At 36.5% G+C, this 144,179-nt stretch overlaps 5 protein-coding genes across 6 annotated transcripts in view; 1 reads left to right on the forward strand and 4 right to left on the reverse strand.

The window, feature by feature from the left end:
- Window positions 1–2,383: 2,383 nt before the first annotated feature.
- LOC128214944 (DNA ligase 4-like) lies at window positions 2,384–41,078 on the reverse strand. The gene is made up of 20 exons (XM_052921665.1): window positions 40,783–41,078; window positions 40,563–40,640; window positions 40,070–40,171; window positions 39,487–39,702; window positions 38,855–38,947; window positions 37,937–38,041; window positions 36,262–36,368; window positions 34,077–34,222; window positions 33,157–33,358; window positions 31,667–31,803; window positions 28,563–28,708; window positions 26,625–26,792; window positions 25,911–26,048; window positions 24,914–25,060; window positions 24,273–24,390; window positions 23,483–23,615; window positions 6,889–7,024; window positions 6,237–6,331; window positions 5,022–5,174; window positions 2,384–4,593 (listed from the first exon to the last, which is right to left on the reverse strand). Exons 1-20 carry the CDS (start codon window positions 40,969–40,971, stop codon window positions 4,446–4,448), a joined length of 2,757 nt encoding a protein of 918 aa, XP_052777625.1. The 5' UTR covers window positions 40,972–41,078; the 3' UTR covers window positions 2,384–4,445.
- Window positions 41,079–42,058: 980 nt separating this feature from the next.
- Window positions 42,059–62,930, forward strand: LOC128213079 (UDP-glucose 4-epimerase-like). 2 transcript variants are annotated; one of them, XM_052918596.1, is made up of 11 exons: window positions 42,066–42,156; window positions 43,612–43,663; window positions 43,956–44,219; window positions 44,961–45,058; window positions 46,248–46,361; window positions 51,692–51,868; window positions 54,928–55,108; window positions 57,172–57,257; window positions 59,114–59,191; window positions 59,973–60,087; window positions 62,123–62,930. In XM_052918596.1, the coding sequence occupies exons 3-11, from the start codon at window positions 44,096–44,098 to the stop codon at window positions 62,323–62,325; spliced, it is 1,176 nt and encodes a 391-aa protein (XP_052774556.1). In that variant the 5' UTR covers window positions 42,066–42,156; window positions 43,612–43,663; window positions 43,956–44,095; the 3' UTR covers window positions 62,326–62,930. The 2 variants fall into 2 exon arrangements, with proteins under 2 accessions (XP_052774555.1, XP_052774556.1); XM_052918595.1 differs by lacking the exon at window positions 43,612–43,663 and having other exon boundaries at window positions 42,059–42,156; window positions 46,239–46,361.
- Window positions 62,931–88,965: 26,035 nt separating this feature from the next.
- Window positions 88,966–90,174, reverse strand: LOC128215356 (neuropeptide Y receptor type 1-like). Its single transcript, XM_052922046.1, has one exon. It carries the CDS (start codon window positions 90,172–90,174, stop codon window positions 88,966–88,968), a length of 1,209 nt encoding a protein of 402 aa, XP_052778006.1.
- Window positions 90,175–95,034: 4,860 nt separating this feature from the next.
- Window positions 95,035–131,382, reverse strand: LOC128215530 (putative ferric-chelate reductase 1). Its single transcript, XM_052922213.1, has 16 exons — window positions 131,173–131,382; window positions 118,328–118,545; window positions 117,650–117,771; window positions 116,952–117,052; window positions 115,810–116,008; window positions 108,961–109,149; window positions 107,010–107,108; window positions 105,804–105,966; window positions 104,912–105,037; window positions 104,054–104,169; window positions 103,198–103,284; window positions 102,601–102,672; window positions 101,803–101,902; window positions 100,821–100,967; window positions 97,660–97,754; window positions 95,035–97,147 (listed from the first exon to the last, which is right to left on the reverse strand). Exons 2-16 carry the CDS (start codon window positions 118,536–118,538, stop codon window positions 97,055–97,057), a joined length of 1,920 nt encoding a protein of 639 aa, XP_052778173.1. The 5' UTR covers window positions 118,539–118,545; window positions 131,173–131,382; the 3' UTR covers window positions 95,035–97,054.
- A 10,722-nt stretch (window positions 131,383–142,104) lies between these two features.
- LOC128214047 (actin-binding protein IPP-like) overlaps window positions 142,105–144,179 on the reverse strand; it is a 15,055-nt gene continuing 12,980 nt past the window's right edge. Inside the window, exon 11 of the mRNA XM_052920279.1 lies at window positions 142,105–144,179. This exon is cut by the window's right edge and continues 2,166 nt beyond it. The gene's annotated coding sequence lies outside the window, so the exon portion shown is untranslated.

Raw genomic sequence — 144,179 nt, forward strand, 5'->3', positions numbered from 1 at the left:
AAGATTTGTTAGCCTTTAAATGAAAATTTGTAGTTCTTTTTGAATGATCTGGGCATTTTTTTCTATATAATATCTTTTGATGGCAATGGCAAAAGAAACTTTAGTCGTTTTGCGAGACTAGACAAGTAGTGAGTCATTACTCTTGACACCAGTGTTGGGCAAGTCTGAAATCTCCTTGCAAGGTCATCATATGTGTGATTTAACCTTATTTTCATTAAAACCATTAACAGTACATTGCTTTGACAAAGCATTCCGGTGTGTAAAAGGAATAGGCAGAAAAAGGTTACAGGAAACTAGCCGTAAAACATCCAGGTGCTGTCATTCAGGGTCTGAGTTAGCCACTGCATGGCCCCCGCCCCCTAATCAGGGCCATTTCCCAGACAACCGACACCAATCCCCAGCTCACTTTTACGGCACATCAGTACCAATGTTGTAGCTTATTTCAGTTACTGGTAGTAAAATTCATACGTAAGCTTGATTTTAGTAAATGAAAACCAATGTAAAATCTTGAAGGGTGTTTTAAATCAACAGATTATGAATCTAAATATTTGGGTCTGCAGATGCCAGACTTTGAACACTTTGTAGCAGTTTTCCATTCAAATATATAAAAAAAAATATTCCGAAATGAGACGTATTTTATCTTAAAATTTGTATAAAAATAATTGGTAAAATTGAATTGATGCCTGATAGGCATGGACCATGTAAACTTTGTAATGCCTAAAACTTTAAGAATGAATACCACTTTTCCATTTTTTTTGATAATATTTTGTATAAGTATGTATTTTATAAGACATCTTTTGCTCTAGTAAACTAGAAAACATTCATCTTGAAACATCTTGGGTTTTAAAGTTAGTAAACAAATGCTTTCTTGGAGAATGTTGCAATTTATACATTCAAAACATTCGTATTGTTGATGAAAAGTAAAATAAGTTTGTTTAGATACCTCGCATTGAATTGTTTTGGTTTTCAGCATGTGAATTTTTGTATTTATCATTAGCGTTACAGTCTTTGATTTTAGTGATATTGAATTGTTTTATAATTGAATTATGTTTTCATGTGTGATTGTGCATGCATAAACATTGTATCCAAATTCAACAAAGGTCTTTATTGAACACAATTAAATTTCAACTGTTCACCTAAATATGATATTATATGACTGATTGTTTTGGGGTCGTTAATCTGTGCATACATCTCACACATTATAATTTATATTGCTATGTGTTTTGCATTTTGAAAATATTTTGCATTTTGTATTGCATTTTGTATATGATTGGTTTCATTTGCATAAATTGAATAAATTTATTGTTTGAACCTTTTCTATGTGTTGCTATTTTTCAAAGTTAAAGGAATTGTCATTACCTGGATGTAGTTTTCAATGGCATTGGAAATGTTTTTGACATGCACATTTTTTATCCTTAGCCATAATTTTTAATTTCCTAGCCAATAACTCAGTTTAAAATAATTTTAGAATTATCCCCCTTGTTTGGCTTTTAAAAACATACACAGGTCTGCAACCTTTATGGTGGATTGAAGCCTAAGTCAAAGTTGACCTGTATTTTATAGTGTTAAACATGTGTACCAAAAAACATTTCAATCAATTGTACCATTTATGTTCAGACAGCAAATTTTGGCGAATTCTAGTTTGCAAAGGGCCATAACTCAAAAATTGGTAGTTGTAAACAATGTTGTTCAACAGAAGTACCAAACTTAATTTTAAATCTGCAGGGTCTGTTGACTTGTGAAGTTTTAGTTTAAACATTGGTTGTTTTCCAAATTCGAAGATAAAAGAGGGACATAACTCCATAAAAATGATTGATTGGAACAAAAGTTGACCTTTGATTTATGTTTAACAGGATTGTGTTTACCTATTATAAAAAGCCATATCAAAACCATCATTAAAAGGTCTGTGAAGCTGTCAACCCTTTCACATGTTATTGTCCGGACACAGTATATTAGGCAAATCCGAAAATTAAAAAGGGGCAATAACTCAATCATGAGTTACTGGGAGTTGACCTGGGTCCGTATTACAGAAGCATCTTAAGATTTTTTAAACATATTTAAACTTAAGTGTAAAATTTGAAATTGTTATATTTCTTCAAAAATCTAATTCTTGAAAATAGAATATTTTTTTTTTTAAATTTGAGTGTCCATACTTTAATTGCAGAATTAAAACTAAGCATAACACTTTCTGTGAAGAAAATTGTTGTATTTAAGAAAAAGGTACAATTTTAACTTAAGATGCTTCTGTAATATGGCCCCAGTACTTCACAGTGTAGAATATGCAATGATCTATAGGTTTGTGGTTTATTACTTTAACATAGTTAAACTTGACCTAAGTCAATTAAAAGTGTGTACCAAATACCAGTTTTAAGTTAAACAAGTGCAGTGACAGACTACCATATCACCACCATCAACTTTGCTCACACAATGAATAACATAGAAACTTAACAAAGGCCAATAACTAAAAAGTACTGCACCAAGAGTTGTGGTTCCTGTGCACTGCACTTCTCCTCAATGAGGTCTATCTGAATATGAAGTTGGGGTGTCATAAAAATTATGAAAGGGACTTCTATTGAATGCTCTGGTATCTAGCAAACTGCTAAAATATAGTTTTATTTGAATTCAAAAACTACAACTAAACATCAATGGCACTACTTCAATAAATAATATTATTTCAAATCAATACATTGATTGAAAGAAGTCACATTTTCAGGAGATTTGATGATATGCTAGATTTATAACTTCTCTAAACATGACACAGTAATTGGTAATCTTACTCATCAAAATCACTTAATTGTCACAAAATGTATTAAGTATTTCTAGGTCTTGGCAGTTACACATTCAAACAAGAGATGTTAGTGAAACATTTATGCCCCCTTGGGAGCCAAATTGTTAGTAGGATTTGGACACTAAATAAAAATAAAATATGGACAATCAGAAAACCTTTTTTCAGCTTACAGTCACACTGACCTTGACCTTTGACCCACTGACCTCAAAATCAATAGGGTTCATCTGCTGGTCATGACCAATAAGCCTACCTAGTATGAGGTCCCTGGGTCAAAGCGTTCTCAAGTTATTGATCGGAAACCGTTTTTCATGTTAAGGTCACACTGACCTTGACCTTTGACCCACTGACCTCAAAATCAATAGGGTTCATCTGCTGGTCATGACCAATACACCTACCAAGTATGAGGTTCCTGGGTCAAAGCGTTCTCAAGTTATTGATCGGAAACCGTTTTTCATGTAAAGGTCACACTGACCTTGACCTTTGACCCACTGACCTCAAAATCAATAGGGTTCATCTGCTGGTGATGACCAATACACATACCAAGTATGAGGTCCCTCGGTCAAAGCGTTCTCAAGTTATTGATCGGAAACCATTTGGTATTCCGACCGACCGACAGACAGACCGACCGACCGACCGACATGTGCAAAACAATATACCCCACTTTTTTCAAAAGGGGGCATAATAATAAAATATAAATAATAAAAATGTAAAATTAATTATGTCCAAAATTTTATACAATATATATATAATGAACATGTATAGTGAAGACAAAACATAGAAATTCCAAAACACAGAATATAACAAACGTTTACAGTTATAAACAAGAATGCCAACAGTCACAAAAGATTGGTGATAATTGGTTGTACTTGCCTAACATAGAAAGTGGATACTGAAACATGTTTTTGCCAATACAAGGGTCATAACTCTGGGATGACTGAGGTGACATGGCTGGTTATTAAACCTGAGATATTATGCCCATACACAGTCTGACCAAATTTGGTTATGATTGGAAAAAGGCTTCTAATTTTATTAATTCGACAAGACAGATTTTAAGGTAATTAAAGAGCGTTAACTCTTGAGTGATTCCAGCAATATGGCTGGCTATCAAACTTGTCCAAGACATTATGGCCAATAACAATTTGATCAAATTCAGTGATGTCAGATGTGACCAATTTTTAGTAATTATATAATCCAAGGGTATAACTCTTGAGTGACCAAAGCGATATGTCTGGTTATCAAACTTGTCCAAGATATTATGGCCTTTAACATTCTGACCAAATTTGGTGATAAGTAAACAAATTGTCACTTAAATGCAAGAACTCAATATCAACTTTTTTTTCTATATGCAGTTATTAAGTTACTGCACTAGGGCAACAAAATGCTTCACAACTTACAGGTCGCCGGCTGGACGTTTCACATATGCGTGAAACTATATTCCTGTTCTATGGACAGGAATATAAAAATGAATATCACAGAAAGACATGATTTAAAATAATGAAAACAAAATGCACTAGCTGCCTTTACTTTAAACATGTACTGTTTATGCTGTGCCATTTCCCACTCTATCCCGATCCACATCTGCTATTTTAATTCAACAGTGTATCAGTACTGGTATAATGAGTATTTAAACTATTGAGTAGTACAACTTTGCACAGTATCAGGAATCCAGTCCAGGCTCGAATGCTCGCTCGTTTACAATATTTCCTTCCTCCATACATTCCCGGACCCACTCCTCCGTCACAATGTGAAACTTGCGCTGACGTCCTCCACGAACCTTCTTCAACTTTGCAACTCGACTTTTATCACTATAGAAGAAAGGAGTCTTAGTTAGCTTTATCTTGCTTGAAAGCATATAGAGGTCAATTAAGATCTAAAATGTTAGAATATTGATTTTAAAATTGAAATTTGTTTCTTTTACAGTTCATGGAAACATTTAAGAATATTTTATTAAGTATTCATTATGAATGAAAAAGAAAGTTTGGTCACAATTCATATGAACGTATCTTTCAAAAAAAGCAACACATAATTTATTCTAAAAAAATGTAGAAAATGTGTTTGATTTATAGTATTCATATGAATGTATTTTTCAAAAAACATCACATATTTTTTTCTGAAAAAATATATACAGTGTGTTTAAAGCATAGTTTATTAGGATTTTGTAAATACCTAGAAATTAACTTAGATAAATGGACGGACATTAAATGAGATAATGTGAATACTGTACCCCACTAACCTGAGATCAACCATAACATGAGAGACGTCGTTAGAAAACCTCCGTGACACAGACGCCCCGAAGAACCTCAGTTCCAGGGCCAGAAGGTCCAGACTGGAGTCCTTGATGTGGGTTGTAGGGTCATCAACTATTGCACAATTGTCCAGATATATCCTGAAATGAACAGGTATGAATTACATATTTACATATTCGCATAGTCTTTTATAGAGAAATCTTGATGTTATATTGTATTACCAACAAATGATTACCATGTCATTGGTTATTTTAATTGCACTCTGATTGGACCAAGGCTATATCATTTAACCAAATGAATTATATGATGTTACACAAATTTCATGTTCCACAATTATTGGCTATTCTTTTATTCAAATGTAATGTTGTCTGTAACCTTACTTTAACAACAAGAGGGCCATGATGGATCTAGATTGCTAGCCTGTAAAACGGTATAAACTGTTAGGCAAGAGATAAATTTGACACAAGGGTCAGGATTTGAAGAAAACATTGGTAAACTTTCTACATGTTAACAACCGCTAATAAGATTATATCAACATGACCAACAGATGAGGAATCAGATGCTTTATTCCTACATCACAGTGCCATCCTTGACATTCAAGAAATTTTTACTGAAAAGTAAGAACTGAGATGTGTGAGCTAGTTTCTACCCCAAATAACACATATTTGAACTTGACCTTAAAATTATCAAAACAACCTTTCTGACAAATTTCTAGGATATTTCGACAGAAAAAAAAGCCTCAAAGAGTTAACAAGATTTTTCTACTTTTGGGTTACGTGACCTAGTTTTTCATCCCAGATAATCCATATTCGAACTTGTCCAAGTAATTACTGGGACAAACATCCTGACCAAGTTTTGTGACAATTGGGTAAAAAATGTGACCACTTGGGTATAAACAATTTAAGTGTGGACGGACAACAAGACCACGGACAACGACACGGCTAAGGTGAGCTAATAAATACTAAATACTAAATACTAAATGAAGAAGTTGCTTCTTATTTTTTATCATGATGAGTAGTTGTATTTATACTGTACGAATATTGGAGGGGATACACTGTACATTTCATGAATTGCTTGGGTGCCTTCATTCATTCAGTATGAAGACACAGAGAAAAATATTTAATCAATCCTTTATTATATTCAAGCAATAAAATGGTGTTTTTAACATTTGAATCATCCCCATCATCCCGACTCATACTCACTTGCATGTTCTGAAGAGACCATAAGGGGATTCATCAGGGAAATGTTCATCTTCTAACTTTGCTATTTCAAAGTTGTCCAGCGTGTCTTTGGATTTCTTGAAAACAATTATAGAAAAAATTCACAATGTATGAATCCGTTTTTCACTGTTTGTGACATTCACTATGCTTTATTTAATATTGGTTACAACATTCAATGAATTCTAAAACAATATTTGTTTATGTTTAAAGCTCAGAAAATATTTTACACAGCACACATATTTCAGATCTTCAGTACATGGTTTTTAAATCTCACCCCTTTTTATGGTGAGAGTTTATGTGTATGCCTCTTAGGCAACAGGTTTTGGGTCTGAGCCCTTTGACAGGCACATAGTCTTGACTTCTCAAAAAGAATCTCTTAAATGCTTAAGTATTTTATTATTTTGAAAAAATGCTTGCTTCAATTTTACAAAATAAAAATATAGTATATTGAGATTATTAAAAAGAAAATTTCCCTTAAACACTTAACAAAAACGAGACACATTTTATACATATATAAAAATAGTAAGCTTAGCATGATTTGATTATAACAGACTTATGTTAGTTCAAGAAAAAGGGGACATTGTTTCCATCTTTGAGCATGATGAGCAAAGCATAGTATTTAACAAATACTAACCACATCAATTTTCGCCATAACACTTTGAAGTCGTTCGGGAGTCGTGTCCTCCACATAACTGTCTCCGAAATCATCATAGTCACGGTCAAACAGACGCTTGGTTGCCCCAGTAGCATGTACCATGTCATCTGGACTCCTGCAAATGCAAATTTAGAAGGAAATTTAATACCTGAAATATTTTTTGAATACGGAAGTATCATCCAGATTTCTTGAATGTAAATGAGTTCAAATACAACTACACCAGCATAATAGTATGCACTGTTGTAATAATCTCTTTCCACTGAGCTGCTTAGCCTGTTTTTTATTTTAAAAGCGTAATACAACAAATTGAATTCCTATGCAAAGTGATCATAGATCACAACCTAGGTCCAAATGGCTTGTATTTTGAAGGCTCCTGGATAGTACTACATTGATTTGAGTCATTGCATTGAAAATCTGAAATTTCTGTAAAAAATGTGAATGATCTGGGGATGGGGCTTATCCTTCTAGCTCATTTCTCAGCCTATCCTATTTAATTCTGACCGATACCTCAATTTTGATTCTGGTAAAAAGGGCTTTAAGTTTAAGGCCTAGTATAAGGAATGTTTGGCATGATAATTCCCTGCGGTGCATCTCCTGCTTATTCCTGCTAATTGCACTGGTGTCACAGAAGGGGCCAATTTTCTGTATATTCGTTTACTGGCTCAGGGCCATTTAGGGTTTATTTCAATAATAAAACTTCAACAACTGCACAGCAGGAAACTCTGATCGGAGATCTAATAAGAGGAATCAAGGCAAGTAGATGTAGATCAATAAATAGAGGTTGTGTACTATACACAGTTTGGGGGGGGGGGGGCGTCTTGCTTTTTATAATTTAGCATGTGACAGTCGGGTTCAAATATGCTTTTTCCTATCAATTTTCAAACTGGTCAAAGTTGTGTTAAATATTCATTATTTTTTTAATGCATAGCATATCAGACGCATAGGGGAACACTTCACATTTTTGTTGGTGTCATACTCAAGTCAACTAAATAAAGGGTATTGTGAAAATCTCAACTTGCCCTAAAATTTGAACTGAACACAATGTGAGCTAAAACTAAACCTAAAACCTTAGAACATAAGTCAATCAAGAGACATAATTTGTAGGATGGGCGTCTTGCTTTATCAACGTCATATGTTTTGTCTTATTAAAATGTTATTTGACATATCACAAAGCGTTGTTATAAAATATCAGAGGCATTCTAATGAATGCAAATGAAAGGATATGTGTTCATTCAAGGAAACACGGTAGTTTATAGGTAAATGTTTAATGCCAAAAGCAAACACCAAAACATTTTCATTTTTACACTTTTAATAAAGTAACTTTTAAAACTTTTCCATATTGGCATGTAAGCCACAAACACATTGAACATTTAAATAAAAGATACTAAATAAAAGATGAATGTTCTACAGTCTGAATATAACCGGGATTACTCCAAATTATATCTACATGCAATTTCAAAAATCCATTGTTAAATTATTCTAACATTACACTTTTATTAGCATCATTATCACTAAAATTCCAATAAACAGCGTAAAATTAAGGTGAAATGTAAACTCTTTACAAGTGACAACATAGGTATCTAAACCAAAAAAACAACAAAACATTTGATACAGCATAGCAAAAAGAATGTACAGTCCGATATATGACTTTAAAACTATATCCACATATGATTTAAATAATTTGAAAAAATACTTGTGATTTTTGTTATTTAACTTGCAAAAATGAGTTATGAATTGAAGCCTATTTTATATTTTATCTAATTGGAAAGCACTTATACTTAAAATAGTGTCTTATACTGTCTAATTTAATCACTGTATGAGGCATGGAGTAATCTATAAATCTGACAGGTTCACAGCTTGGAAAGCACATAGCTGTTCAATACAACAATATAAAATATAAAACATAATAATAGAATATCTACAGCACTGCTTTGTTAAAGTAACTCAGCTTACTTTAAAAGAAAACATTTAAACTTTCAAAATAAAAGAAACAAAGAAACATAACCAATTCTAAGAACTATATACATGTATTTACATGCAACTTAAAATATATAAAAAAAAAACATTACAAAAATATGTATTAAAATTTTGTTAATGTCGACCCTTGTTTTAAAATCATTTCAATCTCAAGCATGTGGCATGATCACTGTTCAGTTAAATTCAGATCTACATTTTTTAAACACATATTTTGAGAGCATCAAAAGAGTTCTTTTAGAGGCACATAAATTTCACTCAACCCACAAGTGTAACCCTGTAAGCCAGCAACCACCAATGCACAGAGTGAAACACAAGAATGAACTAAATCTAGTGGTGCTGGTTAATACACAGCATTTAAATCTTGAACACCAGTGTACACAATATTTTCATTTTGAATGTTCTTGAACACCAGTGTTCAGATGCTTTGGTGCTGGTTAAAACTCAGTATTACATCTTTTCCCAAAACTGCTGGACCATAGGAACTCGCTGGGTGAACAGAGTCTTCAGGGCATTCTTGATGTACGGAATACACTGCAAGGCCCAGTCATCTATCTCCATCTTTGGGAACACGCGGCGTACACACCTACGCACCGCTGACAGCTTCACTCCAGAAAGCTTGGACATCACCATACCATTGTTGAGTTCCCCCAATGTGAACACTCTAAACACTAAGTCCTTAGCAAGTTTGGCTGGACTGGACTTCTGACACTTTTTCAAGACAGCTTGGTCTACATCGCCAACCTCATCTAAAGCATTACCGAACATCAAATTCATTTTGTGAGTCCTTTGGGAAAGTGTTTTCAGGTACGTTTCTGATACATATCCAGAAATCAAGTAGGGCTTCACATGTTTCAGTTTATCGCTCAGCTCAAATTTCTTCACATTTCTATGCATCGGAACCTTACATCGGAACTGAAAGTTCAACATTTTGTGTAAGCTTTCAGCTATGGCCCTGTCAAGACAAGCAATTTCTGTATCTGTCGCAGTACCAGCTGAAGTGTCTCTCTTTCCTGGCTCATCATCCACAAATGATCCTGCCAGAGATTCATTGACATTAAGGCTTTCCATGGTACTAGTTCCAAGAGGATTTGAATCAGAGAGGTTGTCATATTCAGGCATACTGTCCAAGGAAATACTTCCAAAACTCTCAAAATCAGAATCATGTATGCTACTTCCCATTGGCAGGTGTTTACCAGAACCAGTTCCAAGCTCAGAGACATTCTTTGGCTCATCACAACTCATTGCCTCGGTGTTAGACTTAGATACTGGTTGTTCAATGTTCTTATCATCAGTTACACATTTACCACACTTTTCCAGAACAGGAGGACTCACATCACTAGCATTTTGGATCAGACTCTCAGATCTTGCAATATTGTTCTTCTGAAGAGTTGGAAGGCTGGGGTATTCACTGTTCTTCAAGCTGAAATTGGTAGTAACTTCACTGTCTGCGGACGAAATGTCAGAGTACTTGTTCTCATATGATACTGCTTTGTGAGGTTTCTGGCCGATCACGTTCTTATCAACGTTCCTGTTGTATGGTGTATTAGGAACACCAGAATCTAGGCTGGTCTCGGCTGAGCTCACTGGAACATTTCTCACAACAGATACTTCAATGGTTGGACTTGTCTTTGACAGAGGATTAAGATCATCAAGGTTAGTGTCAATAACAGACTTTGCATTGTTCATGCCTTTTTGTCCACATTTAGAGTTCTTAACACTTCCCTTATGGCCAATAACTTGCATACTGTCAGCAGATTTAGTTTCCATGTTTTCTCTGGTCTCTTTCAGTGCACTGTCTTTCTGTTCAGTGTCTTTCGCTTGGTGTTTACCATTGAGCAGCTTGAAGGCCTTTGATCGAATCTTGGAACTCAGTATTCTCTTCGGTGTAAATGGCAGTTCAGTTCCCATGACCTCTTTCCTCTGAGATGATTGTGGACTTCTGCTTGCTTTCTTATGAGCTGTTGCTATGAGCTTTGCATAGACATCTGTAGCATATCGGGATTTTGATTTTGGACTAAATTTCATTTGTCTGGTAGCAGCAGATTTGATTGTTCCTGGTCTAGGACTTGGGCTCATTTTGTCGTGGTAAGGTCCAGCAGGGGTCCAGTGCCTTTTGAGTTTCATAACAGGAGTTGAAGGACTTCCGAACTTCAAAGGCTTGACTCCTTTAGGGTCATGGTCTGTGTTCTTATCTTTCAGAGCAGCTTGTCTAGAGTTACCACCAGTGGCTACATAGCTGATAGGGGTGCTCTGACACAATGGTTTGGTTTTGTAAACCTGTCTCTTTGGTGTACCAGGTCTAAGAGTCTTCACCTTTGGAGCTAAGTTGGTCTTGCTGATGATGGGTGGACTGGTTTGTTTCTTTTTCTGAGCTTTGTTCAGAGGTGGTAGTGAATGTTCCTTGGCCTTGTACAGGTTTTCTGTATTGAATGGCGGCAATGAATGTTCCTTGGCAGTTGGCGATAACTGTTTGTTGCCAACTGACTCTGTTAGTGGTATCTGGTACACGATTTTGTTCGGGGGAGCATTGCCTGTCATCCCAACAGTATGTCCAATCATGACTGGATTCTTACTGAAAGTCACTGGCACGTTCTTCTGATTGACGCTTTTCACATCAACACCCATCCTCGGGACTGTCCTAGATGTTAGGTGGCCATGTACATGTAATCCAAGGTAACTGGTGTGTGGAACGTTGTCAGGCCCAGGTGCCACAACGCAAGCAGGGAACCCATATGGAACAGTGCTGTGTAGTGTCTGGCGTTTCTCCATCTGTGAAGTGGGTTGTGAAACCACAAGGGTGGAACTAGGTGGTCCCTGGATTGGAGGATGCATGGTCTGTGTCTTCTCCCATGGCCGTACATAGGTAGATGAGGGTCCCACAGGAAAATTAGGCCTTGCTGGATTTTTGTGTAATGCAACCCAGAATCTCTCGCGAGATTCAATAGTCCCAGGCAGGGTAGTTGGTAATACAAGATGTCCAGTAACTCCATCAATGTTCCATGACACAGGCTTATATGCAATTGTATGAGGTTTTCCCACTTCATAGTTTGTATGAGAGTTAGTATGTATCTGATGATCACTTGTCTGTTTAGTCATTCTAGCTGTGTTTGACCTTTTCGGTGGCAGAGGAGGTTTACTTGTTCCAGCATTTGTTGTTTTTACTGGATTCAGCTGTTTAGATTCTGTCATCATTGAGGTCACCTCCTTGATACTCTGAACAAGTTTCATGTCACTATTGAGGCTGTCCAACTGTATAAGTTGCTCTGATGAATTTTCACCATCACAAACAGGGCTTTGAAGCTTTGCATTCTTTGCATCAGGAACATTTACAAGATCAGAAATGAGAGTTCTATTGGCACGTTTGCGCTGCACGCTGATGTACTTCCGATTTCCTCCATACATCATCTTGGCAGTAGGAGAGACAGGCGGGAGACAGGAATGGCGCGCAGAAGCAACCTTGTGGTGCTCTTGGGATGTGACCAGAAGCGCATTTGTCGCATCCAGTTTAGGCAAACCATCGGTTGAATTTTGCCTAACATATGACAGGTCATCTTTGCTACTCGAGTTCTGCTGATTGATGCGCAGATTATTGAAGTCAAATGAGCCCAGCAGAAACCCATCGCTATTGTGGATGTCATCTTGGGTGGTTGGGCAATCTGGTATCCAACACTGGGTGCGGCCCTTACTTGACGTCCTGATGTTATACATCTGGAAATGTAAAAAAGTTACAGTGTAGTGATAACATAGTCATAACCTTACAAAAATCTACCTGCACGGTTCGATGCAGATTCCTTTTTTCTGATATACATTTGGACTTCTTTGAATTGCTTTAATGAAACGATCATTACAAACAAATACTGCATCATGATAACTTTTGAAATTTCAATTAATCCTATCTCATCTAAGAATTATGCAGATCGAGTGACCTTTCTGACCTAGTACCCTGCCTTTTTCAAATCCTGGCTGGAGCACTGCTCTAACATTTGACCCAGTGACCTACATATCAGATATCCCCTTATAAAACATTGAGGATGTAGCCAACCTCCCATCTTGCATAAACATTACCAAAAGTTGGTGAAATGAAGTATAGTGTATATACATTTTAAGAGTAATGCAGCTGTGTGGAAATTAATCTGATGGGTCTACAGTCTGGTTATGTCAAGTGAAAATGATGCAACACCCCTCCCCCTTTTAGAGTAAAACTATGTATATTTCTTAGCTTTGTTTGTATTTGGCATGATCTTTTTTCTCACAAATTAGGAATTTGTTGTGCTGTTTTTCCAAATCAAAGAGGCACAGACACAGGCAGTTAAAACAAGCAAATTCATTGAACTGATAATCCCTCTGCAGATTAGGCATTGTAGATGGCATGGTAATTACATGAGGTGTAATATTCCTATTAAAACATGTAATAGCGCTGCAGGGTGATGGACTCATTATCTTTCGGTACGAGAAGGATAGTTTAGCAGTTTATTAACAACTTATTGAAATAAAATGATTGTTTAGCAATTGACCGAGTAACCTACATTTTGACACCCAACACTAAAATTTTCATCAAGGCAAACATTCTGATTACGCAACATGAAGATTGGGCCAGAAATATTTCAATATTATTTATTTTAAAATTTGACCTAATAACCTAGTTTATTACCCCATTACATCAAGTGGCATATTATGACCACATTTTGAACAAAGTTTGGCCAAGCAATACCAATATTAGGTTCTTAGAATGATTTTTGAAAGATTTGGAAAATTTCATCAATATTGGACCAGTTAAATTGCTTCTAGAATTTCAAAGATTATTTCTAAGAATTAACCTTGTGACATTTGTTGACCCAATGCAACCCATTTATAAACAAGAGGCCCAAGAGGGCCTATGCTCTACTAGCAAGGCTCTTGTGGTCATTTTCAATCCAGAGCATGTACATAATAGGCAACAAATATATAGTTCACTTTTTGTGTTTGGGTTAGTTGAAAACGCTGCATGTTCAATATCTGAGGACAGAAAGTGTTGTAAGCAGATTAGTTGCATGAACTATTTTATTATGTGCCAAGTAAAGGTAATCTGAGGGTAAAACTAGAAATGTGTCCATAGGACACGGATGCCCCCACTTCGATTTTTTGTCACAGAAAATAAGCCATAATGATTATTCAGGATAATCTGCACATATAGGATAAGTTGAGTTGAGTTGGGTTTTACGGCATCGCAAGACTGTATAGGTTATATGGCGCCATTCAGGCAGGAAAAAACTTGTTGGATCCACATTGGACACATACTTTTCAAGAATTAGATTGGAAACATATATTTTTGGCAAAAAAGGGCCGTAACTCCTAAATGACTAAAGCGATTTCCATGACTATCGAACTTGATCAAGATATTATGGTCACAAACATGTGTTTAAAGTTTGGTGAGGATTGGACAAACGGTTTTCAAGAATTAGATCGGAAACAATCTTCGGGACGTACGTACGTACAGACAGACAGACGTACGTACGGACAAGGGCAACCCTATATGCCGCCACTTTGTGGGGGCATAAAAAATCATTTCTGTAGCTTTAAGTTGGCCAAAAGGTCATTGTCAAGAACATCCGAGGACAACATTGATGCTCATTTGCAAAACTGTACACATGGTCAAAATTTCATTGCTGTAGCTTTAAAAATAAAGAAGTATGTCTGGTGGGGCCAGCTTTGGCCCAAGGAGCATAATTTCAAATGTTTTGCTAGACGGTCAGCATATGATGCTCCACAACAAAGGTATGGGCCTTGTGTTTTAAAACAAGAAGATTTTGAAAATATTTCTTAAAAAAGTATCTAGGAAACTTGTGACCCCCGGGGCAGTGCCAGTTTTGACACAAGGGGCATAATTTGAAAACCCATGATAGTGGACCACTAAATTAAGCCTTGTTCAAAATAGCAAGGATATGCATAGCTGTTTCAAACAAAAAGGTTTTTAACATTTCCCAATTTAAGTAAACCAAACCTGTGAACCCGGGGCGTGGCCAGTAATGACCCCAGGGGCATAATTTGAACAAACATTCACAAGCAATTTTGACTTAACATGTAAACTTGGCTAAAAATAGACTTCGCTCATGTAGACTTGGCTAAATAGACTTAGCTAAAAATAGCATTTTTTAATACTTTCAAGACCCATAATCTAGGCATGCATGGGGGGATCTGGCTGGTTTTCGAGAGGAACCGAGCTCTAATGGATATCTAAATACTGTACAAGTTTCATCGAGATACAATCAAAACTGAAGACTGTATCATGTTCATAAGCAATTGTTTACACAATAGCATTTTTTATATTATCAAGGCCCATAATCTAGGCATTCAAGGGCGGATCTGGCTGGTTTTCGAAAGGAACTGAGCTCTAATGGATAACTAGATACTGTACAAGTTTCATCGAGATCAAAACTGAAGAAAGTATCGTGTTCACAAGCAATTGTTTACAGAAGCACAGATGCACATACTACATACACAGTACCATCGCCTTTGGCCAGTAGAGCTAAAAAGGTAAATTGATTTGACCTAGTGATCTATTTTATGACACCACATAACCTAGTTTCAAATCAATAAAAATGATTAAGTTGTGAATATTGGATAAAATATATCTAGTGTGATTTGACCTAGTGACCCACATTTACAGATTTGATACAGGGGTCATAGTTTGAACATTATATGACCAATTTGTAGCTAATATAGTAAAAAAAATGTGACCATTGGATGGACTGGCATTATCCAATGAGCGGTAAAAAGGTATTAATGCTATCTTTGAAGAAAATAAAGTAAAATCTGTTTAATGAAAATACTTCACATGGTCAGTGTATGAATATATCTAGTGTTTTCTACTATTTTCAAGACTTGAAGAGCCCAATGCGACAAAATCCAGTTTTACACATGTGCATTTTGGAAATACGGCTTGTATCGGTAGCAGCAGCCTTTCTCTTCACTTTTATTAAATTGAAATAATTACTCTAGTCAAGTGTAACCTTGCTGCCACATTCATATCTAGTTTCATGGCCTTGACCTGGACTCCAACCTTATCAAAAGCAATCCTAAGCTAGCTCATAAAATACTACATACCAAGTTTGTTCACCATCCATCAATCCTCACTTAGTTATTGGTAGGAAAACCATTTTTTAAAAACCATGAAACCCCACCGCCCCTAGAGCAATGACAAGCTCCATGCCAAGTTCCTTAAATTTCTACAATCCTAAGTAAAAAATTGGGTGGAAACCAGTTTTCTACTTTTAGTAACCTTGACCCCACACTCAAAAGCAATCCCGCTCTAGCTAGTCACAAGGTTACTACATACCATGGTTGTTCAGTATCCATCAACTCAAGGGTTGAAAACCATTTTTCTGTTGTTAAAAATCTTGACCCCCACCCCCTCGAGAGCAATCCCAAGCTAGCTCTTGACATAAGCTACATGTACCTTCATACAAAGTTCCATGACTCTCTACATTTTTACTACTTTTCATAACCTTGACCCCCCCCCCCCACCCCCAACCTCTTTCTAGCTTGCTATTCACATAAGCTGCCTTCAAAGCAAGTTTATTCCCTAACTATCAAACCTAACTCACAGAGAATTTTGGTAGTTTGGAAGTTTTTCAATTTTTCTATTTTAGAACCATGACCTCATTCCCCCTCAAGAGCAATCCAAAGCTAGATCTTCACATCAGCTACCAACACACCAAGTTCAATCACTATCAATCAATCCTTACTAAACCATTTTTCTAGTAACAGTGACCTGTAATTTGTAATTTGATAGAAAACATCTTTTATATTTAGAAACCTTGACCCCAGTGCCTTGACCCTAATCAATCCCAAGGCAGCTCTTCACATAACTACCAACACACCCAAAAACAATGACAAGTTCACAACCAACAGATTAACTCAACATTCCCCTTTGTTTCACTAGGGTGAACACTTGATTTCTTCTACTTAGCAGAAATGTTCTAATGGCAGATGCTTGTAATCAGTCATGTGGTAGAATACAGGAGACACATTTTGTTGACTTGCAAATATTTTGGATATTGTTCACCGTGTTATTATTTAGATGTAGGAAATAATAGTTTTTTTCTTACTACGCTTTGCAAATATATACAGGCTAAATGGCAGGTACACATTTCATTAAACATTTAGTCGGTCAATAGCTATTCATAGCTCATGTAGCTAATGTTTTCTCTGTTATGCCATACGGACTGAACTAATTTAATTTGATTTGGGAGCCCAAACACAATCCTGATAAAGGTATCCATGAACTCTTCCTATAGACCAAGTTTGGTCAAGATATGTGAACCCTGACTTTAGTTATTCAGTTTCAACCACTTTTAGTAACAGTGACCTTGACCCTAGGGACCCCAAACACAATCCCATGAAATGTCTCCATAAACTCTTCCTTTATACCAAGTTTGGTCAAGATGTGGACCCTGACTAAAGTTATTCAGTTTCATCTGTTTTTCTAATTTTAGTAACAGTGACCTTGACCCTAGGGACCCCAAACGCAATCCCCTGAAAGGTATCCATAAACTCTTCTTTATACCAAGTCAACCCTAACTAAAGTTATTCAGTTTCAACCATTTAAACGGCCAGGCTGATTAAGGTTTCAAACTTTTAGTTGTTCTGAGTATAAGTGACCTCAACTCCATACCCCTCAAAGGCAATTTTAAATTCATCAATCCTTACTTAGTTAAGTGCCAGTTTTCAAGTTACATGCCAAAGTTAGCTCTTTACATCAGCTCTTTACATACAAAGTCTCATCACAACCCATCAATCCTAAGTTACCGGGGGCCTTTGTTTGAAGCCTGCCCAACAACATCCTCATTCTTATAACCTGGGTTGTTGAAACCAAGTTAAACATGGATTTTTTTCATACATTAGAACTTGATGTAAAGATTTATAGAACCAGATTGTGACATAAACTAACGAACATTTTGCATTTTTTTCAGATCACTTAGTTACAGAATCGCTGTTTGGCAAGGTCGTTAACCTTATAATTCATAACACTTATTTTCAATTTTCTTATTAGGACATGTTTTGCTTCAGATTATTGCAAATAAACTAAAATAAAAGCATTTTGTTTGATTGAAAAAATGGAACATTAGATGAAGAACATAAATAATCAGAATATCAGAAAAAGATCGCTTTTAAACATTAAAAGCAAATGATTGAAAGGAAATGTCAATGACAAGCCCTAAAACAAACAAAATATCTGACCAATGATTTCTGAATTCTTCCTTGACCTTTAACCTACAGAATTGACCTGTCTGTACGATGGTCTGTACACAACCACTCCACACTCACATTCAGTATAACGAAAACTATGTCAAATTCTCACAAACATTTAAGAATGGAATTTAGAATATATAATATTGAAAGTAAGGGTCCAATACTTCTAATTAAAGTGAAATTAAACTGTTCACTACAATTACATTTAAATTTGTGATGTGTGTACACAGCTTCACATTGCCAGCATATATCAGCACAGAAGTATAGAATTATTTTCAGCTCTTTCTGAGTAATGCTTGAGACAATTTTCCATTAAATGTCAAAATGTTGTTGTGATTTTTTAAGGTAGGTGTACTTAGTTACTTGTTCAAAAACCTGGACAAGGTGTACATAACAAAAATGTGAACGTGATTTTTTGGGAGTTAAATTTGCAAAAGAGTTATTCATTTCTATTACTCTTACTCCCAAATGGAAATACCACAATTAATATACCATGAATAAACGTCAATAAACAATAGTTCTCATTTGGGATCGAGTTTAATTTGAAAGAAAAACACGGTAATTCTACCATATGAAATGATAGTAGATCAGAGTAAATCTTAGCATTCACCAATCATATAAAAAATTTGCGCTTTCAGCAAGTAAATACACCGTCATAATAGTTAATAATAATAAGTGCATTGTTTAGTAGCTAGTTTAAGTCACTCAAAACTTTATGTTTGTTATATGTGTTTGTATTGAGTGTCACTTTAACTTTCCAAGTTTCAATCAAGTAGTATCCCGGTTTTATATTAAATTTCTGCATTGTACACAGCTGCACATTAAGATATAAGTATCGTAATTCAATTGCTTTCATAATTTTTGGGTTGTGTCTAAGACAGTCAAAACAAGGGGAGATATCTCAAGTTACTATTCTTGCACTGTACACAAGTTCAAAATGGGCTGATTGTTCAGAACTTTGTTAACAATGTTGTAATGTCATTGCTGTCTTAAATTTTCATACAATTGACCAATTTCCTTGTGAATGAACTTTTCTAATTTCTAGTATGGGGAGAGTTTTACATGTATTAAATATTGAACAACGTAAGAAAAAAGAAACCCTTTTTAAAAGAATCAAGTTTGTTGCTATTACCAATGTGTACTCGATAAAGTGACCTAATCCAGTGGACACAAAATGCAGTAAAAATGTAAACAAGAGCTGTCATTGCAAGTGCAGATGCCCCCAAAGATGTTGTCTTGGTATGTGGATTAGTTATTATAAATTATGTCCATACAGACCAAGTTATAGCCCAGACCAACCACCTATGATCAATGTATATATACATATATGTTTATTCCATAGTTAACAAACACCATGTGTGACCTTGACCAGTAGGGATACCAGCCATGTAGTGACACATGGTCTTGGTATGTCTAACAGATATTGCAATTACTTCAAATCTGACCATTAAAGTAAAAGTTTCAGCCTGGGTATGACTACATTTTCTCTATGTCCTTTTATACCGCATTCCATAGTAAACAATAAGTGTGACCTTGACCTAAGAGGTATGCAAGTCATGCAAGCACATTATCTTGATGTCGAAAAACATGCAGTTACTTTAAAACCTGTTACATGAGAAAGAAACAGCCTGGCCTCAACCACTTATATATCTATGTCTATTTATGCATCATTCCATAGTTGGAAACCTTAAGTATGACCTTGACCTAGGTGATGACATGTGTTGAGCTACTGACACATTGCAGCAAGTTATTATAAAATCATTCCAGGGAGAGGGAGTTACAGCCGTGACACAACCAGTCAATGTTCTTAAAATTAAACAAAAAATAAGTGTGACATTGACCTTTGAGGTAGGAATACGGGACAATCTGACACCTCACCTTGGTATGCCAAGTTTTCTTTAAATATGCCAATGCAAGACAAGTAACAGTCCACGCACGAGAAATGGAGCCAGACACACATTAAACTAGAAATGTGTCCATAGGACACGGATGCCCCCACTTCGATTTTTTGTCACAGAAAATAAGCCATAATGATTATTCAGGATAATCTGAGGGCCCTAACTCCTAAATGATTAAAGCGATTTCCATGGCTATCGAACTTGATCAAGATATTATGGTCACAAACATGTGTTAAAAGTTTGGTGAGGATTGGACAAACAGTTTTCAAGAATTAGATCGGAAACAATCTTCGGGACGTATTTTTCAAGTCTTTTTTTGCAAATAAAGGGCCGTAACTCCTAAATGACAAAAGCGATTTCCATGGCTATCAAACTTGATCAAGATATTATGGTCACAATCATGTATGTAAAGTTTGGTGAGGATTGGACACATACTTTTCAAGAATTAGATTGGAAACATATATTTTTGAAGTATTTTTGGCAAAAAAGGGCCGTAACTCCTAAATGACTAAAGCGATTTCCATGACTATCGAACTTGATCAAGATATTATGGTCACAAACATGTGTTTAAAGTTTGGTGAGGATTGGACAAACGGTTTTCAAGAATTAGATCGGAAACAATCTTCGGGAATTTTTGGCAAAAAAGGGCCGTAACTCCTAAATGACTAAAGCGATATCCATGACTATCGAACTTGATCAAGATATTATGGTCACAAACATGTGTTTAAAGTTTGGTGAGGATTGGACAAACGGTTTTCAAGAATTAGATCGGAAACAATCTTCGGGACGTACGTACGTACGTGTACGTACGTACGTACGGACAAGGGCAACCCTATATGCCGCCACTTTGTGGGGGCATAAAAAGGAGTACCGTTATATTAAGCAAGTTGAAATCACAAATAATTCAGCTATAAAACCTATGGAAAGTAGCCAATGGTCTGAAATGGTATAACCAGAATTGCTTTGATGTCAAGAAATTAGGCATGTATATGTAACAAAAAATAGGCACTTGGGATTGGTGTTATTTGCCCTAAAATCGTTAGTGCTCTGGCAGTTTAAGGCCTACAATTGTGATCTGCTGTATTTATGACAACTGATTCTGCTTTACTTGTTTATACTTAAAAATGTGAGCACATCCTCAAATATTACATCTTGAAAGATGAACAATTGACCCATCGTCATCTAAAAAGTACAAACTTCCTTTTGTTGCCAAAAAAGGCTGTGCCAATTCAAGATATTAAGCCGATACACATCCTGACCAAATTTGGTGATGATTGGACAAATACTTACAAGTAAAGATCAAACAGACATAGGAAAAGATTTTTAATCTATATAGTAAGCCTAAATCTCTTGAGTGAATCAATCAATATAGCTCATAATCACTTGCCTAAGATCTTGCCTCACACATCCAACTAATTGTGATGATTGGACCAAGATTTCTAAACTTATTGACTGGAAAAGACTGATCTTTTGTTTTTTTAATTGAAGAGTGATAACTCTCAAGTGACTTCAATTGTCAAATTTGTTCCCAGATATTATCCCCATACTCAATTGAATTATTTCTTGATAATTCTTTTAATTGAACACAATTCTGGAAGCTGCCCACACCAAACAGGTGAAACTATAATCAGCCCATACTATGAATGGCCTTATTAAGAATGATTTTTCTGCTTGCCTGTTGCTTTTTTGTTACTTTTTTTAAAAATCTGATCATATGAGTTTGGTGTGGACTAGCACACCTTGCTGTCAAAAAGTGTTACCATTTTTAAGACCTATTAAATTATGATGCAGTATTTGTTTATTGTTATCACATAGGAATCATTCATTTTGTACCACCTATGAAATTTGTAACTTTATAACCAAGAAGTAACATTATGTAAAAACCCAAAACAATAAATTAATATAAAATGGTATATGCACAAATAAACCATTTCTTATTTTACATGTATAATCAATAAATAGTGGTTAAAAAATTCAATAGATATAATTATTTAAAAGAAACATCTAATAACTTACCAGTCTGATGGCTGTTTCTTTAGACTTCACCAGGTGAATATCCTCACACACATTCACAGAAGAATACCAAATTGAATGATAATTGCAGAAAAATCAGAACTATAAACTTGTTTCAGTACTAGATTAGGCAAATTAAATTTTCCATATAAGCCAATCACAGATGGTGAAGCAAATAAGCCCTTCCCATTTAGATCACATGACTAAATTAAAATAATCTCCTAATCTATATCTAATCCCCTAATTAAAGGAAGGGACCAATGTGCAATTAACAGGATGCAGGTGTCATGCAGTGCACAACATATATCATAAAGAAGGGGCCACAACTGACCAGGGTCTTCACCATTTTTAGGGGCCATAAAACTTCAAAAGGGGCTAAAACAACACTGGTGTCAATGGCCAATAAACAGGGTGTCATAAAAATTCTTAGTCCCCTAAACTTGAAGAAAGGTGTGGGAAAATGTTAGAATGCATTTCTTAACAAATTCAATAATCCTTCACATGAATTATATTTTTGAAATACCTTTTTCACTTCTTTAATTTGATAGACTGAATACATAAATTCATAAATATGTTCAAGTCTTCAGACAATGGAAATCTTATTTAATTGCAGCACATTTTTTAATTAATTTTTTTTTACTGCTATTCTTGTATATAAATAGAATTTCAGGTTTCAAAAGTAGGGCCGAATTTACCAAAAATAAAAAAATTAGGAACTTTTTTTAAAGGAACATATCATCCCACACATTAGTTACATAAGTTTAAAATGGTGAGTAACACTGTCAATCTTACACAAAAACCAAAGGCAAACAATTTCTGGTTTCAAACAGCAGCAGTGGTGAAACATTAATTGCTTCTTAATTAATTGTATTTCTTTCAATTTATAGGTGATCTTAAAAATCAAGACTTTAATCAACAGGCATTTAAGTGATTTATTGTAAATTGAAATCATGTCAGATAAAATCCCCCTACCCCAACAATTTTTGCAAAGACTGACCTAACTCCCCATATGTATTTAAACTACCGGTATGCTTTATGTTTTTTCTGAGTAAAAATGTTGTAAAATGTAATAAAATGATATATTATACACTTTGTACATTATATATTATGATTATATGATATAACATTAAAAAATGGCAAACAATGAAAATCATGCAGAACATGGGAGGGTTGGGGGGGGGGGGATTTTTGTAAAAAAAAATATGTCTGTTTAAAGGTATTTCACGTGGGGAATGGGGTTTTAAAAATATTTATCCCGAAAGAAATATTGTTTAAAATGAACCAAATTAGTTCTTCATTAATTGTTACTCATTTAAAAAACAATCAGATTTTATATATATATATATATGTCGTGTTTTAGTTCTACTAAATATATATAAAAAAAATCCCTTCATATTTATATCGTTGATTTTTTTAATTTCAAATACTTTTAAGTCCTCAAATGAAAAACTTACCAAGGCTTGAGTGTATTGGCATCAAAACATCTGATAAGCCACTCGGCCCTCACTATATCATAACGGTTCGATTTGATCATACTGCTCACACGGAAGTTGACCTTCTCCACAATCACACAGTAGGTCTCGGCACCTTAAAATCAAGATAGTTTTTCATCTTTCTGCTTATACAATACAATTCTATACAATTTTATTTCTTTCACAACAATTGTGAAGAAAGTTATGTTAACTTATTATTATACTAAGTCACTCTTGTCGACATGATGTTGCAGGGGAGTGTGGTCTTGTGTTGTTGGGGAAAGCGGAGACCAAATTCACATGTGCCCAGACTGGAAATCGAACCCTTGATGAAAGGCCAGTGCACTAACCACTGCGCTAACCAGACAATCTTTCAATCTTTCTGCTTGTTGACCAGCAATATGATTTCAAAGAAGACAGCGCAAATAATTAATTTAATTAAATAATTCAATTTAATCTGCATACAAACCGAGAACCAAAACACATGGGTTATGAGAACTATAGAAAAATTTAATGCAGATATATCACTTGATCAATCAATTCATGTCAAACAATCAATATAACCCAAGAAACTAACCTACCAATAAAACTACTCATTGGTTGGTCAGTCATAAGGTATGAAGTTTAGTCAATCAATCAATCAATCAATCAAATCTATCAACCCAATTAATCAAATCTATCAACCCAATTAATCAATCAATCTTACAGACTTTTGCGAGTCCATGACTACTTTTTGTGTATAAAAGATGAAACTAAAGACTTGGTTTCTAACCCGGGTTCTGTATGACAGTCCCGCCACACTCGACTATCTTGGTCTCCAGCTGTTGTTTATTCAAACCACTCGGACCATTGATCACACATAGCTCTTTACCCTCAAGTAACTTGGATACCTGAAACGGGAATAGATGAGAACTGTTTATCAATTTAAACAAGACACCAACAGTTGCAAAATACGCCCTATATCCATTTTTAGGACTTCCAGTTTGGTGATAACTGGTTGTACATTGCCACATTTAGAGAGCAGACACTGTAAATACAGATTTTGCCAATTCAAGGGTGACAACCTGACTGAGGCTTATTGACAATTATCAAATTTGACAGATATTCTGCCCATAAACATTCTGACTAAACTTGGTGCTGATTGGACAAAGGCTTCTGGCATTATTGATCGGACAAGACTGATTTGTGGTAATTTCTATAATTAAAGGGTAATAACTCTCGAGTGACTCAAAAATAACATTAGCAATAGCGCATGATTAGAAAGCATAATTGCAGGTATTGTCAATTTGAATATTCACTTTAATATTCAACATTATATTTGCATGTTATGAAAAGTGCTGATGTCGCAATATCTATAGTTAACAGGTTTCTTTGAAAAATTGGGCATGCTTGGACATAATAATTTAACTATACCTGTTTAACATCTGAGGTGTCAGCCGCCCGGAACTGTGAGCCCAGAGTGGGACGAACAGCCCTGCTGACGACTTTGCGTTTCTTCTTGACGGGCTCTTCCTCTCCTCCCAACTCGACATAGCCGCCAGCCAGCTTCCCACCAGATTTCTATGGGATGACAGAGATATGATTTTAAATTAATCTTCTTCACAGACCTCTTACTTTTAAAAGAATCAGCAAGAGTTTCATCCTGGTTCAAGTACTTTTTGTCAGATTGCTTACCATTAGTTATCCATCTATATTGCAACAGTGTTTGAAATTAGGACAATTAGCCCACAAGGGTTTCAGGGGTTTTCAGGGTTTTATACAGCATGGCTTGTTAAAAAAAGTAATGCCAAGCAGTAGTATATTAATTCAGGCTTGTTCATCCAAAAGAATAATTTTGATGACTGGTGTAATGCAGAGTGGAGGGCAAAATCCCATCAGACGAATTCCATCCCAAAGGGGGGATCTGTCGTTGTTATGCAATAAACACATGCCAATAATAAAACATTTCATTTGTTAAATAGTTCCGAGACCAGTTAAAATATACAGTAAATGAAAAAATCTACAATTAGTAAGCAGGTTTAGTGTGCATAAATTACCTCTGTGCCTATAGGAAAAATTTCCCACCCTACATTTTTTTTTCAATAAATTAGGATCTTCAACTTTTCTTACCATAAACCGTATATATTATATAGTTGTATAATATTCTTTTTTATTAAACTTTAGATAATTTTTTACTCACAAACAAACTTAAAACAGTTGCAATGAATCGGGGAAATTTTGTCCATATGCAAAATTTGGTGGAGGAGTAAAGAGTATTCTGTGATACACTCAAAATGTGGGAGCCAGAGATATAAGGGGATGTTTTGTCTGCCCTGTAAAATGATGAGGCACGTTTTGTCCACCTATACGAAAATGAGCATGAGGTGTTTTGTCTAGGGGGTGTTTTTTCCTATACTAAATGTATAACCACCTGTTTGAGTTCCTTGACCTCCTCGAAGGTCATACACTCGTACCAATGTTTGTCATCTCGGAACTTCTCAACCCGCGGAAAACGCAGTGTGAACCCACATCGGAAACGTTCGCTGTCAATTATCTCTGCAGCTTTTATCTAAATAGAAAAGTATATATGTTTTAATGTTTCAGTACTATTAATTACAACTCAAACAAATGTTTGTAATTTTAGAATATAAACGCAGAGGGAACCAAGTCCTAAAATCTTTATTATTGATTATCTCTTCAATCTTTATCGGCATGAGTAAATGTGATAAGATTACAATAAACTGATTTATTTTAGTATTATAGGGATGAAGCAAAAATATTTAAAATCAGCAAAAGTTGTAAAACGGCTACTTAATGCTTACCCATTGTTTTCTTATTCAAAACCTTTTCAGTTGATGTTTTATATTTATTCAAAATGGTTATATATGTACATAAACATCTTTGCAATGGAAGTTAATTAAATAAATCAAACAATGGTTAAAAAACTCATCTGATTGAAAATGGCCTTTAGAATACTACAGCCACCAACATTCAGAAGTTGAAAAAAGCTCATCCTTCATTTGATAAATATTCTAAGATTGAAGACAGAACCCTCGCCCCCCCCCCCCCCCCACTCCTCTCCCCCACATGACAAAATCCCCTTCCCTCTGATGAATTCTTCCCATCAATTTGTCCTAAACCCTACCTGTACAATTGCAGACTTGCTGGGGTCAATCCAGGCATCAGGTTTCTCCTTAAACCCTGAAGCAAGCTCGATACAGCGAGGTGGGTTCTTCTTATCAAATGCCTGCCAGTGGTCCACGAGTTTAGCGTTAAAGTCCCGCAACTCCTTCTTACTGTAGCCCGACCCAATCTGCAAAAAATGAAGGAGTACATTTCCTATTACATATTATACGTGACTATCATAATTCTTTTGTCAAATTATAATTTTGATATAAATACTAGTGTAATAAAAGAAAAATCGTGGTTACAAATAAATAGCACTGTAGTGGGTAAGTACCATATCATATTTGAACCTTTTATGTATTTAGCACTATAAATCATCAAATAAGCATATATAATGTGAATAAAAATATCACCTTCATGGTAACGAAATTTGTTATATTTTTTTACTATAACTGACTTCTAAGGCTTCTTTTTATGAAGTTGACAAAACTTGTTTTGAGTTAAATTTCATAAGGGATGCCAATGCAATTTGTAAAAAAACCCAGAAAACCAGTAGAAAATAGTACAAAACAGGAGTATCCCAATCACACTATCATCGTCCAATACCCCCGATACACACTGCGCTGTGCTTCGTTGTGTACCGTGGGCAATTTTGCTAAGAAAATTTCGTAATCATGAATAATTAATGACACAGTTTCATTGATTCCGCAAAGTACCAGATGCTTTTTACGATTGAAAAATATACTAGCAATTGCTGGAGTTGAACCGAGCCCGCCTTCTCAGTACAATAATATTTGACTGGTAGGAAAGACCACACGGCCACGGAGGCTACTGAAACTGATTTGTTATTGAACAATATTTGAGTATAACATGCTAATTCATTGGAGTTGCCTCTCCTGCCTCATAGATTAGATAAAATGAATTTTTTTTTTTTTAAAGTTTAATGGCCAAAAAAGAGGAAATCAGCTGAAAAGCGAAAAATTGTCATCTCTGTTTAATATTGCCTTATTGAATGACACCTCTTGATATGTATTTACAATAGAAAATCTGATCATATGGTCAATAAATAAGCCAAGACTGGAACTTAAAATTACATCAAAACATTTGCCTAGGATGCATTCAGAAACTAGTCATATTACTTTATGAAAATATTAGATAATAATTCAGTTATCCCCTTTACTAAGAGAAGAATGAAATCATTAGGATCATAAGTTAGTTACTTCCCTTTACTTATTATTCAAATACTTAATCCTGCACTTGTGCAAAGCTAATTGGTTGAGAGCAAGATGTAAAAAAGCGTGTGGATTCCTCAGTATCATGTTTAAACCTGTAAACATCTTATTACATTACATATGCTAAAACATTAACTTCAAAATTTCCTTATTTTTTGTCTGAAACTGAAATTGTAGTCCCCAGGTAGAGGCATATTTTTATTGCTGGCCTTAAAACAGGTCTATAATATTGTACAAAATAGTAAATTATCGTGATCCCTTGACAGAATATACTATTTGAAACAGATTCAGATGGTCATTCATAAATCAATGGCCTCACTTCCAAATGCCCAAGCTAAATGCATCACTAAAATCATAAAGGCGAGCCGAATCTAACTGCAAAATGCTGAGTAAATAATCAAATGAGAAAATGGTGCTGCATCATGTGATCAAATTGTCGAGCAATGATTGGACATCTTAGAGACAAGCAAAAATGCCAAACCTTTAGAAATTGTAACTTCAAAAATTGTTACTTCGGCATTTTGGAAAAAAAATGTGTGATCAAATTACACTAAACACTAAAAACATTGCTACTGAAAACATGGGATTTTGTAGCTTCGACATTTGGAAGTGAGGCCACCGATATTATACTTTTTGGCAAATCCATGATGGCATCATGTTACAATGCGAACCGCATTGAACCCATTCAGGAATAATCGGACCTGCAGCATACCACTGATTCTTACCTTACAAAACGAGTAGAAAAGTTCCGGTTTGTCCCCGTCTGTGGGTGGAACCGCGACAGCACACAGGAAGTGTGACATCATACCAGCGCGATGTCCGACCCCAAAATACCCGCCAACGACCAACACATCAAGCTCATCCATGAGACCTGTCAGTGAACAGAATCAGAAATACAGAGAAAAATTCAGGGGTTTGCTTCATGTGATAGTTAGATGACATGAAGTAACATTTGAATGATTAGGAATGAGGTGGAGTGAACGTAGTGAATGAGCCCTTCTTAATCATTGAAATATTACTTCAGGTTTTCGACTTAGAATACTATCTCAATGGCTGACACATTGTCAGTACAAAATCTGATCAGGGAGTGTGCATCTGATGAGTGGCAGTAGGCAAACCTTTGAAATTTAAATTCTTAATGATTAAGCCTAGTACTAAATGATTGTCTATCTTCAATTTCATTGGCTAAAAATGTAGATGGTATTCTAAGTAAGGATTTTAGACGTTAATTCAAAATCTTTAATCTTTAGGTACATCACTGATGGCAACTAATTGATTTTGTTAATTTTCTGACTTAAATAATCGCTAAACTTCAACTTACCTAATCTATCTCAAAATAGCATAAAAATGTAGCACTGACATATCACGCCTCAGGAACCAATGTATTGAAAAATCTTATTTGTAGCAAGCATTTGCATCTTACTTCATTAGGACAAATTACTAACTTAAACTTGATTTTAGAAATGTCAGCCATGATTATTTTTTCATTATAATTTCCTATAGGAAGTCTTAGACCTCCTTAAAATGTGAATATGACACAGATTCCAACATGAATGCAAAACTGTGTTCATAGCTTTCTCCGTTTTATAAGGGATTTTAGAAAGTTCATAAAACTGAGGCCAGTTCTTGTCCATACAAGTTTATTCTCACTCATTTTCAAGAGCTTTACAAAGAAATATGATTCAAACTCCGGACTGTTTTCTGTTCAGAAACCAGAACTTGCCTTCAATCATGAGCAACAATAAGTTCCTGAAAAAAGGACTTCAACATCAGACTTCCCGAAAGTCGTCGGTCTGACGGACATGACCGGCAAATTTTGATCCGGTCCGACGATTTCTGAACAAAAATCGGTCCAACTGTCCGGCTATTTTTTATTCCCGGTGACCGGGTTTTAGCATAAAATTCCGGTAACCGGGTTTTAGCATGAGGGCCTTAGAAAAACGTTACACAAGTTTTCATTGGTTGCTTTCGGCACAGTGCCCGTAGAAGAACCAATCGGTGGGCGTGTTACATATTGACAGTCATTTGCGCATCAAACATTGCTTCTCTCTAACATTTAACGAATACTAGTTAAATAAACATAAAATTTTCAATCGATGAATGCTCTGAAAGGAAAATGAATATGAAACGAAATGTCATCAAAGAATTATTTTGTGAAATGGCAAAGAAATAGGAAATGACTCGTTATTGACAAAAAAAAGCAAGTAATAACCTGCGATGATGATGGTGAAACTCAAACCTCCAGAAACAGAAAGTTATGGACACTTTGCTGGTAGGAAATTATTACTTCTATCTTAAAAAATAGCTCTACCTTTATAAATTTAAAAAAATAATTTATTCTGTACAAAAAAAAACTAAATCCATAATAAGGTATAAAAGTGTAATCTAAATTCACCACTGTAATATAATATTTGGCATGTTGTGAAAGGCATTTTATTTGTGAAAAAAAACAACATTATTTTATTGATAAAAGTTTATTTGTACATCCACTGTCCATGATATATTTTGTACTTTTAGGCAGAGTCTAGATGTGCCTGCATATAATCGAACATACTACACCAGAACCATTGGCATCACAGGAGGTTGTCACCCTGTCCAACACCTGTGTTTTGAATATCAATATGAACTTTTGAATTTTGACAGAGTGATGATTTTCATAAGAGACATACTATAAAGCCTTTATAAAGATATAAGCTGCTATTGATGAATAAAGCAATGTTTTTACTTTGTTTTTTTGTTCCTTTTGTTTCGGTCTGACAGATTTCCTTTCGGTCTGACAGATTTTTATGTCTTGTCAGAACGAATGTCTGCCACTTTTTTTCAACTTTCCGGAAGTCTGCAACATACTCTAATTAGACCTCAATTCAGCTTGCCTTGTAAGCCCCTAGTTACCTTTTAAAGTGGGAAAGGGCTGCACCCCTTTCTTGCAAAAATTCTAACAAAGGGGAAATAAAAAAATAATAATCTAAAATCATCATGAGAATGCTACATTGTACACCTTTATTTGAAGTCAAGTCCACTGTTCATTATACATCTATCCTTTTTTGCATCAATTTAAAACTTTTTAATAGTGCTTATCCTTAGGGGGAAGTTGCAACTCTCATAACAGAACAACAGCTGACACAGTATGTGACAAATGCCCCCGAATGTGACATTGACCTATGAACAAGGTCAGTACATGAAACATTGATCTTGCCTTTACATATCAAATACATATGGCAAGTTATTTTAAATTGCCTCTGAACATAAAAAATACCACACATATTTAACAACCTACACTCTATGACCTTATATTCAGCATTCCATTGTGAATAAACACAGTGTATCTTTCACCTTAGAGCTAGGGACATGGGTCTTGCGCGCCACACGTCGTCCTGGTATGCTGAACACATGTGGCAAGTTATTTTAAAATATGTCCATACAAGGGAAAGTTACAGCCCGGACACGACAACCTATACTCTATGTCCTTATATGCAGCACTCCATTGTGAATAAACACTAAGTGTGACCTTGACCTTAGAGATAGGGACACGGGTCTTGCACGCGACACATCATCTTGGTATGGGGAACACATGTGGCAAGCTATTGTAAAATCGGTCCATACAAGGGAAAGTACAGCCCGGACACGAGTTATTGAGCCGGACACACGGACGGACGGACGGTGCGATTTTAATATGCCCACCTTTGGGGGCATAAAAATATATACTTTTAGAAAGAAAACAACAGCCCAATTTCAGCCCCCGAAACAATACATTGAGGGCCTTGGTGATATTTGATTTCTATCCATTAGCGAATGTGACAAAAGATAAACAACCTGTGCTCTATCCTACCTCCAACATACTCTGGCTTCACCTTGAACCAGCCACCCTTCCTGGTGTTGGGTCTGTACACAGACTCAGGGTTCTTCACCATAATTCCCTCCTCCCGTCCATCTATAGCCTCGTTAAGGGCGTCCGCACAGTCCTGGCTGTAATGTGTGGTAAGTTGAACTGACTTTGTTATCTGTTTAGTTTGTTATCTGCTTAGTTTATCATGGAATGAATTAATATCTAGTAGGTAATTCCAGTAACATGTTTCCTTGTATTATTTTTCTTATGAAGAGCAAGACGCTTTTGCTTATGCCAAGCAATTCCATGATTGTTTTTAATAGGACCAGTCCTATTATTTCTGATGATCGATTATGAAAATTGACCGATTATGAAACATTTCTTTTGTATGCATTCATTTTTTTTTTCTTCAGTATTAGTCTAGTCAATCTACCGAAAAAAAACTCAAGCCTTGAAATTAGGACAGAAATGAAACCTAGAAGTTCATCACCTTGAACAATTCTAGTGTCCAAAAATAAAAAGTATCTATACACATCAAATATGTCTTTAAATGATAGAATAATGTAACATGAGATACCATATAAAAAATGATAAAATTATCTTTATCGTGTATTGATTCATAACAAAATTCCTTCTTACATTATCAAAAAAATGAGAAAAAGCCCCAAAACTATTTCCGCCACATGAATCAATAAAAACTTTTTATTTCCTCTTAAGATGATATATTACCAATGAGATACTGTAAGCATTATTTGTGTCCAGTATTATTTTTTTTGGACAAATAACAGTACAATCGAAAACTGTTGGCTCGACATCGCTTGGCTCGAGTTTCTCATTGGCCAAGGACTGATTTTTGTTTACTCTTTGTAAGCATTTCCACTTGGCTCGATATTCGCGAGGCTGGAAGTATTTTGGCCAGTCCCTGGGTTATCGAGTAAACAGGTTTCAACATAACTGTAGTATTTTTAATGTATATAGCATCTTTTTCTATGTAATCTTTCATATATAAAAGTACATTTGTAAGTGCTATATAATTATTCATCATTCACAAATGTTCAAATTCATATTCTGTTGTACATGAAATTAAGCCTTAGGCCTTTAAATGCAATTAATTAAAGTTAAGAATTTGAAATAAACCATATATATATGAACAAGTTAAATTATTTGTGTAATTATCAAAACATCACCTTGAAACTTTTAAATAAAACTTTTCGCTAAAGAAAGAACCTTAAGTTTGTGAATTCTCATTAAGTTAAACATCATAAACTTTAACCATCAATCTTAATTTGCCAAGCTGACTTTTACACAAAATATTAAGGAAAAAATTCATCTTTAATTCTGCAAAAACTCAAGAGATCCCTAATGAGAAGTGAGTTAAAGAAGCACAATATAGTTTGATGCTAAAAAATGATTTTTTTAAAATTTTAATGCATAATTGTGTTGCCAACAAAGGTGACATGCAACCATTACAAATTTCAAAGGCTTCATCATACTTTGTTCTGGCGTCCCTATGTTGGCTGATGATCATGCGGCCCTCACACGGTGTAAAAGCCTTCTCAAGAAACGGGAGCCTCTCTCGGAGGGGAAGGTTCGTCAGCACGCGGCCGTTGTATAACATTATGTCGAACACGTGCAGACACGGCTGGAAGCCATCTTTGTTCACTGTCTTTACGTCTGTGTTCATTGCTTTTGTGGCTGATAGGAAAAGACAAAAGACGCTAGTTAATTTTCGCTAAAAATGTTCTTTAACATTTATCCCAATACTAACTTTATAATAAAGCGTACACCAAAATGCAAAACAATTTGATACCAGCTTATAATACAAGTTTGCAAGCTAAATTTGACCATGGAATTGGTATGAAATAAAACACATTTTCTCAATACTGGTATAAACGATTGTTTCTTTGAAAAAGCACATGTCTCCCCTGATGTGTGATCGTAGCTGAGAAAAATCAATGATGAACATGAAATTTGTACTTTTGGACTGGAGATGATACCAAGTTAGAAGTTCCTGGGTGCAAGCATTTTCCAGTCATTGAGAGGAAACCGTTTTACACCTGAAGTTCACCGCTACCTTGACCTCTGACCTTCTGATCTCATAATCAATATGGGTCATCTACTGGTCATGACCAACCTGCATACCATGTATGACATTCCTGGGTCTTAGCGTTCACAAGTTATTGAGTAGAAACAGTTTTTTCCACCTCAAGATCACTGTGACCTTGGCCTTTGACATTCTGATCTTTAAACCAATAGGAGTCATCTACTGGTCATGACCAACCTGCATACCAAGTATGAAGTTCCTGGGTCTTAGCATTCTCAAGTTTTTGAGCGGAAACAAAGTGACATATAGACTTACAAACAGACTGACTGACGGACAGGGCAATGGCGGTCATAACTATAGTACACTTACCGTAAGTCTTAGTCTCTGGGTGGTAGAGTATCATTTCTCCATCCATAATACAGGACTGCAAGTCAGGTTTGAAAATGTTGTGGATATAGGGCACAAGATTTCCATCAAATTGGTTTGAACCAAACACGCCAGTGTGCTCATTACCGCTGGAATGTTGTAAATACAGATGTTAGGACAGCAAGTCAGGTTTGAAAATCATGTGGGTGTAGGGTGCTAGGTGATTTTCAAACTGGTTGAAACCAAACACACCCTCGTGCTAATTAAAGCTACACTCTCACAGATTGACTATTTTGCCTCCTTTTTTATTTTGTGTCATGAAATGAGCCATTTAGTATATATGTCTAGAAACCAATAAGCAAAGACAAAACATCAGATTTTCATATTTATGATTAAAAAATGGATATTTTATTGCTAAAAGCGTTACTAATGCTTTAAGAAAAAAAGGATTTTCCGCAGTTTCCCCGAACAATTGAGACCTGTTCTATTGCGAGTCATCTGATATTACTGAATTGAAGGCATTGCTACCAAAATCAGCTGATTCTGAGACCAAAACTAAAAACTTGTCAAAGCTGTTAACAATACTGAAAAAAAGTTATTATCATTTCGTCTATGACAGGAAACGATCCTCCTTGGTACCCTGTCTATTTATAACGTACAACTCCATTGAATACCCTGGGCAAATTAATTGCAGCAACCTAATACTTTTAAAGAATTAATGGTTTTAATTAAAGACATTTGACTAGACATCGAATACATATCTGAGGCAATAAGGAACTAGAAGCTTGTTTAAAAAAAACAAAAACAGATGTCTCCCCCAATGCTGAACTCATTCTATTCCACAACATTTGATTGGAAGCGGATTGTGGTTTCTGTGTCGATGAGCTAACATGAAATCTATGGCTTGAATCTATGGCACCTTGTGTTGATGTATTGAACATTTGAACCAAGTTTCATGCAAATTATTCCAGAATTTAAGGCAAAATGGCAAGCACACTAAATCTATGGATAGAACTTTTGACCTAGAACAGTGACCATGACCTTCAGCACGTGCACCAGTAGTTTGATATGCACAATGTCTCAATGTGGTGATCATTTGGCCAGAGATTTATGATAATTCTTCAAGCAGTTAAGAAGATATGGAGCCAACCCAAATTCTATGGCTCAAACTTTGACCTTGAACTTTTGACCTTGAGCTTGAACTGGCACACATGAAATGTGAGTTCTGCACATCATGAATAGCATGGAGGTGACATAAAGAGCTGCGAAGATAGGGCTGAGTATATATATATTCAGGCGTTACAAAGTTTTGCACGCCTTTTTTCAAACAGTTTATTCAGTTTTGAATTTATTCAGAACTAGAACTGTAAGCCATAGGCTAACGAATACCCCCCACCCCTCCATGTCTAGGTTGTTTGCCCTGGAGTTAGGCCGGACAAAGCTAATTTTGCCTACAAGGGGAGATAACTCCAGTCAGGGTCATGTGACCTGTACCAAATTCACAGAGGCGAAAGTTTACAACATGGCCATTAATTTCTGAAAGTTTGATAAAGATTTGTTGAATAATAACAAAGATGAATCCCGGACAGGGCTTATTTTGCCTACTTTAACACATCAAGGGGAGATAACACCAGTCAGGGTCATGTGACCTGTACCAAATTCACAGAGGCGAAAGTTTACAACATGGCCATTAATTTCTGAAAGTTTGATAAAGATTTGTTGAATAATAACAAAGATGAATCCCGGACAGGGCTTATTTTGCCTACTTTAACACATCAAGGGGAGATAACTCTGGTCAGGGTCATGTGACCCGTACCAATTTCACAGAGGCGCAAGTTTACATCATGGCCATTAATATCTGAAAGTTTGAAAAAGATTTGTTCAATAACGACAAAGATGAATCCCGGACAAAAAAAAAACGGACGGACAGACGGACAGACAGACGGACAACCCGATTCCAGTATACCCCCCCAAACTTTGTTTTGGGGGGTATAATAATATTGCAAGGTTTCGGAAGATGGGATACAAAATACCAACTCACTGAACCATGTAATATAGTAATGATTAGCACCATAAACCAGCTTCTTCTTGTTTCCTTTCAAGACTTTTCTGGGTATCATTTTCCTGCCTAAAATATAATTTATCATTGATTCAGAGATATCATATCTGTCTACCAGAGCCATCCTACCTTCTGGAGTAGAACTTGTAGTCTCCGCCATCTTTATGAAGAACCATTCTCTCGCCATCAAACTTTGTCTCGATGTAATACGGCTTACCTTCCATCAGCTTGTCAACCTAAAAGCATGGTCCAAAAGGAAAAATATGGTCAAAACACAAAAATGGATAATGGAAGATCACGTTTTTGACTCATCCCCTGTTATGAGCAATGACCTTGTTCCTTGACCTACTGACCCAAAAATCCATAGGGGTCATCTGTTGACCATGACCTATGTGTATATTAAGTTAAAGGACTACAAAACAAGGCATTTAAAATTGAAAGGAAATGGAAGCTGCAGCTAATAATATGTGTAATGTCTGCCATGCTTTGCAGGCCATAAAATCCTGAATCCATAAGCATTACCTTATGAGGTGAGGTTAAACACAACTAATATAAAAAACTTTTTTGAAATGTATTGTTTATCGGACAATAGTTTATGCAGAAGCATTTTGACCATAAACCACTGAAAACATTTGATCAAAGGACTGGACAGATACCGCATTATACTGTGTAAAGGACGCTAGCATAGATAGGATGTAGGTAAAAAAATATGTGAAAAATCTGTCATACACATGACAAAATTACAGCCTGGTAAAGACATTTATGTGCATATATGCAGCATTTCATAATCTTGCACGCGACACGTTGTCTTGGTATGTCGAACACATGTGGCAAGTCATTTTAAAATCTGTCCATACAAGAGAAATTTACAGCCCGGACAAGACAACCTATACTCTATGTCCTTATATGCAGCACTCCATTGTGAATAAACACTAAGTGCGACAAAGAACTAGAAAGAGGTAGTGACACGAGTCTTTCACGCGACACACGTCGTCTTGGTATGTCCAACACATGTGGTAAGTCATTTTAAAATCTGTCCATACAAGAGAAAGTTACAGCCCGGACACAGCAACCTATACTCTTTGTCCTTATATGCAGCATTCCATTGTGAATAAACACTAAGTATGACCTTGACCTTAGAGGTAGGGACAGGGGTCTTGCACGCCAAACGTCGTCTTGGTATGTCAAACACATGTGGCAAGTTATTTTAAAATATGTCCATACAAGAGAAAGTTACAGCCCGGACACAGCAACCTATACTCTTTGTCCTTATATGCAGCATTCCATTGTGAATAAACACTTAAGTGTGACCTTGACCTTAGAGGTAGGGACATGGGTCTTGCACCCGACACGTCATCTTGGTATGTCGAACACATGTGGCAAGTTATTTTAAAATATGTCCATACAAGGGAAAGTTACAGACCGGACATATCAACTTATACTCTCTGTCCTGAAAAGCAGCATTCCATTGTGAATAAACACCTAAATGTGACCTTGACCTTAGAGGTAGGGACACATGTCTTGCACACGACACTGTCTTGGTATGTCAAGAAGGACGGACGGTGCGATTTTAATATGCCCACCTTCGTGGACATAAAAATCTGTCAATGTCAATATCAACAGGTACAATAATTTATTTTGAATCATGAAAGGGCCAAGGTTATTTGATAGCACAGCATATGTACATAATTAATAAAACAACAATCCCGATGTTGTGCTCCGTTGTTGAGAATTGTAAAAGCAATAGCCGTATACAGCATGTAAATGTTATCAACATTTCGACCTTGAATAAAAAGTCTCATACCTTATCTGGTGAAGCTCTCTCGCCAAGCATTGGTGTGAAGGGAGAAAACACGGTGATACCAATCTCGTGTATGCGCACAGACGGATCATGCATCATTCGACAAACCTGTGAGAAAACATTTTCCGAGTTATGTCAATCACATTTTCACATTGAAAAATTTGCCACTAAGTATGTTTGAAAGTTAAATGGTCCCTCTATTGGTAAATATTGGAAGGCCAAGAAAAGATGTGCAAGCCAAGCATTAAACAATTGATTTTCAACAATGATCAATCATGATGGCTATTCCTACTGCCTACTTATGTGTTGTACCATTATAACCATAGAGAGCTGGAACTTTTGTACATAGTGGAAATAAATGTGTATAGATATGTGATAGTTTGTGGTTGTCATGGATATGTGCGCAGTGATTCAGATTATGTTAATAGTAAAATCGTTCTTTAAATAGTTCTGAGGGGAGTGCAACAATATTTCTTGAACAGAGCGTGAAAACGTTTTTATGGTGCCATTTGAAGCGAGAAATAGTTAATTACAATTCTAAATATTGCCACAAAACAAGGTTTCAATGATGCCACAGACAACTGTTTTCAACAAAGGAGGTAATTGTGTGATGACAATAAAAAAAGAGTTCCATACGGGTACTTGTTTTATCTTTGCCCGTGGGCAAGATGAGAATCTCTAGCACGGTCATATTTTTGGTTCTACTTATCTGAGGTGGGAGAAAAGTTCATCTTTCCAGGCGTAGTGCCACTTGCTAAGACAGACACTACTCCTATTGTTATACGGAGTTACAAACATCTTGCAAAAAACATCAATTTTTTTCTCAATCAAATGTTAGATACTAGGCAGTAGATAAAATCACATCAGACTAATAAAACTTTTCATTATTCAACTGAAATTTTCCACTGAACAATTCCTTACCTTTTCCAGGTTATTGTTGACATTATAGAACTCCTCTGCATCTGGGTGGAAAACAGACAATACTGAAGCCTGGCTCAGGCCTATCTTTAATTCCTGGAATGATAATGGCGCTGACATGAATACACTCATTCTTGTTTCGGTAAAATTATGAGTGACTTCATGTTCATGTGGACAAGGTGAATAAATAAAGAGGTCAGACAAGAAAATTGATAATTGCATAACTAAATTTATCCATTTCTTTTATATGTAATTAAAATTAAAATTTAATATTAGCATGATAAAATGGAGAAGAACTCTGTGCATAGGATGTGTCGCCTGTCGGAGAGCAAAGGTCGCCATGATCTTAACGTTTTACTTATTAAGCTCAAAATTATTATGGGCCATCTTCTGACCATAACTAACATGTAAACAAAGTTAAAAGACTCTACAATGGATCATTAAAAAGCTTTTGATTGGAAATGAGTGTGATATTGCAGACAACGCAGCCAGGATGGAAGCAAACTATTTTTTTCTGTTTTCCTAGCCTATATAAACTATATACACATATACTATATAAAGGCTCCTGTGCCAGCGCCTGCCATGCCTAGTAGGTGACACAAAAATGAAGTTGTCCATAATTGCTAACCACTGACCTTAACAATCATCCTAGTCAGCCACTTTAACTCCAGGGCAGACATATTGGTTATGAGCCGGACAATGTGTTTCCTCACAATATCCTTCTTTTTTGCAGCATTGTTCGTTGCTATCCCGTCCAAACAATCATTGACTTCTTCAATAAAAAGGCTCCCTCGACTTGGGCAGCGACTTTGGAGAACAAAATACACAACACTGGCGAAGTCTCCAACATCCTGCAAAATAAGGCATTTTAAGACCTGCTCAAATTCTGAACATCATATAGTAGGCTTTACTGATTTTTTTATACCAGGCCATAGGTTCGAATTCAGGCTTATTCATTTAATGGAATCCCCTATATGTACCTTAAAGCTGCACTCTCACAGATGGACTGTTTTGACAACTTTTTAAAAAATTTCTTGGAATGAGCATGAACGACAAAAAATGGCTCAATCCAAGACAAAAAAGAAAACAGTTGTCAAAACAGCTAATCTGTGAGATTTTAGCTTTTAAGTTTTTCAAACTTAGAAAATCAACTTTTACCATATGTGCAAAGCATTAATTAATGAATGAATGAAAGCATACAACATATTGAATACTGACAGCTTTTGCTGATTTTGGCGACTTGAAGTTGAGAAGGCGCTGGGCATCCTGACTGTCTTTACCAAGGCAGAGCACCTCGATCAGCAGCTTAGCAAACATATGCTGAAAAAAAAACATGTAAACCTTTCACATGAAAGTATACAATGTCAGCATTTAATTAGATTGTTGAAGTACACAATGTCATCTTCTAAATCTAACATTAAAGTACACGATGTCAGCTTCTAATTTTCGTTACAGGGTTTCTGCCAGGCCTTTATGGCTAGATGGGGCAGACATGCCTTCCCCACAGCAAGGCTTATTACCGACATGCATTAATTGCACCTACATGCCTTAATCCTTGCAATGGCGAGCCTGATCAAAACAGTAATATACTTTAACAAAAAAAAAACATGCCCACCTCAGATCAGTCCTGACAAGCCTTTGGAAAATCCTGGCGGAAACCCTGTGTTACAAATGTTTACATGGTGCTAATGATAACGCTATCGATATTCACCTCTTTAATGCCGTATGCAATTCTTTCTTTTTCTAGATGTGGCAGCAACAGTCGCATGGCTGGATGAAAAGAGTCAGTCTGCAACAGATTTTAAAATATTTAAACAGCAACACATCTAGCACGATACAAGCATGTAATTTGACATGTCTCTGGCTTCGGGAAGTGGGTGAAATTGTGAAAGTGGGTTGTTTCAAAAAATTAAATTACTAGTCATGCTTACTGTTTGTGCATCCTTGCCATGAAGTGTTTCATGTGACTTCCTCCATTGACCTACAAAGTCTTTCAATATTTTCTTTTTCTTGTCATTTCCCTGGGTTTTGGAAATTTTCTCAAGCAGACCACACAGCTCTGCAAAGTGAACTTTGGAAGCAACGGTTGGTGATTTGGGCCCTTGGTCAGCAGCATCCATCTTTGAAAAAATCAGATACCTTTCAATAATTTGATGACAGTCAGCAGTTTTCTTGAAAAATAAATACAATCATCCACTTTCAACTATTTTGCAACCCGACGCAAACAATAAACTTTCTCACCTCCTTTTGGAGAACTTTGATCGATTATTTTCAAAGGCTACATTACATCAATTTGGCGGAGAATGAAATGCATTCAACAAAGGCAAAGGCAGGTTTTCACATTTGCATACAACAAACAAAAAGAAGGATGTTGAGAAGCGCATACAATATTGGCCAATATTGAATAAGAACAAAAATATTGACATTGAACTTTTATTGTTTTATTATTGTGTTTATTAGTTTAGTCAAGAGAAAAATAAATTATTCACTTTATTTTTTATTTTTGCTTTTAAAATTTAAACATAATTGATCTTTTTTTTAAACTTTTTGTTTTGTTTGAATAGGGAAAAGAACCTCATTTCAAATCATTAAAATTTGTTGAATAGCTAGATTTATTTAAAAAACAGCAACAATTATTGAATTTATAATTTCTTTTATGAAAACTTTGCAATTGGATAAGAGACATGGAACAGCAATAACAGAATAGGAATTTTAAGATTGCCTGAAGAAGCATGAGGATTATAAAGACCAAATACAGATATACTTTTAATAACTTTTATATCATTATAACATGAAAAACTGAACAATTCTTTGGGGGTTGTAAAATTGTCTGACTTGATGATTTGTACTGTAATGGGTGTGCCCCCCGTTTAGCATGTTTAGTTCCGTCCATAGTTGTTGTTTTTTTGTTGTTTTTTTAACAATCAATGAGGGTGTGTGTTTTTTCACGACGGATCTAGCTTCTGACTCCAATTAGATCATTTAGAACTTCTTCAGCCCCTGTTTGAGTCATTTTTAATGAGCTCTGATGAAGCTGGAGGAGAAATATTAAAATGTAGAACAAACACATTTTTTTGGCAAAGACGGACACTTACGATATTTCAATACATGCTCGTGTGAACGACCACTGCTGCCAAAAACTCATTTTAGTTTAATGTAACCCGTGTCTAAAATAACCTAATCAAGTACTTCTTTATTCGTACTCAAATCACATCGAACTTACAAACCATCAGCTGATCTGTCGGTGTTGTCAGATGCTACTTTATTCGTAATATCAAACCCACCCATTTACTCAGCTTTACCAGGTTACATTTTTTATCCCAATTTTTAAATGAAATAAGATTTATACTATGGCTGGATCTTCAGAAGTTCAGTAAAACCTTATTTTGTACACAAATCACAATCAACTGTTCACCATTTCACTGCCTCAGGCCTTTTTATAAGTGAAGCATAAGTATAAAAATCCGCAAAAAACTGATAGTAGACGTTACATAGAGCATAAGACAGGGGAAAGTTCAGGATTTGACATAAGAGGTGGCGTAACATTGGCCCGGGGCGTATCTAGTCTAAAATAATAGAAGTGTTATACGGTATTCTTCCAATCCCTAATTGTACGTGAAGGATTTGCCATATCAAAAATCTAAAAAAAATCCGTCAACGTACAATAATTTGGACGTGGGGCGTATCCTTTTGACTTGTGACCCTCCCTCATATAGTGAATTTTTGGGGAATTATTTTCACCGCCTGTTCCTTCCAAATTGGGATTTTTTTCGACTTTGGGCAAAAAACAAGATAATGCTAAAATAGCAGATGTTATAGCAAATATACATGTTTGTACTCTTTTATGCATACATTGTCTTGTCAAGATTTTGTTTATTTTTTTGATAAATTTATTGCTTATAAATTCATCCACAGGATCTGTATTCAACTAATTGGGAAAATATCATGATTTTTTTTGGAAAAATGAACACTTTCGCCAAGGGAAACAGCCTTTAGATGGCAAATTTCATTGAAAGAAAATCACTGTCAGAACTGAAATTTATTTGGTTTAAAGTGTAAGCAGGAGGATTTGGGGACTCCCACAAAAAAATTGTTTACAATTTATAGTCTGAAAAGGTGGATCCAACTTGGACAATTTTAGGGGGTGCACAAGGTTGTCTTGCACTGACACCATACAATCACCCATTGCTTGTCAACCTTTTATGGATTGTTATGAAAACAATTGACTAATGCGCCAGTCCAGGGACTTTGACTTGCAGTCCAGCCAGCCCTAGGTAAAATCCACTTCCTGTAGGGATAAATGGCTGGTAAAACCCTGCCAAAGGCCCCCTGCACCCCCATCATAGGTATGGCCCATTCCCCAATATTTTAAGTGCAAAAATAAAACAACTGCATTCACTTGGCACTGCGTGGCCACCTGGAAGGTAAAAACAAAGTCAATTTTCCCCGCTATCCTGGGTGTACCCTTGGGCCTTGGAGGGGGCCATGGTTTCAATTGACTGGTGCATAAAAATTGCCGATTTTGATAATAAGCAGGATCATGGCAGATACATGATTTACACATGGTGTTAATCTCTGCTCTAAGGGAGGTCTCAAAAGCGGTAGATTTTACCTACCTACAGTAGAGTTCACATGTCTGATATATAGGTTATTTACTTATATGCTTTCCATTGGTTTATTAAGATTTTATCGGTTTAATAAAAATGATATTTCATTAGTAAAAATATCAATTTGATATTTTCCTTGTTTAAAAATTTTAGCCCACTCTCGCATCCAATTATTAGGCAGTGAGAGGGTCAACTGAGGGTTCAGGTACACGATTTCAACGATGTTATTTCTGAAATGAAGTTATATATCAACTTAAGTTTGGTCCTTTTTAGAAAAAAAGTGCAATAAACTGTCATTTATATCCTTTTTATGCAAATAATGAAAAGAAACATTGTTTGTTACAGTGTTAGATGGCAAAAACTTTTTGAAATATACCTTTTTGTCCTTCAGTGAAATTTATTGCAGTCTTGCACTGAAAAAAACCCCCTTCCCTCAATGTCATAATATCCCTTAGAGCATTTGCAAAAAAATCTTACTGATTTTGTTTTGTTCACAGGTCTGAACTGGAGGTAGTCATCATATTAAGACTTCTGTACCTGCCATCAACAAGCTTAAATTCTTCGATTTATACTTAGCTTGAAATTTGAACAATATTTCGACCTACGCTAAAGCAATGTGATCCAGCTGCGTCCTCAGATGTCAGTGAAAGGAGTGTTGGTTACGGGGGCGGCAGGGTATGTTGGGACCCATGCAATCACAGAGCTTATCCAAGAAGGGTTCAAGGTCATAGCTCTTGACTATAGGCAGGATGCACTTACAGGTGAAACTTCCTTTTCATATATATTCCAGGCGAAATATTATTAAAAATTGTTAGCATGATTCGGACTTTGCAGCAATTAAGCTAAAATGGGCAAATGTTGTTTGTAAAAAGTGTGCTTGAATTTTATATCATCGTTTGAACTTTTTAAGATATCGTTATGTATCTATCTTCTGGTTAAGGAGAACTTAAATCTAAGCAAGAAGTTTTGTTAGTAGTCTAATTTTTATAATGTGACCATAATCACTACCGGGTAAGTGACTACCGGTATATGATCCTGAAACATGAAAGAGAATTTCTGTGAAGCTGATAATAACCACCTCTATAATAAACATTGCTAAAAGGAAAGCTGAAAGAAGGACAGACATTTTCAGACTCAGTCTTAGAAATTCAGGTTTTCATACACTACCCTAATTTCTGAATTCTTATGTAAAGTACCGAACAATTTACAAGCTACATTGTATAATTATATACTAGCCTAAAAACACTATATACTTTTGCTGGTGCCAATCTTGTCAACTGCAGGCTCTCGGAACACAGTTTGATTTAACAATATTCAAAACCCATGTTATATATTCTGTAATGACTTCATACAATGTAGCTCAGCTTAACATAACAAAAGATTGACTGATGTCCAGCAATAGGTTGAACAGACTGGTGCACTCAAATTCTGTTATTGAAAAAACATTCACCCTTTAATATTTCAGTTATTGGCTCAACTTAAACATGACTTGTATGTTACAGATGCTGCGGCTCGTATAAAAGCAGTCACTGGGACGGAGATTCAGGTCTTCTGTGTCGACTTATGTGACAAACATGAGATTGCCAATGTGTTTCAGCAGGTGTGATACTTTGTGATGAAAAGTTTATATCATCCCCTTTTTGTTCTTATGTTTTAATGTGACAATGGGTTGAGCTGATATTTTTTTTAGTACTTTGGGTCAAGGTATGTTTATTGCATATATTTTCAGCGGTGCCTCACATTTCAAAATGTACAGCCATGCCATTTAAGATATTCACTGTTCTCTTTCAACAGAGGTTTGATAAAAATAAATCTAACCCATAGCATCCAGGGCTTTTTCTGCCCATTTTGGGAAAAAGACCCTTAACATTTGGGGAAATTTTGAGTCGCGAATATGCCTAAATTTGGAAATTTTACAATTAAAAGAACAAGCTTTTCAGATTCCTGCGAATGAGGAAATTATTAAATATAAGTTTCTTTTCCTTTTCAAAAGACCTAAAACTGCTGAAATATCAATCCTTGGGGTGTAAATATCTATTGCAATAAATCATGGCTGATAATATTTCATACTGATCTCTGAATGTGATGAAATCAATGATTTCTGAATTCAATTATTCCCATTTAACTTTACATCACATAATTCATTAGGATGTTGATTGAACCATATTTCTTTGCCTTTGATCATTATTTCAAATTAATTGATCACTTGTTGTTAAGGTTTCCTTTTGGCATTTATCAAAGCTTTTTTAAACAGTAATTTCACCCTTGAGGAGTTGTTTCTTTACATTCAATTTCACTCACATACTGTGGTTTCACTTTGTCATAATTGCCTGATGTAAAATCTCTAAAAAAAACATTTTTTAAAAAAAAAAAATTTAAATTCCGGGGGATTTTTACCTCCCGCTGGGAGACCGGGGGATGGATCGAAATTCAGGGGGATTTTTTCCCCCGCCAGGGGATATGGCATGTATGAGTACAGGTAAAAAGACTTTCATTTTTTTTGCTTTTGAATGGGGTTTATTTCTGTAGATTTGGAAAAATATGATCTATTCTGCTTTGGGAATGGGTTCTATCGGCGGACCCTTGGGTACTATAGATAAAGCCCTGGCATCATCGCTCTGGTGTAAGTACGAGAATATAGATATTCACATGAAACTTATATTTATGTTACCAATGACATTTTCTCACTGAATAAAATTTGGAGTTACCATATACATATGGCCAACTGAGCAAAATGGACAAGCTTTCTGTCTGTGCTCATCATGCTTAAATATAATTAGAAATTTCAGGTGGACGTTTCTCATGTTTTACACCTGGCAGGGCTGAAGGCTGTGCGTCAGTCACACGGAAGCCCTCTTGCCTTCTATAACGCCAATGTTGTTGCCACCATCAACCTTCTTGAGGTAAACTCTTCTCATAAGGCGCTAATTTCTTGAACTGTCCTCATCATTTTATATTGGCTAATATTGGGGAGTATTCAATTAGCTACTGATTAGCAAAATTATCTATGCAATTTTAAGATTGTATTACTATTTTTTATTAATCTGATGGATATACATTACATTTCAATTTTCAGATTGTATTTGAATATGGCTATAATGCTCTCTTAACATATAGAATCTGTTTCTGCTGAATAATGTTTTGTGTGATTTGAAAATGTAAAGAGTTTCTTTGTAAGTATTTTGAATAAAGCCTAAAGGCTGATACATCAATAAAAAACTAAGGATATTCTTAAATATAGTAGAATCTGAGAGTTTTTATTGGCCTGTAAAATTAATTGGCCAATAAAATGAATGGAGTCACTATAAAAACATGACCAATAATTATGTTGAATACAGCCCCTGATTAATGTGGGGGTGGGAAAGGCGGGGGAATTAGGTTAGGGTGCAAATCTGTGCTCATTGTCAGTGCTATGTGTAAACTAGGAATGCAAACGAATAGCAAAATTGATATTTGAATTATCGGCAATTCTTTCAATCAAAATATTTGAATGTTTGATACCAAAATGACGGCGTCGGCGTCACACCTTGGTTAAGGTTTTGCATGTAAGCACCTTTAAGTCATGATCTCATTAAATACATCATGTATTGCATTGAAACTTTAGATATGTATTCCCAACTATCTAACCTAATAAATAAATGAAGTTAGATAACACTTTTTTCAATTAAATGCAAATAATGGGCCTTTATTATTTGACTTAGAAATTCCGGTTGAGGTTTTGTATGTAAGCACACATAGGTTAATATTTCAGCAACTACTTGATATATTGCATAAAGACTTTAAGCAATGGTACTCAACCATCCAACCTACGTAATTTTCCAAGTAATATAACTCTTAAGTTGCATTTAATGCAAATACTGATCCTTTATTATTTGACTAAGAAATTCTGGTTAAGATTTTGCATGTAAGCACACATAGGTAAATATCTCAGCAACTACTAGATGTTTTGCATTGAGACTTTATACAATGGTACTCAACCATCCAACTGACTTAATTAACCATGTTAGATAACTCTAGTTTGCATTTAATGCAAAATAATTGCCCTTTATTATTCAACTTAAAAATTCTGGTTTAGGTTTTACATGTAACCACATTTCAGTCAATATCTCACCAAATACATCATGTATTTCATTGAAACTTTAGATATGTATTCCCAACTATTCTAACCTACTAAATTAATGAAGTAAGATAACACTTTTTGAATATAATGCAAATTATGGGCCTTTATTTTTCGACTTAGAAATTCTGTTTAAGGTTTTGCAATTAAGCACACATAGTTTTATATCTCAGCAACTTCTTGATGTACTGCTTTGAGACTTTATACAATGATACTCAACCATCCAATCTACTTAAATAACCAAGTAAGATAACTCTAGTTTGCATTAAATTCAAATTATGGCCCTTTTTTGAAATAGAACAGAAATTTGAATCCATCATGTATTGCATTGAAACATTATACACAGGCTCCCAACTATCAGCCTTTTTAATTAATCAGGAAAGATAACTCTATCTTGCATATTATATCATTTTTGCCCCTTTATTATGCGACTTAAAAATTCTGGTTAAAACTTTGCATGTTAGCACACATAGATTAATATCTCAGCAACTACTTATGTATTGCATTGACACTTTATACAATAGTACTAAACAACTTAACCTACTTGAATAAGTTTGATAACTGTATTTTGCAAATAATGGCCCTTTATTATTGGACTTAGAAATTCTGGTTAAGGTTTTGCATGTAAGCACATTTAAGTTGATATCGCAGCAAATACATTATGTATGGCATTGAAATCTTATCTAATTTTACAGTGGTCCATGTTTCGCCAAAACTTTTCAGTCCTTATTCTGAAAAGCGACATAATAGTCAAGCGCGCTGTCTCTGTGACAGCTCTTGTTTTAGAAGTTGTAGTAAACTATTATTATTTGGTATAGTAATAGCCGGGGCCCTTTTACCCTTTTTTCTCTTAGCCTGTACCCAACAGACCTGATTTTTACCAGAATCCGTCATTTTCTGAAATATCCCAACAAAAAAGCAATACACTCAGAACTAACAAAAATCGAATGATTTCAATTCCACTGTGTTCATATTAATTTTGTAAACAACATGAAATTAGATCAGCAAAGTTTGTAATTTCCTGGTTGAATGCTATAATGCGCCAACAGAGGGTTGTTCTGAGGGACTTTTAGCCTCATTCTGAGATTGACATTTACTTTATATAACAATTTAAAACCAATACAAACTTGGACTTTGACCCATCTATTGTACATGTATAGCACATGTCATTCATTTCATGCAGGCAGCCACGACAACACATTGGTGTGAAGGCTTCCTTCTATCCTTAATTGGCATGGCCATAAAAATTGTACCGAAAAAAAAAAGAAATATGTTTTATGTCACTTGCCAATAGCGAGTTATTGTACAATTACAGTGTGTGTTTACCACGTGATAAATTATGTCTTATATGCTACGTTTGAAGGCAACATTTTACCTAAATTAAAGACTTATATCAAAGATAACTTTTCTTTAACTACACCAATTTAAATAAAACAAAGGGCAATCTATGCCGCTTAAAGAGCCCCAACTTCGTGTTATTACAGAAGTTTGATAAGGTGATTAGTTTCATCAAACACTTCGACAAACCTGTTTCTAAAATAATGTTTTGACTGTGGTCCGTGTTGTGAAAAGGTTTGTCGAAGTGTTTTAAAAAAACTAAACTCTCAATCAAACTCTAGTAAAAGACCGAAGGCGGGGCTCCATAAGCGGCGTAGACTGCACTATATTTCATTTAAAATGGTGAAGAAATAGTGAAGTTATCCTTGTTTAAAGTCTTCATTCGAAGCAAAATATTGCCTATCGATGTAGCATTCATGACACAATTTATCACGTGGTATAGACACATACTGAAATAGGGGGACTGATTATAATTCATGATAGTTCCCATTTTACACACGTGTCATCAAGTTCAAGCCTCTGGTATTATGGGTCAATTGTTGCAAAAACAAGACAAACAAACTTTATACACAACACCACAGTTGTAGGCAAAATATTTATTATTATATTTATTCAGCAAACAAAACATTGAATATTCGAATTCCGATTTTGCCATTCAAATACCAAATGTTCGATCGAATATTTGAATATTCGAATATCTGTTTGCATCCCTAGTGTAAACTGTTCAGGCAAGTACCCACAGTGCTTTAGAATGCAATTTTGGGTGCATTAGCAGTGTAATCCAGAAATATTGGTGAGGGCGGCAAGTTAGGGTGCAAATCAGTGCTCCTCATCAGTGCTGTGCGTAAACTCTTCAGGCGACTACCCATAGTGCTTCTAGAATGCAACAGTGGGTGCATTAGCAGATAAATTCAAAATAAAAAATGGCGTAGTGGGTAATCGGGGTCGGCAGGTTAGGGTGCAAATCAGTGCTTTTTGTCAGTGCTGTTTGTAAACTGTTCAGGCTACTACCCACAGTGCTCTGAAATACAACTATGGGTGCATTAGCAGTACAGTCCGAAAATAAAAAAAATTGGCGGTGGCGAAGTTAGGGTGCAAATCAGTGCTCCTCGTCTGTGTTGTACTTAAATTGTTCAGGCGACTACCCAAATACCGACAGTGCTCCAGATTGCAACTGTCGGTGCATTAGCGGTGTCATCCTGAATTTAAACAATTGGGGGTGGGGTATGCAGAGGCCGTGCATTAGCGGTGTCATCCTGAATTCAAACAATTGGGGGGTGGGGTATACAGAGGCAGTAGGTTAGGGTTTTTGCCTTATTGTTCTAACCTTATGACCGGTGTAAAAAGGCTAGACAATCCCCATCAGGGGAGATTGAGCAAATTACTCTTTTATTTATTTGTATTTGTTTTAAACATATGGTACGTCACTCAATTAATGGGTAAAAGCAGTCTCATTGCAAAATACTTCATGATGAAGGCATATGTAAATGAAATTTTCAGGGCAATTTCAAATTTTCTATTATTTATTTTTTTACTTATTTCCCATTTGTTTATATTATGATAAGGGACAAACATGTATCTTTTCTCTTAAATATTGCAACTAACAAAGTTATTTTTTAAAACAAATATGTTATACATGAAAAAGGAACAAGATTCATACAGATATTTAATTTTCCCTTAAGAAATTATGAGTCAATTAACTTAATCAATATTGATGCGGTTAGGTTAAATAAATATAAGTACAAAGCCTCAGGATATTCCTTGTTTCTTTCTTATTTTCACACTTCAAAACAGATTTAAAACTTGAAAACATTTTGTCAAGATTTAATCATTTAAAAAGAAATTTGCGGAATTAAAGTTTGTATTCTTTTTAAATGAATGCAATTTATTTTACCGTTTTATCTTCATTTGCAGCATTTATGCAAACTGTGTTCAAATTTGAAAATTGAACAATAGTTTTGCATTCATTGGCTGGAGTATAAATAACTTTAACACAATCATTTAGATAAGTCTTGTGCTTTAAAGCTGCACTCCCACAGATACCATTTTTACAATTTTTACTAGGATGAAAACATAACAGAAGTACTCTGCCCGTTTCAGTTGGTAATTCTTTCATAACCTAAAAAACCATGGAATTGAAAGGAAGGTCACAGTTAGCAACACATGTTTTTTTCCAGTTGCTCAATTTTGTTTTTAACCTTATAGCTGCACTCTCACAGGTTGACAGCTTTGACTTTTCTTTTGATTTTTTGAGTTCCAATAATCATGTTCTTCGTTATTTTTTTGTGCAAATTAAAAAAACATACCTACACTTGATGTGTATAAAAATATCTTATTTTGCAGTTACTATTTATGTACAAAAAAAATACATCAATTAATTTTTATGTGTTCCAAATTTTGATGATAATATATATATGTATTCAATGTATGTGATTCAAAGTTTGACCTTTGTATATGACCATTAATATTGAGCTTAATATAAATGTATATGTCCCAAAATTTGAACCTTTATATATGTATGTGTTCCAAAATTATGACTGATGTGTCTTAAAAAAATGACATTAACATATTAAAATAAATGAATTATATTTACATGTTTTAAGAAGTGTTTACAGCCATTATAGCTGTCTGATTAAATGAAAAAAACAAAACATGTTTAATTTATGCACAAAAATAACGAAATATCCTTTTTTGTTTTTAATTGATTGTTACAAAAATAATAAGTTTTTTTACGCTCAATTTGCGACAGCTCTAAGACATTTGCAGTAATTATTTCAGGTGATGTTAGAACATGGGGTGTGCAATATACTATTCTCCAGCTCATCAAAGGTTTATGGCACACCCAGTTACCTCCCCCTAGATGAGACTCATCCCACAGGGGCGTGTACTAACCCGTACGGCCGGACAAAATACATGGTCGAGGAAATTCTTAGGGATACAGCAGCTTCAAACCAGGTAACTTGTGCCCAATTGTCCAATATGACATTCAAGCCCACTGTGTTGGATTTGATCCCTAAATTGATCCTTAAAGCTGCACAACTTATTTTTTATGCCCCCGAAGGTGGGCATATTAAAATCGCACCGTCCGTCCGTCCGGCCGGCCGGCTCTATAACTTTCCCTTGTATGGACAGATTTTAAAATAACTTGCCACATGTGTTCCACATACCAAGACGACGTGTGGCGTGCAAGACTCGTGTCCCTACCTCAAAGGTTAAGGTCACACTTAGTGTTTATTCACAATGGAGTGCTGCATATAAGGACATAGAGTATAGGTTGTCGTGTCCGGGCTGTAATTTTCTCTTGTATGGACAGATTTTAAAATAACTTGCTACATGTGTTCCACATACGAAGACGACGTGTCCTGTGCAAGACCCATGTCCCTACCTCTAAGGTGAAAGATACACTAAGTGTTTATTCACAAGGGAATTCTGAATATAAGGACATAACAGTGTAGGTTGTCAAGTATGGGTGGTATTTTTATGTTCAGAGGCAATTCAAAATAACTTGCCATATTTATTTGACACATAAAGGCAAGATCAAATTTTCATGTACTGACCTTGTTCGTAGGTCAATGTCACATTCGGGGGCATTCGTCACATACTGTGACAGCTCTTGTTTTTTCTTGGAATGAGCCAATATTTGCGTAAATGTCTGAAAACCAGTGATACAAGACTGCTGACAAAAGATCAGATCACAGTTTTTCATATTATTATTTACGTTTAAAAATTGATATTGATGGCTGAAAGCGTTTTTAGCACTTTAAGAAAAATGAGGTTTTTTTTGGCAGTTTTCCATACAATTGAGATCTGTTCTATTTTGAGTTTAAATAATCTTATATGACTGGGCTGAAGGCATCGATGCAAAAATCAGCTGATTCTGAGACAAAAACTAAAAAAAGTCAAAACTGTCAATTAGTGAAAGTGCAGCTTTTAATTCCTAGTACCATATTTTCCTTATAGATATAAATACCCTAATAGACTCACAGGGGTATTTTCGTGGCTTATAGACCTTTTTTAATGCTTAAACTTATTTTGCTTTTAAATGATCTATTGGTCAGTCGTTATGTTGAATTTAAACCTGTTCTGGGCGAGTACCTAAATCGGAACAGTACCTAAATATGGAACACCCATTATAAAAGTGTTTTTCCGATCGAGATCAGTTTAGTTATGATTTTAATCAATAAAGACGCTTGCTTCAGATACAAGTTCCAAGGATTACGATTCTCCGGTAAATATTTTAAATACAGCGATCTTTTAAAGTTTTTCATTTTCAATTGTCAATACATGGCATGTGGGGGAAAGACTTCATGCTTGCCACAATCACAGCATATTGGTACAGTCTGTATTTTATTGAAACCATCAAATTTTACTGACAAAAATGTCAAAAAAAGATAAGCTGGAAATAACATAAATTATTAATTTACTTTAACAAAACATGGAGCAATAATTTACAAGAATACATAAAAATAAATAACGAATTAAAACTGTTCCATATTTAGGTACTCCGAGGATGAAAATGGCAGTCCTCGACTTTGCGGTTAATAAAGTACTTTTCATGCAGATTGGTAGTATCTTGAAAAATGCCATTTATATCAACCAATTGGTCTTGAATCCTAGTATGCTGATGGAAAATTTTGTAGTTGTGGTGCAAGTCTAACTAAAAATATTTAAAAAATAGTGCCGAAAGTGTTCCGATTTAGGTACTCGCCCAGTACCTTACTGGTATTTTACTACTGTTAGGTTAAACAACACCAGTTATTGAAATTCCAAAATTACGTAGATCTTTATATAGTCAAACCCCTTCGGCTTGAACTCGCTTGGGTTAAATTCCTTGTAGCTGGAATTGGATGTAAAGAACCGATTTCTATATACTGAAGGTAAGCCTTCCTGCTAAGCTCGAATTTTCCGAGGCTCGAGGTATTTATGCTGGTCCCTTGGATTTCGAGCCAATGGGGTTTGACTGTAGAGTTCTTTTTACAGAACATTAAAGTAGATTTAAAACTTCACTTTTCATGTATTCATTAATTCATTATTCATTATATTCATATTCATTATTTCAAGGTGACAGCTTTTCCAATATCCCTTACAATGTACTTTGATGTTTCAAATCACTTTCCAGCAATTCAATGTGACAGCTTATACAGGTTTAATCACAAACTTATTTATATAAATATTCCAGCAATTTAAAGTGTGAGTTATATATGAATGCATTATTCAACCCTTGTTGCTTATAAGCTTACTGAGCTAACTTAGATCTATAGCTTACTTACATTACCATCCAGCTTTTAAAGTGATGTTTCTTAGATGCATTCACTAATTTTGGGGTCACAGTTTTGGATTGATCTGGGTACCAGTGGAAGTCAGTCCTCTCTTAAAAAAAAAAAGATTGTCCAGTTAGCGCACTGGCTTCTCACCTAGGCCACCCGGGCTCGATTCCAGTCCTGGGCCCATGTGAGTTTGGTTTGTGGTCACCAAGTCGGATAAGTGGGTTTCCTCCGGGTTGTCCAGTTTCCCCACAACACAAAACCACACATCACATAATATTGTGCCAACAAGAGTGATTAATATGATGTTGTAATAACTTTTTTCACAAGTGTTGTAAAATAAAAATGTTTAAATAAAAAATAAAAAGAACACAGATTTCAAACCTTAAATGATAGAACTTTTATTTTCCAACAGCCTGCTTTTGTTACCCTCGAGGACTCTCTTTCAATCAAGATCATAAGGCTTATTAAGTTAAGATCATAAGTTTCCATGTGTAGCCTCGATTTTGGCGTTAACTACATTCAATAAAAATATTTTGAGAACATTTATCGCATAGCTTCTGTACCTGAGTACTCTTAAGCAGTGTAATGTTTACACCTAAGTTATCTCACTGAAATTGGGCCCTGCATTTGAAGGTGAAGGTTAAACCGACGTGGGTTTCCCTAGCCAACATTAAACCCATGCTGTAGTATAATGTATACATATTTTTAGATATTTCAAATGCTTACTAGTCTTGTACTTCAATCCAGAATTTCAAGGTGACAGTCCTACGCTTCTTCAACCCCTGTGGGGCGCATGGCTCAGGCCTTCTGGGGGAGGATCGAAGCCAACCCCCTCAAAACCTTCTCCCCCTTATATGTCAAGTTGCCCTTGGTCGTCGGGATCATCTTACTGTATATGGCAGTGACTACAACACACCCGATGGCACAGGTACGGTTTAAAGCCAGTCATAAGTGACATGGTGGATTGCTTTCTTTTTTTAAATTTTGTTTTTTGCTTATATTAGCAACTTAATCAAAAGGGGAATTCAAAATGTAGCTACTAAATATCAGAGGGGCAGGGTGCATTGTTTTGACACAGCCCCTTTGACCACGCCCCTCCCCCCCCCCCATTTAAAAAAAATAAAAAATCCCAGACTTATTTATGATGGGGGAACTGTTACTAATGAAAACTTACAAAAAAATATTTTTTTTATTCTTTTATCTTTGTACAGTTTTCAGAGCCAAGTATTTTATGCACTCTATTTCAGTTGTTGGTGTATGTGACTGAGTCAATTCTTATATTATTAAACTGTTTATATAGATACTTTTCATGTCATCATGTATGTGTGAATAATAAATAAACCAAACAAAAAAATAATAATTAAAACCGGACATCGCAAATTTATATTTAAATCAATAGTAGTATACTGTCAGTATGTATGTTTGTGATCATCACAATATTTTACTGCTAAATGTTCAGTTTCATATTGATAAAATGTCATAAGTAACTTATTTGTATACCTGACAATCGATATAGAATGATATACCTTAACATGTACTTTAAACTTAGTAGCTAATTAAAAATTTATTTTTTAATCAATAAAATGTATGAATTAATTATGTCAAACACATACATACTTTAATGTATTGAATCTATTGATTTTGCAATCTTAGGTTGAAAGATTGTATTGAAATTGAAATCTTGTTCAATTAATTGAGTTACAAAATAGATACCTTGGAAATTGGTAGTTTAAAGATGCACTCTCACAGATTGACCGATTCAAAAACTTTTTCATTTTTTTGTCTCAGAATCAGCTGATTTTTGCATCAGTGTTTTTAAATCAGTCATATAGGATAACACACAATAAACTGATCTCAATTATGTGGAAAACTGGCAAAATTTTTATTTCTTAAAGCCTTAGTAACGTTTTTAGTGTTAAAACATTTTTGAGCATAAATATTAAAAACTGTGATCTGATCTTTTTATCAGTAGTCTTATATCACCATTTTTCAGACATTTACGCAAAATATTTGAGTTTTGGATGCAAGATGATCCATATAATTTTGGTATCATTTGATCTAGACAAAAGAAATGTAAAAAAAAACACCCCAAAATACTATATTAAATTATTATTTTTTACCTTCAATGATTACAAAATAGTTAATTTTGTGTTTGAGTTCAGTTGAAAGAAGCTGCAAAAATCCAAACTGTTATAGCTTTATGTACTTTTTGCTTTTAGTTTTTAGTGGTCATTCATCTTTCATAATGGTCATCAGGAAGCAATCCCTTTTCAGATGAACCACACTTTCATGGTTGGCATTGTTGTGATCAAGCAGATTAGTTAACCTAAATATACATATATTTTAATATATGAGAAACTACAGAAACGAGTCCTCGAAAGTTTTAACATAAACCCCATCTAATGGCACAGGGTCAATGCCAATGCCACAAAACAGAAAAACAAACATTCTCAAACCAGATTTACGGAACAACAACACCTAACTCCACAAACAACACACTTCATATATAATACATAAAACAAAAGGTGTTTATCAAGGAATGTAAGGTAACGCCTTGGACCTGTCAGTAAAATGTAAGTTTAGTGGGGGTTTTACTATTCTGTGTACACAGCCTCATCCTTTATATCCCAACGACCCTGAATAAAGTGAAAAAGGTAAATGATACCAGGTAAATCTTATAAAAAGTAAACCAAAACTATTCTTGAGAATTTCACATGAAACTGTGTACCATATTATACAGGACGCACTTTTTTACCCATGCATGCTGAAAAAATAATTGTCTGTGTCCTATCTATGCTAGGGTCCTATACAAAGTATAATACGGTACGCATTTTACAAGTAACAAAACACACAAATGTAGCAAGGCCAACAACTCTTGTCTCTAATTTTTGTTGAGTAATGCCCCTTGATTGACTGGAAATCTCCGGAGAAACAGACGAGCGTTGCCATTTGCTTGCAGTGTTTTTGTATATCCCTTTTTTTATGTTTCAGCTGTGAAAGCATACACACATATTGCTGATATTTCTAGAGGTGTATCAGCTGCCTTACAATGTCCACATAAGGACAAAAACTTCAGGGTACGCAATTCTTATGCAGCTATCCATGTTTTAACATCCATTGTATCCATAAAGTATTTTGGTGAAAAATTGAACTTAGTGAAAAATGTTTTTTTTTTGTTGAATTTAATTTCGTTCCGAAAAATGCTTTTACACCAAAAATATGAAAATCAGCAAGAAATAATTTCAAATAATAAATTTGTTTGAAAAAAATAGAGGGTGTTTATATTAGAAATATTTCACTGAGTTGAAAATGTTCACTTAGACGCTTTATAAATACAGCCATGTCTTAGTCGAAATGCTGTAGCAAGGAAATTGTCAAATTCCCTAATTAAGGAGGTGTTGCTGGCATCAAATAAATTCAGATGGAGATTTCATTTGCCTGTCAAAGTCCTGCCTGTTTAGAATTACCCTCTCGCTGAAGTTACGCTGTTGCTCAGGGGTCGTATCCATAGAGCTTCTTAGGTGCAATATTTTTTGGAGAAATAGCCCTTTGTTAATTTCATATACATTTTTTGTCTAGAGCATAACAAGTCTTTGAAATATTGACTTCAAACTTCATATACAGATTGATCTCATTGAGGAGAAGTGCAGTGCACAAGAGCCATAACTCTGTATGCAGTGTGATTTTAGTTATTGCTTTTTGTTATCCCCCGCCTATGAAATAGGGAGGGGGATATTGAAATGGCATTGTCCCTCCGTCCTTCTGTCCGTACGTCCGTCTTTCCTTCCGTCCGTCCTTCCTTCCGTCCGTCCGTCACCTGCGTTTTCTCAGTAACTAGCCGGTATAATTTCATGAAACTTAAAATAAATATGAACCACTATACTGGAATGATGTCCGTCCAAAAAAAAATTTGATTGGTCAATTGTCCTTGGAGTTATTGCCCTTGATTTTTTGAAAAATGCACATTCACAGCCATTTCTCAGTCACTAGCTGGCAGAATTTCATGAAACTTAAAATGAATATGAATTACTATATTGGGATGATGCCTGTTCATTTTTTTTTTTGGATTGGTCAATTGTACTTGGAGTTATTGCCCTTGATTTTTTGAAAAACTCTCATTTACAGCCATTTCTCAGTAACTAGTTTGTAGAAATTCTTGAAACTTGAAATAAATATGTACCAACATACTGCGATGATGCCTGTTTATTTATATTTTGGATTGTGTAATTTCTATATGAGTTATTTGCCCTTGATTTATTAAAAGATCCATGTTTGCAGCCTTTTCTATGCAACTAGCTGGTAGAATTTCATGACACTTGGAATAAATAAGAACCAACATACTGTGATGATGCCTGTCTATTTTTCTTTTGGATTGGTCAATTTTCCTTAGAGTTATTGCCCTTGATTTATTAAAAATCATTGTTTGCAGCCGTTTCTCAGTAAAACCAATGTGCTTATCTTATTCTTTCTGAGATTTTTTTTAACGTTCAAGCACAAACAAGCCATCAAGCACAAACAAGCCATCGTTGACGGGGGATATCTTTTCACTGAAAATGCTTGTTTATTTTCATACTTATTTTTTTGTCTGTAGCATAACTTGAAAGTCTTTGAATTACTGATTAACAATAGATTTCAAACTTCATGTACAGATGTATCTCATTTAAGAAAAGTGCAGTGAACAAGAACCATAACTTTGGTGGAAGTATTTTGGGAGCTATTGTCCTTTGTTTAATTGTAAACCTTTGTCGAAAGGCGAAGTGATACTGTTCTTCAGCAGGGAATATGGCAGTCTTTGATTGCTCTTTTTTTACCAATTCACTTGATTTTTTTTTACCTTTCTGCAATTTCACTGTAAAAGAGGCTAACTTTCGGCCGTACTTCAAGTATTTAAAATCTTATCTAAATTGACAATGTATTTTTTTCTTTCTTATAGGTATACAACCTAGGAACATCAAAAACCTATTCTATTCTGGAGCTGGTGAAAATGTTTGAAAATGTCTCAGGGAAAACGGTACAAATATGTTTGATTTTTTTTTTTAAATCATCCTTTTTAAGGTCAAAAACAGACAAACACTTCTATTTTCAGCAGTGTGTAAGATAACATTGAAACAGTATATCGAAAATATACAAGATTAACTAATCAAAAATATTCATACATGCCCTATCCCCCGGTGGGGGGAAAAATCCCCCGGAATTACGACACATCCCTTCTTTTTGAAAACTAGCTCAAGGTTGACAGTGGAAAGCATCCATAATATTATGAGTGTGAATTCCATGAAGGACCATGATGACTAAGTCCAAAAAATATTGTAATTAGAGTGTATTTCTGTATTCTTTCTTATATCATAAATGTAGATATTGCGCAAAATTTCACTGCTTCAAAATCCCTTGGTGTAATATCAAAATCCCCTGGAATTCAGACCAAAACCCCCTGGGAAGCCTCACAGAAATATGGCATGTATGAACACTGTTGGAAGCAAATATGACATTTGAATAAGGTAGTCAAAGTACTAAATAAAGTCAGGCTTTAAAAAGCTTGCTTGTTTTCAGTGGCTTAACCCAATTACCACAAATTGCCATCTTGAATTTTGGCAACCTTCTCGCTAAAGACATGTTTTCTTGTTTTGTGTTAAGTCGGCACTTATTACTTAAACTTAATTCCTGACCTACTGACCCACTTAAAAGTTATTGGTCCTGCTACCACAATTCAAAATTGTTTTGTTTAAGGTCTTAAAATATGTAATGTTCAATTTCAAAATAAAATTGTAGAATTTTTATTCGATATAACACAGGTGCCTGTGGAATTCTGTGGTAGAAAACCAGGAGAGATTGGTGCATGTTCAGCAGATAATTCTTGCGCCCACAGGGACCTTGGGTGGACTCCGCAATTTGATCTCAGGCGCATGTGTACGTATTTTTACCTAGAACTTAGAAAATCATGACTACTGTTTGCAAATAAATTTAGCAATATGTGCCCATTTGTCAATTAATCAAAGTATGATTGCAATGCTTTTTTCCACTGAAGAGAAAGTCAATTTATATTGACACAATGTCAGCTATGGGACAGTCAGTTCCAACTCTTCAAAGCGTTTTGGTCGTGATTCTTGTGATTTCTTGTGATCGTAATTTAAAGGTACAATCTATTCCATCTGTTGAAGTAAAACCAATGCAAGCTGAACATGTTTGTATCTTTTTTGGGTAAACAGCATACCTCTCAGAATGTAGTTCCATGTGATACTTAAATTAAAACGCCAAATCACTGACAGTGGCAGATGGTTTTTCGTTGATGTGTGAAGTTGTTTGACAGGCCATAGATTTTGCACTTGATTCAAAATTCCCTTGGTGGTTTGAGACAGAGCAAAGGTCACTATCATTTTATGCTTTAAAAGCTTGAAATGCAAAATTCATCTGCAAACAGTAGTATTTAAAAGTACCATGTCTCAACTGCATACTATTAGATGCCATCATCTGATGGTTTGGTATGAATTACAGATATCTCACTCAGTGTGACACTCTGTTATTTAAAGTGCCTGTACTCCATATGATGAAATAGCGAAAAAAAAAGAAAACTGACATAAACTTGGTATCGATGTGTACAATGCATTGAAACTTACTAACTGGATACCACATAGTTTACAATTAATTTATTTTTCGCATTTTTTTGGTATTTTTCCATTAAAAATGGTTACTAGGTATGTCTATCTAGTAGAATTCATTCCTTATGCTTGATTAGCTAGTTGATGTTATCACCTGATATTACTACGTTAGGTATATAGCAAAAATATTCCGCACGTTAAGAGAAAGCCCTCGTAGCACAGTGGATACCACAATTGCCTGCAATTTTGGTGACCCCGGTTCGAACCCGGTCTTCGACTCGATTTTTTACATTTTGGTATTATTTTTTTACTAGGTATGTCTATCTAGTAGAATTCATTCCTTATGCTTGATTAGCTAGTTGATGTTATCACCTGATATTACTACGTTAGGTATATAGCAAAAATATTCCGCGCGTTAAGAGAAAGCCCTCGTAGCACAGTGGATACCACAATTGCCTGCAATTTTGGTGACCCCGGTTCGAACCCGGTCTTCGACTCGATTTATTTTTTTACATTTTGGTATTATTTTTTTACTAGGTATGTCTATCGAAAAGTAAAACAATTTATAATATAATTGTCCTGAGATTCGTTACAGATAAAAAGCCTTTTTGGTGCCAATCTTGTGCACAGTCCCTTTAAGTCCAAATTTTATTGAGAGGCCAATGTGAAGTGACACCAGAGGGTATAGAGTAGGCATTGGTTGTATACTCTATATCTTTATATATGTTGGTAGTTTTCTTATAGTTAAGCAACTTAGATTATTGTGACTTTTATGTAACTTGCAACTTCACATCCGTTCACTATTTTCAAGCAACAGTTGCGTTACTTAACCATTGTAGTGCAGCTATATGTTACATTTTCAGTCATTTGTTAATTTGATTATATGCTTTCTGGTGGTTACATGTAGAGAAATAAAGACAGTGAAATAAAAATAATATTTCACTGTTTCTATCAGTGAAATAACATTTTTTTTTTTTTTTTCACGGTTTGGAAATTTTGGCCTGCTCTCAATTTCAAATTAAATGTCATCGCGCCAATCATTATTTCCAAATGACATTACATCCCTGTACATTTTGGTGCGCTTTTCTGCAAAATTTCAATTTAATGTCATTTTGTACCTGTTTAAGGCATATAATAAAAAGGAAAATTGTTTGTTTTATTGAAAGATTTCAATATATTTCACCTCATGAACAGTTCAACACCAAAAGAGAATATTTCACTTGTGGCTAATCTACTCTAGAATATAGCATTTGGTATTCTTGGTGAAATATGTCACGATCTCACACTGAAACAAACAATCATCCTCTTTATTCGATGTAATATAAAAACGTCTCTCATATTAATAGGTGAAGATATGTGGAGATGGGCAACTTCAACAGACCAACCTGAAAGTAACATATCGGCTAACCAAATGTCAAATAAGGGAAGCACCAATCAGCAACCAGAATCAAAGGGAACCAGTAGCCAATCAAAATTTAAAAGCACTAGTCATCAACCATGCCAGACTTGCCAGTTATCAGAATCCAGAGATATAAGCATTGGAAACTAGTCATGTTTTAGACACACAAGGTTTATATAGGCTACAATTTTTTATATGATATATCAAACATGTCAACCTTACCCCTCTCGATTGCCCCCGCTAGCATAGTGAAGATTTTCTTTATGCTTATTTTAATATTTTTTGGTTAACTGGATATAAGGCCATTATACCGAAGGTTCGCTGCTTCTGCTGTAAGGAGAAACAAAGAAGTGGCAGTAGACTCTAGAGCAGTTACCGAAAAACTATGACATAGAAGCGAACTTTGGAGTTATGACTTTAAAACTAAGACAAAACAGCGCACTTTGGAGTTGTGGCATCAAAACCAAGACATAGTAGCAACCTTGGAGATGTGCCATTAAAACATTGAAAAGACATTGAAGCAAACTTTTGAGTAATGGCTTTAAAACTAAGACAAAATATTGCACTTTGGAGTTGTGACATCAAAACTAAGACATAGCAGCAAACTTTGGAGTTGTGACATAAAAACGAAGACAAAGTAGCAAATTTTAGAGTAATGACTTTAAAACCAAGACATAATAGCTAACTTTGGAGTTGTGACATCAAAACTGAGACAAAGAAGCAAACTTTACAGTAATGACATCAAAACTGAGACATAGCAGCAAACTTTGGAGTTGTGACATAAAAACGAAGACAAAGTAGCAAATTTTAGAGTAATGACTTTAAAACCAAGACATAATAGCTAACTTTGGAGTTGTGACATCAAAACTGAGACAAAGAAGCAAACTTTACAGTAATGACATCAAAACTGAGACAAAGCAGCAAACTTTGCAGTAATGACATCAAAACTAAAACAAAGCAGCAAACTTTGCAGTAATGACATCAAAACTGAGACATAGTAAGAAACTTTGGAGTTCTGACACCAAAACTAAGACATAGTAAGAAACTTTGGAGTTCTGACACCAAAACTAAGACATAGTAAGAAACTTTGGAGTTCTGACACCAAAACTAAGACATAGTAAGAAACTTTGGAGTTGTGACACCAAAACTAAGACATAGTAATAAACGTTGGAGTTCTGACACCAAAACTAAGACATAGTAAGAAACTATGGAGTTCTGACACCAAAACTAAGACATAGTAAGAAACTTTGGAGATGTGACACCAAAACTAGGACAAAGTAAGAAACTTTGGAGATGTGACACCAAAACTAGGACAAAGTAAGAAACTTTGGAGTTCTGACATCAAAACTAAGACATAGTAAGAAACTTTGGAGTTCTGACATCAAAACTAAGACATAGCAGCAAACTTTGGAGTTGTGACATCAAAACTAAGACATAGTAACAAACTTTGGAGATGTGACATCAAATTAAGATATAGTAGCAAACTTTGGAGTTGTGACATCAAATTAAGACATAGCAGCAAACTTTGGAGTTGTGACATCAAAACTAAGACATAGTAACAAACTTTGGAGTTGTGACATCAATCTAATACATAGTAGCAAACTTTGGAGTTGTGACATCAAAACTAAGACATAGTAAGAAACTTTGGAGTTCTGACACCAAAACTAGGACATAGCAGCAAATTTTGGAGATGTGACATCAAATTAAGACATAGTAACAACCTTTGGAGTTGTGACATCAAATTAAGACATAGTAGCAAACTTTGGAGTTGTGACATCAAATTAAGACATAGTAACAACCTTTGGAGTTGTGACATCAAATTAAGACATAGTAGCAAACTTTGGAGTTGTGACATCAAATTAAGACATAGTAACAACCTTTGGAGTTGTGACATCAAATTAAGACATAGTAGCAAACTTTGGAGTTGTGACATCAACACTAAGACATAGTAGGAAATGTTGAAGTAATGACATCAAAGCTAAGACATAGTAACAAACTTTAGAGTTGTGACATAGTAGTGACATTTGGAGTTGTAATTTAAAAAAAGAATGCAGTGAGATCAAGTATTCTTAAACATTCAGTCCTTGCTATATTTCTCTATGGAAATAAAAACATTGACTGCTGCCAAAGCGAAGGTCATTTTGATTATTTCAGACATAAGTTCAAATTGGGCAATATGAAGATTTTTTTTGCAAATGGAGATACACAAAGGTTAGATGTTAAGAATATGTATAGTTGTCAAAATCTGCATTTGCTCAAACATTTCTTAAAGGCTTATCAGTCAAAATTGATGTTCCTTATATGTGTGCATGTATTGATTTTTAACAAGAGTGTCACTTTAATAACTAGTCATCTAGCTGGTTTAATATCATATTAAGTAAATCAAAATGTTGTTCATGTTAGTTTTTAACCAAGTTTAAATTTAGTGAAACCAGGTTATTAGAATGGCGTTAGCTGTTGATAGGGCAACCATGCAGCGTCACACTCACTTATGGATACCTTTCATGGGGTTGCATTTGGGGCACATTGGGTCAAGGTCACTTTTACTTAAAATATTCAAATAGAAAAATGGTAAAAACTTAATATCTTTATTTCCATTTGACATATATTTTGACCAAGCTTGGTATATATGAAGAATTTCTGGAGACCTTTAATGTGATTATATTAGGGGCCCTTAGGGCCAAGTTCAAGGTCACTGTCACTAAAAATAGCATCATTGTTAATTGATTAACCTTACCCTTTAATTTTTATGTCCATTTGTATGCATTCTTCAATTCTGTGTATATCCTCTTATCAATTTGGCATGTTCTCTTACATACAGCTTTGTGGCCTTTCTTGTAATTCATACTGTTGTGCAATGATTGTTAAACGATATTATCTGTGATGTGTTTTTATCATAAAAAATAAACAAAAAACAAAACAATCTTATTTGTGTCTTTCAATTACAATTCATGTAAGCAACATCTGGACTTAACTTTGCGGGTTATGTAAAGGGAATTGTCCTCAAAAGCTAAACCAACCAGTTTTTGTTTGAAAACTTATGGTGTTGTAGTACATTTAATATGTTTCTACACCCATACTGAAATATTCCATATGATACAAGTGTTATTAGAATTTACCTTCTTTTGTCGATTTCTTGATGTGTAAATTCGAATTGTAGGTATAAAGTCTCAATATATGCATATTTTTTTTAATCAATATGATGTGAAACTTTTTCATTTTTTGCACAAAACAAAATATCAAGGTTCCGTATTTTAGAGTTATTTAATTTTTAACCAGGTTTTCACATAGTGAAACCCGGTTATTAGAATGGCGAACGTCGTTGTTCGGGCGGGCGGGCAGACGTGTGGGCGGCCAGGCGGCGTCAAACTCACCTTTGAAACTGAATAACTTTAGTAAGGGTTGACATATCTTGACCAAACTTGGTCAATAGAAAGAGGTTATGGAAACCTTTAGGTTCAAGGTCAAGGTCACTGTTACTAAAAATAGAAAACGGTTGAAACCAAATAACTTTAGTTCGGGATGGCATATCTTGACTACACTTAGTGTACAGGAAGAGGTTATGGATACCTTTCATGGGATCGCGTTTGGGGTCCCTAGGGTCAAGGTCACTGTTACTAAAAGTAGAAAACTGGTTCAAACTGAATAATTTTAGTCAGGGTCTACATATCTTGACCAAACCAGGTATAAAGGAAGAGTTTATGGATACCTTTCATGGGATTGCGTTTGGGGTCCCTAGATTCAAGGACAAGGTCACTGTTAGTTTCTGAAGATGGTCCGTAATGTCCCTAAATCTGGTCCGTAGTGTCCCTAAATCTGGTCCGTAATGTCTGGTCCGTAATGTCCATGGTCCGTAGTGTCCGTGACCCCCTGACACATCTTGGTATAAAGGAAGAGTTTATGGATACCTTTCAATGGATTGCATTTGGGGTCCCTAGGTTCAAGGTCACTGTTACTAAAAAAGGAAAACAGACACAGGCTGTAGTTCTTCTGTCAATCATTAAAAACCTGGTTTCGTTGCATTGCGGCGTTTCTTGTTTAATTATTTATTAACTATGGTATAACAGTCAACACATTAAATTCCCGTTAGTCAGTGTTAATTTCTTTCTCTTGTATGGACATATTTTAAAATAACTTTCCACATGTGTTCATCATACAAAGACTATGTGGCTTGGCAAACCTGTTTCTTGCATACCGGACGTGTATTTCCGGTCAAATGACCGGTGCTGGAAAAACTCGTCTTATGTAAGATTAGTCACGCGCAACAACACGCCACTTCTTATTTCATTTATTGTATGGTTTATGAAAAGTATATTATGTCATTTCAATGAAGCGCAATCAAAAATATATGTTAGCAAGACTTTTAATTAAAATTGAAAATAAATAATCGTAAAAAACGCTATTTTTAGTGATTTAAAATTACTGCGCTTTATGACGTCAGTACACAACGTCGCACGCGCTTTTTGGTGAAATGTACAAAAGTGCGTTTTCTACGTCAATTTTTCCACAAATTCATAATTTAAGTAAACTCATAATTTAAGGTATGCAAGAAAAACTATCAATCATGTTTTTTTCCGGTCCGGATCGAAAAATACGACCCTCGGACACGCTGCGTGACCGGTAACTCGGCAAGCCTCGTTACCGGCTGACGCACGTGCCCTCGGGTCGGATTTTTCTATCCGTACCTGAAACACATGATAGATAATTATAGTCCCTACCTCTAAAGGACACAGGATGCTTTGTTTACTATGAAATATAGCATATAAAGACATGGAGTATTGGTGGTCATCCTTAAAGCTTTTATATCAAACTTAGATGCTGATCAAAGAATATGCTTTTTGCCACATACTGGACATATTTTTTTTCCAAAAAACACAGAGAATAAGTATAACAGTATAAAAAAAAATCACTAAACATGCTAAAGGTTTTTCCGGAATCGGTACGTTTCTTATAAATCGGACTTTTTGTCTATTGCAACCGAACATTTTTCTCACTTAATGTTTGTATTAAATCAAGTTAAAACCTCTCCCCTATATATGAGCAAAGTGTGTGTTTCACAAACTGTAGAACCAGCGTTTTCTGAGCCCCTGCTTCACTGTTTATTGTTTTGAATGAAATCATCGGATTACAAAATTAACAAACATATAATGAATGTGCGTAAAGATTTTAATTTGTTTATTGCGGCTTGATTTTCAAAGCGAAATTTCCTTGTTCAAAAACCGTTACATTGAACAATGCAGCCCCATAGCTGAACATTACACCAACCATGTCAGTCACTGGATCCCCATGATCATGGCACGGGTTGAGTCCCCGGAGTCCCATAGCTGAACAAGACACAAACCATGGCACAGGTGAGTCCCCCGAGTCCCATAGCTGAACATGACACCAATCACGGCACTGGTGAATGACTGAAGTCCCATAGATGAACATTACACCAATCACGGCACTGGTGAATGACTGGAGTCCTATAGCTGAACATGACACCAATCACGGCACTGGTGAGTGACTGGAGTCCCATAGATGAACATTACACCAATCACGGCACTGGTGAATCACCGGAGTCCCATAGCTGAACATGACACCAACCATGGCACTGGTGAGTCACCGGAGTCCCATAGCTGAACATGACACCGACCATGACACTGGTGAGTGACTGGAGTCCCATAGCTGAACATGACACCAACCATGGCACTGGTGAGTCACCGGAGTCCCATAGCTGAACATGACACCAACCATGGCACTGGTGAGTGACTGGAGTCCCATAGCTGAACATGACACCGACCATGGCACTGGTGAGTCACCGGAGTCCCATAGCTGAACATGACACCAATCACGGCACTGGTGAATCACTGGAGTCCCATAGCTGAACATGACACCGACCATGGCACTGGTGAGTCACCGGAGTCCCATAGCTGAACATGACACCAACCATGGCACTGGTGAGTCACCGGAGTCCCATAGCTGAACATGACACCGACCATGGCACTGGTGAGTCACCGGAGTCCCATAGCTGAACATGACACCGACCATGGCACTGGTGAGTCCCCCGAGTCCCATAGCTGAACATGACACCAATCACGGCACTAGTGAGTGACTGGAGTCCCATAGCTGAACATGACACCGACCATGGCACTGGTGAGTCCCCCGAGTCCCATAGCTGAACATGACACCGACCATGGCACTGGTGAGTCCCCCGAGTCCCATAGCTGAACATGACACCAACCATGGCACTGGTGAGTCACCGGAGTCCCATAGCTGAACATGACACCGACCATGGCACTGGTGAATCACTGGAGTCCCATAGCTGAACATGACACCAACCATGGCACTGGTGAGTCAACGGAGTCCCATAGCTGAACATGACACCAACCATGGTACTGGTGAGTCACCGGAGTCCCATAGCTGAACATGACACCAACCATGGCACTGGTGAGTCCATCGAGTCCCATAGCTGAACATGACACCAATCACGGCACTGGTGAGTGCCTGGAGTCCCATAGCTGAACATGACACCGACCATGGCACTGGTGAGTCAACGGAGTCCCATAGCTGAACATGACACCAACCATGGCACTGGTGAGTCACCGGAGTCCCATAGCTGAACATGACACCAACCATGGCTCTGGCGAGTCACTGGATCCCTACATCTGAACATAAAACCAACTGCGGCACTGGCGAGTCACTGGAGTCCAATAGCTGATCATGACACCAACCATGGCACTGGCGTGTCACTGGAACCCTATGTCTGAACATAAAATCAACCATGGCACTGGCGAGTCACTTGATCCCTTCATCTGAACATAAAATCAACCATGGCACTGGCGAGTTACTGGAGGCCCTAAGCTGAACAAGACGCCAATCATGGCACTGGCGAGTTACTGGAGGCCCTAAGCTGAACAAGACGCCAATCATGGCACTGGCGAGTCACCGTAGTCCAATAGCTTCACATGACAGCAACCATGTCACTGTCTGTCCCCGGAGCCCTATTACTGAACATGACAACAACCATGGCACTGGTGAGTCCCCGGAGTCCTATAGCTGCACATGACATCAACCATGGCACTGGTGAGTCACCGGAGTCCCATAGCTACACATGACACCAACCAAGGTAATGGTGAGTCTACTGAGTCCCATAGCTGAACATGACATCAACCATGGCATGGGGGGGGGGGGTCACCGGAGTCCAATAGCTGAACATGACACCAACCATGGCACTGGTGAGTCACCGGAGTCCCATAGCTGAACATGACACCAACCATGGCACTGGTGAGTCACCGGAGTCCCATAGCTGAACATGACACCAACCATGGTAATGGTGAGTCTACGGAGGCACTTAGCTGAACATGACACCAACCATTGCACCGGGTCACTCACCAGATATTTATAGCGGAACATGACACCAGTCATGGCACTGGCAATTCATCGGAGGCCCTTAGCTGATCATGACACAAACCATGGCACTTGCAAGTCACTGGAGCCCTATAGCTGAATATGACGCCAACCATGGCACTTGCGAGTCACTGGAGCCCTATAGCTGTTCAAACACGACGCCAACCATGGCACTTGCGAGTCGCTGGAGCCCTAAAGCTGTTCAAACACGACGCCAACCATGGCACTTGCGAGTCGCTGGAGCCCTAAAGCTGTTCAAACACGACGCCAACCATGGCACTTGCGAGTCGCTGGAGCCCTAAAGCTGTTCAAACACGACGCCAACCATGGCACTTGCGAGTCGCTGGAGCCCTAAAGCTGTTCAAACATGACGCCAACCATGGCACTTGCGAGTCGCTGGAGCCCTATAGCTGTTCAAACATGACGCCAAACAAGGCACTAGCGAGTCACTGGAGCCCTGTAGCTGAACATGAGGGATATAGGACATAGGATACCGCGTTCAACCCCCTTGCGTACCAAGAACTCCGTAGAAAGTCATAGGATACCGCGTTCAACCCCGTTGCGTACCAAGAACTCCGAAGAAAGTCATAGGATACCGCGTTCAACTCTGTTGCGTACCAAAAACTGCGTAGAAAGTCATAGAATATCGCGTACAATCCCGTTGCGTACCAACAACGCCGTAGAAAGTCATAGGATACCGCGTTCAACCCCGTTGCGTACCAACAACTCCGTAGAAAGTCATAGGATACCGCGTTCAACCCTGTTGCGTACCAAAAACTGCGTAGAAAGTCATAGAATATCCCGTACAATCCCGTTGCGTACCAACAAATCCGTAGAAAGTCATAGGATACCGCGTTCAACCCCGTTGCGTACCAAGAACTCCGAAGAAAGTCATAGAATACCGCGTACAGCACGGTTGCGTACCAAGGACTCCGTAGAAAGTCATAGAATACCACGTACCAAAATAGGGAGAGGGAAGGTTACCCCAAAACACATCAAGATCAACGACCAAAATTTAAACGGTTTAATACATGATTAGAAGCCCGGCCCTGTGTTTAAAGTACAATTCAAATAACTCATTTAGTAGTTTATTGAAATTATATTATACATTGAGTATTAAATGTAAATTTTTGGTTTGGGGCCGTTTTTATTTCCGCTACAAAATCGGTTAACGAAAACAATTTTGAAACTTATATATATATATGAGTTTTACTTAATCTTTCAGTATCAAAGCAGACACGAGTTGCGACAATGCTGTATTTCTTTCTTTAATTGAAATTTGTTTAAAATACGGACATGTTGCGATTACAGTGGATCGCGATTTTTAGCTCGATTGTTTGTATTGTGAGCGGCGTCGAGTTATCTAAAAAGTAAGCATATGTTGTGTTCGGTTTTATCTTTATTTTATTTTTTTATTAGTTCATGTTACAATTAGGTTGACATTTCGAAAGATTTCATGTTGGTAACTTAGTAACAAATTGTTGGGAATCAATTTGAACAATTTCTGAACAAATATACAAATTGCAAGTTGATACGCTAGAATTAATTATTATTATTATTATTATTATTATTATTATTATTATTATTATTATTATTATTATTATTATTATAAGTATTATTATAATATTTATAATAATAATAATTATTATTATTATTATTATTATTATTATTATTATTATTATTATTATTATTATTATTATCATAATTATTATAATTATTATTATTATTATTATTATTATTATAATAATTATAATATTTATTATTATTATTATCATTATAATTATTATTATTATTATTATTATTATTATTATTATTATTATTAATAATATTATTATTATTATTATTACGAACTATATTTCATTGATACTGAAATGCACTGGCATGTGCAGTTGTTTTCTGGAATATGACCGAGTGTCTGTAATGCCTGAGCCTTGTGCCTTTACCGAATAAAGGACTAAACATCCCATGGACAATACATACCATGCTATTTTTGACAGCGTGGATAAAACATCCCATATCATTTTGGCATGGTGGAAAAAAAAGGATAGGATGTTTTTCCATCGTGTCAAACGATCTGGGAATTTCTCAAAAAATAAAAGCACAACGTTTTTAAATCTCTTAATTCATTTAGCTGAAACACTGCAATTTAAAATCACGAATAGCGGACTTGTTTATGTAGTTTTTCATAATGATATAGTTCGAAAAATCATAAGGCCTATAACTAAAGTACAGAAACGAGGCTGTTGAGTTTTGTAAGTGAATGGGAATCGATGCGGCTTAGAGCGTTTTTGTTGGTGTGATTCCAACCTAGTTTCAGTTTGGCTATCAAGGATTTCGGCTGTTCCATAAGTTTTGCTTGAAGTATTTGTCATATACATATATATATTGTTGTATACAGCCATTATTTTTGAATTTCTTCAAAACAATGATACCGCAGATGGTTGTTTGCCTGTTTAAACTAAATTGTCTTTCAACACAAGTAATGGATTACTGTCCGCCATGTTGTTGTTTTCTAAAGTGAGCCAGTTTTCGGATTGACCGAGTCGAGAAAACCGCCTCCAGATGTGATTTTGAGATAGCTTTAAAAACCAGTTTCCTGCTAAACAAACGATAAAACTGTTTTTATTTTTGTTTGAAACTGACACAACAAATATACAGTTCATGAAACCAATATAAAACCAAGACTTGTTTATTACCATGAAAAACGCCTTCCGTTGGTAAGCTAAATTATCTATACTAGGCGACACCAAACCATTTTTCTGATTAGCGGATAGGTTTTGGACTTCCTGTTGGAAAAAAACAACATTTTTACATGATCAAAGATCTAACTGAATATTTTTAATTTTCTTTTATGACAATTACAGAACACAAAGTGCAAAAAAACATGCTTTATACTTTGGACTAGTATTATTGGCATTTGATATCATCAAATGATGCATTCTGTGAGATTCCCATGTTAATCATGATCAACACATTAAGATCTTGTTTTATTTGGACTCATTTTGCAGTGTAAATCTACCTAATATTGAAAATGGAATCTCTGATGTGTATATTCTGCAAAGAATGTCACTTATTTACTATTCGTTTTTTCCAGGATATATTGATAGGTTTTTCGTATTAAAGGTTGTGGCTTAACATAAAAAAAAAAACATTTGTTTTTCCACCCCCTGAATCCGCTAGTGTGTATTGTCAACGTCTTATCTTTAACAGAAGCTTGCAGTCTAATAGAAATTTAAATTTTGTAGTTTTCGTCTGGAGGTCAAGTCAAGTTGTTCCGAGTTTCTCCTAAGACGTCTCTGCGAAGGCCAAAACCTCAAGTTCAGGAGAACTTTTGTAAGTACAAATCTATTTCTACAGCTGTAGAATTCTGTAAAAGCGATCCACTTGCTACTAACTTTTCTGCAAAATAATAATGAATAGTCAGACAAAACCAACAATATACTATAATAAACCCCTATCAATTGCGCTAGTTTACACTCTCAGACTGTTTAATTGATCCATTGGTTGAACTAGCATACACTCTCAGCCTGTTAAAAGAACTATCGGTTGAGCTAGCTTAAACTCTCGGAATGTTTAAAAGAACAATCCTTTGAACTAGTTTGCACTCTCAGACTGTTTTAAATACTTATATGTTGAGCTAGCATACACTCTCGGACTGTTTAAAAGAACTATCGATTGAGCTAGCTAATACTCCCAGACTGTATAAAATAACAGGGTGAGCAAAAACACTCTGAATAAAAAGAAATATCAATCGAGCTAGCTTACACTCTCAGATTGTTAAAAAAAACAAGCGGGTGAGCTTACATACTCAGTTTAAAAAGAACTATCGATTGAGATAGATTACACTCTCCGATTTTTTAAGACAATAAGCGGGTGAGCTTACATACTCAGTTTAAAAAGAACTATCGGTTGAGATAGCTAACACTCTCAGACTGTTTAAAAACAATCGGATGAACATACACTCTCAGACTGTTTAAAAGAACTGTCGATTGAGCTAGTTTACACACTCTCAGACTGTTTAAAATAAACATCCGTTGAGCTAGCTTACACTCCAAGAATGTTTAAAAGAACAATCCATTGAGCGAGCTTACACTCTCAGACTGTTTAAAAGAACAATCGGTTGAGCCACCATGTAAACTTTTCTATACACTCTGTTGAAAAAGAACAATCGGTTGAGCTACCATTCACACTCTGTTGAAAAAGAACAATCGGTTAAGCTACCATACACACTGTTGAAAAATAACAATCGGTTGAGCTACCATACACACTCTGTTGAAAAAGAACAATCGGTTAAGCTACTATAATCACTCTGTTGAAAAAGAAAATCGGTTGAGCTACCATACACATTCTGTTGGAAAAAACACACAATCGGTTGAGCTACCATATACACTCTGTTGAAAAAGAAAATCGGTTGAGCTACCATACACACTCATTTGAAAAAAAAATCGGTTGAGTTACCTACACACTCTGTTGAAAATGAACAATCGGTTGAGCATCCATACACACTCTGTTGTAAAAGAACTATCGGTTAAGCTACTATAATCACTCTGTTGAAATGAACAATCGGTTAAGCTACCATACCCACTCTGTTGAAAAAGAACAATCGGTTGAGCTACCATATACACTCTGTTGAAAAAGAACAATCGGTTGAGCTACTATAATCACTCTGTTGAAAAAGAACAATCGGTTGATCTACCATGTACACTCTGTTGAAAAAGAAAAATCGTTTGAGCTACCATATACACTCTTTTGAAAAAGAACAATCGGTTGAGCTACTATAATCACTCTGTTGAAAAAGAACAATCGGTTGAGCTACTATAATCACTCTGTTGAAAAAGAAAATCGGTTGAGCTAGCATACACTCTCTGTTGAAAAAGAACAATCGGTTGAGCTACAATAATCACTCTGTTGAAAAAGAACAATCAGTTGAGCTAGCATACACTCTCTGTTGAAAAAGAACAATCGGTTGAGCTAACATACACTCTCTGTTAAAAAGACTTATCGGTTCAGCTAGCATACACTCTCTGTTTAAAAGAGTTATCGGTTAAGCTAACATACACTCTCTGTTAAAAAGAACTATCGGTCAAGCTAACATACACTCTGTTTAAAAGAATTATCGGTTAAGCTTGTATACACTCTCTGCTTAAAAGAATTATCGGTTAAGCTAACATACACTCTCTGTTTAAAAGAACTATCGGTTAAGCTAACATACACTCTCTGTTTAAAAGAACTATCGGTTAAGCTAGCATACACTCTCTGTTTAAAAGAATTATCGGTTAAGCTAGCATACACTCTCTGTTTAAAAGAACTATCGGTTAAGCTAACATACACTCTCTGTTTAAAAGAACTATCGGTTAAGCCTACATACACTTTCTGTTTAAAAGAACTATCGGTTAAGCTAGCATACACTCTCTGTTTAAAAGAACTATCGGTTAAGCTAGCATACACTCTCTGTTTAAAAGAACTATCGGTTAAGCTAGCATACACTCTCTGTTTAAAAGAACTATCGGATAAGCTAGCATACACTTTCTGTTTAAAATAATCTATCGGTTAAGCTAGCATACACTCTCTGTTTAAAAGAACTATCGGTTAAGCCTACATACACTTTCTGTTTAAAAGAACTATCGGTTAAGCTAGCATACACTCTCTGTTTAAAAGAACTATCGGTTAAGCTAGCATACACTCTCTGTTTAAAAGAACTATCGGTGAAGCTAACATACACTTTCTGTTTAAAAGAACTATCGGATAAGCTAGCATACACTCTCTGTTTAAAAGAACTATCGGTTAAGCTAGCATACACTCTCTGTTTAAAAGAACTATCGGTTAAGCTAGCATACACTCTCTGTTTAAAAGAACTATCGGTTAAGTTAGCATACACTCTCTGTTTAAAAGAACTATCGGATAAGCTAACATGCACTTTCTGTTTAAAATAATCTATCGGTTAAGCTAACATACACTCTCTGTTTAAAAGAACTATCGGATAAGCTAACATACACTCTGTTTAAAAGAACTATCGGTTAAGCTAGCATACACTCTCTGTTTAAAAGAACTATCGGTTAAGCTAACATACACTTTCTGTTTAAAAGAACTATCGGATAAGCTAGCATACACTCTCTGTTTAAAAGAACTATCGGTTAAGCTAGCATACACTCTCTGTTTAAAAGAACTATCGGTTAAGCTAGCATACACTCTCTGTTTAAAAGAACTATCGGTTAAGTTAGCATACACTCTCTGTTTAAAAGAACTATCGGATAAGCTAACATGCACTTTCTGTTTAAAATAATCTATCGGTTAAGCTAACATACACTCTCTGTTTAAAAGAACTATCGGATAAGCTAACATACACTCTGTTTAAAAGAACTATCGGTTAAGCTAGCATACACTCTCTGTTTAAAAGAACTATCGGTTAAGCTAGCATACACTCTCTGTTTAAAAGAACTATCGGTTAAGCTAGCATACACTCTCTGTTTAAAAGAACTATCGGTTAAGCTAACATACACTCTCTGTTTAAAAGAACTATCGTTTAAGCTAGCATAAATTCTCTGTTTAAAAGAGATGTAGAATACAGGCTGTAATCTATTAAACTACCTCCAGTTAATACTTTCCAGGTTCTAGGCGAGAAGAAATATGCTACCTGTTCCGCCAAGGTAGAATTGGAAAACGACAAGCTAGAAGCTATTGAAAAAGAACTCGAAAAGAACAAAGACTGTGTAAGTATATATAGCATAAGGGGTAAATTATGACAATGAATCTGAATATTCAACTGGGCATTCTACAGCACTGGGGATAGTGCCCGGAGCAGTTTACGCGCAGCATTTCGACCGAGCAGCGCATTGCACCCTGGTCTGCCGCCCCCGCTCACCCCACCCTTCAATTTTTTTTATTCCGGATTTCACCGCCAATACACCCGCATTGGCATTCTACAGCACTGGGGATAGTGCCCGGAGCAGTTTACGCGCAGCATTTCGACCGAGCAGCGCATTGCACCCTGGTCTGCCGCCCCCGCTCACCCCACCCTTCAATTTTTTTTATTCCGGATTTCACCGCCAATACACCCGCATTGGCATTCTACAGCACTGGGGATAGTGCCCGGAGCAGTTTACGCGCAGCATTTCGACCGAGCAGCGCATTGCACCCTGGTCTGCCGCCCCCGCTCACCCCACCCTTCAATTTTTTTTATTCCGGATTTCACCGCCAATACACCCGCATTGGCATTCTACAGCACTGGGGATAGTGCCCGGAGCAGTTTACGCGCAGCATTTCGACCGAGCAGCGCATTGCACCCTGGTCTGCCGCCCCCGCTCACCCCACCCTTCAATTTTTTTTATTCCGGATTTCACCGCCAATACACCCGCATTGGCATTCTACAGCACTGGGGATAGTGCCCGGAGCAGTTTACGCGCAGCATTTCGACCGAGCAGCGCATTGCACCCTGGTCTGCCGCCCCCGCTCACCCCACCCTTCAATTTTTTTTATTCCGGATTTCACCGCCAATACACCCGCATTGGCATTCTACAGCACTGGGGATAGTGCCCGGAGCAGTTTACGCGCAGCATTTCGACCGAGCAGCGCATTGCACCCTGGTCTGCCGCCCCCGCTCACCCCACCCTTCAATTTTTTTTATTCCGGATTTCACCGCCAATACACCCGCATTGGCATTCTACAGCACTGGGGATAGTGCCCGGAGCAGTTTACGCGCAGCATTTCGACCGAGCAGCGCATTGCACCCTGGTCTGCCGCCCCCGCTCACCCCACCCTTCAATTTTTTTTATTCCGGATTTCACCGCCAATACACCCGCATTGGCATTCTACAGCACTGGGGATAGTGCCCGGAGCAGTTTACGCGCAGCATTTCGACCGAGCAGCGCATTGCACCCTGGTCTGCCGCCCCCGCTCACCCCACCCTTCAATTTTTTTTATTCCGGATTTCACCGCCAATACACCCGCATTGGCATTCTACAGCACTGGGGATAGTGCCCGGAGCAGTTTACGCGCAGCATTTCGACCGAGCAGCGCATTGCACCCTGGTCTGCCGCCCCCGCTCACCCCACCCTTCAATTTTTTTTATTCCGGATTTCACCGCCAATACACCCGCATTGGCATTCTACAGCACTGGGGATAGTGCCCGGAGCAGTTTACGCGCAGCATTTCGACCGAGCAGCGCATTGCACCCTGGTCTGCCGCCCCCGCTCACCCCACCCTTCAATTTTTTTTATTCCGGATTTCACCGCCAATACACCCGCATTGGCATTCTACAGCACTGGGGATAGTGCCCGGAGCAGTTTACGCGCAGCATTTCGACCGAGCAGCGCATTGCACCCTGGTCTGCCGCCCCCGCTCACCCCACCCTTCAATTTTTTTTTATTCCGGATTTCACCGCCAATACACCCGCATTGGCATTCTACAGCACTGGGGATAGTGCCCGGAGCAGTTTACGCGCAGCATTTCGACCGAGCAGCGCATTGCACCCTGGTCTGCCGCCCCCGCTCACCCCACCCTTCAATTTTTTTTATTCCGGATTTCACCGCCAATACACCCGCATTGGCATTCTACAGCACTGGGGATAGTGCCCGGAGCAGTTTACGCGCAGCATTTCGACCGAGCAGCGCATTGCACCCTGGTCTGCCGCCCCCGCTCACCCCACCCTTCAATTTTTTTTATTCCGGATTTCACCGCCAATACACCCGCATTGGCATTCTACAGCACTGGGGATAGTGCCCGGAGCAGTTTACGCGCAGCATTTCGACCGAGCAGCGCATTGCACCCTGGTCTGCCGCCCCCGCTCACCCCACCCTTCAATTTTTTTTATTCCGGATTTCACCGCCAATACACCCGCATTGGCATTCTACAGCACTGGGGATAGTGCCCGGAGCAGTTTACGCGCAGCATTTCGACCGAGCAGCGCATTGCACCCTGGTCTGCCGCCCCCGCTCACCCCACCCTTCAATTTTTTTTATTCCGGATTTCACCGCCAATACACCCGCATTGGCATTCTACAGCACTGGGGATAGTGCCCGGAGCAGTTTACGCGCAGCATTTCGACCGAGCAGCGCATTGCACCCTGGTCTGCCGCCCCCGCTCACCCCACCCTTCAATTTTTTTTATTCCGGATTTCACCGCCAATACACCCGCATTGGCATTCTACAGCACTGGGGATAGTGCCCGGAGCAGTTTACGCGCAGCATTTCGACCGAGCAGCGCATTGCACCCTGGTCTGCCGCCCCCGCTCACCCCACCCTTCAATTTTTTTTATTCCGGATTTCACCGCCAATACACCCGCATTGGCATTCTACAGCACTGGGGATAGTGCCCGGAGCAGTTTACGCGCAGCATTTCGACCGAGCAGCGCATTGCACCCTGGTCTGCCGCCCCCGCTCACCCCACCCTTCAATTTTTTTTATTCCGGATTTCACCGCCAATACACCCGCATTGGCATTCTACAGCACTGGGGATAGTGCCCGGAGCAGTTTACGCGCAGCATTTCGACCGAGCAGCGCATTGCACCCTGGTCTGCCGCCCCCGCTCACCCCACCCTTCAATTTTTTTTATTCCGGATTTCACCGCCAATACACCCGCATTGGCATTCTACAGCACTGGGGATAGTGCCCGGAGCAGTTTACGCGCAGCATTTCGACCGAGCAGCGCATTGCACCCTGGTCTGCCGCCCCCGCTCACCCCACCCTTCAATTTTTTTTATTCCGGATTTCACCGCCAATACACCCGCATTGGCATTCTACAGCACTGGGGATAGTGCCCGGAGCAGTTTACGCGCAGCATTTCGACCGAGCAGCGCATTGCACCCTGGTCTGCCGCCCCCGCTCACCCCACCCTTCAATTTTTTTTATTCCGGATTTCACCGCCAATACACCCGCATTGGCATTCTACAGCACTGGGGATAGTGCCCGGAGCAGTTTACGCGCAGCATTTCGACCGAGCAGCGCATTGCACCCTGGTCTGCCGCCCCCGCTCACCCCACCCTTCAATTTTTTTTATTCCGGATTAACACGCCAATACACCCGCATTGGCATTCTACAGCACTGGGGATAGTGCCCGGAGCAGTTTACGCGCAGCATTTCGACCGAGCAGCGCATTGCACCCTGGTCTGCCGCCCCCGCTCACCCCACCCTTCAATTTTTTTTATTCCGGAATTCACCTGCCAATACACCCGCATTGGCATTCTACAGCACTGGGGATAGTGCCCGGAGCAGTTTACGCGCAGCATTTCGACCGAGCAGCGCATTGCACCCTGGTCTGCCGCCCCCGCTCACCCCACCCTTCAATTTTTTTTATTCCGAAAAACACTGCCAATACACCCGCATTGGCATTCTACAGCACTGGGGATAGTGCCCGGAGCAGTTTACGCGCAGCATTTCGACCGAGCAGCGCATTGCACCCTGGTCTGCCGCCCCCGCTCACCCCACCCTTCAATTTTTTTTATTCCGGATTTCACCGCCAATACACCCGCATTGGCATTCTACAGCACTGGGGATAGTGCCCGGAGCAGTTTACGCGCAGCATTTCGACCGAGCAGCGCATTGCACCCTGGTCTGCCGCCCCCGCTCACCCCACCCTTCAATTTTTTTTATTCCGGATTTCACCGCCAATACACCCGCATTGGCATTCTACAGCACTGGGGATAGTGCCCGGAGCAGTTTACGCGCAGCATTTCGACCGAGCAGCGCATTGCACCCTGGTCTGCCGCCCCCGCTCACCCCACCCTTCAATTTTTTTTATTCCGGATTTCACCGCCAATACACCCGCATTGGCATTCTACAGCACTGGGGATAGTGCCCGGAGCAGTTTACGCGCAGCATTTCGACCGAGCAGCGCATTGCACCCTGGTCTGCCGCCCCCGCTCACCCCACCCTTCAATTTTTTTTATTCCGGATTTCACCGCCAATACACCCGCATTGGCATTCTACAGCACTGGGGATAGTGCCCGGAGCAGTTTACGCGCAGCATTTCGACCGAGCAGCGCATTGCACCCTGGTCTGCCGCCCCCGCTCACCCCACCCTTCAATTTTTTTTATTCCGGATTTCACCGCCAATACACCCGCATTGGCATTCTACAGCACTGGGGATAGTGCCCGGAGCAGTTTACGCGCAGCATTTCGACCGAGCAGCGCATTGCACCCTGGTCTGCCGCCCCCGCTCACCCCACCCTTCAATTTTTTTTATTCCGGATTTCACCGCCAATACACCCGCATTGGCATTCTACAGCACTGGGGATAGTGCCCGGAGCAGTTTACGCGCAGCATTTCGACCGAGCAGCGCATTGCACCCTGGTCTGCCGCCCCCGCTCACCCCACCCTTCAATTTTTTTTATTCCGGATTTCACCGCCAATACACCCGCATTGGCATTCTACAGCACTGGGGATAGTGCCCGGAGCAGTTTACGCGCAGCATTTCGACCGAGCAGCGCATTGCACCCTGGTCTGCCGCCCCCGCTCACCCCACCCTTCAATTTTTTTTATTCCGGATTCACCTGCCAATACACCCGCATTGGCATTCTACAGCACTGGGGATAGTGCCCGGAGCAGTTTACGCGCAGCATTTCGACCGAGCAGCGCATTGCACCCTGGTCTGCCGCCCCCGCTCACCCCACCCTTCAATTTTTTTTATTCCGGATTTCACCTGCCAATACACCCGCATTGGCATTCTACAGCACTGGGGATAGTGCCCGGAGCAGTTTACGCGCAGCATTTCGACCGAGCAGCGCATTGCACCCTGGTCTGCCGCCCCCGCTCACCCCACCCTTCAATTTTTTTTATTCCGGAATTCACCTGCCAATACACCCGCATTGGCATTCTACAGCACTGGGGATAGTGCCCGGAGCAGTTTACGCGCAGCATTTCGACCGAGCAGCGCATTGCACCCTGGTCTGCCGCCCCCGCTCACCCCACCCTTCAATTTTTTTTATTCCGGATTTCACCGCCAATACACCCGCATTGGCATTCTACAGCACTGGGGATAGTGCCCGGAGCAGTTTACGCGCAGCATTTCGACCGAGCAGCGCATTGCACCCTGGTCTGCCGCCCCCGCTCACCCCACCCTTCAATTTTTTTTATTCCGGATTTCACCGCCAATACACCCGCATTGGCATTCTACAGCACTGGGGATAGTGCCCGGAGCAGTTTACGCGCAGCATTTCGACCGAGCAGCGCATTGCACCCTGGTCTGCCGCCCCCGCTCACCCCACCCTTCAATTTTTTTTATTCCGGATTTCACCGCCAATACACCCGCATTGGCATTCTACAGCACTGGGGATAGTGCCCGGAGCAGTTTACGCGCAGCATTTCGACCGAGCAGCGCATTGCACCCTGGTCTGCCGCCCCCGCTCACCCCACCCTTCAATTTTTTTTATTCCGGATTTCACCGCCAATACACCCGCATTGGCATTCTACAGCACTGGGGATAGTGCCCGGAGCAGTTTACGCGCAGCATTTCGACCGAGCAGCGCATTGCACCCTGGTCTGCCGCCCCCGCTCACCCCACCCTTCAATTTTTTTTATTCCGGATTTCACCGCCAATACACCCGCATTGGCATTCTACAGCACTGGGGATAGTGCCCGGAGCAGTTTACGCGCAGCATTTCGACCGAGCAGCGCATTGCACCCTGGTCTGCCGCCCCCGCTCACCCCACCCTTCAATTTTTTTTATTCCGGATTTCACCGCCAATACACCCGCATTGGCATTCTACAGCACTGGGGATAGTGCCCGGAGCAGTTTACGCGCAGCATTTCGACCGAGCAGCGCATTGCACCCTGGTCTGCCGCCCCCGCTCACCCCACCCTTCAATTTTTTTTATTCCGGATTTCACCGCCAATACACCCGCATTGGCATTCTACAGCACTGGGGATAGTGCCCGGAGCAGTTTACGCGCAGCATTTCGACCGAGCAGCGCATTGCACCCTGGTCTGCCGCCCCCGCTCACCCCACCCTTCAATTTTTTTTATTCCGGATTTCACCGCCAATACACCCGCATTGGCATTCTACAGCACTGGGGATAGTGCCCGGAGCAGTTTACGCGCAGCATTTCGACCGAGCAGCGCATTGCACCCTGGTCTGCCGCCCCCGCTCACCCCACCCTTCAATTTTTTTTATTCCGGATTTCACCGCCAATACACCCGCATTGGCATTCTACAGCACTGGGGATAGTGCCCGGAGCAGTTTACGCGCAGCATTTCGACCGAGCAGCGCATTGCACCCTGGTCTGCCGCCCCCGCTCACCCCACCCTTCAATTTTTTTTATTCCGGATTTCACCGCCAATACACCCGCATTGGCATTCTACAGCACTGGGGATAGTGCCCGGAGCAGTTTACGCGCAGCATTTCGACCGAGCAGCGCATTGCACCCTGGTCTGCCGCCCCCGCTCACCCCACCCTTCAATTTTTTTTATTCCGGATTTCACCGCCAATACACCCGCATTGGCATTCTACAGCACTGGGGATAGTGCCCGGAGCAGTTTACGCGCAGCATTTCGACCGAGCAGCGCATTGCACCCTGGTCTGCCGCCCCCGCTCACCCCACCCTTCAATTTTTTTTATTCCGGATTTCACCGCCAATACACCCGCATTGGCATTCTACAGCACTGGGGATAGTGCCCGGAGCAGTTTACGCGCAGCATTTCGACCGAGCAGCGCATTGCACCCTGGTCTGCCGCCCCCGCTCACCCCACCCTTCAATTTTTTTTATTCCGGATTTCACCGCCAATACACCCGCATTGGCATTCTACAGCACTGGGGATAGTGCCCGGAGCAGTTTACGCGCAGCATTTCGACCGAGCAGCGCATTGCACCCTGGTCTGCCGCCCCCGCTCACCCCACCCTTCAATTTTTTTTATTCCGGATTTCACCGCCAATACACCCGCATTGGCATTCTACAGCACTGGGGATAGTGCCCGGAGCAGTTTACGCGCAGCATTTCGACCGAGCAGCGCATTGCACCCTGGTCTGCCGCCCCCGCTCACCCCACCCTTCAATTTTTTTTATTCCGGATTTCACCGCCAATACACCCGCATTGGCATTCTACAGCACTGGGGATAGTGCCCGGAGCAGTTTACGCGCAGCATTTCGACCGAGCAGCGCATTGCACCCTGGTCTGCCGCCCCCGCTCACCCCACCCTTCAATTTTTTTTATTCCGGATTTCACCGCCAATACACCCGCATTGGCATTCTACAGCACTGGGGATAGTGCCCGGAGCAGTTTACGCGCAGCATTTCGACCGAGCAGCGCATTGCACCCTGGTCTGCCGCCCCCGCTCACCCCACCCTTCAATTTTTTTTATTCCGGATTTCACCGCCAATACACCCGCATTGGCATTCTACAGCACTGGGGATAGTGCCCGGAGCAGTTTACGCGCAGCATTTCGACCGAGCAGCGCATTGCACCCTGGTCTGCCGCCCCCGCTCACCCCACCCTTCAATTTTTTTTATTCCGGATTTCACCGCCAATACACCCGCATTGGCATTCTACAGCACTGGGGATAGTGCCCGGAGCAGTTTACGCGCAGCATTTCGACCGAGCAGCGCATTGCACCCTGGTCTGCCGCCCCCGCTCACCCCACCCTTCAATTTTTTTTATTCCGGATTTCACCGCCAATACACCCGCATTGGCATTCTACAGCACTGGGGATAGTGCCCGGAGCAGTTTACGCGCAGCATTTCGACCGAGCAGCGCATTGCACCCTGGTCTGCCGCCCCCGCTCACCCCACCCTTCAATTTTTTTTATTCCGGATTTCACCGCCAATACACCCGCATTGGCATTCTACAGCACTGGGGATAGTGCCCGGAGCAGTTTACGCGCAGCATTTCGACCGAGCAGCGCATTGCACCCTGGTCTGCCGCCCCCGCTCACCCCACCCTTCAATTTTTTTTATTCCGGATTTCACCGCCAATACACCCGCATTGGCATTCTACAGCACTGGGGATAGTGCCCGGAGCAGTTTACGCGCAGCATTTCGACCGAGCAGCGCATTGCACCCTGGTCTGCCGCCCCCGCTCACCCCACCCTTCAATTTTTTTTATTCCGGATTTCACCGCCAATACACCCGCATTGGCATTCTACAGCACTGGGGATAGTGCCCGGAGCAGTTTACGCGCAGCATTTCGACCGAGCAGCGCATTGCACCCTGGTCTGCCGCCCCCGCTCACCCCACCCTTCAATTTTTTTTATTCCGGATTTCACCGCCAATACACCCGCATTGGCATTCTACAGCACTGGGGATAGTGCCCGGAGCAGTTTACGCGCAGCATTTCGACCGAGCAGCGCATTGCACCCTGGTCTGCCGCCCCCGCTCACCCCACCCTTCAATTTTTTTTATTCCGGATTTCACCGCCAATACACCCGCATTGGCATTCTACAGCACCGGGGATAGTGCCCGGAGCAGTTTACGCGCAGCATTTCGACCGAGCAGCGCATTGCACCCTGGTCTGCCGCCCCCGCTCACCCCACCCTTCAATTTTTTTATTCCGGATTTCACCGCCAATACACCCGCATTGGCATTCTACAGCACTGGGGATAGTGCCCGGAGCAGTTTACGCGCAGCATTTCGACCGAGCAGCGCATTGCACCCTGGTCTGCCGCCCCCGCTCACCCCACCCTTCAATTTTTTTTATTCCGGATTTCACCGCCAATACACCCGCATTGGCATTCTACAGCACCGGGGATAGTGCCCGGAGCAGTTTACGCGCAGCATTTCGACCGAGCAGCGCATTGCACCCTGGTCTGCCGCCCCCGCTCACCCCACCCTTCAATTTTTTTTATTCCGGATTTCACCGCCAATACACCCGCATTGGCATTCTACAGCACTGGGGATAGTGCCCGGAGTAGTTTACGCGCAGCATTTCGACCGAGCAGCGCATTGCACCCTGGTCTGCCGCCCCTGCTAACCCCACCCTTCAATTTTTTTTTATTCCGGATTTCACCGCCAATACACCCGCATTGGCATTCTACAACACTGGGGATAGTGCCCGGAGCAGTTTACGCGCAGCATTACGACCGAGCAGTGCATTGCACCCTGGTCTGCCGCCCCCGCTCACCCCACCCTTCAATTTTTTTTATTCCGGATTTCACCGCCAATATACCCGCATTGGCATTCTACAGTACTGGGGATAGTGCCCGGAGCAGTTTACGCGCAGCATTTCGACCGAGCAGCGCATTGCACCCTGGTCTGCCGCCCCCGCTCACCCCACCCTTCAATTATTTTTTTTATTCCGGATTTCACCGCCAATACACCCGCATTGGCATTCTACAGCACTGGGGATAGTGCCCGGAGCAGTTTACGCGCAGCATTTCGACCGAGCAGCGCATTGCACCCTTGTTTTATTCCGGATTTCACCGCCAATACACCCGCATTGCTACAAATGTGCAAACTATTTCAAATGGCCATGGATGTATGTTGATATAATGTCAATGCACGATGACATGATAAACCGATATTTTCATTAATATTGATGTATGAGGGGTGTTTAATATGTTTGCGTAAAAGTGTTATTTTTTCAATATGCAATCCGCAATAAACCTTTGCCATTTTTTAGTTTGGAATATATTGCATTTACTTTACAATTTTTTTTACCAAAGATGTTTTCATACGAAAATAGCATATCAATGGCGAGATCATACGACGTAAACCTGCCCAATTTAAAGAAAACAAATGTTAAATTTTGTTTAAAAAACGACATTTTATTGCCAGTATGTCGTGACGTCATAATGCTACGTCGGACGGCAATAGTTTCCTTCGCATAAGGACGACAAACAAAGGTAACTTTTTTAATTCTTCATTTTTTTATGAAAGACAGCGCAGTCTACTTCGCTAACAGTGCCCTACCTCCTCTTTTACCAGAGATAGCGCAGTCTACGTCGCTTACAGTGCCCTACCTCCTTTTTTACCAGAGATAGCGCAGTCTACTTCGCTAACAGTGCCCTACCTCCTCTTTTACCAGAGATAGCGCAGTCTACTTCGCTAACAGTGCCCTACCTCCTCTTTTACCAGAGACAGCGCAGTCTACTTCGCTAACAGTGCCCTACCTCCTCTTTTACCAGAGATAGCGCAGTCTACGTCGCTAACAGTGCCCTACCTCCTTTTTGACCACCAGAGTTTGATTAGGGATTTAGTTTTCCAAACATTTCGACAAACCTGTTCAGAATTTACTTTTTGACAGTGCTCCGTCAGACGGCCGTTTCTATTTTCTTATTGTTTTCATTTTTTAATCTTATGTATCATATTTTGAAAACCAACATTAACTGGTTGTTGTTATTGTTTATGCAATGAATAATAAGACGTATAATGACAGAAATATTCACGAAAATGCGATTTAAAATGAAGAAATGAGAGCGCTTTTCCGCCAACTTTTTGAACATCCCTCATAGGTTCGTTTTCATTCATAAATTTACTTTCAGTGTCGCTTTAACAGGACAGACATTACACTTGAACTGTTAACGTATCTAGTTTATTCATCAGACTTCAATTGACGGTAAACTTTGATATGTTTTTTTCATTAAAGATGCACTAATACTCCGAATAAGATTTACCACATTTAATACAAATATCAAAATATTTCAGAAAGGATGAATAAATGTGGAAAACAATGGTTCTAATGAAGGATTCCGAGCGAGTTAAGTTTGGAAGAAATGTGCAGAAAACACGGGATCCCTACCATATGAGACTATAGTAGATCAATGTTAATCTTTTCGCATTCACCAATTATTTAAAATTTTGGGGTTTCAGCTTTTAAATACAATGTAACAACCTTGTTGTCGGTAATTAATATTTTCCAAAAAAGCTTTATTTATTAATCAAGTAGTTAAAGATTTATCACTCAAAATGTATGTTTGTTATACATGTGTATGTATTGATTTTGAATAAGAGTGTCACTTTGAACTTATTGTTAAAGGTGTAAGTTGTTTATTCCTGACTGTGTTTACATATAAAGTTCTATGCTATTATTATATAAAATAGCACGGACCTTTTAAAATTACTGCCATCAACCTTTACAAGTCGTATTTATGATAAAAAACAAACACCTTTTTTAACTTATTTTTTGAGAATAACATATTTTTGTATAAAGGTTACTTTGTTTAATTTTTAATGTTTCGATTAATCATTTCGCAATTTTCTACAAAACATAGATGCTATTTTTCCTACTATGATGAATTGGGTGTCTTTTAAACACAGTCGAATTCCGTTTGCTCGACGTCGCTTGACTCGATTTTCTCGTTGGCTTGACTTACGTTCAAATTGTTTAACACTAACCGATAAAAACGCGTATATATAGGTTTTGCATCCCCCACCCCCGTTATGAATTCCTGGATTCGTCACTGATATCACTCATTCCAAAACATACATGAGAAAAACATACATGAGAAAACATACATGAGAAAACATACATGAGAAAAAAACATACATGAGAAAACATACATGAGAATATCATATGATCAATAACATAATATATACGTTTTACGAGTGAAATGCATACATATATTTAATTTCTTAGATTACAAAATATGCTTTTGACGATATATTTTTTAAATAGTAAATTTCCAGTGTAATAATTTTTGTTTCATTCTTTTAGTTTATATAACATAAATATAAATGGATATACAATGCAATATCATAACAGTTCAAACTTCACACATTCAACTAGAACACTCGCCTTGAATAATGAGTTCTGTTGTATCAGAGTACATTTCATTATACAAATTGATCAGAAGCATTCGAAATCAGAATCATTATAATGAATGGTAAACAGCACATCTATATATAGTGGAGTAATTGTAGGTAGCAAAACATAACATGGCATATGTGTTGAATATGTTGACAAACAAGTCATACAACTATTGTGTTTTCAGTAAAATCGCTAAAACTAACAATAACATGTTAAATATATGTGTTTCTTCTGGATATTAAAAAGTTTCGCTAGTTTAAAAACTTAAGGGTATCTGTAAAAATATGGTTTCAATTATTGTTATTTTCTACATAATAAAACATTTCGACATAAATAAATAACACTCGAAAAGATTATAAGTATCGTCCATGAGCGAGCGTAGTTTTTTGGCGGAAACGAGGTTTACCGAGATTCTTCAGAACATCCTGTGCGAAAGTTGTGATGAACCTATCTTATACGAGCGACCATGGTAGATGCTTTTTCTCCCACCACAGTAAAACAAAACAAAGTAATCGCTGGAAATCTTTTATGTGTAGTGAAAAAGAGTAGTTCCATACAGGTACTTTTTTATCTTTGCCCGTGGTCAAGTTAGGGATTTCCAGCTTGGCCAGATATTTTGACTTATCTGGGGTTATAGAAAACGAACTTCATCTCAATATTAAAATCACAAATATAAGAAATCTTTTCAGGTGTCATCTGCATTTTGGAAAGCGCTGAAAATATGAAAATCATGTTTACGTGTTCTTGCGGCGACAGCATTTCTTGACGTCGTTCAGTACTTTAGTAAACTGCGGGTCCAGGCACCCGTACACGAGCGGATTAATAACATGGTTGATAAACACCAACCGGAAACCGAGAAAGTAGAAAGCCCTTTGCATGTTCGTCAGTGTTTCCAGAATACCTCGAGCGATGAAGGTCAACAGGACTAAGTACAGCGCCGTGGTAAGTAAGAACACTACCGTCAGTACCAGGGAAATGTACGTTTTACGTCGTGCCGAGCCCGGAATTTTACTCTTGTGGTGACGTGTCGTCCTTTTCACGGGTTCTGCTGCTGTTTTCTTGGCGTCAGAACACGCTGAATCGTTGTCGGTGGCGTAACCGACACTTGTATTGTCGCTCGTGTTACCAGCCAGTGTACCGGGCATCTCAACTTCATTAATGGTGAATACGCTTGTTCTTTTTTCACATTTCCTCGGCGTGTCAGAGTTCGAAACGAAGCCGGCGTCACGTTTGAAATTCGTTTTCTTACCGCTTATTTTTCTAAAAATCTTTACATACAGAATGAACATTATTAAAAAGCTTGTAGCCAGGATCCCCAGCACTGACAAAGCATAATTGAACGGCATTTTGGAGTTGACGTACGCCATGTCTTTCTCACATACTCTTACGGTGACGTTCCTTCCAGCGTACAGCTTGACGTCGTTGTGGGTTCCAAATAAGAACGGCACGGGCAGGGTAATCAGGATGGCGGTGGCGAAGATGAAGAAACACAGAACGAGTGCCTGCCGTGGGTGCACTTGCCAGCCGAGCGGAAAACACACCTTGCGGTGACGGTCCACCGCGATGACGAATAGACAGAGAGCCTCGCCGGAGATGGTGAACATATTGAAGAACGACTTCATTGTACAGACGGTAGGAAACGGGTACGTGTACCAGAACTGCTGTGACAAAATCTCCGCCGGCATCGTCGTGACCGTGCTGGTAAAGTCCAGGCAGGCGAGACACAGGACAAAATACCGGAAGTTGCAGTGATGATAGCGGAACAGGAATACGTAAAGGACCAGCAGGTTCCCAAAGAAGCCAATGACCATTTCAATTCCGACGAAAACTGAGACGGGTGTAACGGCTGCTCGCATCTCGTCCATTAGGCTGTCCAGTAGCTCGCTATTCGTCGAGTTCGTCATAGTGGTGCTGTCGTTAGGCGCAGCGAAGTTGATTGCCATGGTCTAGCGAAGAACTAGTTGCATTATTTAAGTTTTCGATATCTATATTTTGTTTTGTTATAGATCTGGCGACACATGACCATATACTTTGGTCACAAAGTTTATGTCCGTTTGAACTAAACACGTGACTTAACAAAATGGGATAGTTGGGGGTGAGTGAAACTTTACAAAACAGAACAGTTAAGTTGGAGTTCAATTTCCCTAAACATATAAATCAAATATTAAATACTGTGAAACATAAGCATCGTTATATATACTAGCAGTCAGGCTGTGTAATTAAAATATTGACTGTGTTGTTGTTGTTGTTTAAATATAATGTTGTTGTTTGTTTTCGACATAAATTATATATTATATTACATAAATTTGTACCTTACATGTACATATAAAGTCGATATGTCCGTATATCAGTGTAATTTAATCAAAAATCCAGTTTTGTGACGTCAACGGTCCATATAATAGTTTTTGCCGGTCCGGACCTCGTCAAAAAAACTATGGATCGCTGACGTCATAAAATATGGACCGCTGACGTCATAGAACTGATGAGGTACGAATTGCGATTTTTTAAGAACGGCGAACAATTGTCGCAAGTAAACATTAATTGTTTTGTTCCATAAACACATCAAAGGCGCTTTCAACATATTGAATGACATATAAAATGTCCGGTATGATATAAGGAATATAACACACTAACTCGGGCCATATGGCATTATAAGAACCGGCCAGTCAGCACCCAAAGATGGATATACCTCAGCTAACGCCGCGGTCCATATATACATTCGTTGGCTGAGTGACCGGTCCTTATAATGGCATAAGACCCTGAGTGGTGTGTTATTTTCTTAAAAAATATATATACTAATATAGCATTTAGTCTACTTGGATTTAAGTAGGCGTTTCTTTTTTTTCTCTTTTTTGCGTTTAATTGACCACGGCTCTAACATTCATTCACTAATAACTTTAACCTTGAACGTTTACTGATACGCTAATATGATAATATTATTAAAGTTATTGCACACAAGTGGGAAAGTTGGGCTTCCGGCAGGGAGTGATAGCGCGGGCAGCTGATGCAATTTAAATTGAATTTTAGTTTCATGATAAAATCAAATAAATGCGATACTATCGTATATACTAAGACTTGCCTCTCGCTATAATCGGAAATAGAAACATAGATAATTTTGATAAAGTAACATGTATTGCTTTAAGTAATATAATCATTAAATGTTTCCATTTGGCTGTGCTGTTCCCTCTGCTTTCCGGCAACGCCAACACCCAGGACCAGATTACCCTCGTCAACTCGACCCCCGAGGGTTAAAGATGCACTCTTACTCCAAGATAAAATTTACCACATTTAATAATATTGTTATAATATTCCAAAAAGGAATAATACATGTCGAATACAATTGTTCTTATGAAGGATACCAACATTTCTGCTATTATATATATATATACACGGTTATAATCTCGTTATCAGTAATTCATAATTTCCATGAATGCATTATTTAGTAAGTAGTTAAAGGTTTATCAATCAAAATTAATGTTTATAATCTATTAATTATATATATGTATGTATTGATTTTGAATAAGAGTGTCACTTTGAGGATGCTATAAACTTTATAAGATAAAACATTTGAACGTCAAGCCGATTTAATATGCAATTCGTGGTTGGTGTTTACTAGAACTCAAAATTTAATGGTAAAAGGGTTTACACCAGGTTGTATTCTTAGTACAGGTTAGAGTTTATTAAGGTGTTGTTTTTTAGGAAGCGGCGCGCAGTGAAGCGATCATGGTTTCTTATTCACGAAGAAATTATTTAATAAGTACAATCTATCGAAAAATCATGGAAGTTAGCCGCCTAGCGGCGTGGAAGTCTGGCGGCGTGAAGTTTGCGGCCTGGCGGCCTAATTTTTTCTCCATTTCAAAGCAATTGTTAATGCGTATTTTTGGAAAACAATGATAAATCAAAGTGTTTTTTATTCATACATTAACATAGCGGCCTAAAATTGTTTTCTTTTCAGAGCATTCTTATATACTTTTTCTTCTAAAACAATGAAAAATTAACTGTTTAAATGCACTAATTATCAATCTGAACGATCAAAAAAATGTTTTTCAAAAAAAGTCGCTCAAGCAGCTCAGCGGCCTAGCGGCCAAGCAGCGTGAAGTTAGCAGCCTGGCAGCCTTGCGGCCTAAAATGGTATCCTATTTCAAAGCATGTAAACATGCCTGTTCTTCTAAAAAAAGATATATTTACTGTTTTAATTTATAGAATAATACATGTTTGACCATTGCTTTTGGATGATGATTTCCCCAGTTGGGGAAATAATTGCCCATTATATATACTTGGGCAATTATCAACCAAAAGCCATGGTCAGCCATTATCATCCTGTATAATACATATGTTTCGTCATTTGTTAATTATTTCAAATGGATTTAAAACATGATTTTGTGGAATAATGAAGGATATGTCATATAATTAGCATGTAGTCTGAAAGTCTTAAAATGAGATATAACAAAATGGTTTCGAATGGCATTGGCTGCGAAAAATAACGAATGACTGGAAATCAAAATAGCAAACCTTTTTGTAGGTGTTTCCCTTTTTCAAATATTTCCAGTTTTACATCGGGTGATTGCGATGTTAATTTTTATAGGTGAGCACAGGAGGGTCGAACAAGCCAACAGTTTCATACGAATCTCGGCTTGAATGACCCTAGCCATTTCGCTGGAATAATTAACATTTCTCAGCGAATAAAGTAAAACAAAACGTTTCAACAAAACATTTCCTTGTCTCACTTCTTTATGACCTTTACCGACATCAGGTACGTGTTCGGGTAGTATTCGTTACTGAAACACGGGAGGTGTCGTGATTGGTAAAACTAATTTCACTATTATTGCACCGATAGTTCCATTTTAATTCCTTTAAAGCCTTTAATAACGTTTATATGTTTGCCTTCCAAGTATACGGCGGCCATTTTTATTTACGTGAAAATGACGTCAGTGTGCACGTTCTCGTCTTCGTCAGGCAATTATCCCATAATCGCCTTGACGTGCTGTGATAATCTCACGGGGGAGACGAAAATCATTATTGCGGGAGCGAATTTTACAGTAAAATGTTACTTTTTATAGTAATATGTGTATTACGCACAAATTATCACTCTAAAGCGTTTTTCAACTCTTTTTTTTTCATAAAAGTCGATCAAGCACTTCAGCGGCCTAGCGGCCTAGCGGCCTAGCGGCGTAAAGTAAGCGGCCTAGCGGCCTAAAATGGTATCCTATTTCAAAGCATGTATACATGCATTTTCTTCTAAAACAATGATATATTAACTGTTTTATGCATAAATTATCACTTTGAAGCAATTATGAACACTATTTTACAAAACACGTCGATCAAGCAGTCAGCAGTTTTTAAGTTTGACAATAATGTTATACTCTTTCAAATATCGGTCATTATTTTAATCGTTATACATAAAAAGGCCGAGTGGTTATCTGAAGTTCTTCTGCAATATATAATCAACCGAATATGGTCACTGGTGTACTGCACTTTCAAATGCAACTTGGTGGCCATTGTTAATGTTATGCAAAATAATAAACACTTTGGTCAGCTGACTTTCCGGCGTGCTTAAGAGTGCAACTCGTGGGTTATTTGTAATGAAATACAGAAAAAATAAGAAGAAATGGTAAGTGTACTATCCGGCGTTTTTTAGAATGTAAATAAGAGATCATTACCAATGTAAGACTGACTATCCGCTGTGTTTTAGAATGCAATGTTTATTTCAATGTAATACATATTACATATTGGGAAGAGCTATATGATATGGCACACCATTATCTTCTAATATTATCTACAGGTTCAATGGACAAATGCAACGCCATGCTTTTAAAGTGACTGTACTCCTTATAGTTCACAATTTATCAGTTATTTCGTATTTTTCCATTAAAAATTACTACTGGGTATGTCTACCAGGTAGAATTCATTCCTTATGCGTGATTGGCTAGTCGGTGTTATCACGTGATATTACCGAGGTAGGTGTATAGCTTAATTATGTCACCCAGTTAGAGTAAGCCGTAGTAGATCAGTGGATACAACGCTGGACTGCAATTTTGGCGACACAGGTTCGAACCCGATCTCTGACACATTTTTTTTTTACATTTTGGTACTTTTTTTACAATTATGATATCAAAGCGGAACACATTTTATTAGATAATTGTCCCGAGACTCGTTACAGAAAAAAAAACTGTTTTTGGTGCCAATCTGGTGTACAGTCCCTTTAAGTAACAGGTACCTCGATGTTTTTGGCTTTATTTTTCCTGTCCGATATTTTATCTACAACGCATATGGGTTATAAAGCTGTTAAAGATCTGATGAGTTTAAAAGAGTACGCATGTGAGTTATGGGGTAAGGAAAGGCCTGAACAGTTTAAAAGAGTACACAATACGCATGCGAGTTATGGGGTAATGAAAGATCTGAACAGTTAAAAATAGAAAACAGTACGCACGTGAGTTATTGGGCTTTAAAAGATCTGAACAGTTAAAACGCGTATACAGTACGCGTGTAAGTTATGGGGCCGTGAAAGTTCTGAAAAGTTTAAAAGAGTTCACAGTACGCATGTGAATTGTGTGTTCTTGAAAGATCTGAACAGTATAAAAACTACACAGTATGCGTGTGAGCTATGGGGCTGTGAAATATCTGAACAGTTTAAAAGATTGCACAGTATATTGAAGTTGTTTATTGCCGTTACAACATTTGTAATATTGTACATAAATTTATACCGTGGGTCATTATTGCCATGGTAGTTGCATGTTTGCCATGGCAGACTTGATCATGAGGACACTTTAAGGTTTCAGTATGGAATGAAGGATAAGGTCTAGTAAAGTCAATAATTTATTTCATCAAGTAGTTTTTATATACATGTACAATCAAGTCACTATTATGATTAATGTAATATAACAACAATGAATATCAGTTAACAGGTACAACATATTGTTCATTTGAATATTTACAATTATAATAATTATTCATCCATTTATATACATAACGGTATCACACAATCACCAACGTCTAGTGCTAAACATTGGTGTCGTCGTCTGTTTGAAAGAGCCTCGTCGAGCTTTCCACATAAGCAATAAGCACCGATTTTTACCAAAAGATGGGATTAAAGAAGAAACGTATAACAATATGTAAAATTAAGTAAAAGAACCTTTTCGAAAAATATATTTATATAGAGATGAGTTCCTTCAAATGAGGCATACAACCTTGCAAAAATGAAAAACGTCCAATCGGACCCTCGGCCATGTTCTATCGAAAACAATCACGGATGTATATGGACGATTAACAATGTTAGAATTCTTTACATTTAACTACGCTGAAAGTAGATCGCGTAGTAATTTAAATTTAGCAGTTTAACCTAAGGACTCTCCATTTAGAAATCTAAATATGGAATCAATTTGAACTTAGTTATACAATTTACACTTAATATACTAGTAACTAATATTATTATTATTAATAGCTTAACGCACTTGTTCTACTGATGTACCGGAATACATCCGAGTATTGTTTTCCATAGAAAATGACCTAGGGGTTCCGAATGTGAAAAAGTCATGTTGTCCTCCATAGGACTCGCTTTCGCTGATGACGTCACATATGTTACAATATTTAATATAAATGCTGTAGTTTTTAACGTTACGAAAATAAAAAAAATGAATCGACAGTATACGCTTGCTTGGGTGTTTCTAAATAATGTTTAAACAAGTATATTTATCAATACACATGCTATGGTATGACTGCAGATTATGCTTTAGTTATGTTTACAAATCGAGGGCTAAGCGCATGAAAGTTGTAAATCCATATTGACACAGCATGAGATACGTTCTTCTAGCGCTATGCCCTCGCAATGATAAATGAGCATTATGGCTTTTTATCAATTATACATGACATTACATATGTTTATATTTGTCTGCATATAGAATCGTTGGTGCCCGCGGCCAAAACGTAAAAACTGATAAATGATCATGAGGGATATGGTCAAGTGATATGATATTGGTGTTTTGTTTCTTGCACATAAGTTGAAGGGAAATCTTGATCGAATCACAACGGAAAACATGAAATCATACGAGATGTCTAAATGTGTGTCTTTAGGTTCTCCTTTATTTTATACCAAATTTTCAAGCTGATATGACAAATACCATGGATTGTGATTCAAACACATGATATCTAAGCTAAAATCATCAATGGTTTAAGGACAATGCAATAACGTTTATATTTCAAATTCTTTCTGGTCTAAAATGCTGGTTTTACGTTCGTTGTGTAAAAGTGAAACCCCGTTGTCTCGAACCCCAAGGGACAGGCGAAAATACCTCGAGCGTAGGGAAATTCGAGAAAGCAAGAATGCTTATATACTGAAGCAAAAGATCGGTCCTTTATATCCAGCTCGAGACAACGAGGAAATCGAACCAAGCAAGTTCGACCCAACGAGATTCGATTGTATTTAAATGTCATATCACTGGAAAAATTTAACAGAGACAGAGCAAAAGCTTTGCAGAAGACAGACAGTCATAAAACGGTGGAGTGCAAATGAATTATTTGTTCAAAGCAACTATGGACTGAAATAAGATTTTAGAATTTGTTTTCTTATGAGTATGATAAGGCAGATAGCAAATCGTTTTAAAGTGAACGATACTTGCAAAATAATGTAAAATGCAGGTGGAAGATCGATATCGATTCAAGTTTATAGCATATCCATGGCGACAATGATTTCGAAGTGAAAATGGCTGTCAAATCGCGTAGAATGTAGATCATAGCCTATGTGAAGGTTGATAATAGGTCAACAATGCCATGGCTGAACTGGGTCAAGGTCAAACACTCGTTTAGAGTCGCAAAGGTCGAATCCGATCAGTTCAAGGCCACCACTAGCGTCAGAACGAGGGCAAATGCTCCCGTAAAAGCAATGTGGAGGGCAAGGAAAAACGTCTTCATCTTGTCCACCTAGTAAAACAAAGGTAGTATAAGTGAATAAAGTATTAACGGTTAAATCTTATTGGCGATATTTTGGCGCGTTTGAAAAAAAGAATTTATGGCCATGTAGCTATTATTTTTTAAATGCAAACATTTATAAAAGCTATTTTTATCTTTACTTAAATTATATCTCCCCGTGTTTTTGTTTTAACCAAAAAGTCAAAGAGTCGTGATAATGCATTTAGATTATAAGTAGTTAAAATTTTCATCAACTTATATTGTGCGCCTATCATGTAAGAAACTAGTTGTAAAAATGATTCTTAGAAACGCACCAATAAACAGGGAGGGGGCTAGGTTAAGGTTTATGAGTGTGGGGGGAGGACGACAAACACAATTGAGTTTTGAAAAGTTACGTTGTGTACATTGCTTGTAATTTAAAAAAAAAAAACGTACGTTCAAACTCAATTAAAGGTAATGCATGTATGCATTCCATTGCATTTGGTGATACGGAATGGTATCGCTATTTAACTACAGAAACCCACCTTTCGCATTTTATCTTTTGTGTTGATGTTGCCGTTGGGTACAGCACCATTGTCCGTACCATTCTTTGCCGTCATTTCCATTCCTTCAACCTTTGCTGTAAAAATAAATACATGTTAAAAAACGAGCAGAAACTTTGTCACAAGAAAATCCATGAACAAACAATTTAACTTAGGGAAATTCATGAGTAAACAACTTAACTCAAAGAAATTCATGAGCAAACAATATAACGCAAGAATGTTCATGAGCAAACAATTTAGCTCAAGTAAATTCATGAGCAAACAAATTTTATGCTAGAAAATCCATGAGTAAACAAGTTTATACATGAAAATCCACGAGCAAACAGTTTAGTACACGAAAATTTATAAGCAAACAATAAAACACAAGGAAATACATTAGCAAACAAGTAAACACAAGAAAATACATGAGCAACCAATTTAATACAAAGAAATCCATGAGCAAACAATTTAACACTAGAACATTTATGAGCAAACAATTTAACGCAAGAAAATATATGAGCAAACAATCTAGCACAAGGAAGTCCATGAGCAAACAAATAAATAAGCACAAGAAAATACATGAGCAAACAATTTAGCCAAAGAAAATCCATGAGCAAACAATTTAGCACAAGGAAATCCATCAGCAAATAATTTGACACAAGATCCATGAGCAAATCATTTAGCACAAGGAAATCCATCAGCAAACAATTTAGCAGAAGAAAATCCACGATCAAACAGTATAGCACAAACAAATCCATGAGCAAACAATTTAGCACAAGTAAATCCATGAGCAAACAATTTAAGGCAAGCAAAGCCATAAGCAAACACTATAGCAGAAGGAAATCCATGAGCAAACAATTTAGCACAAGGAAATCCATGAGCAAACAATATAGCACAAGGAAATCCATGATCAAACAGTATAGCACAAGAAAATCCATGAGCAAACAATTTAACGCAAGCAAAGCCATGAGAAAACACTATAGCACAAGGAAATCCATGAGCAAACAATTTTGCACAAGGAAATCCATGAGCAAACAATATAGTACAAGGAAATCCATGAGAAAACAATATAGCACAAGAAAATCCATGAGCAAACAATTTAGCACAATTGAATCCATGAGCAAACAATTTAACGCAAGCAAATCCATGAGCAAACACTATAGCACAAGGAAATCCATGAGCAAACAATTTAGCACAAGTAAATCCATGAGCAAACACTAACGCAAACCTAAATAGAAGCTAAAATATGACACAATATCAAACAAATGCCACTCTTGTCAGGACCTGTAAGCATCTAATAAAAAGCCATTCTGGTTAAAAATGTTATTCGTCCACTACAAAATTAATATAGGGTGGCACAACTTACTATATCGTGCCAACGATCTTATAATCTAATAGTCATAACTACCGTACACATCTAATAATGAATAATAATAATATATATAGCAAAATAAAGTTGAGTCTGCGCTTACAAGGTATGACTAGAGTGTAGTATGCTTTACAAGAGCGCCGCTGAGTGAACGCCATTACTCGTCTGATGTTGTTGTTTAGTCGAACAAGGGGCATAACTCGACAATAGTTCATGTTAGAATTGTTTAAATTACTATTCGTTTCTGCATTTATGTAACCTCTTCGAAAGAGTTTTGATTTGAAGCGAAGTGGGGGTGTTGCAAGCTGAACACCGGCCATTTTCCATTGAAAACAGCCTCGGATATATGTCGGTTCATCAGTAAAAGTAGTTCGTTTATTTTTTAATAATAGTACTTATAAAATGTAATGTTATAATGTGTATTGTGTATTACTAATTTAAAGTTGATTGCCAGTGAAGTGAATTATAACGTAAATAAACAAGACTCCCGAGAGTCAAGTCCTTAGGTTTAAATGCTATATTGGAATTATAACGTAATCTAAGTACTACTTGCATCGTAGTTAAATGTAAAGAATTCTGACATTGTAAACCGTCCATATTCATCCGAGGTTGATTTCAATGGCAAATGGCCGAGGTGTTCCGCTTTTTTTTCAGATTCCGACAATAAGAATACGTTTAACAATATATAGAGTTCTTTGTTCCAAAAAGAGGGAAGCTAAAAATGTAAGTACGACTAAATGGCAAGATGCGTAGGTAGGAATAACACACAAGTTACATCTATAAAAAATATACCGGTTCCCGAAATGGTGTATTTGTCTTTCGAAAACATTTTCTTCTTGAGTGTTGTGTTAATATAGATCACAGATGCTGGCAGTTTTATTGTTGTTTCTAAGGAAACAAATTATTGCAAATAAAATTACATTGTCTTTCCAAATACCTAGTGTATGGTGGTTTATTTAAAACTAACAACACAATATAATTCATTATTTTAAGTGACACTCTTATTCAAATTCAATACATACACATATATAACAAACATGACTTTGACTGATAAACCTAAAAAATAGTTACTGTGACCCATTATCATCTCATAAGATAGAAATACCGTGTTTTCTGCATCTTTCTTTCAAATTAAACTCGGTATCCTACATAAGAACCATTCTTTTCGATATGTATTCATCATTTTTGGTATATTAAAACAATTATATTTTTTGGTAAATGTTATTTCGGAGTAAAAGTGCATCTTTTAGACAAACTGAAAGATAATGATATAGACGATACCAATGCCAACAAGCGGTGATAACCATTAAGTTTAACATATTTCCACATGCTCCGAACATATACAAGTAGTATCATTTAACATTAAAGGGACACACTTCATGGTAAACTTAATAGATGCCAAATCAGATGTACTTTAATGCATTATTATATATAACACATTTTTTTACTTTATGATGAAAAAAGCATATAATATGTTTTCAGACAAAAAAGCGATAGTTTGGCACTTTTTTAATGTGTGAATGTGTGGCCAAATTACTATTAACTGAAAAAAAACTTCAACATTTTTTTAAAGGATAATGGGTTTTTTAAATGTCAAATGAGTTCAACATAATAATGCATTCAAATTTGAAAAATAATCCATACGTCAAGTGTAAACCTATAAAGTGCCCCTTTACAGCATCGATGCTAAAGTTTTTTTTAATCTACAGATACATACATATTCTTTCCCAAATGAAAACCTTAATTACAACTATGACAAACTGAAAAACTATTCAATTAAATGTCGGCTACTTACCACTTTTCTCTTTCTTGTTCATGCATTCTATCAACTCAAAGATGACGTCAATAATGATGACGTAAATAACGTAGACAATCATTATGTAAATGGCGTAGGATGGCGTTCGGGCTTTGGGCAGTTTAAATCCAAAACATATCGTAACAGCTGTAAAATAGAGGTATTCGTATTGATTAACATAATTGCATAGATACAAGTAGAATTCTTTAAACAATTTTAGCTGATCATTCTTTATTGCATGCAATTGAAAGTTGACAAAATGTTTCCATAGTTCACATCAGCAACAGTTAAACTTTTAATGAAAATATGATAAGTATTTAAGCAGAAAAATACTTTGCAAAGCATATAGGGATTGTAATCAACATTCATCTTAAGTCAACCTTACGGTCATAGATCATTGACTTCGTTCACTCTATTGATCAGTAATCCGATTAGCTACATCGTTCTTAGATCAAATTAAGACCAGTTTTGAATATCAGCCCTTATATTACGTCAATTTCTGTATCGTTATTAATATTTTTTTCGAAATCCAGGCACACATCGTTTGTCAGTTGTAGCTATATCATAGATAATTTGAAACATTTAAAAAAAGTTTATTGAGTTTGAGTCTGAAATTCAGACGCAAGACGTTAATGGAAACAAAAACAATTTTTTTAAAGCTTATGACAACCGTAAAGTATGAAATAAGTTTCGGGTCGCGAACATCTGCTAACGAACAGTCTCGAGTCCAAGTCTAGACTCAGACTCAGAAAAGTATTTTTACGAAGGAACAAAAGATCATATATATTCCATTGCCTTTACAAACATTTATGTAAATAAAAGTAAAACATTCAAACAGTAATATATTTCAGCATCAATGAAATCAATGAAATTAATTTTTGCCATATTGAGTCTTGAGTTTGAACTTAGACTTGAGGCTGTTCGTAATCACTGCCCCTGCAAATGCCAAACAATTTCATATTTCTGGGGTGGGTGTGGTTACCTGAGAGGATGTAAGCCGTCATGCCGACACCCCAGTGGGCCCAATTGAATATCCACCGTTTGTCGGAGTCCCCGCCCGGTCGGAAGAACGCCATTATTGGCTGGAAGAATATATAGTTCATAAAGTAAGACGGAAAATTGTATCATTTGAACACTCTGGGCAATATTATTACCAACCGGAGTGATACAGATGTCATTTAGTTAGATAGTCAAGTACCTCAGATCGTATATATAATCATTTGCCATCATAATCACGATATTTCAAATTCTGAATGAAGTTGCATTTTACAATTTTACATCTATTAATGAAAAAAAAATCACAATACTAGTATATCATTCTTTTTTTTTATCAAAGTCAACATAGTGCCAGTATATATGAATGCAGAAAGTAGCAAAAACACATGTAAAATAGGCATAAATAAAGGTAACTTTAACAAAAACATGCATATATATGCTCTTTATTGCTTAAATCATCATTGGAAAATAGGCAAATTCATACAGAATGTGACCGAGATCCTTAAATCATTTGTACACGTGACAGTGTTGCCCCTTGGGTTGAACGGAACAGGGTGTGTTAGATGAATGTACATACATGTATTATATCTTGGTTAAATGCGTAATGATTATGACTTGCCTAATTTCATTAAGTTAAATTATGAAATGGTCGCGGTCTGTCAATAATTATTAGTAATCAATCTAAATATTTAAGCCAATCATGGTTGTGATAAAACTTCCTTAAATACATGAATGACTGTATAACATTTATACTAGTTAATTGAAAATCCAACTATATACTTACGTTTGTTAAACATAAACCGGTGACGATTATACCTAAAACTGGATGAGATTTTAAGTATGTTTCTCCTAAAATCTGAAACAAAAATGGGCATATGATTAGTATTTATCTTATAAGCTAGTGATAAAAATGTATTTTTTCCTGAACGAAGTATATACTCGTTCGAAGTATAAATTAATCTGGGGTATTTCCACTCCAAGAAAACAGATAAATTTTGGCGTTTACAAAATCGATAGTAACATAAAACTCGCAATGTCGAATTCGTTGGGACGTAGGGAAATACTTCGAGATAACGAACATTAGATATAACCATATTACAAAACGTATTAAAAAACGTAAAAATCGAAGAATGTTCGACATAACCAGATCATTGAGATAACAGAGTTCGACATAGCGAGTTTTCAGTGTTCTTGTCTTTATTAGTTTTCACTTACAGTGCGAAAGCGCTTTCCCAATGTTTATGGCATCAGTTAACAACATTTGAAAAGTTGTGAAACGGGCGTTTTCTATGTTTGTCTCTTTAAACATGATCTGCCCAAGTTGTGCTTAATGTTTAAGCGTGTGTATAAGAACTTGGACAAGAAAACAAAGTTTACTAACCGTGCTATATCCTTTAATTGCAACAAAAATCAGTATAAATCCTATAGAATTGAGCACGAGCGCTACCACCATACACGCCCGGTGAACCTGTAAAAGATCAAAATTGTCTTACAAGACGAATACATGCTTAAAGCTGCACTATCACAAATTCACAGTTTTTACCATTGTTATTTTTTGGTCTAAGAATCAGCTCATTTTAGCATCAGTGTCTTCAATTCTGTCATATAAGATAACTCGCAATAGAACTGTTATACAGATCTCAATTGTTTGGTAAACTGCCAAAAAGTTCATGTTTCTTGATCGTTAGTAACGCGTTTAGCCATTATTTCTCAAACGTAAATATGAATACTTCGATCTGCGCTTTTGTCAGCAGTCTTATATCAATGGTTTCAAGCCATTGACGCAAAAATTGGCTCATTCAAAGACAAAAAACAAAAACAGTTGTCAAAACAATTTATCTGTGAGAGTGCAGCTGCAAATGTAATGTTAACGGTATACTAGTCAAATGTACCTAAAATGTAACTCTAGAATTAAAAAAATACTGAAATAGAAGTAAGTAAGAAATTTTCTGTCTGATAATTAATTTTATGTAACTTTAGACGTAGGAAAGTGCTGGAAAATACCACAATAGTTGGAGCGAATCAAAAATAGAACGTCAGAATATGTACAAGGACCTACCGTAAAAATAACAAAAGCACAATAATAAAACGGCGCATTAGAAAATTACTATAATAAAACGTCGAACTAGAAGAAATGGGAATAGCAAAATAATTTGGATATGATACCAGCATTTAAAAGCAAACTGGAATATATATTTCAAAATAAGATGAAAAAAACTTAATTACAGTAACTTTACCTGGAACCAAATTTTCAGTCCGAAGAAGGTTTTGTCCGACCAGGCACTTTTGTAGTAGCGAGCGGCGAGAATTCCTATACTAGTGAACATCACCCAGGCAAAGATCATCACACATCCTAGAAAAGAGAGGCACATTTAGCGTAAGCTAAGACCTAAATGAATTCAGAGCTTGTTAATCTCAGTTTTCATCTCCTGTTTATTGCCCCGGGCCGTATTCAATAAGCAACTTAGATTTGACTTCAATTCAAGATTAGAAACTAAGAGTTTGCATTGGCCTGTATATTTAGCTGACCAATAGGCTGAACTGAATCACTGAGGCATGTCTAAGGATAAGGATAAGATCAATAGTGGATGCAGGCCCTGGTGACACAAAAAGGCACCAAATACCATGTATATTGTTTATTGGTTAATTGTCATTTAGTACTGTGTTCAAAGACATGAGACCCAGATCCCAGAGTTTTCAGACAAGGAGGACAAAAGAAAGCTGTTTATCACGAAAAAACTTTTTTTTTTCAAAAATAGATGATTGTTACATAATTGTAAAAGGGCTTGAAGTGTCAAAAACGGTCTGTGATATTTTGTCCAGAGGTCAAAGAAAACGGATTTTGCAGCTAAAATGGCAATTGTGTAAAACTCATTGGGTTTTTTTAAATAAATAATTAATCGAGTACAATTTTTGGCTTTACTATTATTTTTATTTTTTGGGAAATATCGATCCAAAGTTTTGATCAACATCGTTATGTTTTGTGGTAAAAATGAGTTCAGATTGAGATTTGACTCAAGTGTTTTGTGATATTTTGGCCAGGGGTATGGCGTTAACTTGTTTGATCGAAAAGCAGACGACCTCAAAATACTCACCATGTGCCTTAACAAGTGGGTCAGTGTCCGCCCGCTGGCCGACCGCCGTGGCAGAGGATTGAAGGTCCACCCGAGAACTGGAGACGGGCGGTAAGTCTGAGGTCGAGTGAGGCATCATCAGAAATCCTAAATAATTGTATAATAATTATAATATACATATAAACACCATGGATTAAGCATTCCCGCTTGGCTCGAATATTTCGAGGCTGTGAGTGTTTTCGCCGGTCCCTGTGAGAGCTACGAGTCAACGGGGTTCGACTGTGTACAACAAAACTATGACCGTCAAGAGGCCGAGGCCAAAAGGTCAGCACGGTCCCAAACAAACGAAGATGAAGTACAGATACTTATTACCTTTGTGTATTGTGCGTTTACAAAATGACAACCAATACATGTACAGTCGTTGGTTTTGAATTGTAGCATTAAAGATGAACATTAAGTTTTAACTTTTATTACCTTGATTCAGTTTGTGTAAAATAGACGGTTTACAACCCTTTATATGTGCATGGTTAAATACAGATATATTTCTTTCGTAATTTTAATGCATTATCATGTTTTGGGCTGTAATGAACAAAACAAAACAAAAACCATATGATATGTGTACAATTAAGAAATATATTGGAGATATTAGGCGCTATTTTAAATGGGAAATGTAAAGCCACGTAGCTTTTAATTGTAAATCCGCAATTATAAACGCTGATATTTTACACTAACTGTACACAAATTATTTGCTTTTTATCATTAAAGTCGAATGAGTTTAACATTAATATGCATCAAAATTCAAAAATAAATTGTGTCAACCTATATTGTCCCCTTTCAGTATTGGCATACATCATAGTTGTCTTCTATTTCATGTTATACTTTCATTAAAGTACGAAACACGCAAACAACTGACCTTGCATGGCTGGGCCCGTAGCGAACATGAGATGCCAGTCTTGGTTCAGGTCATACATGGTGTTTTCGAGGGCCGTGCCATTCGCGCTCTTGATTCGGAAAAAGCGACACCGTAGCACGCCGTTGCTGATTCCTCCCTGGAAATTGCTAATACCGTAGTCGCTCTGTAAGATGCACAGAAAATGAGGTACATTAGTGGGTTGTCTGCATACCATAGTCGCTCTGTAAGATAAGCGGGAAATGAGGCGCATTTGATGGGTTAATCTGTATACCGTAGACCCTCTAAAAGTAACGCAGCAAATGAGGCACATATTAAGCGGGTATATCTGTGTACCGTAGTCGCTCTGAAAGATAAACGGAAATAAGGCACATATGTAGGTTTACTAAGGGACACTGGTGATTTATCATCACATACATCGGACAACACTTAAATATGGCCCTTCATCCGTTTGATATTGTTGCATGGTTATTTCAATAAAACACGAGTAAGTAAAATTATTCTATATACATATAAGATTATAAGATGAACATGTCCAGAAACCCCCAAAACCACATAAGCCTAAACAACATCAAACATTGCCTTAAATATGGGCGGAACCTCATCCCAATTAGACTGTCAGAAAGGCGAAAGCCCTAGCAACAAGAAAAACATAACTTTAATGGTAGTTCCTTCTACTATTCTTACAAAGTCAGACGCAATGCGCAGACTCAACACTAAAAATACAAATTATGCAACAATGGGGATGTTCGAAACCTACAAAGAATCCCATATAAACACGTTAAATAGACTGACATGCAAACTTTGTACACGCCTTACATACATTTGTATGGACTTGCTGTTCAAGTTCTTTTCTAGCCTCTTCTTAGGGAAAACAGTAGTATATAGAGTACATGTGCATATTTCTGCATTTGTTTCTTGTGGAACAAATTAAACTGCCTCGTTAGTTATTTGTGTATATTATGATAAGTCAATGAACCACTCGCTTGCAGTGAGAACTGACAATACAGGGTTATTGAATATAAATCATGCGACTTAAATGGAAGAAAACATGTCTCCACTGCCTCCTGCAAATTCATTTAAACACGATTTTATAAGTCTATTTTCCCACGGTGTTTATGGAGTTTAACGAAAGAAGGTACCGCGGTTGCCGACGATGAATATTTAGTTGGCCAATGAAAAGGGTATACGTCATGAAGTGTAATTTACCGGGGTGAGCCTCTGGTTACTGTAGCCGTTGTTGTAGGAATTGAACACTCGGACCTCGCCGCCATTGTTCGCTACACATTCGATCACACTGTCACTTCCCTGGAGAAAAACACAACATACATTGACACAATTATTAGCACACAATATCCTTGAGAACATGCTTGTGAAAGAAAGACCTTTCTCCCTCGAATACTTTAAAAAGTTTTTTTTAACAAAACCACTAAATATTATTTAAATCATATATCGTTTGAGATGAGACAAATTTCCCTCAGCTATTGATTGAGTGTTATTATATGCTATAAGACATATTTTCATCAGCTATTGTATGAATATTATAATATGCAGTTAGACATATTTTCATCAGCTATTGTATGAATATTATAATATGCAGTTAGACATATTTTCATCAGCTATTGTATGAATGTTTTTATATGCAGTTAGACATATTTTCATTAGCTATTGTATGAATATTATAATATGCAGTTAGACATATTTTCATCAGCTATTGTATGAATGTTTTTATATGCAGTTAGACATATTTTCATCAGCTAGTGTTTGAATGTTATAATATGCGATAAGACACATGTTCATCAACTATTGTTTGAATGTTATATTATGCGATAACACACATAATCATCAGCTATTGCATGAATGTTATACTATGCATTAAGAATCTTGTTCATCAGCTATTGTTTGAATGTTATAATTTGCGATTAGAGAAACTATCATCAGCTCGTATTGTTTCAAAATACCATACAAATTCTTCACGACCCTACAAGGAAATATAAAACATATGCAACATTTCCATTCATTTTCATGATTTTGTGACTAATATAACATTTGAAAAAAATCTCATTTCACACCTTTGATAACTTGATCAATGATGATCGAAGTGTTTTTTCATTCATGTATTGTTTTACATATCGCCTCAGTAAGCATTTAATCGGAGTCATTTCCCACCGCAAATGAGAAATGAAGAAGCATGTATCTGTGGTAATTACATTTGAACAATCCTTAGTTTGAAATGACACACCAACTAACCAACGTGTATGTGACTTTAAAATATAATTTACCTTCTACAATGCGAAGTACAAGACCTGTGTTTAAGATAATAGACAATTTCAGCAACAGTAATGGTATCTCGTGTTTGACTTAATTTTGATTTAAGATTGATGTAGCGTATCGGATTGCGTGGTATAAATAACCAACCAATATAGTGAATGGGGTCAGTGGCGTATGGCCATAAGATTGTTTTAAGTTGCATATTGAATACCACCCAAGTAACCCATGTCAATAAAGATTGAAAGGCTTAAGATCGTAAATGTCAAGGCGTAGCTTCGTCTTTGGCGTAAACTGCGCTTTAATAACGTATCATAAGGACATTCATCGAACATAACGGGTATACCTGAGCACTCTTAAAGCTGCACTCTCACAGATTGAACGTTTTGACACCTTTTTTATTTTGTTTTGGACCGAACCAATTTTTGCGAAAACCATGGCAACCAGTTATATAAGACTGCTGACAAAAGATTAGATCGCAGATTTTTATTTTTAAGTTCAAAAATTGATGTCTAATTTGCATATTTTTAAAACTGTAAGTAACGGTTTAAGCCATAAAACATTAATTTTCGAACAGAAATATGAAAATCCGCGATCTGATCTTTTGTCAGCAATCTTTTTATCATTGGTTTGCAGATATAACCGCAAAAAATGCTCTTTCTAAGACAAAAAACAAAAAAAAAAGATGTAAAAACGGAATATCTGTGAGAATGCAGCTTTAAGCAACGTAAGGATGACGACTTAAGATATATTTTTGAAACGGGGGCCAAGTCATTTAAAATATTGCAAACTGCGCATGATAAACAGGAGGCAAACGAGTAAACACGAGTACGTGACATATCATACGATCATAATTCATTAAAATGACAAACGAAAAGAAACGGCAGTTTACCATTTTTCTATCAGATGAGAACCCAAGAGCGATGTAAGAGTCCGCGGATTTCACCATTCCGTACATCTCGAAGGCCACGTTCTGTCCGAAGTCCTGCCACGTGACTAAATAGCGGCACGAGCCTCCCGTGCAGTCCTGGAAACAACCCTTCGAAACGCCACACGCGGCGTCTGCTTGGATTCCTCCGAGCTGCCAAGACGACATAGAAATAGTTAGCAAGTGTTTATAACATTGGTATGCTTACTAAATAACGTTTTATTTAATAATGGTATCTTAATCTAGAAATATATTTTCATTTTAGGTTTTGTATGATTTCAAAAACAACGTCAATATGATGGAATTTTTTTGCTTGTATCGAAACAGCAACAAATATTACTATATTTTCAAATTTAAAATAAGACATATTTAACTGTAACAAAAAATGTGTTTTTTTAATAATCAATACTTTAAATAAATGGCTTTTTTCTGTATATTTCTGTATAAAAATGAATTGTTTTACGCATAATCCATATGAATAATTTCATTTGCGATAAAAAAGTGTATACTTGGATTACATTTTAGCATATGTATTTCATCCCAATTTTGTGTTACAAAGAATTTTAGTATTGTATTATGTAAAGTAAGTCATTTTAGTAAAGTTATAAAGAAACACCAAATAGTACACCATTTTGCAAAAAAACATTAATTGTCAAATTTTTTGGGATTCTAATTAACTTCTTCCATAAAAACGTCTGGTGTGAAACTGTTAAAGAACGAATTAATCATTAATTCATTGTTTTTTGTAAGAAAATTTAGTAGCTTGTAAAGTTTAAGTGTTATAAATGTGTTACACATTCTCACTCTTCCATCCAAACCAGGAAATTGGCAAACAAAATATGGCTGAAATAATTAATGAATTTCTCACACATGGGTTAGTGTAAGACAATACAGAGTCATCAAGTTACAAAATCGTTGGTCCATTTTGTCCTAATTTATGTTTGTTTTCCATATTAAATCCTGAAAACATCTTAAGCGACTCGCTCATGGTTTGTAAAATGCACGTTTTTGTTACAAATAATGTAAGGCAACGTATTAGGAGTGTTATAACTAAGATACTGACGGCTGGAACCCTTCAGCAAATGATGATATTTTTGCTCAAATATTGTCTTTTAAGAACACAATTTTCAATAGCGTTAATAAAAATACGTCTTTCAGCGATCTGTTATTGCGTGATTGGTTGATTGTCATTATCACGTGATGTTATCAATGTATTGTTATGGAGTCAAAATAGCCATCTCTCTTGCACAAAGCCTTGCTTAGTGGATAAGGCGTCGGTTTACTATGTTTGATTGAATTTAATGGTGTGTGCTCGCATGATCCCACTTATTAAATAACAAACTTGTATTATTTTCTACAATGTCGATATCATAGAGTAAAAAAAATGATTAATTAAGTGTTTTCAGACGCATAAACGTGAAACATTTTTTTGGTCAAAAAACATGAGCAAGACCTTTTAAAGCTAGATTCAGTGTTAAAGATGAGTGCGTTCACATTAATTTAAAAAAAAACAAAACATTTTAACACATAATTAATATTTGAGTTGAAGATGATGACATCTATCAGAAATAATGTCTATAAACTGGTACTCGCGTACCACATGTTAAACCATTTGACATTTCTCATCATATGTTTGTATAACTTCTTTGCTGTGATTGCAAAATTGTAGTGACATTACATTTGAACCCCGTTTGGTCGAACTCGCTTGGCTCGATTTCATCGTTAGCTCGAACTGGATGTAAATGACCGAATCCTTTATACTGAAGGTAAGCATACACGCTTAGCTCGAATCCCCCGAGGCTCGAGGTATTTTCGCCGGACTATGAGAGTTCGAGTCAACGGGGTTTGACTGTATATTAATATCAGTAAAAGTCATTACATTATTCATCATTATATCTAATTTCAAACGTAGGTGAAGTAACAAGGTTGCTTTTCTAACATATGGCCGATGAATATCATACGTCTAGTGTCTCATTGTTAGAAAGTCTTTAAAGACATTTAATTTATAGCCATCAAAATGTCAAACTGTACAATTGATTTTCATTACAGCCAAAAGAACTATAAAAAAGTGACAAATGTGAACATAAAATGAATTTCATTAACACATTTCACATTTAATTTTATTCGAAATGTAAATCTACATTCCTAGTTATTTAAGCACATTTAAGGATGAACCCATCATTACAAACACAAATCTAGGTATGGTATATCATATGTGTCGACAATTATATTGATGTTTGTGTGGTCTGCCTGCTGTTTGGTACGTTTGTGTCTTTCGTTTAGTGCCGATTGTGCCATTCAGGATCCTACACATAAGATTTGAAACTTTTAAAAAAAATGTACAGTCCATCATGCAAAACTGGATACATAAGCTGTAGTTTTCAATGTATCATTGAAATTAGGTTATCGTCGCCGAGGGCTAAAAGTCAGCGTTAGGCGACTACGGTATGTCGGTATCGATTTATCGAATGATTTTTGTTCTTGTTTGTTTTGTTGATAATTTCTCATACATGTGCTTGTTGTGAATTGGAAAAAGTTACAAAGTTGCAAACTACATAAATATTTCATTTTATGAATTTTATTTGATTCTTAAACTATCATGCAATATGTGTTATTAAATTTACCAATATCTACTAACTGGATGCGTAATGACATAAAATGTTGTTGCTGTTTTTAATTTTCTGTTCATTAATAATTATAGATTAATCTGATTACTAAGACAGTATGTCTGTCCAATTAATCGATAATGAAAATTCAGCCGATTGCCCATCGCTCTTGAACGTGGGCCGTTTCTCTAAAACGTATATTTAATGAGCTGTTTGTTACAAACTGAGTTTACTGTAAATGGAAACACAATGTAAAACGTAATATACATGCATATTAACACAACACATATAATTAAGTATGCCTCAAAGCAGACAAGCACAATAACAAAGCAATTCTACAATCGACTTGCATGTCAGGCTACAGGCATAGTCAGCTGTCGCCTTGATCAAACATTGTAGCATTTTGTTGTTTTTGTTTTTCAATATGAATCATGTATCATTTTCAAAATGCTTCTAAAACCTTATGCTAGGAAGATGAATTGTATAGCATATACCCTGAATCTTATAATTACAATCAACGCGATAGACCCTTATACATATTATTTGGTATTTCGCTAATGTTAAAGCATAACTATCAACCGACAACCAAGTATTTGCATATATAGCGATTAAATGTATATACACATATCATGCTAAACATTCGCTGCGTTCGAAGAAAGCCCTGATGTACAGTCATTTAAAGAGCAACCTCTTCGTACGAGCATGCGGAACGCTAGTATGCCACCAAAGTTACCCACACATAACATCATTCAGCACTTTTGCAAGACTACTTTATTTAAGTCTGCACGTTTTTGTTTAACAAGACTCATCGGTCCTTCCTTTTACCATCTATATACTGCATAGCATAACGATGAGCTGTAATTGTTCAAGTTAACAATAAATGTTCTGTTCTAAACTATTGACCCAGCTGTATTTGCATTTTTTTTCGATCGCATGCCTGTCGGAATGCATCATGTCGCGATAGCTTTCCAGCCATTTAAGCGTATAATCAGTCGGCGTTTTGCAAACGTACTTAAAGATGTAAAGAATACGCACGTTTTTCTGACCGAGTGGTTTCAGAATATCGAACCAGCTTTCCAAAGAACTTAAAGATTTTATTTTGTACTAGGAAAGTTTATAAGCATAAAGAACTATCGTTGACCCGTTTGGGAAGAACTAGTTGACTATTCTCGCAATCGTGGCATACGTCTTTTAACATTTACTTAAGCATTATGATTCAAAAAAGACCAAACAATATTATAAAACATAGCATATCCTTATTTTCTAATGTATCTGCTTTGTTCTAATGCAAAATGTTTCACGATTCCATAAAAACACATTCGCATCAAGGTCGCGCTCTAGACTATGTGCGCATGCCATTCGCGCATGCGTCATGCCGCTAAAGTATTCTACCCAATCAACAAGTCATAGGACGATGCTAGGCTACTGAAGGTATACACTATTATTTAACGAGGGAAATCCTTCCTTCCACTGAAATACTTTCGTATTTGTGGGCATGCTTTTCGATCATGCTTCATGCCGCTATGCTATTCTATCCAGTCAACCGCGGCGATGCATGGTTTCTAAATGTCCACATGCTTCTATGTCATGGACTGTCATTACAGTCAACATCTCATACTACCTTCTGATCGTCAGTTTCTCCTGCAGAGGCAGCGTTTGGTGCATCTGTAACTATCGGTTCCGGTCTGAACATCTGTACTGGCTCTACGACAAATTCACTCGGAGACACTTCAAATGTTTCTCCCGGGGTTTCAATTTGACCTCCGCCTATTGACCGGATCATATTTCCAATTTTCTGACGCCATCTTGTTAATATGACAGGAGAGGTTGTTCTATGAACGCCTTCTGTTGTTGTGCTTGCGTTTGTTTGTGGGGGCGTCGTCTTAACCTCAAAGCTGCGTGTGGATGTTTGAACATGGTGGTTTGTATCCTGATGTTTGCCTTGTCTTACTGATTCTCCTTCATGATGGTGAATATCAGGAAACATGCTAGGTTTATCAATGATTTCGTTTGTTTCTATACCAGCATCTAGCCCTGACTCCTTTGGAATTACGTTGAATAGAACAGCAGCCGTTTTGGTCAAAGTTGCCGAACTTGATTCCATAGATATCGTTGTTGTAGTCATACTTCTAGAGATGGTTGATGATGTCGAAGAAGTGTTACTAGAAGTTGATATTTGACCCCGATTTAGTGTTGACAAAGCGACTGAAGAAGCATCCGACGAGGAGCTAGTAGGATTGCCTGATGTTGAAATAGTGACTGAATCCGTTAAAGTTAATACATTTTTATCTACTGCTGAAACCGACACTAGACCTTTATCCTTGACTGGTGTTAAAGGTGTCGTAGAAAGTGATGATGAGCTAACGGACAAGTCTGATGTCGAATTAGCGACTGAATCCGTTACAGTAAACGCATTTGTATCCTCTGCTGACACTGATGTCAGGTCTCTTTCATTTACTGTTGTTAAAGGCGTTGTAGAATATGACGTGGAGTTAGTGGACACTTCTGATGTCGAAGAAGCGATTGAATCCGTGGAAGTTAATACAATTAAATTAACTGATGACCTTGATGTTGGCTCCATTTCAGGATTAGATGATATAGAAGTCGTAGTAGAAATGGCACTTGATGCACTATAATCGGTAGTTGCATCTGACTGTAAGGCATATTTGGATTAGTAAAGCTGATCATATCTTGACAGATGGAAGAACTCAATGCGTGTTTGTAAATAGCATTGGAAATATATATAGCCCGGAATTACCGTAACTGGGTTTCCCCATGCCGGTACAAATAAAAGGTGAATATCGAGCTATTGAAATTCATGTAACAGTCCAATGACTCTATTGTTTCCGAAGTAACGTGTGTATATTACAACGGTTTAATTTTGTTTGTACCGAAGGATTAGGTTGGAAAAAACAGAATATCTATAATTCCGGGCTTAAACTATTGTAAACCATACTATATACGTAGACCAACTAACGATTATTGTCTTCATATTTTCAAAACTAAACCAACTTATTAAAAATAAAAGTTAATAAGTTTAAACTAGCAGCCATCGACCCATGTTTATTCCCTTCTAATTCAAGGTGTTTTAACATATACAATTGTAAGCATGTTACACCACAAAACATGTTGTACACATTGTTACAAGTCTATGTCCCACTAAAGCGCTACATTGACATGGGGATACAGATATATGTTAGATCTACAAAAGGTGTACGAGACAACATTATTTATACGAAGGAACAGTTTTTCACGTAATAGCAGTGGCATTACAACCGTTAGGGTGGAGCTCCTGATTACTGAACAGGCACGATTCTTTATACAGTATTCTAGTATTAAACTTTTAATTCAGGAGCTACAAAATCACGTTCTGAATAATACAACTGCAGTCGAACCCCGTCGGCTCGAACTCGCTTAGCTCGAACTTCTCGTTGACTCGAACTGGATGTTAAGGACCGATTTCTTTAAACTGAAGGTAAGCATTCCCGTTTGGCTCGAATTTCCCGTGGCTCGAGATATTTTCGACGGTCTCTGGGAGTTCGAGCCAACGGGGTTCGACTGTATTGCAGTAATTGACCAGTCGCTAGTTTTCAATCAAACCCTTTTATAGGGTTATAATTAGTAAATAAATAAAAAAATCGGTTGCATTAATCAATGCATAAACTGATAAAAGTCTGCAAATTGCTCTAGACGAGTTATTGATACAATGTACAATAATTGTCTTGGTGACTGGTCAATTATTAAAACAAATGGAAGATTTAGGTTATTTTAGGTTAAATGTCACTAAATTTTGTAAAGGTCAAAATTCAGCTCATTCCCACCAAATCACTGTGCAACATAGACGGACGTTAACTCCTGCGCAGTGATCTCCCCTGACAAGCAGAATAATTTATTCATAAAAGCAGCTGGATTTCAGCTAAATATAAGTTAATGTTCGTTAAAAAAAATATTTTTATTTTAATTGAAAATGAAATAAAATAAAAAACGTCACGTCATTTTAGCTTTATAAACGTTTTCGATTAAGTACGATTTTATTTCATTTAAAAAGGAAGTAAAATTGAATGACGTCACGTGATTGCGTCATTTTCACGTGATTTTCATGACGTAAGTCAATGGGAGGTAACCGCTGCGCGGAGTGTTTGACATACATGTGCATGTGAACAAAGGGGGTTATGGTGTTATGAACTTGAACATGTTAGACTTTTACCTGGGTTTCGGTAGTAGTAGAAGTAGTAGTAGTAGAAGAGGAAATTGAAACGGAAGTAGTTGTTAGTGACGGACTGTCAGTGGGGCTTACGGCTGTGGAGGTTTGTGGGAGGGAGACGGGCGGAACTGCCCCGCCTTCTGTAAGTGTCAGGGCCGTCTGTTGAATCCAATATGTGACATACTCCTCTACTACGGTAACTCTGAAATGCAGAAACCAGTATGGAGTATGGGTTTCAAAAGTTTTGAAGAACTGTTACAGTACTAAAGCGATTTTATCTGTTTGTATCTAGTTTGTAAAAGCTCTTCAGAACCAAGCTTTAGTACCTAATTTCATGAAACAGAATTTCTTATTGAAAGGCGCATAATTCAAGTTGATGCAAAAATGATATTTTAGTGCACTATCATTTTTTATTTATGAAAGTATTTTTTTAATTGATAGGTAAAGTGGTCACAAGTTCTCCTGTGGTCCCAATTTCTCGAAACTTCTTCAGTCCCTTATAACAGTATTAAGCTAATCTCACTATTTTTGTTGTTCTATAAAATGTGTTATATTTACTTCTTTTAAATTTTTTAGAAATTATGTACGGATAATATGTATGATTAACAGAATAAACCACTTTTCATTTATCAAAATCCATTTTCAGTATGTGTTCTGGCTAATTGAAATAAGCGACTTAATCCTGTTAAGCTTAAGAAGTGTCGGAGATATTGTGGCCAGCTGGACCAGTAAAAAAGCGCCAAAACATCGGAAATATTTTTTTACCAAAATCAAGGGCATTTTTTTTTTTAAAGTCAAACACGATATTATATTAAAATTAAAAATAAAAAGCATCAAACTATATTGTGCAACATTAGTTTTAATTTTACAAAAAAAAAGTATATTGTGATTTTCAAAGCAATTGTTTCCTTTTCAAGTACAAATACTTTTACGAATGAAAATATAACACAAACACCATCAAAACAAAAATAGTGAGCTCAACTTAATCCTGCTTTATGGGACTTAAGACGTTACGAGAAATTGGGATCAGAGTTGTTTTACTACAAGTTATCCTTATTTTTGACCTTGATATATCGGTTCTTTTCTGCCCAAGCGTTACCTTGCAATAGACTTCCCTTATCTGTAAAAAAAAAATTGACACTTACTGGAAGTCGACCTGGCCGTTTGTTCCGGCCGGTGGTGTCCAGGTAAAGGCGAGGGAGGACTTCACACTTCCGGTCGTGTGAGAAAGCCCAGTAGACACACCCTGTAAAAACGTTGTAGGGTGGATATTTATGTAAAAAATAAAGTTATAAGGGATTTTTCGTAATTGACTATTGAGTGAGTTGTTGATACTTTTGTGGACGAGAAAACGCAAAGAGATGTTGATAATGCGCGATTATGTTGGTGGGTAGATATTTAAAGAGACTCGACACCAGCTGATACAATTGCAAGATTTTTTTTTCAAAAACCAACATAATATTTATATCGTTGTATACAACGCATTGAATCTTACTTACTGATGTATCACATCGTTTACGACACATGTATCTTTCGTAAGTTTTGCATATTGCTCCAATTCGAAATTTGGTGGGTTTACCTACCACGTAAATACCAGTAAATTTAAAAAAAGCGAGACTGGGAGATTGGATTTTTAAAAACATGGGTATTATTGTGGATTGGGAGTGCACATCATGTGAAGCAAACAAATGTTGATAAAGTATCAGAGTTGGAGATGATGTTGCGTAAAACACTAAAAAAAGGGATATATTAAAAGTACTATTTCCTTTAAATAATGATGTATCATATTATTTTCACCAATGAGACAATATTTGTTTTAACACTGCACTCAAGCCAGACTTACCGCTCCTACACATGTTAGAGCCTGGGCGTCCGAGTCGGTGGGTGCCAGACCGGAAACAAGGTTACCGGAAGCGTCCACCACCTGGACGAGGAACCCTTTGAAGGAGCCACCCGCAAGGTTCACTAGAAATATAATAATTTATTCTTTACTGTTTCCGGTTAACATAAGCACACAACCTACTTTACCTTAGTGTACGCGTTGATATAGGCACGGGCTTAATCAAGGTAGCCATGTAGTTTAACACGCAAGGGAAGGCTGCGTTGTTTTGATACACCACGCCCCGCCCGTTTTTGTTTTTCAATCATTTTTAGTAAGAATATAATGTGGTAACTGTAACTTGTGATAACTGACAAAGGATAATAAAATAACAATACAAATTGCCAGTTATCACAAGTCACAGTTACCACATCATATTCTTACTAAAAATGACTAAAAAAAAAAAAAAACGGGCGGGGGCGTGGTGTGTCAAAACAATACAACCTACCCCTGTGGTTTAACAGTTACTCTTTTGATTTAAAAAGGAGATGTGTTGATTAACAATCGATCCACCCAAATGCAGGTACTTGTAGATATAAAATATGTTAAACATTAACACACTGAAATGGGTAGCTCGAAAAAAATGATCGAACTTGGCAATGCTAATATTGACAAAAATGGTGAAAAAAATAGTTGGCCTACATGTGAGTTGACTGCCTGGGGTATATGTGGTGGCGCCACCGGCTACAGTAAGCGTATAAGTGAAGGGTGTGGCCTGCTCATCATACCCGTGGCTCGGTTTCATATCGGCAGACGCTCCGCACTTTCCTCCAATATTCCCCGCGCTAAATGCCCACGTGACCGGTGATGTCATGGAGACGACCATGACGACACACACCGCAGCAGTCAACATTTTGTTCCTGCAAAATATGGTGAAAAAAAACACATTTGAAAAACAGTTAGTGTATTTGCAGTAATTTGGTGTAGAGTACAGATTGAATATGCTAATGTTTAGATTCAAATACACACTTACTTATTGTTTGAATCACGGATTTATAACAACACCTCAGGAGGATAACACAGATGTTTATTCGTTCGTTGGCCACTACTATCACGTAATATCAATTAGCAGTTAAGCCGAAGGACTTTGCTTTTAGGAATTTTAGTGATTCATGCAATTATACACTTTGTGCTGGTATCATTGTTATGTTCTTTATATAAATGTGGTCAACTGTCAAATGGAGTATTCTTCAAACTTTTTGATGCAAAAATATGCTCACAACCCCTATATGGAGCAGAAGTATGGGGTTTCGGAAAATATGATGATCTCGAAAGGGTTCATATTTATGCATGTAAAAGGTTTATGTGTGCTAAGTTACATACAACAAATGACACTGTTTTAGGGGATGGTGGTAGATACCCAATGTATATAGAATCTTATAAACGTTGTGTTAAATATTGGCTTAAAATACTAAAAATGCCTGATCATAGATTTGTTAAGAAATGCTATATCATGATGTGTAATGATGACTTACATGGTAGAAATAACTGGGTAACAAAAGTACGTGTATGTCTACAATTAATAGGTTTTGGTTACATTTGGGACAACCAAAACGTTTGTTCGGAAATATTTTTTATTAAGTCGTTTACAAATAGATTATATGACATGTTTAAACAAGATTGGCATAGTAAAGTTAGTAATAGTAGAAAATTATGCTCATATTTCGGGTTCAAGTCATCATTTGGATACAAAAAAATATTTAGATGTTTTAAATATCAGAAGATTTAGATTTATATATGTATCTTTTAGAACTAGTTCTCATGATTTAGAAATTGAAAAGGGTCGTTATACTGATATCCCAAGGGAACAAAGATTATGCAAAGTATGCCACTTTGAATGTATTGAAAATGAATACCACTTTCTACTTGTTTGTGATTTCTACGAGGATCTACGATCCCAATATATACCACAGAAATATTATGTTACTCCTAGCATTAACAAGTTTAGAATACTCATGGCATCATCTAATGTTAATATAGTTAAAGGTGTCTGTACGTATTTGTACCATGCGTTTAATAAAAGAAAATTTCGACTTGAAGAAAGAAATTCTAAAAATCAATACCTATATAAAAACAATATTACTGTATAGATGTTTCAATGTGTTTCATTGTACTGTTGCACAACATTGTAAATATATACTGTATGTCTGTATATTGTAATGGGCCGGTGGCCTTATAGCAAATAAACTTTATCATATCATTGTCACTTTACTGCGAATCAATTTGAACTTAGCAATAACAATTACACTACAATTAATGAATAGTATTATTCTGTTTTTTTACAAACTACTTTTACTTATGCACCGGCACAATATGGCGGAGATGGCCGATGTGTTCCGACTGTAGAAATTCATTCTAAATATGCATGCGCTTAGTTGCTTGATTAATGATTTGCTCAAGTGAAATACTGGGTAAACATCAGATCATTTTTCTCATCTACTAATGGGTCAAAATTACACCAAAGTATTCCGTATGTTCGGGACATTGCATGTTAAGGTCTACTTTCAATTTGAACAAACTTGAAAAAAAATCACAAGGAAATTTAACTTATAACATCATGTTAAGGATATTCACACAGCGCCTCGCCGACGCCGCCGGGAACAACACAGTTGTGTATACATAACGGACAAGTTCAATTTTAACACCCGGAAATTTATCTTATAACGTCACATAAAGGATGTTTACACAACGTTTCGCCGACGGGAAAGTAATACAGTTGACATATTGACGAGGGGACCATTCATCGTTGCTTACACAACATTCAAGATTTTCAAGAACTCCATCGTTAAAATTATTTAATAAAAAAACATAAAAAAAGAAAAAGAAAAAAATGGTTTACTTTGCCGTAAAGCGTTGGTAACTCTAGTGCAAAATTAGATAAAATTAGGTTTAGGTGTACAAAATTCTGTTCAAATGAGTGTATGCCAATTGCTGTGAGTTCGTAAAAGTAACTGCTGTAATGTTACTCAGTTTGAACAAATTAAAAATATATATATATAACGTAAAATATCTTCCCCCCATAGTGGCACTCTTATTAAAAATCAATACATACACATGTATAATTAACATTGATATTGAGTGATAAACCTTTTACTACTTACTAAATAATGCATTAAATAGTATATTAATGGAAAAGATTAATTACTGACAAAACGATTGTAACCGTGTATTTAACAGCTGAACACGCAAAAATATTAAAACATTGGTGAGTGCTAAAAGATTTAATGTGACTTACTTTTGTCTCATAAGGTAGAAATACCTTGTTTTATGTATCTTTATTTCAAAATAAACTCGGTATCCTTCATAAGAACCATTGTTTTCGGCATTTATTCATCATTTATGGTATATCAAAATATTTGTATAAATTGTGGTAAATCATATTCGGGAGTAAGAGTGCATCTTCAAACACTTACTGTATCTTCGAGCAAATATCCAAAAGCAATTATATCATTAAAAAAATAAAAACAGAAATTATTTACGCAAAACAGTTCAATAATTGAATCATCTCGCGACAATGATCTGAAATTGACACAGCAAGCAAGTCAAGATTGTCTGTTATATTACAGGTTTTTAGCCTCCGCAAATCTATACATTTTGCGCACGTGGAAAAGTATTTGTCGAGCACTTGAGGGATTTGATAATTACGAGAGGAATAAATCACTAGGATTAATACTAAACACTTAACCAAATCATAGGGTGCCAGTAAATCTTGCACGGTAATAAACTGATCAAAGACGATTGATTGTAGCACCATATTCGAATAAACCAACTGATAATTGTTTTATGGCAGCGAATTTAGTTGACATTTGTATATATACCGTTATGATAAGCCACGACAGCGTATTGCGATTGACCTTACTGAAAAGATATAACGTTCAAAAGTTACGACGCAGTTGAATATTTAGAATCAGTGTGTGTATATATACCACGTGATGAATTACGCCATAAATACTACGTCGGAATGCAATATTTTGCTTCAAATGAAGACTTTAAACTCAACTTTACTATTTATTCCCACAACAAGAATACAAACGGTATCTAAATTATTTAAGCGACTTTTTACGTCATTTGCACTTCAACCATCCACGCCCATATAAAATTAAACGGCGCTGTTTTCATCGCATTTAGTTTTAAGGCGCCACCGGACGACCAGGCTTTGTTTGTTATTAATATTAAAAATAGTTTGATAACTAGGGTAAATCTTAACAATATGTGTAAGCAAATCTTTATATTATCAGCTGGATTCATACATCACAAGTAAGTACTCCGTATGTAAAAGTCTTGTGTGCCCTGTAATGTGCACATTGTCAAGGGAAACATGGTCGTATACTAAGTTTCTTGTGTAATTCTATGTCAATTTTTGAGTTGGTATGGCCAACGTTTCGGTTTTTGCACAAGGTCAACAAAACCACAGCTATACAAACATTGAACAGATCGAATTATTATATAATATATCTAATATATCACACTGGTTATATCGATAGCCTTCCATATAAGTGTCATAAATGTCTAAGGTTCATTAAAAGCAGACGTATATATCTACTAATATATCAATGAAAATTGCGTCAAATTTGCATTACACGCAATAGTATTTTAGGTTGTATCATAGGCGGCAGCATTAGTCGGAGCTGATGAAGTAAATGAAAAGACAAATAAATTAAGAGAGAGAGAGAGAGAGAGAGAGAGAGAGAGAGAGAGAGAGATTTTTTATTATTTATAAATGAATGAATGAATGAATAAAGAATGAATGAATGAATGAATGAATGAATGAATGAATGAATGAATGAATGAATGAATGAATGAATGAATGAATGAATGAATGAATGAATGAATGAATGAATGATAAAAATGAATGAATGAATAAATGAATGAATGAATAAAAGAATGAATGAATAAAAGATAAAAATGAATGAATTAATGATTGAATTAATTAATTAATTAATACATAAATATATAAGTCAATCAATCAATCAATCAATCAATCAATCAATCAATCAATCAATCAATCAATCAATCAATCAATCAATCAATCAATCAATCAATCAATCAATCAATCAATCAATCAATCAATCAATCAATCAATCAGTCAAGCAAGCAAGCAAGCAAGCAAGCAAGCAATCAAGCAATCAATCAATCGATCAATCAATAAACAAACAAACAAATAAATAAGTAATTAAATAAGTTAGAATAATGTTTGAACCAAATGCTTTATTAAGTGTACATTTGGTTACTGCATATCATGGTTTCAATATACATGTAGAAACTTTATATTACATACTTACAAATACAGCAGTGAATGATTTTTTTTCGACAAATTTCAAATCCTTTTTTCAATTTGCATCGATTAATTGAATATATTTAGTAAAAAAGAGGAACACTTGAGTATAAAAAATTATAAACTCAAACCGTTTAAGAATAATCTTAATATGTATTATTACGCAATGTATACTTAAAATGGATGTCGCTTTGACCGAATCCTGTCGAATATTTATGAAGACATTACATCCAAATACACATGTATGATTTTTTGCATAATATATATTTTTTTATTTTCGATGTATATTTTCTATTCAGTATTATATTAACACTGATAGACCTTTTGACTGTGTCATCAAAAACAAACAAAGACTCCTGATTCGTATTTATATTTATCGATGCACCACCTGTGCATAAATGCAGTACAAATATACTGAATCCTTTGATAAACTACAAACTCGTTGATAAAGATTACTATTGTCATCTTGACCGTTATTAATATGTGACAATCTAAGTATTCGCGGTCATCGATCAACTTGAAACAATACCATGTATATTATTTAGCAAATATATCAAAGAAATGCATTGTCCTATCAAGTTCATTCTGAAATCAGATGGATACAATTAAACTTTTAAAAGATGTAAAAATACACAAAGCCATTTACAAAATTGCATAATTTACACTCACAAAACTTCTGACATTAATTTCGCAAAAAATAAAATAAAAGAAATTGCTTGTCATGTTCGTACCTTCTGCATGCCATATTAATTTAATTGCATTAGGATGTAAATGCATTATACATGTTTAAAACATTCAAAGTTTGAGTCTCAACCAGCCAAAACGTGTCTTCAGATTATTCAAATAAATTCATGAGATTTCAGCTTTTAGCAACATATCAAATACATTTTTACACATGAAAAACAAGCCAAAATGTACCAGTGACCTTAGAATGCGTTACACCGTGCGTATATTTTCGAGTCACAAGAAATTATGAAGTAGTATTTTATCCTTGCGTTATATGTGCGATCATTCGGAACTCCTCAGCCATTTTCCATCGAAAAAAACACCGGATCAGTAGAAAAAGCTCGTAAAATTTCAAAAATAATATTAATTAATAGTAGTGTTAAACGTGTATATTTGTATAAAATAATTACCAGTTAAGTGTTTAATTGCAGGAATAATTAAGATTCCCAAGAGTTGAGCCATAAAGTTTAACTAATAAATTGAAATTACTACGCGAACTACTTGCAGCGCAGTTAAACTGTAAAGATTTCTGACATTTTAAACCGTCCATATACATCCGAGGTTGTTTTCGGTGGAAAATGACCGAAGAGTTCCGAACGATTTTCGATTAGACCTCTCTACTTGTCGTGGCTCATGTTTAGAACATTTATACTCGGTAAATGTCAAACTTTATAACGTTACTTTCAGAAAGAAGTTCTTTAATTATGGCCATAGTTTAGCATAATTAAACGCTTTTTCATATCGAGGGATGAATGCGAAAAGCTTCTAGGTGATATTAGATAAAGAAGAAGATAGAACCCTTTCGCTTTCACCTCTCGATATTGTACCTTCGTTTCAAATATTTAAATTTCTATAGCAAATTTTCCATTTCCTAATTCAACTTAAAGAAAAAGAAAAATTCAAATGATCTATTTTTGTTCTTATTGTAAGCAATTGAACCGTAAAAACGATTTCGTGGCTAAAATGTCCGAACAACTAAATGAACGAAATACAGACGAAAAAATTGCTGAAAGCTTGAGTTATAAGTCAATCTCGGTTCTTTTTTTCTGGCTTAACACCAGTATATAGTAATGCTGTCATGTGTTCTGCCTTAACGCCAGTATATAGTAATGCTGTCCTTTGTTATGGCTTAACGCCAGTATACAGTAATGCTGTCATTTGTTCTGGCGTAACGCCAGTATACAGTAATGCTGTCATTTGTTCTGGCGTAACGCCAGTATACAGTAATGCTGTCATTTGTTCTGGCATAACGCCAGTATATAGTAATGCTGTCATTTGTTCTGGCGTAACGCCAGTATATAGTAATGCTGTCATTTGTTCTGGCGTAACGCCAGTATATAGTAATGCTGTCATTTGTTCTGGCGTAACGCCAGTATATAGTAATGCTGTCATTTGTTCTGGCGTAACGCCAGTAAATAGTAATGTTGTCATTTGTTCTGGCGTAACGCCAGTATATAGTAATGCTGTCATTTATTCTGGCTTAACACCAGTATACAGTAATGCTGTCATTTGTTCTGGCTTAACACCAGATTATTTTAATGCTTTTTGAGTCGTTCAATAGCTCAAATCCATGACCGCTCGTGTACAAGCGGACAACTACAGCACCAAACCACTCTCGTGTTAAGAGTTTCAGTTGATCTTCCTGAGCAAAAGTGTTAAGGCTCTAAAAAATGAGAATATTACCAAAATGAGAAAAATACCCAATTTAATAAATAAGTTTAGCTTATCATGTTAGGGGACTTGTGTTGTTCGCGAAACAAGGGCCTGTCGTTACTCGACACACAGTTCGCGAAACTATGGCCTACTGCTATTCGACACACTGTTCGCGAAACTAGGGCCTGTTGCTATTCGACACACTGTTCGCGAAACAACGGCCTGTCGTTACTTGACACTGTTTACGAAACTTGGGTCTGCCGTTCCTCGACATACTGTTTGCGAAACTAGGACCTGCCGTTGCTCGACACAGTGTTCGCGAAACAAGGGCCTGTCGTTACTCGACACACTGTTCGCGAAACTAGGACCTGCCGTTACTCGACACACAGTTTAAAAATCCCTCACCTTTCAGCTTAATGACAACCTAACACATCATAGCTGACAGAATATCTGAATACTGAAAAACGGTATGCGATTTTTTAATGAAATAGACAGTGCTCTTAAGGCTAACTTAGTAATGTCGTTAACTTTCGGCTAGCTGTCATCGGTCAGTGTAATAATACTTAATATCCAGTAAATCACCCTAGTTGCGTCTTACAAGTGACGCATAGGTCATATAGCCATAATAATGGGCGTCCACGGGAATTTATTGGTCATTATTGGTGAACATTTGCATGCATGTATTTGCTAAGACAAACACTCGTCAAGTTAGTGTTTGTAACTTTCATTTTCTAGCGGAGTCAGGGTGGTACCCGGCAAACACGCCCCCCCCCCCCTCCAAAATAAATAAATAATTGTTTCTTTGTTCGAAACTAAAAACAAGCTAAACATGCTGACATTAAAGAAATGAGAATCCACATTTTAAAATGCTGACAGAGAAACCATAATTTAAGATGCTGACAGACAAACCATAGTTACATGCATATTAATTAATGAGTGCGATTAATCACTTGTTTAGGTCAGCGTTATGATATATTATTCTGTCAACTTCAAGCATTTCTACGATGCATCTTGTTTTGCAATTTATTTTTATACATGTAACATCCAAGATCTTTATGTGGTTCATTACACATGTGATTTATATAAAATGTAAATTATGATTATGACTGCACATATTTTCATAATTAGACATGTTGACAAAACGTTGGCAACATGTGCTATAACTCGTGAAGTAGACATTAGACAACTTAGGCTGGCAGCCAAATGGGATATTTTAGCCCAACCTTGCATTGTTGTGTATAAAAAACGTTTTTTGCGTCTTGGCAGCCTCGACCTTCTTATACAAAAATCCAATTGATGGCCTCGCGCCATTTTTTTTTTTTTTTTATAATCAATATGTTATCGAAGATGGACGCCTCTGGGTTTTCGACTTTGGCTGCCGGATTAAGTCGACAATTCTACATGATCGCATCGTCAGCATATACGTATACGCTTCCATGTCAAGACTTTAAGACGTAAATAAATGAAAATACTTCATCAGTGTATACGATATACGCTCCCATATCAAGACTTTGAGACGAAAATAAATGAAAATACTTCATCAGTGTATACGATATACGCTCCCATATCAAGACTTTGAGACGTAAATAAATGAAAATACTTCATCAGTGTATACGATATACGCTCTCATATCAATACTTGGTGAAGTAAATGTATTAAGCATACATCATCAGAATATGTGATGTACGCTTCCATATCAAGAATGTAGAAGTAGATATATTAAAAATACGTCATCAGTTTATACAATATACGCTTTCATACCAAGCCTTTGAGACGTAAATGTATTTAAAACATCATCTGCTTATACGATAAACGCTTCTATATCAATACTTGGAGACGTAAATGTATTAAATATACATCAGTATATACGATATACGCTTCCATATCAGGACTTTGAGAAGTAAATGTATTAAATTTGCATGATCAGTATTTATGATATTCGCTTCAATATCAAAACTTTGAGACGTAAATGTACCAAAAATACATCATCAGTATGTACGATGTACGCTTCCATATCAAGAATTGGAGAAGTAAATGTATGAAAAATATAATTATCATCAGTGTATACGATATACACTTCCATATCAAGATTTTGCGACGTAAATGTATTTAACGTACATCAATAGTATATATGATATACGCACCCATATCAAGACTTGTAGAAATAAATGTATACGACAAACATCATCAGTGTATACGATATACGCTTCCATATCAAAACTTGTCAAAATAAATGTATACGACAAACATCATCAGTGTATACGATATACGCTTCCATATCAAAACTTGTCAAAATAAATGTATACGACAAACATCATCAGTGTATACGATATACGCTTCCATATCAAGAATTGTAGAAATAAATGTATTAGACAAACATCATCAGTGTATATGATATACGCTTCCATATCAAGACTTTGAGACGTAAATGCATTAAACATGCATGATCAGTATTTATGACATACGCTTCCATATCGATATTTTTTGGAGAAGTAAAGTTATTAAATGATATTAAAAGTCATACGCACATTAAAACTAAGAACTCCTTCAGCAAAATCCCTTTTCGAGACGTTCATTTGCATACAAATAAACATACAATGTTTGTATTTTGTACATAGCCGTCTTTATCTTTTATATAGCTTTAACACATATTGGAACAAAAAATAGAACGCAAAAAATAATCAAACTTTGATAAAGGACAGCTTTAAATGATTATACATTCTTGCCCCTTTTTATTACTTTTTGTAGGACGCTGTTTCGATGCTTTTGGGCTTGAACCCACAGTAGGACAAAAGGAATTTCAGTGAACCCTAGTTGGCCATTTCATACCAATTAGCAGCACCACTTCGCTGTTAAAACATCGGTCGTGGGCTTCTTGATGAATGGAAGAAGTTTATGTATTGAACATACAGCATCAGTCTCTACGATATTCGCTCCTATATCAAGACTTGTTGTCGGTTAGCATAGAAGTTAGGCGACCCAGGTTTGATTGCCAGCCTGGGCACATGTGAGATTAGATGGTGCTCACCGGAGTTTCCTCCGGGCACTCCGGTTTCCCCCACACCATAAGACCACACTCTCGCGTTAAATCGTGCCAATGAAAGTGACTTAATATGATGTTGTTATGACTTGTTTCGCAGTCGTTGTAAAATATTTACAGTCAAAACCCGTTGGCTCGAACTCGCTTGGCTCGAATTCCTCGCTGCCTGGAACTATATGTAAAGGCCCGATACTGTAGGTAAACTTTCCCGATTCGCACGAATGTTACGAGGCTCGAGGTATTTTCGCCGGTCCCTGTGAGCGAACGGGAATTGACTGTATGTTTAAACTAAAGGCTCCACTGTTTCGCTGACCCTTGCAAGACGGTTACGCCTACTTATGTTACTAAAGATATTATAATGTACCAGTATAAGCATCGTCGGATACCCCCGATACACTATGCTTCGTTGCGTATCGTTGGCGATTTGGATCGGAAATTTCGTAATCATGAATAGTTAATGAGGCAGTTTCGTTGGTTCCGCAAGGTAAACATGTGGATATTTGAACAGACAATCATACTTATGCTGGGTTCTTCCCGTGCGCAAGCTCGAAATGAACTCGGTCCGCCTCGTCACTACAAATTTTAAAACAACTTCGTAGACCACTCGACTGTGGAGACAACTGACGATACAGCATTATTGAAGAGTATTTGATCGAAACATGCGATTTCATTGGATTAAGAGTTGTCTCCCTTGTCTCAACAGGGTCATTCACATACTGTACATTTATCAAGAATTTATAACATACATGGACTATTTTTCCTCTTAAACAGTTATTTGTGTATATTCATTTTAGGTCCCGAGGGCAAATTATAAGCCGTAAACGTATTGGTTAAATAGTTGAATATGTAACCATCGATAGTTTACTATTTCCTTGTTTAAACTATTTGTTTATCATTATTATGCTGATGAGTTTTTCTGTTTTGAAGCAATAATCCGTACTGATAAGTCTGTTTAACAAACAAGCTACTGTTGTTTTCGTTTCCCTGTATCATTCTAACAAGTCTCTTGTGTTGAGTGCTATGTTGAGTGCTGTATTTTACACACTGCAATCTTCGAAACAACGTCGTATGGTGCAATCGGAACACCTCGGCCAGTATCCAACAGAGTCTATCACGAAGCTTGTCGGAGATGGCCGAGTTGTAACGATTGGTGGGGATGGCTTAGGTGTTCTGATTGGTTACAGTTATTATATCATACTCAGAGGCGTTCCTTGATTTGGCATAAGAGTGGGCTTAATCTCTGGCGAAGAGGTAGGGTTGGGGTTCCACTCCGAGTGCCCCAACCCCACTCGTCTTCCACGAAACCGAAACATATTGGCTTAAATTGTGATGTCGCGGTACTTGGTGTCCTCAGAAAATGTGGCTTATAAAAGTCTAAAAAGGTGAATTTTAGTGTATTATCTGCATGTTCTATCTAACTGTCGTAAAATGTTCAAAATCCGTTAGTGATACTTTTTCTGGAAGAACCCTTCCAAGATCAAGATACATCGTAAACTCATTGTTTAATAAGTTACATCGTATATAAGTATACTATTTATTGTACAAAACAATGGTTAACACGAACATTTTTGCTTTAGCTGTTATAATTACTGGTATAGCGACTGCACAAGAGATTGCTGATAAGCCATATACGGTCATAGACATAGTTTGCTCCAAAATAGCACAGACATGTATACATTATCCAAATACAAGAAAAGTCCGGGTTGGTATTCAATATACAACTTAAGATAATGATACGGCCATACATCATTGATTTTATTCACTCTATTGGTCTATTGTTTTATAACAAGTAATCCGATTAGCTACATCGATCGAATAAAGACCAATATTGAATACTAGTCCAGATGTTCTCTGGTTCTTATCTATTTCTGACCGTACAAATTAATTTGTCTGATAACAGATAACAGATATTAATAATGTTTTCTGCTCTCTATCACTAGTGTGGGTTAAAAGATATGACGCCATAATGAATGATTGATGTTGAACAATTGATCAATAATCCACCATTATGATTAAAGTGACACTCTTATTTAAAATCAATGCATACACATTTATACCAAACATAAATTTAGAGTGATAAACCTTGCACTTCTTACTAAATAAAGCATTTATTGAAAATATTAATTACTGAATACAAGATTGTAACCGTGTTTTTAATAACTGAAAATCCAAAAATATTAAATGATTTGTGAATCATCAGCTCAAAGATTTACAGTGATCTTCTATAGTCTCATATGGTAGAAAAACCGTGTCTTTTGCTCGTGTCTTTCAAATTAAACTCGGAATTCTTTATAAAAACCATTGTTTTCGACATTTTTTTCTATATTTTAACTATTGTTTTAAATGTGGTAAATCCTATTTGGGAATAATAATGCATCTTTAAATAGTATTCAGATAACAAAACCTCACAAAGCATATATGATATGAAAAATGCATATGCATACATTCGAAATATCGAATAGTCTACATATATTTATAAAAAAGAATTCAATTAAAATCGATGAAAATGCATGTAAATACATTCGAGATATCGAATAGTCTACATATATGAATAAAAAAGAGTTCAATTAAAATGAATGGAAATACATGTATATATATTCGAAATATCGCATAATCTACATATATTTATAAAAAAAAAAAATTCGATTAAAATCAATGAAAATGCATGTATATACATACGAAATATCGCAGTCTATATATATATACACACACACATAAAAGAATTCATCCAAAATATGGTAAAATTGCCACCATATGATGAATAAAAGTGACGTAACGCTTCGAATAACGTACCTTTCAGTACACGAAATCCAGTAAAGTTTGCATTAACAGAAACGTATATCCATAAACTTCGTTACTGTTTTATTTCCACTTAGTGAGATGCACAAACGTTGATAAAGATAAGATTTTAAACGCCAAAAAATATGTTAAAACTTAAAAGGAAACCATGGACCGTATGCTCGTGTTCTAAACTTGTCATAAACGTGATATCTCAAGCGACGTAAAAACAACGCCTCGGGCAACGTTACTGACGTTTGACAATCATATGACATGTGTATATGAAACACGTTCATTACGCATACAAAATGCGGTTTAAATGGTTAACCTATACTATTCAAACATTTAATACCGTGTTATGCGTTAATTGATAATGATGAAAATAAGAAACTAAGACAATACATTTCAATAAATCAATGAACAAATTGTTTGTACCTAGTTTGATGCAGGCTGTTATAGTAGCATTTGTCATTGATGATCACAACACGATCAAATCTTTAGTCTATAAGTACGTATGGAAGCAGTACGCATGATGATGATGATGATGATGATGCTGATGATGATGATGATGACGATGATGATGATGATGATGAGCGTGGTGGTGGCGGCGGCGGCGACGATGGTGGTGTTGGTGATGGTGGTGTTGGTGATGATGATGATGGTGGTGGTGGTGGTGGCGGCGGCGCGCGCAGCGATGATGATGATGATGATTGTGACGACGACGACATCAACAACAACAACGACAACAACGATGACGATGATGATGATAATGATGAACACGATGTTGATGATGATGATGATGATGACGACGACGACGACGATTACGACGACGACGACGACGACGACGACGATAATGATGATGATGATGATGATGATGATGATGATGATGATGATGATGATGATATGATGATAACAATTAAGTCTGTTATGTAAAGTAAATGAACAGAATAAATACATAAATATCAAATTGTAAAACATCCAACCTGTTTTCTTGGAGTCAAGATCAGCAACGACTGGCAAACGTTTTTGAAACCCAAATTTAAGCCAAACTTTTGGCCGTGCGGTTCAATGATATGTCTTAATGAATTTATTGCGCCATTGTTTGCTGACAGATAGAGGAATCATTGAAAGAAGCCAACTTGATAATTCTATAAATCATGTGCACTTAAGTCTGATACGGTATATGTACAGTAGATACATAATTATAGTAATTTATATCGTCATGGTAATTTATGATTTTTTGTTAAGCGTCGCGAATCTGGAGCAATTTGAACAGCATTTTACCAAATTGCATTGCCCAAATTTCATCAAAATCAAAGTCCCTTATAACAGAATTATGCTAAGCTCACTATTTTTGTGGCATATTTAAATTAAGCGTTTGACTTTAAAGCTGCACAGTCACAAATTGGACGTTTTGACAGCTTTTTTATTTTTTTGTCTAGGAACGAGCCAATTTTTGCGGAAATCCATTGAAACCAGTTATATAAGACTGCTGACAAAAAGATAAATCATAGATTTTTGTATTTAAGTTCAAAAATCGATGTTTTACGCATATTTTTAAAACGGTTTAAACCATAAAACATTAATTTTCGAACGGTTTTTTGTCAGAAAACTTATATCACTGGTTTGCAGATATTTAAGCAAATATTTGCTCTTTCCAGGACAAAAAAATAAAAAAAAAAGTTGTAAAAATGATATATCTGTGAGAGTACAGCTTTAATAAGAAATTATCATCATGATCATCACGATAAACGGGCTACAAATGAGTAAAATCAAAATTTAGTAAGAAATTCGAGATAAGCTCCTTAGCTTGTGACGCTTAAAAACTTTTGAGAAATCGGGGCCTGGTCCATGAAGCGCTCTGAAAGACTGTTGTACCAGCAATAGCACTGTATGACCATTTTCCCAGATCACAATTTCACACATTTGTGAAGAAAAAGATCCCATTATTCACATTTATAAATCATTCTCATTCATCAGAGGTTTGATAATGATAAATCTAACGCATAACATCATCACTCTGGTGAACGAGAATGTTTTAAATGTGACACATGCGGGTGTTTTTCCAAAAATGGAGCAATTTAGGAAAGGACGTGTTATACATATACCGTTCCTTTCTTTTAATATTGCAATGTATCTTTTGCATCATGGGCATTGAGAGGCAGACTTTCAACATATGTCCATCCGTTCGTCTGTTTCCATAACCCTTGGCCAAATTGGTAAAAAAAAACTGAGTTGTGCATATAATCTCGCCTTTACGTTCTGTTTGCATAAGCGCATAGACCAGACCTGAGTTCAGTTAATGTTGGCGGCTGACTTAAGCGATTTGGTTCCCCGCTTGTAGTGAATGTTCTGCGATGCAACACGGATACCAAACAATTCAGTAACGTAAGAGACAATCGGAAAACCTCGGTCATTTCCGCCATACAAAGACCCTCGGAAATATGCTGGTGGTAAAAGTAGTTCGTAAATTTAAAATGTCGGAGACTCCTAAAAGTTTGTGTCTGCCTGTTATTTATGTTTAGTGTTCGACAGTCTATGTTTTGACTGAAAAATAATGCACCAGTCAAATGTAAACCCCTCCCACCCCCAGGATCGGAGAATAGCGGGAACTTTGACTGGTCTACTAAGCCAATCCCAGGTAAAATCTGCGCCATGCGGGAACAAACTACTGGTAAAATATCCGCCCAATACCACCCCGCACCCCGGGATCATCCTAGGTAAGGCCCATTCCCCGCTATTTTCGGTGCGAAAACAAAACCACCGCATTCTTTCGGCACTGCGGGGCCACCTGGAAGGGGAAAAACGGCCATTTTCCCCGCTATCCCCCGAACCTGGGGATGGGGGCGTGGTTACAATTGACTGGTGCATTACAAAGCAGCACAGAGTCAGCTTGTAGTATTCTGTAATTGAATTTCCACACCATTTTCTTGCAGCGTAGTTAAATGAATTCTGACATTGTCAACCGTCCACGGACAAACGAGATTATTTCGAATGAAAATGACCGAGGGGCTTCGATTTCATGAGACGACTGATACCTGGCAGGCAGACATACAACTGCACGCCTCTACGCCCACGTAGACATCAATTCGTCACATTTGATGACAGTTATGTGCACCGTGTTGCTGTTTCGGCGTGTGTGTAGGAGTCAACATTGTATTTGTGCGTTTATTATCAAAGTGAATGCATATACATATAGTTTGTTATGATAAAGTCACCGATGTCCAACATGTTTACATCGACATCTTAATACTCTCTATGTTTTGTTTTTCAAATCAGATGGTGATCAAGGAAAATGATACAGAAATACGCGAAATTATGTTAAAGCTGCACTCTCACAAATTGAACAGTTTGACAACTTTTTTTTGGAACGAGCCAATTTATGCTAAAATGCATGTAAACCAGTCTTTTAAAGACTGCTGACACAAAATAGATCGCAAATTTTTATATTTAAGTTCAAAAATTGATGTTTAATGCATATTTCTTAAACCATTAGTAACGCTTATAACCATAAAACATTAACATTCGAACGAAAATATGAAAAACTGCGATCTTATCTTTTGTCAGCAGTCTTTTTATCACTGGTTTGCAGATATTTATGCACAAATTTGCTCATTCCAAGACAAAAAATAAAAAAAGATGTAAAAACGGTAAATCTGTGAGAGTGCAGCTTTAAAGGAGCTCAGCATGGGTTAATGGCAATTATTTTTATAATTTTAATGCATTATCATGTTTAACTCGTTAGACTTAATGATAAGAATAAAACAAAGAAAGCATATGATTTGTGTAATGCTTTTGTAATTAAATGATTTCTTCTGTTTTGATCATTATAGTCAAATTAGAAATATATATATATATATATATATATATATATATATATATATATATATATATATATATATATATATATATATATATATATATATTCTTTTTGCATCAACCTAAATGTGTCGTCTGGTTCACCCGAGTCAGGGGCGTACCTTAAGCATTTTGAAAGGTACGCCCGTACACTTGAGAGCGGTGAACAAAAGTAAAGGTATTTCTATATTCTGGTCCCAATATGATATATGGGGTTGGAGCGGGACTAGTCCATATAAACAGCCGCTTCAGAGTCTTTGACGATTGTGCTGGCGACTCTACGTTATAGGGAACACAATAAATACCCAAATGTTAAAAAAACGTTCCCTATACGCGCATTATTGTGGCTAGAGCGGACCGATATCCCCTGACGTGGGACTTTTTACTGGTCGTTTCGCGGGAACCTTAATTCATTTGTACGCCTGATCGTACTGGAGTATGCCTAGGTACGCCCCTGCGAGTGGTCATGCTATGCGTATCACAGATGCGGTTAGATTTATCATTTTCAAACCTCTGATGAAGAGAATGATAAAGTTGTGATTGTGGTTATAATTAAGAGCGATTGACTGATAAGTCAGTGGTGGCAGGTTCGGTCGTATTAGAAGATTTTTTTTTATCCTGATTTTTTTATTATCATTTTCTTTAATTAAATTTCCTTATTGAAAACAGTTTGTTTTTACATTACTAGCTCATCAATAAAATCACCATTTGAAAAAAACAGTATGTGTTTTGTTTCCTAAAAGTGGTACTCTCACAGATTGACCATTTTAAGATATTTTTTGTCTTGGAAATTGAGCCTTTTTATGCGTCTACGCCTACAAACAAGTGATATAAGACTGATGACAAAATATCTGTTTGCAGTTCTTTTCATATTTACATTCAAAAACTGATATTTAATGGCTAAAAGCGTTACTAATGCTTTAAGAAGGACGAGTTTTTCGGCAGTTTTCTAAACAATTGAGATCTGTTCTATTTTGAATTATCTTGTATGACTGAATTGAAGGCACTGAAGCCAAACTCAGCTGATTCCAGGGCAAAAAATAAATAAAAGTTTAAACTATCAATCTGTAAGAGTGCAGCACTAGATAAACATTTGAAAGCTGAAACATGCATATTGTATTGGGAAAAAAAAAGAAAAAAAAAAAAAAACATAATAAAAAATAATCCGATAGTGTTTGATCAGTGATGAACCCGATTTGGATATAACGTACTTGTCAATGTTGAAAGTTTCAAGTTTTATTGGCAATATCGGCAAAACAATAAGCCTTTGATCATAAACAAAACATACAGCATTATATAAGCTTAAATAGCAGTACATAATACTCATGACAAGTGAATCTTTTAAAGCTGCACTCTCACGGATATACCATTTTACAACTCTTTTTTTGTCTTGGAAAGAGCATCTTTTTTGCGTAAATATCTGCGAACTAATGATATAAGACTGCTGACAAAAATGATCGTAGATTTTCATATTTCCGTTCGAAAATTAATGTTTTATGGCTTAAACCATTACTAACTGTTTAAGAAAAATGCATATAACATCAATGTTTGAACTTAAATATAAAAATCTGCGATCTAATTTTTTTGTCAGCAGTCTGATATGACTGGTTCCATAGATTTTTGCTCGTTCCAAGACAAAAATAAATATAAAAAAAGTTGTCAAAACGTCCAATCTTTGAGAGTGGAGCTTTAAGTATCAATATTTTTATAGCAACCACCCAAACAGGAAACTTAATTTTGTTGAGTTTATTTAGTGAAATTTATGTAAATTAGTAACGATCGTCATGCCACATTCAAATTCACCATAAATATATCTAAATCACGTTTACATTCATGTTGAAAATATTTGGTAGAAAATCACTTCTAGCCATGTGGTACAACTCTGCTTGAACTTTTGTATCGCGCATTTCTTTGTTCTTCACAAAGTAATTGTAAATTATATACTATGTTTCGTTAGAAATGTATCATAAACGCAGAAATGGGTTTGACGAAGATTTATGAAACTCACAGTGGATGTTTATATTTATAACATGTTTGTTTAGATATTTACATTTATGTTAAAAAGGTGTGATTTGGCACTGTTTTGAAGTATTCTGGCATTTTTTCAATACCAAGCGCATCTCTTCAAAGACGTATTTTTTCAAAGAAGTGTTTGTTATGCCATTGAAGTCGTTGAAGGTGATGTCATCCTCATGTTAAATCTTTATTCTTGGCAATAAGTCAAGCCCAGTGCATACAACTTGACTTAAAATTCACTGAGACACACATATTAGCAAAATTTCAGAAAGATTGGTTAGAAAGGGTAGCCTATTTAGTGTAAATATTTTTTTTCAAACATTTGACCTATTGACCTACTTTTAGAATCCTAATTCACCTCAGACGAATTTGACCTAAATTTCAAGTAGTTCAATATTCTGACCAAGTCTCATAAACATTGAGGGGGTGTTATAACCCAACAATGCTTGACCTAGATTACTTTACTCGGACATGACCAACAATCAAACAAGACCTAGATTACGTGTACACTTCAATATTTGACCCGCACATGACCCTTAATCAAACACTACTTCGATTGCATGAACGCTTCGTTATTTGATGCGGACATGATCTATAATCAAATATGACCTACATTACTTTTCAATATTTGACCCCAAATGACCTCAACCCAAACATATCCCAAAGTGCATTACCACTTCAATAGTTGACCCTGACAAGACCTAGATTGCATTAATGCTTCAATATTTCACTAGGACCTAGATTAAATTAATGATTCAATATTTTACCCGGACATAACCCATAATCAAACATGACCTAGATTACAATTAGATTTCAATATTTGACTTGGACGTGACCATTTTCAAGCACGACCTATATCACATTTACATTTCAATATTTGACTAGGACATGACCATTATCAAACATTACCTATATATTTACATTTCAATATTTGACTTGGACATGACCATTATCAAACATTACCTATATATTTACATTTCAATATTTGACTTGGACATGACCATTATCAAACATTACCTATATATTTACATTTCAATATTTGACTAGGACATGACCATTATCAAACATTACCTATATATTTACATTTCAATATTTGACTAGGACATGACCATTATCAAACATTACCTATATATTTACATTTCAATATTTGACTAGGACATGACCATTATCAAACATTACCTATATATTTACATTTCAATATTTGACTAGGACATGACCATTATCAAACATTACCTATATATTTACATTTCAATATTTGACTAGGACATGACCATTATCAAACATTACCTATATATTTACATTTCAATATTTGACTCGGACATGACCATTATCAAACATTACCTATATATTTACATTTCAATATTTGACTAGGACATGACCATTATCAAACATTACCTATATATTTACATTTCAATATTTGACTAGGACATGACCATTATCAAACATTACCTATATATTTACATTTCAATATTTGACTAGGACATGACCATTATCAAACATTACCTATATATTTACATTTCAATATTTGACTAGGACATGACCATTATCAAACATTACCTATATATTTACATTTCAATATTTGACTAGGACATGACCATTATCAAACATTACCTATATATTTACATTTCAATATTTGACTCGGACATGACCATTATCAAACATTACCTATATATTTACATTTCAATATTTGACTAGGACATGACCATTATCAAACATTACCTATATATTTACATTTCAATATTTGACTCGGACATGACCATTATCAAACATTACCTATATATTTACATTTCAATATTTGACTAGGACATGACCATTATCAAACATTACCTATATATTTACATTTCAATATTTGACTAGGACATGACCATTATCAAACATTACCTATATATTTACATTTCAATATTTGACTAGGACATGACCATTATCAAACATTACCTATATATTTACATTTCAATATTTGACTCGGACATGACCATTATCAAACATTACCTATATCACATTTACATTTCAATATTTGACTCGGACATGACCATTATCAAACATTACCTATATATTTACATTTCAATATTTGACTCGGACATGACCATTATCAAACATTACCTATATATTTACATTTCAATATTTGACTCGGACATGACCATTATCAAACATTACCTATATATTCACATTTCAATATTTGACTTGGACATGACCATTATCAACCATTACCTATATCACATTTACATTTCACATGACCATAATCAAGCATGACCTATAAGTATTACATTTACATTTCAATATTTGACTCGGACATGACCATTATCAAGCATGACCTATATATTTACATTTCAATATTTGACTTGGACACGACCCAAAATCAAAGAAACTCAATATGATAATGTTTCATAAAGATTTGTAGATCTGCTACAGTCTACAACTTTAGTGTGGATGATCACAAAGTTCTCCATGGCCAGCACGTTAAAACATTCTTTTGAATTTTAAAACAAGGTATAAACTATAATATAAATGCAATTTTATACCTAGTTTAGAGAAATTAAAGGTTTCTGAAGATTAATAACAGTGCCTCAATATAACTGCAAATCATTGTAAAATATGGTTGGTGTACAAACACAGGGCAGCAGGTATTTGGACCATGCAATCTTTAAACTCCAGTCACCCTGATATAGTCAGCACAAAGAGATTTATTGCAGATTTTGAGATTCAAGTACTCTCTATACAATCGAAAGAGGCCGGCTTGTAGGACACTTGTTCTAAATAAAGTTAAACACAAGAAGGTATAAATAACATATTCATAAATCAGATACATATTCAGTAAGCAGCATGAAGAATGTCTTCTTTAGACAAGGGTGCTGCGGAGTAAATCCAAACGCTTGACTGTTGTTATTTTTTAGTTCAGCGAGTTCCATTACTTGACAAATATAAAGCTGTTAAGGGGCTTGCCATAATTGTGTGTTTGCCTCTGGTAACCAATTTGCTTGTACCAAGTTTTATTTCAATATCTTGAACGATTATTTTGCAGTAAGACGCCAATGACACCGAGGCTGTCACGATACCCAGATTTTTTGTCTCATGAAGAATTGGACGAGCTCATCATATAAACCAACTTAATATTGTTATTTAATTTTGTTATATACAATATTAGACCCTAAAATATGTTTACATTTTCTTCATATTCTAATATATTTTTTATCATTTCATTTATAAAATTAAGTTCATGTTTTAACTAATAACCTTTATTTTTTTAGCTCTACTTGCCAAAGGCACCTTGTCAGACGTCCGCGCGTCCGTAAACAATTGCTTGTGAACAAGATACTAAAGCTTTCAGTTTTAATTATATCTTATTCAAACTCATACAGCAGTCAGATATCCATAAGCAGTCGGTTTATTGTTTAAACCAGACAGATCCACCCATGCATGACTGTATTATGACCCTTGAATTTATCGAAATTGCTATTGTAGACAAGTGAAAAAATAGAGAGAAAGTCTGTACACAGAGAGTACTTGTTTTTCTCTCTTGCCTTTGTTAAAGAGGGTATATTTATTTTGAGTTCTCCAATTATTCCTCAATGTGTACTAAACTGGCTAAAGGCCAGAATAACTTATTCGAGTGCGCATTTGTCCATGCGTCCGTTTGTTTACATTTGCGTTTTCAGCTAACCGAAACACAAAATATTCCAAGTGAATTATTAGGATGCTGCAAGTTACCCATACATACATGCTCTGGTTTAAACATGTCCAAAAAATGCATGCCAGTAGAGAGTAGGCCCTCATGGGCCTCTTGTTTATTTATATTTGAAAACATATCAACAGCCACCAACCGACCTTTAAATGCAACTTGACAAAACATGAGAGTCTATGATTACTTTTTATATCATTTTTTTTATGTTTATTGATAAGCAAAAAAAAAGTTGATAAAATACAACAGGGTAACATTTGATGTTTGAAAATGGGGCTTAAATGGAGATTAACAAAATGACATCATTTGAATGTTTATGTACTGGTATGTTGTTTAAGGGTGGATGCAAAAAAATATGAACAAAGTTCACATTTAAAGACTGAATGTTTTAGTATTGTGATTCATATGTGTATAAAAACATTTGGTCAGTTACGGTTTGCACTTCACGCTGATCTCTGCAATTACCGAATGGTATAAACTAATCGTCTTCAATGACTAACAATCTTATCGGAGAACTCGCTGAATGGACAAAGCCCGAGTGCAAGAATAAATAAGCTTACACACACACTTGAGATTAATGGTGGATCCTTATTCTAGTGGTTACTCACTGTCAATCCAGGGGTCACAGGTTTGATTTCCTGCCGCACCACTAAAAAAACTAATTGTCTTTCAGGAGGGACGTTAAAAGTTGGTCCTGTGGGTCAGTGCTATACACTGGTGTACGTTAAAGAACCAGGGTAGCTCTAACCAGGGTTGCATTCTGTCTGACTGCACTATGCTCCAAAACCCTAAAAAAAAACTAACAATCTTCGGAGCACTAGCCGATTTGCGATTTGGGCCTTGCCCAAGTGCGAATAAGCTTAGACACTCATATGAGATCATCTAAGAAAGCACACGCAATACAAGTGTAAATATTTTTTGATGACAGTTGTTGCTATCATTATAATCAGGTAGCTAGTTAAATAGGAAGAATTCAACAAGCTTTATTTGAACTGGGCAGTTATTCATAAAACATCTTTTTAATCAGTCATCTACTGCAGCAAATTTTTCAAAAAAGTCTATATATTTTGTCAAAAAACGAAAAGAAGACATGAAAATGTGTATTTTAAAATTTCCTATTTGTAAGTTAAGTATTTCTTTCGCCAAAAAACTAAATATACATGTATTGTCAAATAAAAAGAAAAGAATAAGTGGTTTAACAAAATAATGTTGTTGTTTTTTTAATTCAAAATAAATCCATGAAAATGAAGTATTTCTGAAATTATCAAGTAAATATTGCAATGGACCAGTGACTTACTTAAATTAGATATTGACTTAAGATCGGAAGTGACTTTAGATGCTTTATGACAACTGCCCATGATATTTATTTTGTCATTCATAAATATGAACAAATACTCTGACCGGTGGCAAGATTTATTTTCGGAATTAATCATTGAAAAAACAATCCCAAGTAACAGTACATATTAAATACCCCTCATAAACAAAGCATGTTGATACAAAATGGAATGTTCTGTTTTATAAACTAATATATGACACAGGTACACTTTGTTTAACAAAGTAAAGTAGCACTTACACATAACACATATATCAGAATCAAGTTTGTTTGTTTTCTGACCAATTTAGGACAAACTTTGGTCAAATTCCCAATGCTAATACATATACATGTAGCCTTTTTCCAAAAGATAAAATAAAATTCCCAATTTCTGTTTAAAAAAAATAAACAAATAATAATAATAATAATAATGTAGATATATATATATATATATTAAAAGATTTATATTTTCTGTCTATTTTATTTAAAGGCAATCATTGTTATTTCTAAGCAAAATTTGAAGAATTTTAGCCCAAATTACCCTTTTTCCTAATCAAAGGCCTCAGCCTGTTTCCCCATATGGTGACAATACAAACACTGTATCATAAATAGTGAAATGAAAGACATATATGCTTGGCTATAATGTTCAACATGCACATGTACAATTTAACACTGATGAGGTTAAGATATAAATTCTAAAACATGTACACCGCACTATACACAAAGTAATCAGTTGATGTTATTTAAATGTTTGAAGTAATATTTCAACAGTTTTTTGTTTGCCTTACTTTAATTATATGAAAACACCTATTGACTTTAAAATCACATTTAATGGGACTAGACACCAGATGGTTCCAAAATCAGCAAATACATTATTTCTACAAGAAAAGACTAGAACTGTCTATACAAGGTAGTTAGAGGTCGCTGACACGATCATTTTATATAATTAAAACAATATTTTGTTTAAAATGTTCACAAATTTATAATGGTTTACCTGTGTATATTAAGCATGTGAAAGTCACGTGATTAGTACAGATACATATACCTGTATACATATTTTTAAATGAACTGGGATTGATGTGGTAGAAAACCCAAGTAAATTTTGAATTGGAAAAATACGAAAAAACTGCGAAAGATACATGTGTCGTCAGCGATGTGATACGTCAGTAAGAATGACTCAATGATATCAATTTTATGTAAGTTTTTGACAATTTTCATTTTTTCTAGCAATTGTATCATCTGGTGTCTAGTCCCTTTAAAGTAATTAATTGTCTGCCGCACATCAGCTGTACATGAAATGTGTCTCCATGGTAAATAAACAGCTTAAACTTCCATAAAAGGAAATAAAATTGGCACTTTTATCTATAAACATTCCTCATTAATATAACTATCTATGTTTGGTATGAAATCAGACATTATATTGCACACAATTAAATACAGAAAAACGTATATGTGTACCATACTATTGTAAAAGTTTGTGGGGCACGCAATAATTTGCTGCAATAAATGCTTACTATGTGTATCAGAAATGTATTCAATCTAGAAATTATTCTGAAAAAAGTGACATTTGTACTAATTTATACATCAGTCTGACTGAAATCGAGGACGGTCATGTTTTATGATAAATATGGCAAAATATGATTCACATAAATAAAGAATTTATAATGTTGAGATAACAAATGCATCAAATGTTTTCAAAGTGATAGTAAACTAGAGTCACCACATGAGTGATAATTTAAAGATGCACTCTTAATACCAAATAAGATTTACCCCAATTAATACTATTGTTTTAGTATTCCAAAAAGGATGAATAAATGTTGAAAACAAAGGTTCTTATGAAGAATACTGAGTTTAATTTGAAAGAAAGGTGCATAAAACACGGTATTCTACCTTATGAGGCTATAGTAGACCACAGTAAATCTTTTAGCATTCACCAATCATTTAATATTTTTGCGTTTTCAGTCATCAGTATTGAATATTTGCGTATTCTTGTTATCAGTATTTAATATTTTCCATAAATGCATTATTGAGTAAGTAGTTTAAAATTTATCAGTCAACATTTTAGTTTGTTATACATGTGTATGCATTGTTTTTGAATAAGAGTGTCACTTTAATGGCCACAAATTATAGCATATTTGAAAGGGGGTGCTACTTGAAAGC

The sequence above is a fragment of the Mya arenaria genome, chromosome 13 (genome assembly GCF_026914265.1).
Source record: "Mya arenaria isolate MELC-2E11 chromosome 13, ASM2691426v1".
NCBI classification, from domain to species: domain Eukaryota; kingdom Metazoa; phylum Mollusca; class Bivalvia; order Myida; family Myidae; genus Mya; species Mya arenaria.

Excerpts from the sequence above, each read along its gene's own strand:
- LOC128214944 (XM_052921665.1), bottom strand. The coding sequence starts at position 40,971 with ATGGATGCTGCTGACCAAGGGCCCAAATCACCAACCGTTGCTTCCAAA. Across the intron at positions 40,172-40,562 it reads TTGCATACGGCATTAAAGAG|CATATGTTTGCTAAGCTGCT; the intron begins GTGAATATCGAT and ends TTTTTTTTTCAG. Across the intron at positions 23,616-24,272 it reads GACTGTCATACAGAACCCGG|GTGCCGAGACCTACTGTGTG; the intron begins GTTAGAAACCAA and ends CTTGATTTTAAG.
- LOC128213079 (XM_052918595.1), top strand. The coding sequence starts at position 44,096 with ATGTCAGTGAAAGGAGTGTTGGTTACGGGGGCGGCAGGGTATGTTGGG. Across the intron at positions 55,109-57,171 it reads CAACACACCCGATGGCACAG|CTGTGAAAGCATACACACAT; the intron begins GTACGGTTTAAA and ends TTTATGTTTCAG. Across the intron at positions 57,258-59,113 it reads ATAAGGACAAAAACTTCAGG|GTATACAACCTAGGAACATC; the intron begins GTACGCAATTCT and ends TCTTTCTTATAG.
- LOC128215356 (XM_052922046.1), bottom strand. The coding sequence starts at position 90,174 with ATGGCAATCAACTTCGCTGCGCCTAACGACAGCACCACTATGACGAAC.
- LOC128215530 (XM_052922213.1), bottom strand. The coding sequence starts at position 118,538 with ATGTTGACTGCTGCGGTGTGTGTCGTCATGGTCGTCTCCATGACATCA. Across the intron at positions 117,053-117,649 it reads CTCTAACATGTGTAGGAGCG|GGTGTGTCTACTGGGCTTTC; the intron begins GTAAGTCTGGCT and ends ACGTTTTTACAG. Across the intron at positions 109,150-115,809 it reads CTACTACTACCGAAACCCAG|CTCGGAGGAATCCAAGCAGA; the intron begins GTAAAAGTCTAA and ends TCGTCTTGGCAG.